General features: G+C 35.5%; 12 protein-coding genes and 1 pseudogene across 17 annotated transcripts in view; 6 read left to right on the top strand and 7 right to left on the bottom strand.

Annotated features, from left to right (window-relative positions):
* Window positions 1-2,755, top strand: part of POLD3 (DNA-directed DNA polymerase) — a 7,871-nt gene extending 5,116 nt beyond the window's left edge. Inside the window, exons 5-8 of one of the 2 annotated variants that reach the window (XM_088514783.1) lie at window positions 1-58; window positions 539-1,048; window positions 1,630-1,732; window positions 2,401-2,755. The exon at window positions 1-58 is cut by the window's left edge and continues 376 nt beyond it. In XM_088514783.1, the coding sequence (XP_088370909.1) occupies window positions 1-58; window positions 539-1,048; window positions 1,630-1,732; window positions 2,401-2,539 (810 nt within the window). In that variant the 3' untranslated portion in view covers window positions 2,540-2,755. Of the gene's footprint in view, window positions 59-535; window positions 1,049-1,629; window positions 1,733-2,400 lie in introns of both variants that reach the window. The other variant, XM_059586981.2, reaches the window with a different exon arrangement.
* Window positions 2,756-6,720: 3,965 nt separating this feature from the next.
* LOC132176022 (Ubiquitin domain-containing protein) lies at window positions 6,721-11,363 on the bottom strand. Its single transcript, XM_059588129.2, has 4 exons — window positions 11,110-11,363; window positions 10,252-10,374; window positions 7,247-7,366; window positions 6,721-6,981 (listed from the first exon to the last, which is right to left on the bottom strand). Exons 1-4 carry the CDS (start codon window positions 11,144-11,146, stop codon window positions 6,917-6,919), a joined length of 345 nt encoding a protein of 114 aa, XP_059444112.1. The 5' UTR covers window positions 11,147-11,363; the 3' UTR covers window positions 6,721-6,916.
* A 7,480-nt stretch (window positions 11,364-18,843) lies between these two features.
* LOC132175900 (NHL domain-containing protein) lies at window positions 18,844-25,829 on the bottom strand. 2 transcript variants are annotated; one of them, XM_059587990.2, is made up of 7 exons: window positions 25,539-25,829; window positions 25,148-25,216; window positions 24,861-25,028; window positions 24,343-24,513; window positions 23,820-24,029; window positions 20,214-20,302; window positions 18,844-19,775 (listed from the first exon to the last, which is right to left on the bottom strand). In XM_059587990.2, exons 1-7 carry the CDS (start codon window positions 25,618-25,620, stop codon window positions 19,122-19,124), a joined length of 1,443 nt encoding a protein of 480 aa, XP_059443973.2. In that variant the 5' UTR covers window positions 25,621-25,829; the 3' UTR covers window positions 18,844-19,121. The 2 variants fall into 2 exon arrangements, with proteins under 2 accessions (XP_059443973.2, XP_059443974.2); XM_059587991.2 differs by having other exon boundaries at window positions 18,844-19,772.
* A 7,801-nt stretch (window positions 25,830-33,630) lies between these two features.
* On the top strand, window positions 33,631-39,765 carry LOC132174645 (SecY protein transport family protein). Its single transcript, XM_059586280.2, has 7 exons — window positions 33,631-33,753; window positions 34,949-35,322; window positions 35,682-35,909; window positions 36,097-36,451; window positions 36,541-36,668; window positions 37,501-37,636; window positions 39,101-39,765. The coding sequence occupies exons 2-7, from the start codon at window positions 34,979-34,981 to the stop codon at window positions 39,338-39,340; spliced, it is 1,431 nt and encodes a 476-aa protein (XP_059442263.1). The 5' UTR covers window positions 33,631-33,753; window positions 34,949-34,978; the 3' UTR covers window positions 39,341-39,765.
* Window positions 39,766-40,205: 440 nt separating this feature from the next.
* Window positions 40,206-40,940, top strand: LOC148586726 (uncharacterized). Its single transcript, XM_088514291.1, has one exon. It carries the CDS (start codon window positions 40,206-40,208, stop codon window positions 40,938-40,940), a length of 735 nt encoding a protein of 244 aa, XP_088370417.1.
* Window positions 40,941-55,525: 14,585 nt separating this feature from the next.
* LOC132174952 (protein GRAVITROPIC IN THE LIGHT 1) lies at window positions 55,526-61,436 on the top strand. Of its 2 annotated transcripts, none has more exons than XM_059586719.2 (3): window positions 55,526-55,711; window positions 56,308-56,447; window positions 59,640-61,436. In XM_059586719.2, exon 3 carries the CDS (start codon window positions 59,640-59,642, stop codon window positions 60,999-61,001), a length of 1,362 nt encoding a protein of 453 aa, XP_059442702.1. In that variant the 5' UTR covers window positions 55,526-55,711; window positions 56,308-56,447; the 3' UTR covers window positions 61,002-61,436. The 2 variants fall into 2 exon arrangements, with proteins under 2 accessions (XP_059442702.1, XP_059442701.1); XM_059586718.2 differs by having other exon boundaries at window positions 55,526-55,799.
* A 22,005-nt stretch (window positions 61,437-83,441) lies between these two features.
* On the bottom strand, window positions 83,442-94,939 carry LOC132175179 (syntaxin-61). 3 transcript variants are annotated; one of them, XM_059587036.2, is made up of 8 exons: window positions 94,855-94,939; window positions 88,152-88,231; window positions 86,181-86,294; window positions 85,798-85,911; window positions 85,410-85,603; window positions 84,164-84,254; window positions 83,925-83,990; window positions 83,442-83,757 (listed from the first exon to the last, which is right to left on the bottom strand). In XM_059587036.2, exons 2-8 carry the CDS (start codon window positions 88,203-88,205, stop codon window positions 83,647-83,649), a joined length of 744 nt encoding a protein of 247 aa, XP_059443019.2. In that variant the 5' UTR covers window positions 88,206-88,231; window positions 94,855-94,939; the 3' UTR covers window positions 83,442-83,646. The 3 variants fall into 3 exon arrangements, with proteins under 3 accessions (XP_059443019.2, XP_059443021.2, XP_088370839.1); XM_059587038.2 differs by lacking the exon at window positions 94,855-94,939 and adding an exon at window positions 90,509-90,724; XM_088514713.1 differs by lacking the exon at window positions 94,855-94,939 and adding an exon at window positions 88,912-88,999.
* Window positions 94,940-100,957: 6,018 nt separating this feature from the next.
* Window positions 100,958-102,380, bottom strand: LOC148586725 (Pentatricopeptide repeat (PPR) superfamily protein). The gene has a single exon (XM_088514712.1). The coding sequence runs from the start codon at window positions 102,343-102,345 to the stop codon at window positions 100,966-100,968; it is 1,380 nt and encodes a 459-aa protein (XP_088370838.1). The 5' UTR covers window positions 102,346-102,380; the 3' UTR covers window positions 100,958-100,965.
* A 1,551-nt stretch (window positions 102,381-103,931) lies between these two features.
* LOC132174454 (putative protein phosphatase 2C 55 pseudogene) lies at window positions 103,932-104,744 on the bottom strand (annotated as a pseudogene).
* Window positions 104,745-106,928: 2,184 nt separating this feature from the next.
* On the bottom strand, window positions 106,929-107,477 carry LOC148586724 (uncharacterized). Its single transcript, XM_088514289.1, has 2 exons — window positions 107,180-107,477; window positions 106,929-107,002 (listed from the first exon to the last, which is right to left on the bottom strand). The coding sequence occupies exons 1-2, from the start codon at window positions 107,475-107,477 to the stop codon at window positions 106,929-106,931; spliced, it is 372 nt and encodes a 123-aa protein (XP_088370415.1).
* Window positions 107,478-111,393: 3,916 nt separating this feature from the next.
* RABA1B (RAB GTPase homolog A1B) lies at window positions 111,394-116,307 on the top strand. The gene is made up of 2 exons (XM_059585215.2): window positions 111,394-111,752; window positions 115,653-116,307. Exons 1-2 carry the CDS (start codon window positions 111,532-111,534, stop codon window positions 116,086-116,088), a joined length of 657 nt encoding a protein of 218 aa, XP_059441198.1. The 5' UTR covers window positions 111,394-111,531; the 3' UTR covers window positions 116,089-116,307.
* A 1,015-nt stretch (window positions 116,308-117,322) lies between these two features.
* On the top strand, window positions 117,323-131,165 carry APC6 (anaphase promoting complex 6). Its single transcript, XM_059588962.2, has 16 exons — window positions 117,323-117,674; window positions 117,753-117,887; window positions 118,414-118,487; window positions 118,688-118,727; window positions 119,050-119,095; window positions 119,364-119,443; window positions 119,592-119,773; window positions 119,861-119,986; window positions 120,242-120,316; window positions 121,851-121,976; window positions 123,950-124,019; window positions 125,877-125,959; window positions 126,776-126,889; window positions 128,298-128,397; window positions 130,476-130,511; window positions 130,874-131,165. Exons 1-16 carry the CDS (start codon window positions 117,429-117,431, stop codon window positions 130,994-130,996), a joined length of 1,656 nt encoding a protein of 551 aa, XP_059444945.1. The 5' UTR covers window positions 117,323-117,428; the 3' UTR covers window positions 130,997-131,165.
* A 2,953-nt stretch (window positions 131,166-134,118) lies between these two features.
* Window positions 134,119-135,394, bottom strand: LOC132175575 (pathogen-related protein). The gene is made up of 4 exons (XM_059587553.2): window positions 135,121-135,394; window positions 134,895-135,027; window positions 134,514-134,812; window positions 134,119-134,428 (listed from the first exon to the last, which is right to left on the bottom strand). Exons 1-4 carry the CDS (start codon window positions 135,271-135,273, stop codon window positions 134,270-134,272), a joined length of 744 nt encoding a protein of 247 aa, XP_059443536.1. The 5' UTR covers window positions 135,274-135,394; the 3' UTR covers window positions 134,119-134,269.
* Between the last annotated feature and the right edge of the window lie 8,028 nt (window positions 135,395-143,422).

The following is a 143,422-nucleotide window of genomic DNA, read 5'->3' as shown; positions in this document are numbered from 1 at the left end:
GCAAAGTCAAAGCCTAGTGTCCCTCCAGAAAATAATAATGTCATTGCAAATTCGACAGGTTGGTCTCCATTCAGTTTATCCTATGTGGTTAAAATTTGAAGTTTAGACTGTTTGACCATAAAAGAGGTGTTAGTCCTTGTTAAACTACTATTTATCCCAAAAGCTTAAGTTATAGGAAGAAGTAAATTTAATTACTTAATCAATACTTTAACACTCCTTCTCACGTGTGGGCTTAAACTCCATTTTGATAGGTGAGACCCAACACGTAAAATATTTAATTTAAATGGGTAGTAAATGATGGAGTCAAGGTTCGAACTCAAAACCTTTGGTTCTGATATCATGTTAAATTACCAGTTATCTCAAAAACTTAAGCTGATAGGAAGAGATAAATTTAATCAACACTTTAACAGTCCTAACATATATTTTTCTGATATGAATTTTAGAATGCAAACTACTGTTCTACAACCAATAATTATTTTCTTAGCTCACCTTTTTTGTTTACCTATTAATGATTCTTCTTCCTTTTATGTTTTAGTAGCTAATGCGGAAGCTCAAATATGTGCTCGTGAAGCTCTAGATGGTGGCAGCAGTGATGATGGTGAAAAAATCAATTTTAAGAGAGCTTCCAATGGTGAAGGAAGTAGAAAAAGGAGGGTTGTTTTTGATTTATCAGATGAAGATGAATATGAAGATGCAGTCAATTTAGCATCACCAGATATTCCAAAGGGTCAATCATCTCTAGATTTGAAACAAAGCTCCAAAATTTTGGTTTCAGAGAAATCCAATTTGAACTCTGAGAAGGAAATAGAAAATAAATCAAAGGTCAAGGAAGAAATGGTTACTGACAAAGAATCTAACCTACCACTGGGAGAGGATTCTTCAGTTATCAGCAAGGGCGCAAATGCTGGGACTTCCTCTCCAGAGAAAGTACAAATCTGTGTTCCAGAAAGCGATTTAAATAAGGAGGATAAAGAGACACTTGCTGCTCCAAATTCCCCAAAAAGGAGAAAAGTGTTGAAGACACGGATTGACGAGCGGGGAAGAGAAGGTACACACATGTTTTGATCCTCAGTTTCCAAGCATACCTGTTTACATTAAATGACTTGGCATGGTAGTAATTGTTTCTCCTTTGGAAATTCACTACCTAATCCTAATCCTAATCAACCTAAAAGCCTCAAGATACCTTTTATATTCTAACTGATATGTTTCGTAAGTAAATTCATATATATATTTTTCCTAGGTAATCCATCTTGGTACACTACTCTCAATTTGGTTGGCACTGGCAAGCTGCTCTTATGATAACTAATTAATATTTAAGATTTAAGATCTATTTTTCAGTTTAAAGCTGCACATTTTAAACCTTTTAATATTTGAAAATAGAAGCCTACGCTATATTAATTGGTTTATTAAAACATCAGTCTAACACTAGTGCTCCTGATAAACTAAAATAAAAGGGGGAAAAAAGATATCGTCTTCTGCAAACCTTTCATAAATGCCCTCTGTAAACCAAACTCTCGACAGCCAATTCTGTTAGTCATACATTTTCATTTATATTTTTTTCTTGCTTTTCTTTCTAATCATAATTTTATCTTGCTTTATTTATAATTATATGTTCATTTCTTGATCCAGTAACTGAGGTAATCTGGGATGGTGAAGAGGCAGAAGCAAAGAAAGCTGACAGTAGTACAACGAAGAAATCTGACAGCTCTACATTCAGCAATACTGTTAACAGGTTAATTATATGCATAATCTTTTCCATTTATGTTTTGCAAGAAATACACGTACACAGAACTTGCAAGTTGTGCTTCTATTGATTAATGCAATGTTTGGTTGGGATAGTCAACCATCACTTTTTTTCTTTTCTTTTTAATTGCTTGGTCCACCTTTCATTCATTTCGTATCACGCATGTAGTTGGATTATAGGGACTAGACATTACAGCCTTAAAGATGAACACCACATCTTACTGACTAAATCCAACTTTTGCCGAGGTTCTTGTGCAATTGGAATGAATGGAGCCAAAATGTTGGGCCATATCTTATGGAGGTTAGCTGTTGCCGATGTTGCAATTTAGGCAGTGTGGGCTTCACAAATGAAATAGGAAAATCAGATTTGGAGCCATTGCATAAAATTTGTGGAGAGATTCAAGGTGTTTAAGTCAGATGCTTGTGAGTAGATCTAGTTCTTTCTACCGCACCCCTTAGGAATTGTGTGCTCAATATGTGAGAACAAGTAATTGAGGCAGTAGTTTGGTTGATTGTAATGCCCTTAAGTTGATTATCTATGACAAACTTATTATTATGCTTGTGAGTGCACTAGATTATTCATGTCGATACTATTCTTTTGCTTAAAGATAGCTTTCAATGTCAATAGGCTCTAAATATTGGGTTTATGAAATCCAGGCCTCCTGCAGCTAAGAAGTTGCCGGCGATAGGAAACACTGTGCCGTCCAATCCAACAGGCAAAGTAGGAAACAAGAAAGCAGGGAACTCAAAAGATCCTAAGCAAGGCAACATTCTTTCATTCTTCAAGAGGGTTTGAGGAGACCTATTAGAAACTTGAGCGAAGATACCACTGTGAATAGAGAGAGCTGTTTAATTGATGGTTCTTCAAATGCTAGTCTTCATGTAATTAGAAGGTTTTCAAGATATTTCAATCTGGGTGGTTTCTTTTGGTTGGAGGGTTTGGGCAGGAAGGTTGTTGCTACAGCAACTTTGTCTTTGCTTAAAGGGGAAATTGATTCTTTGCCTTCACTCACTTTTATGCCTACTGTACCTAGTCTAATTTTCTGGGAAAAAAATGCCATTTGCCCTTTTTTCTTTTTTTCTTTTTCTTTTTTGGATAAGGATGATGGTTTAACAAGTACTCAAACTACCATATTGAGGCGAGCGTGGGATTATGCTTATTGATTCTCATCCACTCTTCTTCAAATTGCTCAGCAGAAAAAAATAAATAAATAATAATGTCATACCTTTTTGGTTAGATATACAGCATTGGTTCAGTAATATTGGTGGTCAATATCCTAGCACACTGAACCCAAGGCATTTAGCATAACTGGATGTTTTGGAGTGCCTGGAAGATATCTTTCTACAAAACTTGGGCTTTTAACATTGTTGTACACCTAGCCATTTGGCCAACCCCTAGGTGGCCAATTTGGGGTGGCTTGGCCATCCCTATTTGGCCAAAGGAGGTGACTTGATTATTTATGTTCTACTTATATATATATATATATTTTGTATGACTATATTTATAAATTTTTTTTAGTACGAATGGTGTGTCATAATTGGTGCTGATATAGCATTTAAGGGTTCATGTCAAAATTAGATAAAAGTTGGGCGTAGGGATTTATTTGTTGTTTTTGCATTCCACATGGAGTTCTCATAATATTTTTTATACCTTATGGAGCTTATTGCAAAGTGGTATAATCAAATTAATTTATTTTGTATTTTTGCCTTCTTTTTTTAATTATTCTTAAAGTGATATGATGAAACTAGTAAGAATGAACATGTGACAATGTTTTATTGATCCTAAGTGGCGATCTGAACACGTAACATACCATATGATGAGGTTATTTGAAGAAGATATATGTACTTTTCCTGATTATTTTTGTCACTTTTGAAAACCCCATAAAATAATTTGATAAAAAAAATGCAAATTACATAACCAAGAAACAAATGATGTATTTAACCCTTTGACAATTTCATCACCATCAGCAATGGCAAATAGTAACACATCACACGATCCACTAGCAAGTATTAAAAAAATTAAAATAATAAAATCAAATAAAAAATAAAAACCAGTGAAAGATAAAGTAGCTCTTCTCTCCCATGAATTTCCAATTGCTTTGAAGAATCTGTGGGTCAGGCATTTAATTGAGTGAGTGTTCCGTCAATACCCAAAGCCATTGCCCAACCAAGAGTGCATTAAAGTTGAGGTTGCCTCCGTACTACTCAAGTTTAAATTGTGTGTAACGCCAAAGTCAGTATCTCCACCTTTGACAAAATCACAACCCACGGTGGAATTTTGCTGCAGGGAGGGAGCTGCTGATTTCAATATCAAAGCAAAACCATGTCAACTTTTCATTACACCACCACATTAATTACTTTTCAACAATTATCTTCAAAGTGATCGTTAATGTTAGATGGAAAAATAAGAAAATAAAGAGCCCGCGAGGGTTAATTTGAATGGTCGACTCGTTTAGTTAATACCACGAGATCGGCTGTTCGAGTCCTCATTCAACCGATGAACGGTTCTTGCGGGCTGCATCATGTATTCAGGATTTACTCAACAGGGATAGGTCATAAAGGAGCCCTGCTTTAAAGAGATTCCAAGTCATACAAAAACTTACAACCAAGAATTCGACTTTCAGCCATGTAGAAGAAGAAGAGGAGAAGAGAGAGCATAAAAGCCAAGTTAAGAATCAAGGATGCTGCCATGTTTTCTATTTGCTTCTCTTTCTCCCTTTTCTAGCACTTGAAGCTCCTCTAATGGGTGTTGGTCTCCATAGAGTACTCCTCTAATTTTGTAATAGAAAACCTTGAAAATACCAAGGAATTCTCCAAAATAATAGTTGTCATCTGAGTTGCACATAAGCATGCCATCCTCAAAGCTGCGTGAAATTTGATGCACTTCAACAAAGACGTAGCGGATTACACAAGATAATGAACAACAAAGAACAGCTTATATTTGTAGCTTTTTGTGGAGTTACAAGCCTTTAATTCTTCGAATCTCACGAACGACAAATAATTTAAATAATACATATTTCTTTTTGAATAAGTCGTTACTAAATATCCCAAAAAAAAAAAAAAAAAAAATTGAAAATGTGTATGATTTGTAAATAGCATTAATTGTATACGTAGCTTTTAAGGCTTGACATCGAACTATATGAATTTCATTTAATAAATTATTATGCGATTGATATATAACTGGAATGACTTGTTAATCAAAATCAACTTTTTGATCAAGAATGATTTGTAAAAAAAATAAAATAAAAAATAAAAATGACTAATTTTCACTGTCACGTCATCCTAATCATATAACATTCTATTAAATAGCATTTTCTTTAAATAATATGTTATTGGAAAAACTTTACTTACCCCTAAACTATCAAGAGTTTTGCAATCATAACTTCGAACTATCAAAATTTGCAATGACAAATTTCCAAATTTCAACCCCTTTTAATTCCACCCGTGCCGTTAGAGTTTTGCGTAAAATCAAACGATTACCAAGTGAAATGTCTCTTATACCTTGTATAATTTATAAAAATGCAAATTTTCCCTTAAGAAATTACGGCATGGCCATGGGTCATCAAATGTGTAGTTTTTTAAAAATAAAAATTTAAAACAAGAGTATTTTAATCATTTTAACATCTTCCATTAGAATTAACAGAAAATCTTAACAGTGATGAAATTAAAAAGGGACTGAAACATAGAATATCGACATTGCAAATTTTGATCATTTGAGGTTACAATTGCCAAAATCCTTAACAATTTAGAGTAAGTGAAGTTTTCCCTATGTTATTTATATTATAAACTGAAAGATCTGTAAAAGTATGCACGTCTAGTGTATGGATTGAGATCCCCTCCAATTACTCAAAATTTGAGATTCGCATGTTACGAAATCGTGACCCTTCATTTTAAATCTAATGGTCTATAAAATCATTTAAACCTCGATAAAACAAAAACCAACTTAAAATCAAAATTAATGCTTCGGTTATACAAAAGCAGTTGGCATTTTATAGACCATTAGATTTAAAATGAAGGGAGTGAGATTTCATAACATTAGATTCTCCAATTTTGAGTAATTGGAGGGGATCTCAATCCCAAGTGTATAGGAGGTAAAAAATAATGATACTAAAGCTAACCTTATCACTACATGTGACAATGAGAAAGTGCAGTGCAACGTGCATGGTCCTTAGTGCTTGCTCTTCCTGGACCACTAACATTGTGATCGCCAATATATTTGGCAAGCATTAAAAGGAAACCTAATGATGGTGACAACAAGTATAGAGGAACCCTGAAATGCATTAATGGTGACTCTTGACAGTATTCACGAGGCTTTGAACATTATGTCAATGGGACAGTCTTTTTTTATATATTTGATCAACTTTATATATGCTCCACAGATTTATATCATAACTAGTTGAACTCTAACACCTCCACCTTCAAAAAGGAGAAACATACCTAGGCTGTGACAAATAAAATCAAAGCTAACATAATAACGTCATGTTGCACTGAAAAAGTGCTGGCACAAAATGGTCCTTATGACTCTTCCTGGATCACAAAAAAAATGACAAAATTGTGGATGGTATGGTTCTTGATCTCCAATCGACCAGATACTTGGCAAGCATAGAAAAGAAACCTGAAACGAAACGATGGTGACAATATATTCACTATACTTTCAACATATGTCAAAAGATACTTTTAACATATGTCAATCAAAAGTATCAAAAGATACTTTCAACATGGTATTGTCTAATGACTGAAATTAGTCCTAATCTGTCAAAAGATTACATGATCCAGACAAGTCTTGCTTCCTCTGAGAAATTTGCTTGGAGGCAATAGTAAGAGTTAACAAGCAGAGAAGAGAAGGGTGCTAAAATGTAATTTAATGTGCAGTATGATTGTTTTTACCCAGAGAAGGGTTCAAGCAGAGGATATGATAAAACAAGCAATACAACTACCTATTGACCCAGTGTATTTTTACATGTCAGAAAAGAGAAGTAAACCAAACAGATGTTGCATTCTCATTCAATTCACAGAAGAAACCTACAGCAAACTAAGAGAAGTCCAAAGTGAATGCAAATGGAAAGGCATAAAAAGTTTACATGGTGAAAGATATGAAACAGGATGACAGAAAAATATACATGATTTACATTGAATCCCTGTGCACAAATGGTGCTATGTATCCTCTCCAGTGTTAACTGTCTCGAATCAAGTTGGTCGGCTCACTCAAAACATATTTTGGTAGTTCATATTTGGCACCTGCAGTAAGTTTTGAAGGCCAGGATGGCAAGACTTCTTACAAAGAGAACATAAATATAAAAGAGAATTTCCATTAAAAAGCTCACTGAATCAGCTTTCAATATGAAATGCCAGGGCACACCATATTAAAAAAAGGCACTGATCCCTCTGCCTTTAGTTCAAGTGGCCATGTATTTCTTTTGTAGAAAAGTTCCCCACATGGCCCAATGGGATTTTTGTAGGGGAAAAGTTATTATCAGAATGAGAAGCAACATGGATTAGGTACCTCTTTCATCGTAGCAAATTGTTAAATCAGCACTCTGAACTATGACGCCTGCACTGTCCACAATCGCTTGTGCAAGGGTTAAATCAGCTTCAGCGGCAGCTCGAAGTGCATCCCAAATCTCTAGTGCCCAGGAAAATGATAATTACATTTCAGATGTATATGTTACGGATGCATGGATAAGAAAGGTATTTTTGGCAACGGTACAAGGTCATCAGAAAATCACAGGAACTTTACAACAAAGCAGATCATTTCTCCTCTTTCACTTATAGGTTTATAGCAAAGCAAAATGGCCATTGTTTGGAGAATTCAATGGTTCATAATCTTCTCCAATAGATATTTGTATTTAATAGCCAAAAGATAAAAAACAATTACTATCACAAAAAAAAAAAAAAAAAAGCGTTTGCTTATCAATAGAAATAACCATGTCTAGCGTTAAGAATAAATTGACTACCTATTGATCTATAACGCCAATTGCCACATGAATATTGGCAATATGTCCCATAAGTTCTCAATGAGGCTCATTGAGAACTTATGAAAATTGTTGCACATTCTTTTTCCATCAACAATATGAATATGGTTGTAACTACTCTCAATTTGACTTCTTCATAAGACAATGTTGATTTCATAATCAATCTAATATGGGTTGTGTTATAGCAAAAAAACAGGAGAGAATACATCAAATCAAAATCAGATCAAACCATATCACTCAATTGCCATATTAATTGATCCACACTGCACATGAGCAAACCATCTCCATGGACTTCTCTTTTTGAATATGATTGTTTGGAGGAACATTTGGCCATCAATCTTTTCTTTTTCTATTTTTTTTCCTCCTTTGTACAGAACTAGTATGGACTCCCTCAATGACCAAACAGACAATTAGTCCTTCTATAAGATGTTGAATCCGTGCTTAAAGTCAATTAGATACTTCTTAGATATTCTTAGTGCAAGAGACATTAGATGTTGACCCCTTATAAAAGTGATATTCCTTACACTTGAAATACATATCCTTAACTCTAGAAGACTAAAAACTTTGAGGACAACCCAATGAACGTGTCTTAAAAAACCTATTAAGAACCATAACAGTTTCGAAATTTAATTTTTGGTAGTCACAATCTCCCCCACTCAATTCCTTAAGGCTATGTCATGCAATGCTTCAACAGCATACGGTGTTACTATGATACTCTTAATACAAATTGTAACGACCCATAAAAGCGCTAGCCAATACACAATCACTCCAAAAAGACCAGTCCAATTACAATTGGAGCTCCCTAGAACTACTTATAAAATCCAGTCTCACCTATTGAGAAACGAATTTGGGACTTGACACCCATAAGTACTTTTATAATCTATCCACTTAATGTGAGCAATCCTCCCACCCAATGTGGTGTGGGACTAACTTTCTTAGGTGTAACATGTTGCATTTGAAAAAAATAAATAAATAAATCAATAGAAAATATTGGCTGATATGTGTTGCCAATAGATATTAGGAGCCATTTGGAAACCCAAAACTCTAGCAAAATGAGGAAACTATTTCTTAGTAAGAGTGCTATAACGTTTGCTGAGATGCTCAACTGAAAAAGACATATACAGCATTGAAGACCATACTTTAATATATATAACTCTCCAAACATGGTTCCACATGCAATTGCAGAGAGTAGGAAGGGAAATCATCAAATAATGGCTACAAAAAGTGGGGAATACGTAAAAATTGGAAGCAAAAAGGAAGAGCCAAGGAAAAACAAGAAATGGATAAATGGATATGAAAAGACCATGTGGGGAAAAAAACATATAAGAATGTCATATAAATGGATATGAAAAGCATAAAAGAGAAAGCAAAAGAAAAACTTAGTCTTTTAATAATCAAACTTTTTTTTTTTTTTTGGTAAAAACAATTCCAAAAATTACAAATCAATCCTCAATAGAAGCTCCCATCAAAACAAGAAAAGGAAAATAAAAAGAGCATAGTTCCAAACTCACAAGAATCTTTGAGAACATGGCACTCCTGACTTTTATAGTTTTTATAAGCTTTGTGGAGATAATATTTGGTTATGTATAACTATCTACAATGACCATTGCTTGACAGATTAATTTGGAGACCATGAATGCAGGGGTTTTATTACATATAAAGCGTACAACACAAAACACAATTTGTAAAGATCAGGTGAAGCTGGCTTTTGCAAGGGTTTATGGGCCTGATTCCGATTGTGATAGAAAGTAATTATGGGAGGAATTGGTTGGCTTGCTTAGTTCTACCCATGGTGCATTAGGGGAGACTTCAACGTCTCCCATTTTCCTAGTAAAGATCAGGTGAAGCTGGTTTTTGTCCCGCTATGATGAGTTCTATGATTTTATTTTTGAGCAGGGTCTCTTTAACCTTTAACCTTCCCCTTGTAGGGGGGACATGTATGTGGTCATGATTCCCTTCTTGGTCAATAATTGGTAGGTTTCTTATCTCTCCAGGATGAGAAGAGTTTCCGTTTTCATATCAAAAAGGTTGCCTAGATTGTGCTCAAACCATTTCCCCATTGTCCTTGATTGTGGTGATATTCAAGGTGGCAAAAGATCTTTTAATTTTGAGAATGTTAGGTTAAAGGCCAAGGCTTTGTGGACAGGGTGAGGCAGTGGTGCTATTCTTATCACATTCAAGGCTCCCCAAGCTTTATTTTGGCTCGTAAATTTAAGGCCTTGAAAGTTGATTTAAGAGTCTGGAATGAGTAGGTGTTTGGAATGTGGAGACCCATAAAAAACACTATTGAATGATTATATCCTGAAGACATGGTAAAGGTTTCTTGGGATTCTAGCCATAACTTTCCCCAATGGGATTTTCCATCCGTAGTGGCAGCATGTTTTGATACCATATGCTGGGTTTGGTAATTTCTTTGTTACATTAATATCTCTTTTGTAAAGTTTACAACACATATTGTAGGGCATGCTAACCTTAGATAATTGCAAAAGCTTTCAAAAAAGATCTTTAGTAACCATACATTTTGAAGCAATACTACCTTTCCTGCCACCATAGTGAGGAGCAGTGTCCCAGAACTCGTCTTGCAGCTGCATGAGCTGAGTCTTTGTAATTGGCTGAGGATGCTTCCAAGGTTTTGGCTTCCGGATCTTTTTCACGGTACCTGTTTCAATTTAAAGTTCCAATTATTACATTAGAATATCAGTCAGCATTATGATTTACGTTTAACATTAGTCAGGATTCAAGCTGTCAATCTGATACCACAGGTCATTCACACACAATGGTTGAAACTAGTAACTAGAGGTATTGATTCTCATCAAATAAATAACTTGGAGCACTTCAACTAACCAGACATTTCTTAAAATATGTGATTGTTACTAGTCCAACTGGACTTTATGTTTAGGGTTTAAACATTTTGGCAGTGCATAATCTCTTTTAACTCATGAAAAATGTCATTGCCACATTCATGCAAGCACCTGTACTTCAAAAACTTCGATACAGATTGTAACGACCCCTCATGTTGTTGTGGCATGCAATTGAGTGAAATAGGTTGTGCCTAAATGTAGATTGTGGAAACATTAATATGAAAACGCAACGAATGTACAGAACCAAGCAATTCGCAAGCTAAAAATCAGCACAGAAGTAAAGGACATCAATTTACAACCATTGTTAAAGAGATGCTCCGATTGCTTGCTAAGAAACTGACTATAATTTTCAAAACTGCAATTCTATGAAATAACTATTTGACTTGGTTTTCAGCTTTATTACGGTTGTAGCTATTAATTGCGAAGAGAATTTATTTGAACTCATTTTCCAAGACGGTTTTCTCGGCAACCAAACAGAAGGGAAAGAGTTGGAAACAAATAAATCAGACAGATAGAGGATAAAGTGACCGCACCGTCGCCTTTGGCCTGTGAGGATCCAGCACAGCCCATTCCGTTTCTGTGACGCACACGAAATCACAGCTTCCAGAGAGCGCGATTGGAAGAAGAGCTCAGAGAAGCGGAAGCTTCATGGAGACGCCAAGTCAAAGGTTTGGGAAGGTTGCGCTGATTTATGAGTTTACAGTGTAAAAGAAATAAAAAGGTAAAAGAAAAGCTTCAGAGAGAGCGTTTTGCGGTGGGTTTTTTAAGTTGGAATAGGAAATAAAAACCGGAGAGACAAAGAGATACTTTCATTATATCATATATATATATATCACCTCATGATTGTTCAATAACACACCTGGTAGTTGGCTGCCCACGATTGGGATCAGGCCAGTTAATCCTCTAAATTGCTAATAATTTAAACTTTAACCGTGAATCCGTACAAAATTCACGTGCCCAAATAAATGTTGTAATGTCAAAGCGTTTATTTATTCGAGATGAGTCTTGTATAAAATCTCGTACTTAATGCCTAAATTATTATCATATTGGACAACTGAATATTGTAGATCTTGATCTAGTTGTAGCCTGGTTTGTTCTTTTTTCATGTGGAGTGGATAGAAGGGGCCAATTATTTATTGGGTTAAATTTATTTTACCTCATAAAGTTTCAGAAGTTTTTTAATTCAAACTTTAATGTTTAAAAATTAGTAATATACCTTCAATGTTTCAAAAAATTTTAATTCAGACCTTCCATTACTAATTTTCGTCTAATTGGACGAAAATCATCTCATGTGTGTCTCACGTGAGATTTTGATGCCCTTTATTCCAATTTTGCCTTCATTAAAACCTATGAAATTATGTAATTACCCTCAATTTCATAGGTTGTAATTAGGGTAATTAAGTAATTTCATAGGTTTTAATAAGAAAAAATTAGAATAGAAGGCATCAAAATCCCACGTGAGACGCATGTGGGATAATTTCTGTCCAATTAGACAGAAAATTAGTAATTGAGGGTCTGAATTGAAAATTTTTGAAACATTCAAGGGGGTACATTGCCAATTTTTAAATATTTGAATTCGAATTGAAAAACTCCTGAAACTTCGGGGGTAAAGTAAATTTTTCCCTTATTTATTTGGTATTTATACTTATCGCTAAATTTATATTATTTTAAAATCGTGGGTTATTATTATTATTATTTGCCTTTTTTTGGGATTTTTCTGAGTATTTTTGTCTTTTGAGGGATTTTAGATGTATTTTTATTATTATTTTTAGGACAAAATGGAACACTGCAACTCGAATGGTACATAGAACGAAGTAAAAAATTGAGAGACATTGCAATGGTAAATTGAAGGGGATTTTATTTTCCCCTTTTTATTTATTAGGCGTAGTAAATTGTTAAAAATGGCTTTAAAAACCAATAACTTTATCCATCTCAAGATTTTTTTTTTTTTTTATAAAAAAAAAAAAATAGAAGTTTTAAATAATAAAAAAAAAAATAGAAGCTATTGCCTCACAAATTGAATAAGATTTTTTTATCATTGTTATCAACTAGTTTAAATCTTTATTGCCAATTAAAAATTGTTAAGAATATTATGTTAGGGTTATTTACTTTCTTAAGTATTATTAGTCTACTAGGTTTACCTTTCCTTAGTCTATTAGGTTACTTGTCTCTCTATAAATAGAGGCATTTGTATTCATTATCAACATAATCGTAATATCAATACAATGTAGTTCATTATGTGCTTCTGTTCTCCCTATTATTCCTCTGCTTCTATATCTCTCCATTATTTTATCATAGTATCAAAGCATTCTAACATGGTATCAGAGCCACTTTTCTATGGCCTTCAATAATTGTCTTTTATGGTGTTTTCTTTTTGACGAATTTCAGTCTCGTTGCCCTACATCACGCGCCGCTCAAAATTTATGTTGTCCATAGTGTCAAAATCGCCGCAGCCCTTGCAAGAGCTCAACGCTTTTACCGCCGCCGACAGTTCAGACGCTGCCAAGTACAGATCCAAAGAGATTTGAAGCGTCCAGGCTTTCGAGCGCTCACACGAGCCACCAGAAGGTTCTGTCTGTCAGTAAACGCGCCTCCACACAAGTCCTAAGGGTTCCTCGGCACGCATGCAAGACTCGCCTAAGAATCTATTCGTTCCTTTATGGGCCTCTACAAAGCTCCAATCACCTCAAAGATACCGCCAATCGACAAATCAAGGCCAGACGAGTCCAGATCTGTCGAGATATCTGCCAAAGCCCCTCTGACGCACCCTCACGCGCCGCCATAAGGTGCTTCCTCTTAGTCCACGTGCCGCCATGTCAGGTGGATCAGCCAGGTTTCCAAACCGCTCCACAGATCTAGCGCTGGTGGTCACATCGCCACCAAGAACACCGCCATATCACACTGGATGCGCCCTTACGCGCCGGTAGAATCTCCTGCGCGTGGGGTCACGCGCCAATTTGTTGCCGCCAGTTGAGGCGCGTGTAACACACACGTCATACGATTTCTCTCTCTTTCAGAAGCTACGTGTCATCCTCTCAGCACTCCACGTCAGCCCTACTGCCACATCAATTATAGCCACGTCAGCACATGTGTCCTGTCAGCCTTTCCACGCCATCCCCTATGCCACTTCATGTATTGTCCACATCAGCCCTAAGCCACGTCATCAGAACGGCTACGTCAATGACTCTGCCACATTAGCACCTTGCCAGAGTTGACTTTGACTTATACACTCTAGATCGTTGACTATTGACTTTGACTGGACTCAAAGTTGACCAGGTGTTTTCCACTAAATTTTTCGTCCTGATTTCAAATTTTTGGTCTATTTTTGTTTTTGGCATCTCTATATGGCAGAAAACAAGATTCTTCTCCAAATTTAGGGGTTTGTTTTATTCGGTTCAAGTCGGTTCATGCAGTTCAATCTAGTTCATTTTTCTTGCGGTAGGCACTCTCGGGTCAGACCAATCTTTCCTCAAGTCCATGGGTTTTTTTCGGGCCAAAGAGGCCCCTTTCAACCAGTCCACTTATGCCTAGTCAAATGCCGCCATCACCGGTCACTGCAGCCTCTCCTAGGCCATTGATCCATTACTAGTGAGAATTTTTTGGGTCAGACCTTTCAACAGTCCAAGGGTTTCAGGCATGATTAACCTCTTCAACCAGCCATTTTCTCCCTACTTAGCTCAGCCGACCAGGCGAGACGGTCCAAGGGTTACGGGCCAAACAAGCCCCTTTTAACCGGCCCTGCTTTCTCTCCGCTCGACCAGATGAGGCCAACTATTTTATTACTAGTATATGGTTTTCAAGTCAAATTACCACCAAGTGAACCAAGCTCCAGCTTAAATGCATAGCTCAATTCAAGTAGAATTCATTGATCTCTAGCAACTTTTATGGCGTTACTCCGGCAACTCTTTTAACACAAGCAGCTTTTTCGGTGAATTCATTTTTCTTTCCCTTTTCTTTTACCCAAACTCAAGTTTATAGGGGGAATGTTAAGAATATTATGTTAAGGTTATTTACTTGTTATTTACTTTCTTAGGTATTATTAGTCTACTAGGTTTACCTTTCCTTAGTCTATTATGTTACTTATCTCTCTATAAATAGAGGTCTTTGTATTTATTATCAACACAATCATAACATCAATACAATGTAGTCCATTGTGTGCTTCCGCTTTCCCTATTATTCTTCCGCTTCTATATCTCTCAATTATTTTATCATAGTGTCAAAGCATTCTAACAAAAATCATAGAGGATCAATAATTTTTAAGAGACATTGATCAAGTATCTAACGTGTATTATAGGTTATATAATGTTTACTTTACCAAAAAAGAAAATGATTTGTCTTTTCAGAATTTTTTTTTTTTTTTGAAATGTCTGTACAAGGAGAGAAAAATAGGACTAATAACTTCTACGGAGTGATTCCGGCCATTGAGTTAGTGCCTCTTAAATTATAAATATTATGTTTTGACCAAATGTTAAAGCCATCCAATTTAGAATTTAGATGTGAAAAGAAGTTGTACTGTAGTCTATAACGGAGTAATTTGTGATTGTGACCCGTCCTTACATTTGAACGTTTTGATTAATAAGGAGTAAAAGACTAGAGCCTAGGGGTGTTCAAGCGATTATACCGATTATAACCCGATAAATGATAATCGCAAACCAATTTGGTAGTCGGTTATTAAAAACCGCTAACCGATCAGAGCGGTTGTTGTTAGTGATTTTAAGGATTGAAAAATGTGATTATAACTAATAACCACATTTATTTATATATAATAATATAAATATATATTAAATATTTATATTAATAAATATAAATATTTATTTGCTTTGCCTTCATTTGGTTTGTACTTTGTAATATGTATCCAAATTTGAGCTTTGTCCTTTTAATTTTTTTCATTTGAATTTGGATTAATGGATTTGAGCTATGTTTTTTAAGCCATGTTTTTGGGCTAGAATTTATTTGGCCGTGTTTATTTTTTTTTTCATCTTTTTTAGAACATTTTCGCCTTAAACCCTTAAAATAATACCAAAAAATAGCAAATTAAATGCTCAAAATACTTAAAAAGCCCAAAAGCACATTAAAGAAAAAACGGTTATAACCGCGCGGCTAACCGTTGGTTATAAAATAACCGATAACAGCCTAGGCGGTTGCGATTGTAGTTATTAAAAATCAATAACCGTCCAAGTCAGTTGCAGTTGCGGTTGCGGTTATAGTTAATAACCGATGGTTATAACCGTTTGAACACCCTTAGTAGAGCTTAAGCTCAGTCAAAACAATATAACAAATACATTCTAGGATGGAAAACATTCGAGTATTATCTATGACATCGTGAGTGGTTGCCTTAGCAAAACCATGTGCCGCTGCATTTCCATATCTACGTACATGGCATACCTTCCAGCTGGGACAGTATTGAAGGGTAGTACGCACATCTTCTACAAGGTGAGCCCATCTGCTTCCCGTCGTTCGACCAATCTGCATGGCTGAGACTACCACTTTAGCGTCTCCTTCCAAAACGACGTTCTGTAAGTTCAATTCCTTATATAACGTTGCCCCATGGAACATGGCTAGAGTTTCAGCAGCCGTGGGATTCATATGCCCCATTTTTGTTATGCTCCGGGCTACTCTAACATGGCCCAGATGATCGCGAGTAATGACAACCAAACCCAATCTTCCGTTGTTTCCATCCACAGACGCGTCGCAGTTCGCTTTGAAGCACCCTTCCCGCGACTTTTCCCACGTTTGGGAGATATCTGAAGGGTTTTTGCAATATCGCAGTTCGCTTTATCAATATCGCAATTCGTTTTGATATTGACAGCTTATCAAAGAGGCCTCACTCAACACAAACCTTTCACCTGCTTTCATGGGTATAGTAAGACAAGTCACCTTGGACAATTTCCATTTAGCGTCCGTTCAGGATTGCATTTTGATAGATTTAAAAGTATTTTTAATACTTAAAAAGTTCGTTTGAAGAAAAAAAATACCCGTTTGGTAGAAAAATTAAAAACGCTTTTAAAGGTTCAAAAAGCTTAAGAGCCTGTTTGAGATTGCATTTGAAAAATAAAACTTTAAAGTCAAAAAGAGCTTTTGGGCAAAAGCTTCATTTTTAAGCTTTTATCAAAAGTGTGTTTTGTCTATTTTTAGGCTTTTTGGACCTTTAAAAGCACATTTAATTTTTTTACTAAACGAGTGTTTTTTTCTTCAAACGGGCTTTTTGAGAGTTAAAAGCAATTTTAGGCCCCTCAAATTCAATCCCAAACATGCTCTAAAAATGGCAAAAAAACATTTTTAGCAAAAACTTAAAAATGAAGTTTTTGTTCAAAAACTCTTTTTGACTTAAATATCTTCTTTTTCAAACGCAATTCTAAACAGGTTCTAAGTTTATTAGCAATTTTTTCATTTGAGAAATGGAATATTAATAAAAGATTAAAAAATTTAAATGAAAAAAGGGTTAAATATATTTTTAGTATCTGTGATTGAACGACGCTTCAAGTCATATTATAGATGGTATCTCACTTAAGGCTAAAAACAGAAATGATACTTCAGTCCAAAATCCGTCCATAAAATTAACGGAAGTCCACGTCAATCCAATAAAAAACAAACACATGGCAATGTGTAATATTAAAAATTAAAAGACTCATTAACAATTTAAAAAATATAAATAACTAATAACTAAAAATATTATTAAAAAAAAAAAAAAAAAAAAAAAAAAAAACAAACTGGAGAGAGTGAATTATAACATAGTAGAAGGGATTTAGTCACAAATGCCTTGAACATCCTATATTGTCACTTGGCAAGCAAAAATTTAGGTTTGCATACACAATCGAGACCAGATATCTCGTAGAGAAGAGGCTCCATTGGTTGTCGCATTTTGTGCAAATAGCACAACTCTTGATTGGAATGGTCCACGTTATTACCTCAATCCTCTATGAAAACTAGTTTTTTTGTCCCCAAGGGGTACCCCCTTCCTTTGTGTGGACATGTCAAAAAAAAAAAAAAAATACCAGTTTTTTCATTGAAAACAAGGGTTAATAACCTTTTTGGTACCTAAGTTTTAATGTTTTTATTTTTTTTTTTCCCTAGGTTTTACAACAGGACAAATCTAATACCTCAATTTTTGGAAAAGACTGAATCACCACCTTTGTTAATTTCCGTCAATCTCCCACTAACGGAAGTCCACGTCATCGCCACATCATCATATAATATCGTGACACGTGTCCACCTTTTTAAAAAAAAAATGGTAAATCCACGTTGGTATAAAATTTTTCCCATTCGTCGTCGAGGTCTAGGAATTTGAGATCGGACACCAGTGTTCCAGGATAGGCGGTGAGGAGCCAAACTTAAATTAAGAATCCATTTAGTTTAGCTCAGACAACAACAAGCATATGATTTCCTTCAAAGTGCTCATACATAAGAAGAAACCCGAAAACAGAACAAACAAATACGAACATATGATTTCTCTCGTTTTTGGTTATCTGTTTATATTAGTGTTCTCAAATTGTTCATCTTCATATGCACTAACATTTGCATTTTGCAACAAGCAAAAAATTCTTTGAAAAGGTTGAAAACCCAATATCTGAATACTCCAATTTGTTCATATACCACAAAAGAATTAGCATAAATCTGGAACCAATTGGACACCATGGAAGACCTGGCTCACAAAGTAAAAAGCCAGGAAAGCACCACCACCACAAAAGCCTTAGTAACTCAATCGATCTGACTCAGTGCTCGCGCCACTCAATCTCACATACCCAGATGATCAGATGATTTTGCTCGACTGGATCCGAAGTCTATATGATGAAGGAAAGTTTCCGATCATTCCCCAAATCATCAACACCACCGCCACCATTAAGACCCAACTTCTTCTTCTTCTTCTTCTATTTTGTCTTTCCCGTCCTTGGAATCTTAGCTCAACCCATCGTTGTTCTCTACGAATGGAACAAGAAATCTTGTGGGTTTTCTTGGGATTTGAGATTGGGTTTTGAAGAGGAAAGAAGGGTTTTCTCTCTGATCTGTTCTCTTTACTGACGTGGATTTACCCTTTTTTTTTTCTTTTTTTTTTTAAAGTTGGACACATGTCACAATATTACGTGATGACATGGACTTCCATTAGTAAGGGATTAACGGAAATTAACGGAGGAGGTGATTCAATTTTTTTCAAAATCTGAGGTATTAGATTTGTCATGTTTTGAAACCTAGGGGAAAAAAAATAAAAACATTAAAACCCAAGTACCAAAAATGTTATTAACCCTAAAAACAATATAACATTTTTGGACAGCATCAACTTGATTTTTACTACTACTAGTTTTTAGATGGTTGAATACACAATATTTTTTGTGTATATATATATAGAGAGAGAGAGATTGCAGACCGAGACAATGGTCTAAGTAATTTTGGTCCTAACAGGTGTTGAAGCACCATGACCAAGAATTTCTGTGAGCTTAACCTGCATCTCTATTTATCTCTAAAACACACATCCTTGGTTACAGCATTGATTCCATTACAGACTACCTCAAAACAAGCATATGGGAACAAAATAGGCGGGGGAGTTTGATCAAAATCGAAAGGAATCATCTGACCCATACTTACTCCTGATATTATTATAATGCTCAAACTTGGGAATCTCATAATGCCCTGCCTTCATCTCAACAGGCTTTGGCTCTGCTCCCACTGCCTCAAAAGCCGCTTCATTTTTATCTCGTTGGCGATGCCTTGTTCTTTCTTTCTGGCTCTTAGACTTGCCATAAGGAGGAGGAACCTCACCCGATCCATAGAAGTCTCCATACTCCGGTCGCTTTGAAGAACGGTGCTTGCTTGACACCGAGGGGTCCTTAAAGCTGGCTGATTTGACCTTCGAGGGCTTCATTTCCGAGTATCTATCACTTTTATTAGGAGCATGGGCTTGCCGAGTTTCGGGAAGAGGAGCAGTAGTTGTCTGTCTCTGAACAAATGCGGGCTCAGCTTCATCTTCGGGCATCCGCAGGGAATCTTTTAATGGAGTGAGGCCGTTCCTGTGGCGACCGGTTCTGAATCGAGAGGGTACAAAATAAAGGAGCATGCCAGCCAATGATTCAAGTGCAAGCTTGGACAGATCGATGATGAGTTGTCCAAAAGAAGGCCATCCTGGTTCCTCTTTTACACTATCCACGATGGGAGTGGGCTTTTCCTTGCCTGAATGATCCTTAAATTCACTGTCTGCAAGTTGCTGCTGCAACAGTAATGCAATGAGGTTTAGACGACAAGTACACATAGATGGGCATCTATTTTTAACAGAAAAATCATGGTTTGAGCTTCCAAGCCCAGCGAAAAACAAGTTTCAAGATTATTAAAACAACAGAAATGACAGTGAAGACCACAAGGTGCCTGTTAATCTACTTGCCCACAAAAGGGAGAATCAGAAATCTATTTTAAATAATAGCTAATAACCTAAAATACAAATGAGCTTAAAAAACTTATGGTAGGAAGTTCTCTTTTAACTGTTAAAGAACTTGGTGAAAGAGTACACATGTTTTAATTAGTCAGAATGCATTTGGATCTGGACAAGATAGAGAAAAGAGAATGAAATTGAAATAGGAAATCATAGTTTGAACAGTTCAAACTATCTCAATTTTATATTTCTTCACTTAATTGGTTGAAAGAGATATACCGTCCTCGAGGAAAAAGTAGGTCCAAGTCCCTGCTGAAGCATACATGTAGCATATCCCACCAAGACAGCACCAACAACCATAAGCACATCTGCCATAACATCCAAAGTAAGTCACTATGCAGCAATGCAACAAGAGCCTCAGCCATGAGAAAGAAGAAATAATTCCAATTTTTAGATGGGACAATAGATTTATTAAATTGAAACAAAATATAATACTGAATACATGGAATCATGGAATGAGGAAGTCAGGGACTTAATCCACCCCAAAACAACTAATAAACAACTCAAGCATGTGCAACCTTGTTGCCTTGCCTTCCTACGTGCAAGCTTTCCAACCATCTGGCAAGCTAGCATATCTTGTGAACATAAGAAATGCAAACCAAGGCATAATAATGAAAAACTAGATGCTGCATTTTTCATTGCTCTCAGTTTGATGGAAAAGACATGCTATGCTTAACATTTTTCAAAAACCAACTAGTGTGTAAGTTATTGACTCCAAACTAGTATATCAGTTATTGTCAAACTGGAGACTAACATTTGTAGAGGTCTAACTTAAAAAATGAGTAGGAACATGCTAATATTATTTTCTTCTTTTGCTGGTCAGGAGCCTATTACAATAACATTCATTATTTGATAGTTTTATGATGTAATTATCACGAAGACATGTATTCTATAGCTTATATCATGGCCATTCACCATCAGATTCCACTCTTTACAGTCCTATAGTTTTCAGCATGCATAGACAATTGTTTGCATGGATAACCATGTATGTTTCTCCTTTAAGCAGGTGCAATGACTGCCATCCATCTCATGTCCAATCGTAAATTTCCATCGATCTATATGAAGGTTTTGTAATTGACATGAACCTTTTCTGAATTTTTTCCCCTAACTTTTAGTTTCCATTCACAGAGAATATATGAAGGTTAACCCCTTTTAGAAATATGAACAGGATATCCATGATTTTTTCTAGTGCAAAGTCATCATTTAAAAAGACTCATAGCAAAGCTCATGAGTTCATCCTCAGAATAACATTGTTCAGCTCAGTATTGTGCAAGTCTTCTGGAAAGGTGTATTATTAGATTACAGTGTTTTAGACGAGTCAAGGCTGCACCACCACAAGAGAGGCTGAGCCATGAGGACAGTGAGTGAGGATGCTGAAAATGCACTTATTGATGGACATGACTGGAAAGGATGACTGGTACTGTTCCAAACCTAGAGGGATTTAGACGCAGATGAAGATGATGACCATAATAACATGTGAAGAAAGGACTAGACAGCTTGTGCACAATCTGCCTAAGGTTATTTATTTGTGTTCCATGACCACAAAGATCTTTATTCTATCTTTGAACATGTACTTGTATCCTTATATCTCTATACCGTATAAAGGCAATCAGAGAGAATTGTGCAATAAGAAAGACAAACAGGCTAATAAAACAGTAAAACCCAAAAATGGCCCACCTAAATTCAGCAGTATAAACTGAGTGTGCAAACAACAATTAATATTACTATATAGCAATCTTCATTATGAAGTCCTCTTAACACAAATTAATATTACATATAGCATTAGATTCTAAGTCTATCCATGTCACAAGATAGGAATGTTCTAACCACATCTGCACAATACCTAAAAGGACTAATCACAATTGCAATTCCCTCATCGGCTCAGCACATGCTTGATGTGTACCCTGTGCAACATTCTCACAATCAATTTTGAAAGATAAAAGGGTGCCATAATCTCTTCCACTCAAATCTCTAACTTGCATTATGTTGCAGTATCCCCAAGTTATACTAGCTAATGGCGGGACACCCAAAAGGATTAGTCATAATTAGAGTTTCCCGTACACACTATATAGTCCAAATTGACCAAGTACATGGTCAATGTGAGACTCAGCACAAACTTGTATTGCACGGTGCCATGTTATGAAGTAGGGCTGGCAATTTTGACACGACCAACAAACCCCACACGAATTTAACAAGTATTGGGTTTGGACTTATCAAGTTCGGGTCCTAATCGGGTCGAGTAGGACACGGTTAAGTTCGTGTTTGGCAGGTCAGCCGGGTGACCCGTCAAACACGTTTAAAAAAATAAATTAATAATAATAATCCTAAAATGATTCATTCCTAACCCTAAGGGCCTAAACATTTCATCTAACATTTCAATTTCAGCTGATGCAGACAGTGAGACAGCCCCGAGCGGCCAAGCCCCCCCACCCCCCCCCCCCCGAAACCCATAGCCACCTCTCTCTCAAAAGACTCAGTCTGCGCCTCATCCACCCTCATTCTGCAAACCACTCTCACCAATGTCACCATCTCTTAGTATCAGAACTTAATCCCAGTATCGGTGATCAGTGTTTTCCATATTAGCATTACTGTTTTCCAGCAACTCTGGGCTAGTCTGGAAACCATCATTCTCTTGGGCATGGTCATCTCCATCCAAATATGAGGACAATAATTGCTGGAAATAACTTTCAATTTCTTGGACATGACCTTCCCACTGATTCTGTGAATTGGGTGACGCCAAAGTGGATGATATACGAGAATTTCTTTCTGGAGAATCGGCAAACATATTATTTCTAGCCAACCTTTGAGAGAAGCCTTATCTCTCATATTTGCAACCATAACTCCTTCACCATCCTCCATGATTCTTTCATCATTTGTCCTCTAAGGAACATCTGCTTTCCTCCACAAATTATGTAAAATTGACACAAATGCTGATAAATATAAAATGACAAACTAATCATATTTGTTCGATTTCTTATGGAGGTAAAACAAACCAAACAGGCAAAAAGAGGTAAGATAAGATAGATATGATTGAGACCCAACTCGTGTTGGGTCGTGTCTACCCGATATGACCCGGTAATTTTAAATAGGTCGTATCGGGTTACCCGACTATTTTCCGTGTTATAATTGTGTCTAACCCGTTTAGCTAAACGGGTTGTGTTCATGTATAGGTTAATCGAGTAACAGGTCCTCGTGGGTCGTAATCGGGTTGTGTCAAGTACCTGTTTTGCCAGCCCCAGAAGTCTATCCATGTTACAATATTGGGATGGTTCTAACTGCATTTGCACAATACCCCAAAAGAATTAATCACAATTGCAATTCCTTGTACCTGATTACCAACATTGGCTCAGTACATGCTTGATGTGGGACGTACTATATACTCGAGCAACATCCTCACAAACAAATATGCACAATCCTTTTTTTCCTGATAAGCATCAAATCTGCACAATCCTAAGTGGGGTCATAATCTATTCCACTCAAATCTTTGAATTGCATTGTGTTGCAATATCCCAAAGTTACATGACGTTATTAGATTTGCTCCAACACCATTTTATTACAAGATCGGAACGAATTAGCTATATAGTATGATACCCCATAGGGATTAGACATAACTGGAATTCCTCCTACAAACTTATATAGCTGAAATTGACCTAGTAAATGGTGATGTGAATCTCAGCACACACCTATGCAGTGCCCCCACAATCACAATCTACAAAGCCAGTAACATCTTGTTGATACCTTTTTCTCTCTCTATTTTTTTTTTTTCTTTTAATGATGCTTGAATTTAGGAACGGAAGTATAAAACAAACAATAAGTAATCCACACCTGTGGCAGAAATTGAACTGTCCTCATAATCACAATCCTCCTGGTTGAGAGAGATTTGCCGAAGAGCAGCATTTCCTCTATCAATAACTAACAAGGAACAGGTAGGCCTAACATATACCACATCAAAATCATTAGAGAACTTTGCATCCTCGCTTGGGCCATCCCTGTACCCTGCCACATTTGATTTCCCCCCAGCAATGGTTGTCACACCTACAAAGAACTTCCAAAGTCAGCAACCTTGAAAATAATAATTTGTGATCAAAGTTTTCTACTTTAAAGGCTTCAAAAATTCCAACACAATCAAAGTTTCTATATTCTTTACAATGCTACATAGATGTATTACTCCTATCTTCTTAACATTTTTTACATTGCTACATAGATGTATCACATCTGTCTTCTACTTTCAGCACTTACAAAGATTCAATATTTGGATTCTGTTCTGTTTTTATCAACAAACAAAAAAAAAAAAGGCATGTTTGTAACCTAGCTTCTAGCTATAACTATTAACATGAATTGCATATACCAGCATCACCGATCTTCCTGATGGCAAGGTTTAAGGTGTCGGCAACATACACATTGCCTTTATCATCCATGGTTATGCCTTTGGGGTGATTAAAACGAGCATCACTAGGTTTTCCGTCCACATGCCCTGTGTAACCTTGAAAAGACCCAGCAACCAATCTTCCCCTACTATCTGCAATAATGGAAGGTTAAAGAAAAAACAAACAAGTATGAATTACAAAATTGAAATATGAAAATCGGGTCATTGCAATCAGCCTATGAGATTCATAACTTAGAATTACTCCTTTCCAAAAAGAAAGTTTAGTATTTCCTTCTTCTCGGCAAATACATTTATACCTTCTTTCCAGTTTCCAGCAGCCAAATGGAGCAGACACAAATAAATGAAACCATTTTTAGCACAACTTTATTGCTATCAGCAATTAGGCTTGCCATTAAGTAATTTAAACTTGAAACAGACAAAATCCAAATAGAGTTAATTACTGAAGTTCTAGCAAGCTGAGAGCACAAGAATAATCATACATTGAGACAATGGAGGAGTAATCCTAACAACTTTGCTATTAACTTCATCGACGGCAAAGAGTTCGCCATCCTCAGAGATGCGGATTCTGTAAGGAACCACTCCAATCTCACTTCCTTCCACAACAGTCTCAACTAAGTACCCATTCTCAAACTGAAGAACATTCCCATCTGCATAACAACATGCCATATGACATAAATGAAGTGAGATTAATGACATATATGCATACACAAATAAAAATAAATAAATAATCCCTACTATTCATCTGAGAAAAGATATTTCAAATAACCTGATTGGGGTGTTTTGGAGGATGACCTGGTCCATTTGAGTATAGATGACAAGTGTTTGATCAATGGTCCTGAGTAATAGCAAATCATTCAAAACAATACCCAAATAAAGCAACAGTAAGAAAAATCAATTCAAAAAGGAGAACTGTAAGGAAACTATCATACCCATTATGTAAATCACATAGTAATTTAGTATCAGCAAACAAGAGAGAGAGAAACAAAGAGGGTTACATTTGGGATTTAGCAATTAGCACCATGAGCACAGGAAAATAAATAAAAGATGCCCAAAAACAGCAAAAAGTGCATGATTAAACAGAAGAAGATAAGCATACCCAAGAAGCTAACAGATCAATCTAACCCAAATCATTAAACAGAAGGGTGAATCATAGTTACCCGCAGGAGCGGCATGCGCTTCAAATTGGACTGTATAACCAACAAATGCTATGAAAATGAGAAAGAGATTGAAATTTCTCATGGCTCTCTCAGCAATCCAGAACTTAAGAGATGGGTGAGAAATCAGGACAAGATATTTACTTGGACATTTTTTTGAGTAGCTAGGGAGTGCTGTACGAGCGAACTAGCAACAGGGTTGGGTTATGTTGTTTTAGCACTTGGGGACTCGAGAGCTTGGTTCTCGTGCAACTGCTCATGCTCTTTACTTTCTTTCTTTCTCTCTGTACTTTTTTTTTCAAAGTTTTCTCTTTTTTTAACTTTTCCATTTACAGCAAAGTGTAGTTTTTCTAGGAGGGAATAAACTAGGCACTTACAAAAAATAAAATAAAAGATAACTAGGCGAGTTTAGATCCTCTACGACGGTCCTACTCCAAACATGTCATAGCCATCCAGATTTTAACCGCATCAGCTTTTTTACAAGGAATTTTACAATTTTTCTGGCATAATATTATTGGAAATAAAATAAATTTAATTTTTGATAAATTTAATTAATGAGAATAATTTCTATAAGATCTTGGCACAAACTAAGACCTTTATGCTCTCCAATAAAAACATGACAAATTAGCGTGGAACATCATAACAAAAAAAAAAAAAAAAAGCATAAACACTTAATTTATTCTCATCAAGAACTCATATGGGTTAAAACAAAAAAAATCTTCTTAAATAAACCTTTCATGTTCTTCTTTCCTAGACTCACCATCAGCCACCAACCCATCACCGACAAGTCCAGACAGCGCCAAAGACGACCCCAATCAGCCTAAAACTTGCTAGAGACCACGCTGGCCACCCCCTCTCTTTATCTCACCGGCAACAGAGACTTTTTTTCTATGTTGCTGGAGCTCCCTCTCCCATTTCAAAGATTTGGGTTGATTGCTTAATTTTCAAGATTTGGGTTCTCCTATTTCTCTACTGTTGGACATGTTGAAAATTAAGCAATCAATCCAAATCTTTGAAATGGGAGAGGGAGCACCGGCTTTCTTCTCTGTTGCCGGTGTGTGCGAGAGAGAGAGAGGGAGAGGAGCATTGGCAAGGTCTAGGCCGGCCAGCATCATCTCCGGCGCGGTCTGGGGTTGGTGGCTAACGATGGGTCTAGAGAAGAAGAAGATGAAAGGTTTATTTTAGAAGATTTTTTTGTTTTAACCAATATAAGGTCTTGGTGGGAATAAATTAAGTGTTTATGTTTATTTTTGTTATGGTGTTCCACATTGATTTGTCATGATCTTATTGGAGGGCACAAAGGTCTTGGTTCGTGCCAAAACCTTATAGAAGTTATTCTCTTAATTATTGTACTGCATCATGTCGTAAAAGTTTTTTTTTAAAAAAAAAAATTGTTTGTGAAATTAACATTTTTCTTATTTTAATTATTTATACAAAATAAACAAAATAATTAATAGCTAATACTATACTCATAAATTAAGTGAGACAACATACATCATCTACAAGGACGCAAGAGAAGTAATTCATAGTTGCATTTGACCCCATTTTCAATGCACATGGCCTAACAAGAGAAATATGTGTATTATACTAAAGATTAATGCTACAAGTTCCCCTTGTGTCTCTCCAAAGATGATGTGGCTCTTAAAATCACCATTGGACTTATAATTGATATTATTGAATTTTAATCAAATTATGATTTTAAAAGTCACCTCATTTTTTGAGGAACACAAGAGGGACTTGTAGAGTTACTCTACTAGAAGGCTCACTATTATAATAAATGTTAGGGTCTTACAATCATATTAAAAAATTAAAATAAAGGGCTATCTATTTGATCTAAAGTATTAGCTGATATCGGTGTTCAAAACAAGAGATGTAACTTTTTAAACATTTTAATTGTTTTGGAATAAAAGTTAGGGTTTGAAATTTCAAGATTTTATAATGCCATTAAAAAGCCATTAGAAAATTGTCCTAATGCTATATGAATTGAAGAAATTTTGTTAGTTTACTATGTTTATACTCTAAATCTTCTTTAGTGATTAATTTTTGAGTTTGGATGCCCTGTAATTATTTTATTTTTCAAGGTGCTCAAAGAGTTTACACTTCGTTACCAAAAATCTTGTGTTTATTGTTTGTGATGAGCTTTCTTTATGCTTATTTTTTATTCATTGCTCCAAAATTTTGTCTTAAATTCTATGCGTATTGTATGTTGTGTGTTTAAGGTTGGATCTCGATCCTTTCAAGAGGTAACCGAGCGAGTGTGGATTGGATTTTAGGTCTATATGATATTTTGTCCCTTCTACTTCACATGACCCACCTGCCACTAAGGCTCCGTTTATTTCGACGAAAAATGGTTTTCAAAAAAATATTTCCTCATTTAACGGTGTTTACTTTGACGTAAAATAGTGGTCAACAGAAAATATTTTCCTTTTGATCGAAAATTCTTCTTTAATTTTCGAAAAATAGTTTACGGTTTTCAAAACCATAAACCATTTTCCGTCTTTGAGCATCTCATTCTTAAATCGACGGACCTTGTCAAAACCCGCTTAGAACCTCGCTGGGGACTTGCCTGAGACCCGCTTGGGACTTGACTGGGACTTGCCTAGGACTCGCTTGGGACCCCACCAAGACCTGCCCTGGATCTGACTAGACTTGAATGGGACCCGCCCGAGACCCGACCGGGACTTACCCAAGACCTCGCCAGAACTTGCTCGGGACCTAACCGGGACCCGCCTAGGATCGGATCGGGCCAGCCTGGGACTTGCCCAAGACCCGCCCGAGACTTGCCTGGGACTTGAACGGGACCTGACGGGGATCGGATCGGACCTGCTCAGGACCCGCTATGGACTTTCCCGGGACCCCGCTAGGAGCCACCCAGGACTTGATCGGGACTTGCCCAGGACCTGCCAGGGACCCACCCGGGACTTGATTGGGACCTACCCGGGACCCTGCCGGGACTTGACCGGGACTTGATGGGGACTCGAGGCAGGTCCCGACGGAAAATATTTTACATAAAATCATTTTTTTTGAAAATGTTTTATGTCGAAAACATTTTACAGCGTTTACCGCGTGCACGGAAAATAAACTTTTTTATATATATTTTTTCCAATAAAGTCCTGGGCCAGTCCCGGTAGGGTCCTAGGCAAGTCCGGGCGAGTCCCGAGCAAATCTGGTCAAGTCCCGGGCGGGTCCCGATCAAGTCCCAATCAAGTCCTGGGTGGGTCCCGGTCAAGTCCCAGGCTGGTCACGGTGAGGTCTCGGACAAGTCATGGGTAGGTCCCAGTCAAGTTCCGGGCAGATCCCGGCGGGGTCTCAAACAAGTCCCGGGCGGGTCCCGAATAAGTGCCGACGAGGACCTTATTGGAAAAAATATATATATAAAATATAAAAAAATAAAAAATTTATTTTCCGCACGCACGATACACGCCATAAAATGTTTTCGACGGAAAACATTTTCAAGGAAAATGGCTTCCCTAAAAATATTTTATGAAGGAAACTATTTTACGTTGAAGTAAATAAAGCCTAAGGGTAAGATTACCTTTGTTCATTCTACAGGTGATATGAGTAAGGAAGTTATTATTGGCCTTGTGTGACTATACCTAAGTTTAGGTATGCCCATTAGCATGAGGCATGCTTCCTAGAAATTTGTCCATACTTGCTATCATTGTGGCAAAATTATTCATATTCGATCAAATTGGAACTCTATGACCCTTTGAGTGATAGTTTATATTATAGAAATAGTTATGAGAGTTCGTTTAGTATGATGAAAATTGTTTTGACTAGTTTGGATAAGTTGAAAAATCATGGTTTCAAAAATCAAATGTTAAGAGACTATTTTAAGAAGGCTTGGGTTCCAAAGGAGAATACCATTCATACTTGGGGGAGATCTCGCTCTCGGGGATCGGGACAATGGTAGTGAACACGTTTAAGAGATTTTGCTCGAGGAGCTCAATCTTCAATCGCGACTCACTTGCAAAGCTCCTCCACCAAACAAAGCAACTTCATGATGGTCGGGTGAGCATGGCTGGACCTATGCAGAGGAGCATGGGAAGTACACGCCGAATGAGTGTGAGAACACCACCTTTTGGAGGAACCTAGGCCGTGGCAACGACAACGACGATGTTGGAAGTGTTTCCTGCTTCAATGGCGCCGTCAACTTTCGTAGCCCCATTGCCATTCCCACCTTTCTGGGCATCCCCATTTGGCAAAAGCGGTGGCTTAAGTATATTCTCAAGTTTTTTTTTTTTTTTTTTTATTATTAAAAAAAATAATAATAATTTACAATATTTGTGTTTTTTTTTTAATTGTGGGTGATATGTATCATAATGCGATTAGTACTAACGTGATATTTGATTGTTTCCGTAAAAAATTTGGATGGAAATTAGGTGGAAGGTTCTATTTGTGTTTTTGTTTTTTTTGTTTTTTGCCTTTTTTTTTTTTTTTTATTATCACTTGAAGCTACCAACCAACTTTTATGATAAATGCTTTAAAAAAAAAAATTCTTACAAAGTGATATGGTATAACATGATTACAAAAAGGATAAATTTAAATTTTGAGAATTTCAATTATATTGTGCCCCATTACTTTATAATATTTTTTTTCTTTTTGTAAAATATTTTATGAACATAGCATTTCTCAAACTTTTATACCTCATAATGCTAATTGGAAATGGGCGTAACCATGCACACCGATTTTGCATTTATTTCTTTAGAATATAATCTCTCTTTTTATCCTTTAACACCCTCATTCTCTCCCTTTTTATTGTACCCTATGTTTTTCTACCGTAAAACCCAAAACAATTACTTGTCTACTTCTAACTTCATAACCCTTGGGCCTTGGCTCCACAATTTTTCATTTGCTTTTCTTTTCTTCTCATTTTTTCCTTTCTTCCCCGTCCCAATAAACCCTCAAAAACAAATCTAACACTTTATTCTTTCTCTATTATTTATTTATTTTTTAAGCGAATAAGGAAAGGGTTACAAGGGATCTCAAAATTCTTATTAGTTGTATTAGTTTGTGGAGATTTAGGGCCTGTTTGAAATTGCGTTTAAAGGATCTAAAAGTAAAAGTGTGTTTAACACTCAAAAAGTTCGTTTAAAAAAAAAAAGTAGTCGTTTGGTAAAAAAAAATTAAAAGCACTTTTAAATATTCAAAATGCTTAAAAATGACCAAAACGCACTTTTGGCTAAAGCTTAAAAATAAAACTTTTGCCAAAAAACACTTTTTAACTTAAAAGTTTCATTTCTCAAATGCAATCTCAAACAGACTATTAATAATGCTTGCTATGAACAATAACATTAAGTTGATTTTAGTAAAGATTATTATTTTATTTATTTTTTCAGTGAATTTAGTACCAATTATGTGATAAAAAATTGACATGTTAGATTCATATTTGATAAGTGGTATTTTTTCGGTGGATAGAAATTAGTTTTTAAAAGTAATATGTGTTATTTACGCATGTGAGAAGCATTTGCTAATAAAAGAAATGTACTTCTCACATGATAAATGTAACACCCCACCCCAATGATACACATGATAAATAACACATGTCATATTTTAGAGATAAGTAATGCTAAATGACATATCTATGTCTTACTTGTGTTCTCACAAAATAGGAGATTAGTTTGTAAAAAATTTCATGCGAACTAGCTTGTAGGAAAATTATATCATTTTCATCTAATTAAGATAAAGTAAGAGTATTATTAACAGTTTCATCAAATTTTACTCACTAAAATAGCGAAAAGTACATTTTTCTTTATGTTAATTACCAACTTTTTAAAGTACCCACATCAATCTCGCTATTTTAACTATCAACTTTTACTATTATATTTAAATATTATTTTTTAATGATTTTTTTTAAAAAAAAAACTTTTTTCAAAAAATAGGGAGGGAGGGAGAAAAGTTATATTATTTTTTATTCATTTCGTGAGTAAATAGTATTCATTACCCAACCAAAATCACTAATTTGACAAGGCCACTGAAGAGTATTTTATTTTATTTTATTTTATGTTTTATTTTATTTTATTTTTTATCAAAATAGTCAAAAAATTATAGTGTGGTGAGACTGTTGAAAATGCTCTAAATTAAAGCTTTTTTTAAATGAGTGATAAAAAAATTTAAATATTAAAAGAAAATAAAATCAGGAAAATTCTGTCTTTTTAAACAAAAAAATAAAATAAAATTCAAAGCTATTAAAATAAAATCACATAAGAGACGAGTTACTAAATTAAATACAATTTATAGAGATGAAAGTACTTATCATTTGTTTTCTATATTATTCTTAAATTTGTTTAGCTTTCTATATTATTCTTAAATTTGTTTTAAGGAATGTTATTTTTCTTTTTCTTAATCTTCCATTCAACTTTATCCATATATATTTTTTTTCAAATTTATTACGAATATTTAAAATATTTTGGCACAAACTAAAAGTCTTTTCTGTTTTCCACTAAAAAATCACATATCAACATGAAACAACAAAAATTAGTGTTATGAAAACAATTATTTTACCCTTTTCTATATAAATATGAGCACATTAAATTAAAAAAAAAAAAAAAAAATCAAAATCTAAGGGATCCATATATATATATATATATTTTTTTTTGATATGTGCGCACAAGAAAGGAAGAGAGATTCGAACTAGTGACCTCCACTTCATTAGGCGTGATCCCAATCGATTAAGCTACCTCTTGGAGGCGGGATCCATAGAAATTAATTAAACCATCTGTGCAAAATCTAACATCCCATTATACTTTCGAGACCCAAAAATTTAAACAGGGATCCATAGAAATCCCTAGAGAAAGAGAACCATTCCATATATAAGAACTAAACTATGGAGAGAGACAAAGAGAGAGTCGACCATTTCCATCATTTTAGAACAAGCCGACGGGCTCCTTCAACTTAGAGATCTGGTCGTCGGTGAGCTGGCTGCTGGTCCACTCTTCTTTCTTTCAAAAATTAGAATATGATATGTCTTGCAATGGATTTGCAGTTGCACCGGTCTCAATAAAAAAATTTCGACTTCTTTAATATTTTTATTTTTTATATTATATCAATTACTTTTTTATTATTTTTTATTACTATTTAAACAAAATAATTACTACAAAACATTTTTTTTTTTTTTTTACATTTTCATTCAAAAAATTCAAAGCTTCTATTTACTTTATATCACATCAATCACTTTCAAACCAAATATTCACTACACAAGTCGAATGCCTAACACACTTATAGCATGTTTGTAATTGCGTTTGAGAAATAGAGCTTTTAAGTCAAAAAGTGTTTTTGAGCAAAAGTTTTATTTTTAAACTTTTGTCAAAAGTGGGTTTTGATCATTTTAAAGCTTTTTAGACTCTTAAAAGCGTTTTTATTTTATTTTTACCAAACAAACAATTTTTTCTTCAAACGAGCTTTTTAAGTATTAAAAGTACTTTTATGCCTCTCAAACGCAATCTCAAATAGGTCCTTAGGTTCTGTTTGGTAAACGTTTTTGTTTCAATACTATTCATTTTACTTTTTTTTTTTTTTTTTTTTTTTTAACATTCTCTGACCTTTTACATCACATAAATTATTTTTTTATTATTATTCAAGTAAAAAATTACTATAAAATAATATTTTTTTTTAATTTTTTCATATCAAATATTTTTATTTTTTCACTTAAAAATAAAAATTCTTATTTTTTTAATATATCAATCAATTTTTACTCTCGTATCGGACCAAAATCATTTTACAAACGGGACGTTAATGTTTCTTGTTTTAAACTTCGTTTTTTTATTATTTCATGTACATATCCTCTTAATGGAAGACAAAAAGACTTGATTTGTGTAAAATTCTTATAAAAATTATTTTAAATAGCTGAACAAAAGATAAATAATAATTGAAGGAATAACACGCCTTCTTTGGTTTATTTATCCTTTATGAATCTACACTCCATATAGACTTACCAAAACAAAAAAAAAAAAATCAAGTAATAGGATTGGTCAAACATGCCGGCTTCTCCTACCCCGGCCACTTCCATTTCACACGTGTCAAATGCTGATTCGCTCGAATGTCGTGGCCAGTGTGACACGTACGCCCTTCTACATATGTCAAAGCGCAACCCCGAAGCCCTCGTTCTCCTCCTAAGCTCCTTTAGATCCGCTTGCTCTCAAGCAAATTCTCGGAGTGGTTAAGAAGGAACCACAGGATTTCGGTCTCTCGAAATCGATTTCAATCTTACAGATCTCTGGTTGGTTTCTCAACCTGAAGCTCTCTCTCTTCTCTCTAATTTCATTCAAGATTTGTAGATCTGTTCCATTTTCGAATATGCGTATGGATGTATGTTGGTGTTCACGTGTGATCTTTGTGTATCAGTATAGCTGTTTTGTATTTCTCCTTAAAACATGTCTGTTTAAGCTATTTTCCTTTTGAATATATTCGGTTTTTTCCCGAAGATTTGAATCATTGGTAGCATCTGTTTTGCTATTTGTTGCGAGATTTGGAGGTTTAGCTTTTCGGTGATGTGCTGCGATGTAAATTGCAATTAAGAAGTTGGTAGATCGTTCTGTTGAATATATTTGATAATTGAAAGTGATATATGGTCATTTTTGGTAAATGAAAGTTGTTTCTCATTTTTAAGAACAAAATTTGTAAATGGAAACGTAAAAAGTGTTTTTTTTTTTTTTTTTTTCTTCTTTCTTTGTGTTGCTATCTGTTTGATCTTTGGTTGCTTTTAGTTGATACATTGCTTAAAATGTTTAAGAAAGCGTGGAATATGATTTTTTCCTGTTTGCTGAAAATGGTTGCAGTTTTAAAAAATTTTTTTTTTTTGCGTTTCGATGCGTTAATCTCTATGGTTGTCACGGTCTGGCTGCAATTTGAATATATTGAGGAAAACAACATGGTTTTCTGCAAAATATTAGAATAAGGCATTGGAATCTGAACAATTCAGGGGTTTTAAAGCCCTGTTGGAGTTGGAAATAGATTTTATTTTATTTCAGTAACTACTTTTGAAGTTCTTAATCTGATAACTCATTGCTTTCTGGTTGAAAGTACTCAATTTATTAAAAAGTGTGTGAAAAAAGTCTCTTTAAGATTTCTTGAAAACTGGGGTCATATTCAGGACATTTTTTGCCCATTCAAAAGGCAATACTGATTGCTCTTAAGGCATCTCATTTATTTTGTGTGTTTTTATGTGTCTGTATTTGTTTCTTTTATTTTATGGCTTCTTCTTTTGCTGGGTAGCACCTGTCGTTTCTATTACTGCGTATGTTCCATACTATCAATGGCAACTATTTGTTTGTATTCTCTTGTGTATCTGTCTACAAATTAATGGCCTGCTGGCAGTTGTGATTTGAATCAGGGAATGTGGTTTATATAGATGACATTCAAGTACTTGTTTTACTTCTACATTGAATTCATATATTCTATGAATGGCTGAACAGGTTGGATTGAAGTAGCCTGGACAAAATAAGATGGGAGGAGGATTTAGAGTACTCCATTTGGTCAGACCATTCCTTTCGTTTCTGCCTGAAGTTCAGAGCGCTGATAGAAAAGTTCCATTCAGGGAGAAGGTCATCTATACTGTGATCTCTCTTTTCATTTTCTTGGTTTGCAGTCAGCTCCCTCTGTATGGAATACACTCCACAACAGGTGCAGATCCATTCTATTGGATGCGAGTGATCCTTGCTTCGAACCGTGGGACTGTTATGGAACTTGGAATTACCCCAATTGTTACTTCTGGGCTGGTGATGCAACTCCTTGCTGGGTCAAAGATCATAGAAGTTGACAACAATGTACGTGAGGATCGTGCCCTCTTGTAAGTACCTTTTGAGATTTAAGTTGTATTTGGGTTGTTGGCCCGGTGTTTATTTATTTCTTTATCTATCTTTTTATTTATTTGTATTTGTGTACTTTTTCTGACAGTCAAAATATTGTAATTTGAGGGATTGGGTTTGCATTGATTTTTCGTTTTTATGTGCATGTTTTCATTCATGCATGATTTGTAAATGTAATTGCTCTCTAGTGCATTGTTCGTTTTGATTATGAAAACTTTTTCCTTTATGGGAATGTTACCTCAAAAGCACAAAGCTGCCCTTTTTCTTTTCTTTAACTTCAACTGGATTCTCCAGCTTGTGCTCTATGTTCCTCATGATACATTTTTCTTTTCCTTCCCAGAAATGGTGCTCAGAAGTTACTTGGCATCCTGATAGCTGTGGGTGAGGCGGTTGCATATGTTCTCTCGGGGATGTATGGTAGTGTTGGCCAACTTGGAGTAGGAAATGCTATTCTTATTATCATTCAGCTCTGCTTTGCTGGTATCATTGTGATATGTTTAGATGAACTTCTTCAGAAAGGATATGGTCTAGGCTCTGGAATTTCACTTTTCATAGCTACCAATATCTGGTGAGTGTTGTAATGTCCTTCTTCTTGATACACAATCAATATAAGCTTTCAATGCTAATCACTAAGTTTCATTGCGTCATGGTTAAATTAACTTGTGAGCTTAGTGTCTTTTCTGGAACTCAGTTTAGCTATTCTTGAAATTATTTCGTGATTTTGAGTACTGAAGAGTTCGGCCATTCTTTTGCAGTGAGAACATTATCTGGAAAGCATTTAGTCCCACCACTATTAACAGTGGACGAGGAGCTGAATTTGAGGGTGCTGTTATTGCTCTATTTCATCTACTGATAACTCGTTCGGACAAGGTCCGTGCTCTCCGTGAGGCTTTTTACCGGCAAAATCTTCCGAACGTGACAAACCTGCTTGCTACTGTCTTGGTCTTCCTAATTGTAATCTACTTCCAAGGTTTCCGTGTGGTTTTGCCTGTGAGGTCAAAGAATGCCCGAGGACAGCAGGGTTCATATCCAATCAAGCTGTTCTATACCTCTAACATGCCCATCATTCTACACTCTGCACTCGTTTCCAACCTTTACTTCATCTCCCAGGTACTGATGTTTTATATTTGTATGTCTCTAGCTAAATTTGACCTTCTGTAGTACCGTGTAAATAACTTGTATTTGTTGTGTTTGTATAGCTGCTTTACAGAAAGTACAGTGGAAATTTTCTGGTGAACCTTTTGGGTAAATGGAAGGAATCTGAATATTCAAGTGGTCAATCTATCCCTGTTGGTGGTCTTGCATATTATATCACTGCACCGTCAAGGTAATCAATAATTTTCCCCGTATATAGATCACCTTATCTTTTATCTATAATACCTTGTCATCATACTTGGAAATGAGTTGATCATCAATGAAACACTCATATGTTACAAAATGGATAGGTAATAAGCTTTATCTCAAATGATAGTTTCACGTCTCATAAGAGTATGCTGGGGTGATGTCATAGGTTCAAGCCCCATTTTGTGTATGTGCAATACAAATGGTAGGAATATGATTAATTAGTATTAGATATTCTATACATTTGATAGTTTATGCATGCACCCAATGGGTTTGGAAGTCGCACCTGTACCCTCCGTCTTTTCTTGTGGGAAAAGAGGTGCCATTTGACTAGTATTCATCGACTAGTATATAAAAATATACAATGGGTATAATGCTAATTTTTAGCTTAAAAAATGATTAAAAAACATATAAAAACGTATAAGCTAAAGTCTAATTTAAAAGCTGTAAATAACAAAAGAACATGTGATCTGGTCTCCATGTTTGATATTCGTAAGGATTTGAAATTGTGAATGTTTTTAACTATTGAAATTTGAAAACATTAAATTTGGTAGTTTATGTTTAATCCCCTTTTTTCTTAAGAAAAGTTGATCTCCAAAAATATTGGTGCTTTGTCAACCTGTATTTTGTAGTTTCTGAATCATGTTTATTTAAACAAATTAGGTTTCTTATTTATGGGTGCATATTCAGTACGTATCCATAATGTGGGTGCAGTGGCTAATTGAAGAATCTGTGCTTTCCTTCCCAGCTATGTCTTTTACTCCTCTCCTTAATGGTCCTGGTAATCCGCATTGATAAGATGCTACACTATTTTGCAGCTTAGCTGATATGGCAGCCAATCCATTCCATGCACTGTTCTACCTAGTCTTTATGTTGTCGGCTTGTGCATTATTCTCAAAAACTTGGATTGAAGTTTCTGGATCGTCTGCTAGAGATGTTGCCAAGCAGCTCAAGGTAAGAATTCTTTGTGCTATAGATATATTTAGTGTTCTGAAATTGAAATTGGTCATAAGATATGGGATACAAAGTGCTATATTTGCTGATTTAGTTCTGTAATGTCAAATGGTTGTGTTTTGACATGTATTTTTTATTCACAATATTTTGACTTCGGGGTCAAGTCAACATTGAACTTGGAGTCGACCTGCCAACCTCTGCATATTTTCCCTTCAAAATGAATATTTTAAAGTATAAAGTCCGTTTGAAAGATAGTTATGACCTTCTGAGAGGAATATAGGGTTGGGAATTTAAACCTGGTTGTATTGTGCAGCGGTTGTTTTAATTTAACTGTATTATCCCTACCTCGCTTTCATCTTTCGGCAATGTAATACCTGCACCAATTCCTTCTCATCTTTTTACCATTTGAGCCAAGGCTTGCAAGTAATAATTGAGCAACAACTTGTTGCTTGGGCATTGGCTCATGTGGTAAAGAGATGGCGTCTGGTTGGGACTTGTCTTATGTTCTTGATTGGTATACTGGTTGTGTAGGTCCTATGTCGAGATTGGTATACTGATTGTGTAGGTCCTATGTTGAAATCTGTCACAAAAAAATTGAGAAAGTGAAATGTTTGCCTTTGAGAGTGGGAAAGGCCTAATGCAATTCTTTCCCACCTTTTACCATTTGAGCCAAGGGCTTAGGGACAATAATCAAAGCGATCACTTGTATCTTCAATGGTCGAAATCTTCCTTATTATTCATCCTTATGTATCAGCTCAAGTATTACTGTGCTACGATCGGGTTGGGATATGTCTTATGTTTTGAGGTGGATAGGTCCTAGATTCAAATCTTTACCGTATAAAATGTGTAAAGAGTAATGTTCGATATTTTGCCTTGCGAAGCAAAAAGGGAAACCCCCTCATTTTCATTGGTAACTCTTTAAGCAATCTAATGAGAATAAAATAAAATTTCGTGGCCACTCTGTTTCAGAGGATGCCATCCCATCCTAAAAAGTTTTGCTAATATCAAATTTGTGGGTCATAGCCCAAATATGCTGGTACAGTTTTTGTCAAATTAAATTTTTGTTGAAACATATGAATGGGAGTTGAATAATTATTTTTTTTGAAGTGTGTATTCTTTGAGTTCCTTTGCATCTTGGCACTAATAAAATATGGAGCAGATTGAGAGATTTGTGCATTGAAATGCTGAATTGATGATAAGCTCACAGTATTAAAATATTGTAGTTGTATTGTTATATGTTGTGAACTCTTCTATTTTGGATATGAACCTGAGCTTTAAATATGACATGATGGATCTTCTGAGTTGTCTCCAACTAGCATCATGTGAAAATCTTTACCAATATGGTGCCATCATGTTGTGTCGAATTTATAAACCCGATACATGATTGAGCTGCATGTGTAGTCATTAGCTGTAAAATAACTTGCACCATGTAGATTTTGAACATGATTTCTGCTGAGTCTGCAGGAACAACAAATGGTGATGCCCGGGCATCGTGAGTCAAACCTGCAGAAGGAGCTGAACCGCTACATACCCACTGCCGCTGCGTTTGGAGGCATGTGCATTGGTGCATTGACAGTGTTGGCAGATTTCATGGGGGCGATTGGTTCGGGAACCGGGATTCTGCTTGCCGTAACAATCATTTATCAGTACTTCGAAACATTTGAGAAGGAAAGAGCCAGTGAGCTTGGCTTCTTTGGTTTCTAGGCTTTATTTATATCTTGTTTCAGAGCTGTGGTTGGTGCCTTGGTGGTGCTAATAGGCTCCCCAGCAGTTTTGGTGCGTGGAGAGATGTAAGTAGGTTCTTTTAACACCAAATATTTCAGTTGAAGATGAAGATGTTAGGGGTAGTTTGTTAGTACAGAAAACGCATCACCTTGAACCTTATATTCGTTGTTTTTTGTTTTTTCCTCTTTCGACGTGTACCCCACTCCCCCACATTAATTTCTCATGTATCATTGGATCTATACGAGATCTTATGGATAACTGCTTTAAGGCTTCGTGCAACATTTTTTTTCGCTTCTGCACTGGAGCAGCGTCTCCTTTGTTAGACTATATTTTTAACCTAAGAGCGACACAGATAAGGTCAGGGGTTTACTATTGCAAATCGTAATGTATTTGTATTTGAATTATTTGAACTTGCAATTGCAATATTTCCTATCTTGCGACAAGCACACACCCATCTTCTTCTAACTCCATTTTTCATCTCCTTTTTTCATAGACGTTTCAGTCGTATGTATGCTTCAAAATATCTGTAATCTTTTTCGACCAATACCCAGTTTGTTTCGGTGTAAAAATGTTTTTTGAAAATTTGTTTTCTTTCTATTTTTGAGTGTTTGGCGGTCAAATTGAAAACATTTTGGGAGAAGTTAGCATACTTATCTCAAACTACCATCACTTAAAAAAAAAAAAAAAAAAAAACCCTTCTCTCAACCCTTTCAAAATGCAGCAAAATTTTTTTCCTGGAGAGCATGCCATAATTTGCTGCCTACAAAAGACAATTTACTGCAAAGAAAGGTTGTGAAAGAACCATTTTGCCCAATCTGTGAGAGGGAACCCGAAACAGTCCTACATGCTCTTTGGGGATGCCCAGCAGCTATGGGGCTGCTGCTACAGAATTTTCCAAAAGAGTGAATTGATTTTATGTCGGTGGCAGAATTATGGTCAGATGTGGGAAAGAGGACCTTGCTTTGTTGTTCAACTTGCCCCTCAAATTTGGATGAGGAGAAACAAATGGGTACATGAATGTGTGTTCACCGGCCCAACCACTATAGTGCAGGAAACAACCAAACATGCCGAGGAACTCAAGCAGATCTACGACCATAAGTCTGCAAAAGCCGTTGTGAGCAATGTCCCAAATCAAGGTTGGTACAAGGCGAATTGGGACGTAGCTGTTGACAAGTCGTGTGGAAAGATAGGAATAGGTGTTGTTATTCGGGAGGAAGCTGCAATGAGCAAATCATGTCTAGGCTCTCTTGAGCCAATGATGAGGGAAGCTCTTGCCTTATTTCATGCAGTAAGCCTATGTCGAGACCTTGGTCTCCAACATCTAATATTAGAGGGGGACGCAAAACAGGTGGTGGACGCTCTCAATTCTACAATGAGCAAATGGAGCCGCTTCGGACACTTAGTGGAGGACACACGTCGCATTCTACAATTGGTCTTAAGGTGGAGGTGTGTTTTTGTTAATCGAGAAGCAAATGAGGTGGCACACCGGCTGGCGAAGATGGCAACTACAAATGTCAATGATAGAATATGGAGGGATTCCATTCCAGATTGTATTAGAGACATTATTTTGATAGAGTAATTAGCTCTATCTTCTTGATCGTTTATTGGATTTTTTTTCTCCACTTTTTGATTTTATCAATGATAATATAGCGAGTTTTTTGTTAAAAAAAATAAATAAATAATGTTCCTCTGAACTTTGATTATAACAATGTTTTCTTAAATTACTAAAAAATTTGCCAATTATAGACAAAAATTACTATAAATTTGTCAAATGCCCTTATAAATTTGGATTTTTTTTCTCTTAAAAAAATGATTTTCTTTTTTTTTTTGAAAATTTAACTTTCACTCCCTTTTTTCATTGTTTTTTAAATTTAATAGTTTTAGTTTTTTTTTTTTTTTTAAAAAAAATATTTTTTTTATTAAGGTATTTTCGTTATTAGGGGCACGTTGACAATTGTTCGTAGTTTGAGGGGACATTGTCATAATTGAAAGTTTAAAGGGGACATTGTCAATTGAGTGATAGTTTGAGAGGGGTGGCCCCGATGAGGTATGTAGACTTTCTCCAAACATATTAATGAGGCTGAAACCAATGTTTTTAATTGATCAAGCAAAATAATTTTCATGAGGCATAAAATGGTTTATGCTTTTCATCTCTGTAAATCATATTTTGCTGCTCTTCCAAGCCTTTAGGCAAGCAATTGTGAGAAGGCTTATTATGGAGGCAAGAAAATCATATTTTATTGCTCTTCCAAGCCTTTAGGCAAGCAATTCTGAGAAGGCTTATTATGGAGCATACTTGCCCGAACACTTGTGGCCCTACAATGGTACTCTCATGGTTGCCTGTCCGAATTGGGAAGAGTTCTTTATTATTTTCTGTTCAGACTCGAAATGATTTTGGCGGGCAATTGACATCCTCAATGCCTTTTACTCTCACATGGTCGCTCCCCAGATTATATGAAAATAGATGATCATTGTTAGTCTATATGTGTATATTTTAATTAAACATAATTTTCACCATGATTTTTTTAGATGCTTTACATTAATATTTTTATATTGTGAATAGAAGTTTATATTTATAGGTTAACATGATTGAAAGAAAATATAAAAAATATTGGTTGATTTTTTGTACGAACTAATCGCTGGAAATATTGAATATGATTTCAGCCGAGAACATTTTACATCAAAACTAACGGGACCTAAGAAGCGTGTGTTTGGGAAAGTTTTTCTTACTGTTGTTTTGTTTGACCAGTAATAAAAATTGATTAATGTGACATAACTGTGAAAATGAGTTTTGAATTTTTTTGTGAGAAATAAAATAGAAAAGAAGAGGCATTTGCCAAACTTTTGGAACTATCATGATTGTTTTCTTTTGGTTTCTTTACCTTTTTATATTCTTAGCAAAACAATATAAGTTTTGATATTTCACCAGACTCCAGAGACTGACTTCTCCGATGTGTACCCGGTGCCCAACCGGCCCTTTTTATATTCTTTTGCTTTTGGTTATGTCTAACAAGCACTTGCATTTTCTTTACTACTACTTCTACAATTCCATCAAACGTTGAAAAAAAAAAATAGTAAAAGTAACACCATTACCTAACAATATCTGCACATGATTTAAAACCAAAGCCATAGCTTTCCGTAAAGTTTTGAGTAGGCCAGGGTGTTGGTTGGCGTTGGTATAAAATTTTTTGTTTCGCCAAAATGTCGGCAAAGTCGGAAATTTTACCGACTTATTTCTCCAAATTTTAGTCCTGGCACCAATAGGCGGTCGGTAAAGTCGGTTCGATAAAGTTGGTATGTGAAAAAATTGAAAATTATCGGCGAAGTCAGTTGGTAAAATCAGTTTAGTTAACAAATTTTATTTCCCTAACCGAACCGAATTTGTAGAAAGAAAGAAAAAAAAATGTTTCGCTTACCGCCCATTGGTTAATCAGTGTCGGTAGAAGTCAGTTGGCTATCGGTTGGTAGGTGGTTGAAAATTAGTAAGAGGTGAATTCGCCGAGGCCTAGTTTTGAGACAGTGAATATATATATATATATATATATATATATATATATATATATATATATATAGAGAGAGAGAGAGAGAGAGAGTTGAGGGCATTCCTCATCCCCAATATTTTTAGAGGAGAAATTAGGCTTATTTGCAATCTTGTCCTAATGTTTTAGTTTTTGAAATGTGCCATTCTTATTTATAACCTAGATTGCAACGTTTTAAAATTTTTTGTTAAAATTATAAGATGTCGCCATCTCTGAAAAATTATTAGTACAAATAGCCATTAATATAGGGCTATATGATGTCACCATCTTATGGAGATGTAATTTGCATTTGATGTAACCAAAGGAATATCAGACGATATGGACAAAATTAAACAGTAGAGATTTGAGGATAAAAGGGAGGAATAAAAGTAATTATTGTCAAAAAAAAAAAAAAAAAAAAAGTCTTCCAAAATTAAGAACACGCCGGCGAGGAAATTACAGGTTTGATATACGAATACGACAAGCAAGAATTGCGTCTATTGACGACCAATTCTCTAGTGTCATCGGATCTCCTTCACACCCCCATGTGCTTTCAATTTCATAGCGCTTCTTTTATTGACTCAACACGTATTCCTCATTTAACAAAAGAGACAAAATTTCCTTAGATTCTTGATTGTCTTATCTTACATTTTCTTGGTTTTTTTAAGCAATAAGCCGACCTTATATATATATATATATTTTTTTGGAAAATTCAGAAAATCTCCTTGAATTTCTACTCCTTCCGACAAAGGGTATCAAAAACTTTCAATATTTATTTTGTCAAAATGCCTAAAATACAATTTAAAAAAAAAAATTGTAAAGATGTTTATAAAAAATAAAATAAACGCCTAAATCCTTACTATTTTTTATTTTTATTTTTATTTTATAATAAGAATAAGAATATTTTGAGAACTTTGATAAGATTTAACTCAAAATTCTAATAGAAGAAAATAATTGAAAGAACTTAAAAAGTTCGATACTTTTAATTAAGAAATTCTTTTTTTTTTTTTTTTTTTTAAATTCGAGAGTACTTTCAAAACGCGTATAAGTTCGGGAGGACTTTCTGAATTTTTATTTATTTATATAATTTTTTATTGGATGTGTTTAAATTTCTTTGGCCCCTTTTGTCTACTGTTCCATTTTTTTTTAGACCACAACCATGCCACGTGCATTGCATGTTCTATGCTTCACAATCACCAAGTGTCATACGAAGAATGTTAGTTTATTCTGTTTTATTATTATATATATATTTTTTGAGTGGCCAGTGGATCATATTTCTTAATCATTCATGCTTTTAAGGCATTGTCTAACAGACAATACGGGGGATTATGGCTAAAACTTTATACCAAAATATCAAATCCAGAACCAAAGTTTCCACCATAAAATATTTAGCCATGATGGATCTTTTATACATTATATATTGGGGGCTTAAAAACAAAATATGAGCAGTAAAAAGGTTTGCTCGGCTTTTATTTAATCAATGAACTCAGTTGAAGATTAATTAATTTAAGCTATTTCATATAAATAGTACAATTAATTAAGCTGTTCTGTACAAAGAAAATGTTTTTTTAGTATCTAGTTTCACCGAGTGTGCAATTATTTTATGCTTATATCGCAATTATTTACTTTATTTTTCAAGACTATAGTTTTTTTTTTTTTTTTTGACAACAAAACTATAGTTTTAAATACCTATTAAAAATAGCCTTATTTTAATCATCACGGCATCTTCTTTATTAGGTTAAAGCCAGATTCCAATTTTAAGTCGAAACTATGATCGAACTTTTTTTTAATAAGATGAAACTCAAATAATTAAAGCTCAAGATCATGATCAATGGGGTTTCAAATCATTTTCATAATCGTTCTCTTTTCACTTCAACCATTATTTTCCTTTAAAATACCATGTATAAAATCTCTCGTAATGTGAAATAGAAACATATATATTACAAGTGTTTGTGCAAGGATTTAAAGTGACCTCAAAACTGCTTTTGAATGAGAAGCTTTGTAAAAAAGAGAAAAGGTTAGAAGGGCTCACTGGTGAGATCTAATGAAGCTACTCTGAAGCCCAAGTTAACAAGAGAACGATGAAAGAGTGTTATGTTTTTAATGTTGGCATATTTGTGTGATCAAAACAAGGGTTGTAAATTTTTAAACAACTAAGTTTTTTGGTGTAAAAGTTAGGGTTTGGAAATTCAGGTTTTTTGAATTGGTGTCAACTAGGCGTTAAATAGTGTCTTGATGCGATGCATATAGAGGACTTCCAAAATCCTACCCGAGAAGACCGGCGAATGGATGTCCTAACACGACTTGTGAAAGGGGACTTCTAAGAGCTTACACAAGAGCACCATCAACTAGTCTGTCAACTAGGCCTCTTGACACTATTGTGTTTCAAACCACAAGCTCTCATTCAAATCTATCGTGTAAAGTCTACTGGTGGGTTAGAATGGAATTCATATTAAGATGATTGACCAATGAGGAGCTGGAGTTGCTGAGGGCACGAGGTAATCGAGGAATTTGTATGGGCACATATGGTCTTAGTCTTTACAAAACGTAAATGTACTATACCTGTGTAACTAAATCGTCTTTAGTGATTGGTTTTCTGGCTTTAGTTGCCCTGTAGTGGTTTTACTTATGATGTGCTCAAAGGGTTTCCACTTCGTCAACAACATCCTTGTGTTGATTGTGTGATAAGCTTTCTTTGTGGTTGAATTTTTTATTAATTGCTGCACAATTTTTGTTCATTTTGCTAGATATTTATGTTATGAGTACACTTGTGAGTGTTGAGAAAATATAAAAGAAAAGAGTAGTTAATATACCTAAGTGGACCTTAGCCCATTAGCTTAGGCTTTTGGGCTAGAGTTGTGTTCAACTATGTAGATTAATGTATTCTTGGTAAAAACTCCATAATTGCTTTATCTCCCAGCAAGTGGTATCAGAGCTATGGTTAGCTTCCTGGGATGGGTGTCTGGAAGCATTGGGTTTGGAGTTATGTCTACATCCACAACTTTCAATGGGAGACACTCTTGAAAATGTAAAAAGACTCACAATGAGGGGGAGTTTGGTTAATGTGAAGAGACTCACAAGTGAGAGAGAGACTATTATGAGTGCATTTGTGAGTGTTGAGTCACACATTGAGAAAATATAAAAGAAAATAGTAGTTAATATACCTAAATGGACCTTAGCCCATTAGCTTAGGCTTTTGGGCTAGATTTGTGTTCAACTATGTAACCGCTTTATCTCCCAACAATTTGGTGTCATGTGTGCTTGGGATTTGATCCAGATCCCTTTGAGTGGTATGAAAAAGAGATACACTCTACCAGGAATAACCTCTTGAGTGTGATCCTTAACCCATATTGCCATGAAATTGAAATTGTTAAATGTTTTTTACACTAGCAACGCACCACGTGAAGGTGAGAACTTTGTGTCTCTCAGCGCATCTATTTATAGCTTTCAAGAGTCCAGTGATTCTCATTCTATAGAGCGGGGATGATGCTAAGGAGGATGATGCTAAGGAGGTGGTTGATATGAAATTTGCTTATGACAATCTCTTTAAGAAATTTTTTGATCTGTCAAATTTGAACATAAAGGTTTTTAGAAGGCTCAAAGAGATTGGCTGTGAAAAAAGGTTGTTTGCTTGCTGAATTGAAAAACTCATACTAGGATGCCGTGTTAATTACTAGGATAAACTCTCTTGAGAAGAAGTGAAACAAAGAAACGTTTTAATGAATTTTAAAAGTGGTAGACTAAACATATGGTTGGTATTCAAAAATTTAGTATGAGTAAATGTGATACATATTTTTCACATATTTATGCCCCTATGAATAAGACCATGTTTGTTAAGCTTGTAAGGCCTGAGTGAGTTAAGGTTATGCAGCTGCTTGGATAAGGGAAAATCTAGTTGTTTGCTTGACTATGTGAATCCCAAATCCTTAACTCTTTCTAGGAAGCAAACTTCAGCCAAGTTTGTTCCTACTTGTTTCCACCGTGGGATCATTGGTCACACTAAACCAAATTGTTTTCATCTTAGATCCAAAGACCTTGGAATCAAGGAATGCACCTTAGAGAGATGAACATGTTTATGAAAATTAGGTTAAATCCTTGACTAAGCAAGTTAAGCTCATAAGTGAGAGGTTGGATGAGTTATCAAAATCTTCTTTGATGGGTAATGATGTGGTCTTTTTGTATCCAAAAATATCAATAATAAAATTCCACTTGCAATAGGACGAATCCTTGTAAGATATGACTATATTGAGAGTGTCGAACTTCAAGGACTGCATGGGTGTTGTTATTAAGTTTGTCAAGATCAAATATAACTTAATTAAAAGAAGTTTGTTTGATTGTTTTTGTTTTCTAAAAATAAATGCATAAAAGTAAAGATAAAGGTAAATGGTAATGAGAGAAAGAATAGTTGGTTGATTTCACCACTAATTGTATATCAATAGTCAATCATAAATTAATAAGAAAAATTCATATTATGCATGATATAGAGCTCGTCTCACTCGAGTAGTCAAGAAATTATCATTATTAAGAAATAAGTATAATCCATCTTCGGTTGGCACAGACCGTCTACCTAACCACTAAAATGCGGTTTTGTCTTCCCTAAGTATGAATTATCTAATTTCTTAATAAGCTACACACAATCAAGGGAATAATATAATCAATCTTCGGTTGACACGAATTGTCTACCTAAATTACATTAAACTAAGGTGTAGTTCAATCCGTCTTCCCTAGGCATGGCCTATCTAACCCTCTTGATAATGTATCAGTTAAAACTGTTGTATAACAATCATTCACATAGTCACAGAAAATATGAAGAATTGAGTTCAATCAATATAAAAGACTTTATAAGACAAGAGAAGAATTTTATAATGATTAAATATAAACATTAAAATCAATTCTCACAGTTCTACAATCATCATGCATATAGAAAGTCTCAAATTAAAATACAATTAAATAATTGTTACTTGGAAAGGGCTACATCAACGCCCTATTGCTGAATTAGTTGCTTATCCTAGTGCTGGGATGGTCTCCTATCGTTATCCTCTTCTCTTCAAATCTCCAAGAAGATAATTTTTGTCTAAAACTAAGCACACCTCTCTACAAGGCTTAGAGGTCTATTTATAGGAGTAAAATAGCCCTAGGAGCCCTAGGATTCCTAGAAAAATTGTAGACAGTCTCCTACTTGGACTAGGAGACTGAAAACCCTTTCCCAGATGGAGTTGGAGCTCCTATCGCGTCCTGGACACCCGAATGCGCTCGAGCGCAAGGAGCAGTGTGCTCGAGCGCACCTGCGCTTGAGCCAAGGTGATATGCGCAAGAGTGCATGTGCGCTCGAGCCTAGTTGTTAGGGCTCTTTAGCGCATGTGCGCTCGAGCCCTTCCTCTTGTGTGCTCGAGCACCTGTGCACTCGAGCTCTTTTTCTGTGGGCTCGATCCCAATGCTGCCAGAATGCTCCCAAAGTGTGTTTTAAGCCCAAAATCAATAATTTTTTCTTGTATTATCCCTAAGAACCTAAAAACACTAAAATAACATAAAATCAAATAAATAACAATGCTAAGGAATTATCATATACGAGTTAAGGGGCTTGAATGTGCAATATTCGGTGCTTATCAAGTAAGAATGATACAAATCAATGGACTTATCACCATCCCATGATCACACCCAATTTTAATAAATTTTGGTTAAAGAAGGAAGACCACTTGTGTTTGGTTGCGCACATTGCACTTGTAAAGAAGTATACCAATCAAAGGACTTATCACCTCGACAATGCCTGCTGACACATGTCGGAGGACAAATCTTTATTTAAACATATTAATAATTGTAGGGGTGGTAATCTTATTTTTTAAGATGGTAGCCGGTCATGAGTCAAGGGCAAGGACATTGTTGAGATTCCAGGTCTACCATTACTACATGATGTGCTCTATGTCGAAGTTCTCAAAGTGATCTTTAGAAGCATCAACCAAATCTTTGATGATGACCTCGTGGTTTAATTCTCCAAGAAGAAATATAATGTCTTCAATAGTAATGAGAAATGGACTGACTGTATTCTTGCATAAAGAAAATGACTTTTAAGCATCCAGTTTCATCGAGCATGCAATTATTTTATGCTTATTTCACAATCTTTCATTTTATTTTTCAAAAATATAGTTTTATAAATGAAATTCTTCTAAATACATCTTAAAAATAGCCTTATTCTAATCATCACTACTTATTCTTTATTAGTTATGCTCAATTCCAATTTTAAGTAAAAATTAAGCACTATCATTTTTTTATAAGATGCAACTTAAATAATTAAAGCTCCAGATCATGACCAATGAGATTTCAATTCATTTTCATGATCATTATCATTATCGTTCTCCTTTAATTTCAACCATCATTTTCCTTTACAATACCATATATAAAATATATGGTAATGTGAAATAGAAATATATTATTCCAAGTGTTATGGAAGGACCTACAGTGATCTCAAGACAGCATTCTAGGGAGTTTCTGACTTCTGTGCAAGAAAGGGGATGTGTTAAATGGTGTAAAACCCCGCTTTAAGACTAGGTTTAAGGAAATGAACTTTTGGGGTTTTAGGTGTTCATTGTGTTAGCTTGTAGATCCGTGTGATTTGGAGTTGGTTTTATAGGAGCTTTGTGTTTTTGAAAGAATGATTGGATTTTTGGTTGAAAGGTTTGAAATTTGGTGATAGGTTTTCATTTTGAGGCCTAGTGGGTGCTTAGAATGGTGTTAGGAAGTATGTTTAGGCCTAGGAATGTGTTAGATGAGTTAAAGGTAAGACCTTTTTGGGGTTTTAGAATTTCAACTCAGAGAATGATTGAACAACCTGAGCAACGATCATCATGGACAATGATTGAACATTGCCAGGAATGATCAAAAGTTCCCCAGCAATGATTGATCGATCATCTAGCAGAATGTCTTAAAGTAAAAATTTAGGTCTTTAGGTGCGTTATAGCCTAGATGTGCGACTAATAAGAACATCTTTTGCAAACATTAGAGTTGGTGATTTCGAGGATGTATACCAAGAGGACTTTTGTGACCAAGATGCCCTCACATGGATACTTTCTATCACTTTTTATCACATATCTATTTTATTCATCAAACATGCATGCTTCATACTCACATGAAATATTTTGTGCTTATTGTGAATTCTATCTCTTGTGTAAATGGAGTGTTTGAAAATGATCTTACATTGTATTAATTTTATAAGTGTATGTATGTAAAACAAAATAATTAAACTGAATCATATGATATGTTCGAAGCATGTGCATATTAGTATATGAGCTTGACCCAAAGGTCTAGAGATAATAGTTCTAGGATGCCTTGGATCCATTGACTAGAGTAATCAGTGTAACCATCCACAGATGACAATCACAATTTACATCGTTGTTAGTGGTATGGATCATGTGGGGTCAAACTCGATTGGGCCATTAGAGGCATGCCATTATACCTCAACAGGGCACTGGAGGCTACACTAGAGGTCCTTATGAGGATACGCAAAACTCACATAATAGGGTTAAACATACGGATAGACCATATGAGAATTGTTATAAATTGTTTACAAAAGATATCATAAATATTATTATAAGAACGCATTAACTTGATTTTATGCCTTGCTACTCCAACAAGAACCTTATTGCATAATATTGCATGTGATTTATTAACCATTTTCATAAACTTGTTGACTTCATTGCATGATGACAAATTTTCTATGTGCTAAGTCACTAACTTACGCTAGGCACACTCGTCGAGAGGCTAAGCATACAAGGGACGTGGAGTTTGGGCTTCGGGCTTAGTTGTAATTGTTCTGTAGAGTCGAGTTAGACCTTCACCACCAGTTGAGACATGATCTAGGCCTAGGAGATGTATGTTGGAGCTACGACTACAAGTGGGGCTTCCTCATCTTGTGAAGCCTTATGTTGGGGCTCAACGAGGAAGTGGACATGGGAGGCTTAAGTGACAAGATCACCCTTCTCGAAAAGAAGCGATCGTTGAAAAAGAAGGCTTGTTCAAGGACATAGCATGACAAATTTCGAAGATGAGGATTAAGTTAACGCTAAGGACCTGCCGGAGGGACATAATTGAGCATTTATTTTTGTTTTGTAACGAGTTCAACAACCTTGCTAAGTGTTGGACGAAGGAAATTTGTTGTTTTAAGTCTATCGTCTTTTTCATTTTCTTGAATTGTTCTAACTACGGAATGACGTTGCTTTTTCCCCTATTCTTTTAAGTGTTAAGCTTTGTTATGCTTCAAGCCTATAAGTTTTGTCCTATCGGGAAGGTCTTTGACCCTTTAGAGCAAGGGCCTTAGGGAGTAACGCCATTCGAGGAGGGGGACCTCGTCGAGTAGGCCTTTTGATCCGTTGCTACGGGGGCCTTAGGGAGTAATGCCTTGATACACACATTTACTTGAGTGCTTCCAATTAGGGCTGAGCGTCGGTCGGTAATGTCGGTTTCGGTAGAAATTTTTTATTTTCGCCTTTCAAACCGACAATGTCTGTAAAGTCGGTTATTTCACCGACTTATTCCGTCAAATTTTATTTTATTTCGCATTTCGAACCAAATGCGGTCGGTAAAGTCGGTGTCGGTCGGAAGTCGGTAAAGTCGGTTCGGTTAAAAAGCCTTTTCCGCCTACCGAACCGAAAAATTCGGAATAAAAAAAATCATGCCGCCTATTGTCCGCCATTTAGTCGGTAACAGTCGGTGTGAGTCGAAATCGGTCGAAAGTCGGTTAATTGGTAATTTGCTCAGCCCTACTTCCGATTGGTCATAACTACCCTAGTTTTACATACCGTTGGTTGGGTCTCTGTACTTCCTTCTTCTTCTTCACTAATTTCTTGGTTTTCGCTATGAGATAACGGTTCATGGTGGTTTTTGTAATACCTCAAAATTTAATTAGGATTAAGTGAACTTTTGTTGGACTAATGAGAATATTAGAGATTCATTAAGGGGGGAATCTTAACTTTTTCTCTCTTCCAAATGTTCGCAGTTTGGAGCTTAATGTTCAACTAAACCCTAGGCTGGAACTTTCTATAGTACAACCAAACGTTCGCTTGTAACCCTAGTTTCGAACGTTCGACATAATACATCTGAATGTTTGCTTAAAATCTAGATCGTTGGTCTGGTAGTACACTATACGTTTGATAGTACCACCCCAATGTTTGACAATTGGTAATACTAACAAATAACACCTCATATTTATCCTCAACTTTTAGACACCTATAAATACCCTTCTCCTTCGCTCCACCACCTATTTTCGCCCATTCCAGTAGGGGTGTCAAAAAATACCGGGAAACTGGGACCGGGACCAGGAAACCAGAAAATCGGGGAACCGGTTATGATTCCAGTTGAAAAAACCGGTAAGCGAGTACCCTGGTTCCGGTTCCGGTTTTTGGCACTTCGTTATAACTGGTTCACCAGATGCATATATATTATTTTTTTTTTTTGGCTTTTGTTTTTACTTTAGGTTTAGGGTTCTCACTTCTCATCTTCACTCTTCAGCTTCACTTCCGCCTCTCTTTCTTTCTCTCTCTCTCTCTCTTGTTTGTCTTCTAGAGTCCACTAGCACTACTCAATCTTCTTCTTCTACTTTCACACCATATAAAAACAAGAAAACCCCACTTTCTCTCCTCATTTATTAATCCCAAAACCAGATTTTGGATGGTAGGCTTTTGAGAAGAGAAAGAATGAGTTGCTACAACCAGCAACAGCCCCCTGTCGGTGTTCCTCTTTGTAAATTCTGCTTTTGTGTCGATATGGATTTGTGGGTTTTGTGTGTTTTTTATTTTTGTTTGTTGGATCTGACTCTGGATTGGATCTTTGTTTCTTTGTGGGTTTTATGCAAACAGGATATCTGCCAGACGGATATCTCAAGGACGCATATCCGGTGGGTGATCTGTGATAAAAATACTAGAACCTGATGAATGTCAACTTTGGTATTTGTTTGCATCTCTGTTCTTTCACAAGAGGCCATCGATTTTTGGATTGTTCATTTTTTTAGATTGGTATATACAGTAGATTTCCTATTGCTTTGAATGGTCCACAAAAATATAACAATTTCTTTGCTTCTTCTACTCTAGAATAGGATGTTTAGAATATGTTTGATTTGTTGCCTTTGGCTTTTGTTTGTGAGAATTTTGGGTTTCCAGAGTTTTCTTCCACTGGTATGGAGAGAGACAAAGAAAATTATGAGATTAAAAAATAATAAACAAATTGGATTTTTATTTTTTAGGCCCAAAAAGGCAATAAAGCCTAGTTTAATATTAGGTTTTTTTATTTATTTATTATTTGAAACAATCACAACAAAGTCCAGTTTATTGGTACAAAAAAGCTAATATATTTTTTTTTTTAAATGGGCCAAAATGGTTAAATTAAGCTCAAACTTTAGGCCCAATACCTAAAATAAGCCCAAAATATAAGTTTTTTTAAAACCAGTTACCCGGTCCGGATAAGCGGGTACAAACCGGAACCGGCCGGTTAACCGCGAACTGGTTACCTGGTTCCAGTTTTTCAAAATCAATAACTGGGGTACCCCGGTTCCGGTTACCGGTTTTGGCCAATAACCGGGACCGGGTTGACACCCTTATATTCCAGTCAAGTTTCTTTTAGAGCGAATGTGAGGGAGTGCCTTGGTGGAATAAGAGTCTTCTTGGTCTTTTGTGCTTCAAAGGAGGTGACTTTTATAGCCTAACCCGTTTCATTAGCTATTTCTTTTTATTGTTTGGTTTGTTTTTGTAGCATAACTTGTAGGTTTATGCCTCTAAATGGTTTTTGTTGGCTTTAACTTTAGCTTAATGAGAGATTAATGGATGGATGATGTTAGAAGTTTCTTTTTCTCCATGAGTACACTAATGTTGTTTAAGACTTTGTTAGGGATCATGTTAAGACCTTAGGACATGTCTAAAGGAGATTTTACTGGTTTTTGGTTTGGAATAGGTTTTCGCCCAGTACCAAACATTTGATGCTTATCTAGACAAACGTTTGATGTCGTGGTCGAAAGTTCGACATCTTTATAGAATAAAGTCTACATACGTCCCTCTGGTTGTTATGAGGGGAAAAATGGTGTAAGCATTCGGTTAGCTGAGTTGGCAGAGGAATAATCAGTTGCTTAGCGATGTCCTTTTGGTGAAAGTGCACTTGAATTTTGGTAGCTAGTTGGGTTGTGGGTCGCTTGGATGTTAAGCTGTTGGGTCCTTAACGACCTATTGGGGGTCATTTGGGCCTTTTGGTGAAACCCTACAATAGGCCTCAAATTTTATTGAATAATTAATGTGCCAATCAATTTAATCAAATTTGAAGTATGTGCCTAGGGCTCGCGAATAAGTTTTTCGGGAGCTTTTCAGTATCTAGGTCCTCCAATATGAGAAGAAAATTGTGAGCTTGTGTTTGTTTTTATAATGTTAAAAACCTTGTAATTGATTTTTTTTTTTTTTTTTAAAAAAAGACCTTATAATTGAATATGTAATTAATAATTGGGTTAAATACCATTCCAGTACTTATGGTTTGCATCAAAATCAAATAGCCACATAGGTTTTCAAAAATATCACAAATGGTATTTGTGGTAAGCCAATAAACCCACTTGGTACCTCTGTCAAGATTCTGTTAAGTTTTTTAACGGAACGCCATGTCACTCTTATACATGGGCGCCACATGGCGTAGTACTTAGATTTTAAAAAAAAATCCAAAAAAAAAAAAAAACGCTGGGGTGGTTCGGGAGTGGTTGGCCACCCCGTTTGGCCTGGGGGTGGTTCGGCCACCCCCAGACTGGCTAATTGGGGGTGGTCGAACTATCCCCTTGGGCCTTGGGGGTGGTGTGGCCACCCACAAATGGCCAGCATGGGGGTTGTTCAACCATTCCCAGGCCAAACGGGGTGGCCGGCCACCACAACGTTTTTTTTTTTTTAAAAAAAAAAATAAAATATGACGTGGCACCTAAAAATCCAGGTACCACGCCACTTGGCACTCACGTGTAAGGGTAATGTGACGTTTTGTTAAAAAAACGGAATCTTAACAGAGGTACCAAATGAGTTTATTAACTTACTATAAGTACCATTTCTAATATTTTTAAAAACTTTGATAACTATTTAATTTTGATGCGGACCCGGTATACTGAAATAATATTTAATAATTAGTTGCCTAAGAAAGAAAGTAAGCATGTTAAGTATTATTTTCATTTTAAAAACTCCCCAATATAAACAAATAAATAAATAAATAAAACCCCGAACTACCCAAATTAGGGGCCGGTGTCATTTTGTGATAGCTACGAGCCGACGAATTGTACCCCTTCAGTGGCCATGGGTCCCGCACTCACGCCGGTCGCCACGTTCCGAACATGGGCATCACTTACACGAATTTAAGTTCTAAGCCTTCACATACAACCTAATTTTTTTTATGACAAATTCACACCGTCCGTTTCCAATGTCCGGTCCACCTTGCGCCCTACGAAAGATCAAGCGAACATACACCTCAGATTTTCATCCAAATTACCCAAACCACCCTTTCCCCACCTCAAGATCCCCACCCACCCTCCTCCAACAACTGTCACGTAATATTAGCAAAACCCAGTGGCATTACGGTAACAATGAAAAGCCACACAGAAAGCAACCCATGCTAAAGAGTTCCTTTAAATTCCCAATACTTCTCCTGCCTGACATTTCCCAAATCCTTGTCCTTTTTCGTCTTTCCACACACTGTCTCCTCTCGCTTGTCTCAAATCTTCTTGCTCTGTTTCTCTTCCCTCTCTAAAAGGTCAAGAGAATTAGAGAAACCCCTTCAATCTCTGCCCCAAAAGCCAAATCTCCCACAACCAAATAGAAAACTCTTAGCATTTAAGGTACGGAAGATAGGCGAAAGGGTTTCTTTTAATTCTACAATAAAGTTCCTTCTCGGGGTAACGTAAGGTTTAGAAGTCAGGAAACTTCGTAAGAAACTTCATTTAATATGATGTTTATTTATTTGTTTTCTTCATTATTTTCATTCCATGATTGAATTATATTCCGTTATTTATTTCCCGTTTTAACCAAAGAAGGCTTGTACTCTGTTAAATCAATCGTATTAATTGTAAATACATACAGATTTTTCCAAGTAGAAAATCCGAGTATATAAGGGGGTTTTCGTAGGGTTTTAGGGTCGATTTTCTTTTGAAGCAAAGGTTAGTCCATTAACGCGTTTTCCTTCATTGTTCTTCATTATTTTTGTGAGAAGTGAGAACGATATATATTTCTTCACGCTTCTTTCGATATTGACCCCAGAAAAAACAAAAAAGATAAGAAATTTTCTTTCTTTGTGCTCTGTTTCTGGTTGTTTCCCTGTTTTCTGAAGTACTTTTGATTCTGTTTTGGGGTTTTGTGATCATTGTTTTTGGTTTAATCGTTTGGGTTGTTTTTTGTTGCTGTTTTTGACGTTTTTGTCGTTTGGGTTTGGTTTCAGGCGGGTCGCCGATCGAGGATCGTTGTGGGGGTGTTGTGGGGGTGTTATCGTATCGCTCTGTTTTCTTCAGATTTACGTTGCTATGAAGAGAAGTTGATACGAATTTTTGTCTTCGCGCGACATCTCGTGATATTTAAAAGGTACGGTAAATCTAGCGAGATCTTGTAGCAATGGTGTGATTGGTCAGTCAAAGTAGGCGTTATTGATATGATCATTTCTGCTTTTATTTTATGTTTATCTGTGGTGAAATTTCTATCCGGTGCTTTGCATGCCATTCTCTATACGGTGGGTGCTTGCTATGATGGGACCATTTCTGAATGAAAGTGATTGATCGACGTCTGCTTCGTCTGATCATTCGGCTTCTTTGATGGAAATGTTTTTTTTTTTCCACCACATCACGAAAAAGGGGTGGCTGCTTTTTTGCCATGTCAGGACTATATCATTAAAATGATGTCGGAAAAGTATAGTATTAAAACGTACAACTAACAAATTCATTGCTATCATTTATAGTCCGGTATATATTTGTTAATATGTTTTGGAATTTTTTTTTTTTTTAAAAAAAAAGTGTTCTCAAGTGATATAAAGGTGAACGATACTTTTTAATTTTGAGAATTGTTTTGTGGTGTGATTTATTTGTTAAAATAATAGGGACAACATTTTTTTCGAAACTGGGTTGGAAGAATTTTCTTTAATATAGTTTATAAAAGTGACATGTGTCATTGAACATGTGAGATGTACATGTTTTTTTAATAGCAAGGATTGCAAGGCTGACAAAATAGGTACCTGATATGACCCGTTTATCTTATGCATGTTTTTTTATAATCAGGTTTATTTAGGTGTCATAAAAAATAATCGCATGCATAAGATAAACAAGTACCTGTTTATTTGTCAGGTACCTATTTTGCCGGCCCTCCACCAGGGACAAAGTTAGAATAAATTTTATTAAAAACTCATGTACATTTCGCATGTTATTAAAAAATGGGACACGTATCACTTTTATAAATTAGATTGAAGATAATTTTTTCAATCCAATTTGGAAGAAAATTTTGTTCAAATAATAAGAAGGAAAAAAAAACAAAAAAAACAAAAGAAAAAAAAAAAAAACTAAGATAGGGTAATAGCTAAATCATGACGTGGGAATGAATAAAATTACTAGAAAATAAACATAATCTGTGCAGTGAATGCTGAAATTTACTATAAATTTATAATTTTGTAATATTTTATATTAATCATAAAGCATTCATTGTGGGTTTCGTACACTAAAAATCTTAAGATTTTATTGATTAAATTACGTGCAAATTATAATGGTGATTGTTATTTGATGGTATTTTTATTTATTTATTTTTTGATGTGATTTGAGTTTGAATTATTTGTTAATATTTTTATTTTTCTTTTCAAAAAAACAAAAAATTTACCGTACAAGCAATGGGAAACAGAGAATTTTTGTTGGTGCTCACACCTCTTTTAGATTTGTTTGTATGGTCAAATGTATGCTAGTGTGATGTGAATTTGGATATATTCGTGGTGAGCTAATTTCAGATGGTGTGACTCACGTGAGACCCACCATGTGAGAGGGGGGGTGGGGTGTGGAAATATAAAAAAAGTAGAGCCCCTGGGTGATAATGATTCAGGAGGAGGGGGGGCTGGAGGTGGACGAGGATAAATATTGTTACTGGCGCGCCACGTGATTTTTACAATCTCATGATTGCCCGAATAAATCACCCAAATCACATATTCACTCTCGTGGGGTCCGATTGTCAATTGTAGAGTGCGCATAAGCGCATTCTTTGGGATCTGATATTTTTGGTCTTTTTTAAGTATGCAAAATCTAGAATCCTATGGGATGTAAAGCAGACAAACGTAACTATTTTTTTTTTTTCTTAATTTATTTTTGTCTATTAGATTTGGGCGGTGTGGGACAATCCTAATTCGATCTATTTAACTAGCGGGTCGAACTTGTCAATTCTAACTTGTTAATTTTGTGTTGAATTTGTGTCGAATTTGCAGGCTGTATAAAAAATTATTAGCCCCGAGTGTCGTTTGTCGACACATGAGTATAAGACTTGACCTGACCCGTTTAATTAAACTTGTTAAACTCATTAACCTTAACTTACTAGTTTTGTATTAAATTACATGTCGTATAAAAAATTGCCAACTCTAAATTAAATATATCATTATAGTCATTATCCAACAAAAGGCCACGTACAAGGACATGGACAGGTTTCTCGTGACCTAGTGTGTCAGTATTGCCGTGGCATAAAAGTTGTTGATCGTTTTTAAAGGGGTAGTTCAATCAGTTAGAAACAATGTTTTATAAAGTGAAAGTTACTAATTCGAATTTTTTCCAATCTTTCTCTTCTGCTTTGTGCGGATATGTCAAAAAAAATTTCTCGAACATTCGAGGATGAAGGAGATAGTAGTGTCAAAGAAATTTATAGGTTAGGTAGGTCAACTTAAGATGAATATTGTAAATTAAATAAAAACATAAATATATGGGAAATGCTGTACAGCATCACCTGTTTTCTGACTTTGTGTTTTTTGTTCGAATATATACGTTGGAATCCATTGGGTTTTGTTTGTTTTACTTTCCTCCAAAGATAATCTGACAAAACGAAGAGACCATTTTGACCGTTATAGAAACACTTTAGGATACCCTACAAGAGCCATTGGAGCAATTTGACAGATGAGCAAAACGAAAAAACGTATTTGAAAAATAAAAAAATTCCTCCATGTCCCTTCGCATTAGCAGCAATTTATATGCTGTGGGGGCTGCAGCTAGGCATTGTGAATCGAATCTTGCATGATTGGATCTAGGGGGGGGAGGGTGATATAGAGGATAGTGATGAAAAATAAAAAGAATAATTTTCCAACTTTGGCATTTCTCCAAATACTCTTTCTTTTTCCTTTTTTATTTTTTTATTTATTTTATGTATTTGTTTTCATTGTAGCTTTTGACTCTGCAGCAATGTGTATGCAAAAAGAAATTCCTGCTGATCACCTTCTTGTTCTACCTCATCATCTCTTCTGTTCTTTTTTTCCTTTTTTCCCGCGTTAAAATCTACTTTTTTTTCACTCTTTGAAAAGAAAGCAAATCGGAAACTCTTAAAGGTGAAAGAACATACAAAAAGAAATTCTATCCGCCATTGATGGCCTCGGTCTAAGTGCTAAAGCATATAGTGCTTTTCTCTTTTGTTCAACAAGCTCATCATCCTCCCAACTCTTTTTGTACTCTGTTTTTCTTTATATATTGGGAACTCTGTATTTTCATTTGCTCAATCCCTCATCGGCATTGTCATCATAATCATCTTCATCTGTGATTTTTATTTCTGCAGATGGATTCCGTTAAACCGTCGGCGGTGCCGACTCCTGCTAAAAGTAGACTGGCGCGCACTTTTGCCAAGGTTCTTCACCTTCGGATGGCAACCGGAGTTGCTCCGGTCGATGGAAACCAGAAGGTGAAGTCCGAAGACAATGTTAGTGAAGATCTGAATGTTGTTGGTAAGGGTGGCATGTCTCTGTCTTTTGACAAGGATGAAGAGCTTGAAAATAAGGTTGCCTTGGAAGCTCTTCTTGCCAAACTGTTTGCTTGTGTTTCATCTGTTAAAGCCTCGTATGCTCAGTTACAGTACGCTCAATCTCCTTATGATGCTGATGGGATTCAAGCTGCTGATCAAATGGTGGTCTCAGAGTTGATGAGTTTGTCTGAATTGAAGCAGTGTTACTTGAAGAAACAGTTCGATCCTTCTCCAGAGACCGCGATGCTCTCGGCGGAAATTCAGGAGCAAAAGAGTGTGGTGAAAACGTATGAAATCATGAGGAAGAAGTTGGAATCTCAGTTAAGGCTCAAGGACTCTGAGCTCATATTTCTCAGAGAGAAATTGGAGGAAGAGAAGAAACAGAACAGGCTAATTGAGAAGAGATTGAACCAAAGTGGGCAATTACATGTCCTCGACAATCTTCACCATTCAGGCTTGTCTCCTAGCCATTTTGTTACAGTTCTTCGGCACGCGGTCAAGTCGATTCGAAGCTTTGTGAGGTTGATGGTGGAGGAAATGAAATATAATAGCTGGGATATTGATGCAGCGGCAAATGCAATTCAACCGAGTGTGGTTTATTGGAAAGATGATCACAAATGTTTCTCGTTTGAGTCCTACGTTTGTAGGCAAATGTTTGACGCTTTCAACTATCCAAACTTCTCTCTTTCTTTCCCAGATAAGAAGAAGATGGATCACCAACTGTTCTTCCGGCAATTCATGGAATTGAAATCTGTGAAACCGAAGGAATTTCTTGCTCAGAAGCCCAAATCAACGTTTGCAAAGTTTTGCCATGTCAAGTACTTGCGACTCCTTAATCCCAAGCTGGAATCCTCGCTTTTTGGTAATCTAACTCAGAGAAACACGGTGAACGCCGGTGAATTTCCGAGCTCTACATTCTTTTCTTCATTCACAGAAATGGCGAAGCGGGTTTGGCTCCTACACTGCCTGGCCTTTTCTTTTGATCCGGAGGCCTCCATCTTTCAAGTTAGCAAGGGTTCTAGATTCTCAGAAGTTTACATGGAAAGTGTCGCCGATGAAGTGTTCCTTTCGCCGGAATCCGACCATCAAGTGGCTTTCACGGTTGTCCCGGGCTTCAGGATTGATAAAACCGTCATACAGTGTCAGGTCTATCTCTCTCCATTCCAAACCAAACGATGAAGGTAGATCCGATCGAATAACGATCCACGGTAATTATCTATTCGAATTGTAAGCAATTGGATATGAGAAAACTCATAAAATATATCTATTTAGATAATTACCGAGAATTTCAATCCCAACCCGACAATGGGCACAGGGACGAATCATTGGAACAACTGGACCACACGAAACTTTGAACTGGAGGAGGGAAATGGCTTGCCAAGATGCTGCGTTTATTTGTCCATTTGTGGCCAGTTTGGAAAAGGAAAGCGCGTGGGGGATCTTTTACTATTTTGGCTGTCCAAAAACATCCCCTGCAATTTTGTTAATATTAGGCTTTGACAGGGATTGTCTAGCTGTTATGCATCATTAGCAAACATTGCATCAGGTAGTAATAATATATGTACATAATAATACATCCCAGTTTTTTAATAATGTTTTATATTTTTCTTCATATATATATATATATATATATATATGTTTGTAGATTTGGACGGTTTTGGGTGTGTTTTGTCACTTCATTTGCCTATTGCTCCAGAGGGGAAGGACGATTGAAGTGCGTGCAGCATAAATTTCTTTGACTTTTATTGCATGGTACACATGTATATACACATTGGGTTTGTAACTTTACAGCAAAAAAGAAAAAAAGAAAAAGGTTTTTTGAAACTTACAGAAACTCTTTGGGGACCCATTGGTACCTGCTTTATTCAATGTGGTCGGCAAAGGGGCGGGGCACGTATGACAAATTTCTGCAGTGTTTTGGGAGGACGAGAGATTCTTTTTAGGATTTGCGTACATGATGTTTCCGTTGGGAGAAATATCTTGTAAATGCAATTTATGTGGAACACAACTTTTTTATACGGTAGACAAGGGATTGAGTAGATGCAATACATTTTAGGAAAAAAAAAAAAAAGAAATACTATGTCGGTCTAGGTGGTTACACCGACTTGTAATAAGTTTTTTTTTTTTTTTTTTTTTTTTTTTGAAAGCTCTAATATGATATGCAAAGATCACAATTAAGTTTATACTACAAATTTTTGTCAAATAATAGGTGTTATAATTTGATTGATGTTGATGTAGCGTTTGGTAGTTTATGTAGAAGAAAAAACAAAGAAGATATAAGTTTAGTACAAAGACCTATTTGTTATTTGTGCATACAACATGAACCTCTTGAAGGACCGATTTTACATTTTAAATCAACCGTTTGGATTGCGAGAAGAAAAAAAAAAGTATCTTGCCTTTTGGGGTGACCGAATAACCTCTATAACCATGGGGTGGTTTGTCTATTCTAGATGGCTAGCCATTCCTGATAACCCGTTTGAGATGAATCATCTCTAGGGTAGACTATATAACAATTTTTTTATTTTTTATTTTTAATAAATTTAGTGTTACAATTTGACCTATTCATTTTAAAATAAACTATTAAGAAAAAAAAAAAGAAAAAAAGAAAAAAGAAAATGCATTCATGCAATACTCCAAATCTCAATCCCTAGGAAAGGATAAGCAAACTTGGGCAGCTGTGGCATTAAAATTTAGAAGGCATATTCCTTATCTCGGAATAGTATTGTGGCCCAATTGTTTTTGGAGTGATGTCGGGCCATTTGGTAGGGGTTAGATTTAAATCTTTATCAATCAATTTAGAGAGTGAAAGATAGATAACTACTAGTTTGATGATAAGAGATAGAGACGGTTGAGGTTCAATAATGCCGTTGTTCTACTCATTTGGACGGTTCTTAGATACTTTGCGGGGTGCGATTTCAAATGCCATAAAAAGATTTGACTTTCCTTACTATACACCAATTGGTTTTCAGATAAGATGGTCAAAGGTCTGATCCAACTAATGGTATCAGAGCCAAGGTCATAGGTTCGAATCGCAGGAACTTCATGTTGAGGGAGAGATTGTTGAGGTTCAACAATGCCGCTGCTCTGCTCACTTGGACGGCTCTTAAATACCTTGCGGGGTGCGATTTCGAATGTCATAAAAAGATTTGGCTTCCCTCACTGGATACCAATTGGTTTTCAGATGAGATGGTCAAATGCCCGATCCAACATAGACCTTGAGTGACTAAATGCTTGTATGTCTTAGATTTTCAATAATTGCAAGTAAGAAAAGCAGAAAAATATTATATATTTGGAATTTCTTTTAAGATAAATCATTTTTTTTTTTACCCCAACCTATCATCCCATCTATATAATCCCTCATTTGAACTTTAAATTTCAGCCACTAAACTCTAGTGCGAATAATTCCATAACACCCTGCAACATGGTGAAACATTTTTATGAGTATATTGAACTCTAGAAGGATTAGAAATGCTTGATCATATGTGTTTGAATGACTTGGGGGCATAACGAGACAATTTAGAGATGTTGCTATGTTGGTCTCTTTTGGTAAAGATTCAGTATAATGCTCTCATCTTTTTCTACAATTGTGCTCAGTGATCGCACAATTTATTTGATAGACATAACACCTATCAGTTATGTCTAATAGGCGTTACGCTTGACATCTAGGTTTTTTTTTTTTTTGAGAAACACTTGACATCTAGGTGATTTGAGGAGAAACGCTCATCTATTTGCTCCTCTCAATCAATGGGGTTGAGGTTATATAGGCCTCATTAGATGGGTTGGGGCATTAGACTACTTGTGAGCAATTCGAGTGACTGTCATTTTTTCTCTCTCATTATGTTTTTGAGTGCTCTTCGACGGAGGGTTTGTGAGTCTTACTCTAGCTATTGTAGTAGTGTATTTCCACTCTCGGAAGAAAAAAGACGGTGAAAACGTGGAATAATAACAAAATAATTCAATCGCAATGCAAGTAAGGTATTGTTTTATTTGGCTATGCTATTCTAATTTTCTAACAATTAATTTGCATTGGCAAGGACTATTTCTAGCAAAAGCCATGTGGGAAGACTTGGATAATCTGAAAAAGTTGACGGACTCGTTTTTTAATACAAAAAATGATTTTTGTCAAGACATGATTTTTTCTTGAAAAGGGCTTTTTGAGGTAATAAATGGACTTTTAAGACTCTTCACCGCAATCACAAACAGGTTTTAATACACTTTAAGCATTTAAAATGCTTGTGTGTATACTCTAGTATGGTGTTAAGCATCGGATATGAGCGCTTGGCTTTGGCTTTAGGGCGCTAGTGGCGCATTGATGGCACACTTGACACTTAGCACGAAGCATCGGAGCGATTTGATCTTGACCATTCATTTTTGGACGGTTAGGATCATTCGATCTAGTGGTTTGATCTAGACAGTAGGATGCTTCTTAAGTAAATCCAGTGATTTGATTTATTGAACTGTAATTAAAGTTAATTGTAAGATCAAATTAACTTTGATACTACGATTAAGATCTAATAGTTATTATTAAATAATAGTTGATGATTATTTAATCTAACAATCATAATTAAGTGTATGTTAGATTAGCAGTTTAATTTCGAAATTATATCTGCAGTTTAGTTTTTTGAAAAAGCATAGATAATTATCTCTGCTTCTATTCTCTACTAAACTACATAAGTTTTTCTGGGCTCCATTGTATCTTGGAGAAATATTTGTTGTTACCCAGTTGCATACCATTTATGATGGGGACAAATAATTTCTTAAGGAAAGTGACATTATAACACACCTTAGGACCAATTTCGTTTTTCTATTTCTCTTATTTTTTTAACATGAACGACATAATTTTTGTTAGTTCAACATTTATATATCTCAAACTATATAGTGATAAGTGATTGAGTAAGAATTCCTTCTTAGTAATTTTGTTTTTTGTTTTTCGTTTTTGCATATATATATATATTTTTTTTTTTCATTTTTTGGCATACAAAAACTAATTTTTGGGCGGGGACATAGTGAAAATTGAATGTTTATTAATTTAAATCAAAAAGTACTAATTGTTGAACCATTTATTTGACAAAAATCATTTTCGGTATTAAAAAACGAGAATTCTTTTTGAAATCCAAAATTCCAACAAATAGACTTTGGATATTTTATTTGTGTATGTTCCTTTAAAATTCATGGTCTTCATCAAGATCAATCACAATATAATTTCTTACTAGTTACTACGCACATATATTTAATCATATAAGAGAACTACTCGAATAATGTTGAAATATTTTATAAATTAGGTTTATTGATATTTTCCTTAATATGTGATTTCTCTTTATGATAGAAGATTTTTATTCTTCGCTATTATATTTTCTTGTAAGGTTTATTCTCTTCCTTAATTAGTGTAGGTCTACTTTAGGGTTTTTTGTTCACTACTCATTGTTTCTCTATAAATAAAGAGTTATGTAATATTATTTGATACAGTGAATATACAAGATGTAGCCCATACGTCTCTATCCGCTTCCGCTCTCTTTTCTTTCTATTTTATTTTAGTATTTTATATTTTATATATATTTCAACATGGTATCAGAGCTAGTTTCTATGGCTTTAAATAAAAGTATTATTACCTTTTTTTAGTGGCTTCTGTCGTTCTCTTCCCAAGAATCCCAGTTTTGCTCTTCCGAAGATCTCCAAATATTGTTGTGATTCACGACTCTATTCATTGGCGAATCTTGGCACAATGCGGTTTGGTCTTTCAGAGGATTTTTAACTGCTAGTTTCCATTCTTCGGCCTTATTGTCAGTTGCGGTTTGGCCCTTTACCAGATTCTTTTAGCAGCTTGTCTTCATTCTCCGGTAGTCACTTTCAGCCTTTCTCGTCTTTTTTGTCGGCGAACTTTGGCACAATGTGGTTTGGCCCTTCATAGGATTTCACGGCTAGTTTTCGTTCTCGACCATCATTGTCAGTTGTGGCTTGGCCCTTAACTAGATTCTTTTAGCAACTTGTCTCCGTTCTCCAGTATTTCTAGCCGTCACTTTCAGCCTTTTTCGACAGCATTACCTTAATCCAACTATCGACTTCGGATGCCTTTGATTTATTCTCTTTTTCAAACTCAAGCTTACACCTTGAGTTTGAATGAGGATGTTAGAATATTTTATAAATTAGGCATATTGATATTTTCCTTAATATGTTATTTCTCTTTATGACAGAAGATTTTAATTCTTCGTCATTATATTTCCTTATAAGGTTTATTCTCTTTCTTAATTAGTTTTGGTCTACTTTAGGGTTTCTTGTTCACTACTCATTCTCTCTCTATAAATAGAGAGTTGTGTAATATTGTTTGATACAGTAAATATACAAGATGTAGCCCATACGCTTCTCTCCGCTTCCACTCTCTTTTCTTTCTCTTTCATATTTCAGTATATTATATTTTATATATATTTCAATAGATAATACCTACAAAATTCAAAGTCTAATAGCACTAAAAAACGAATACTAAAAGAGATTTCACTGTCTAACTTTGTTGCTCAACTATTTTCTGATGAGCACTAGAATACACAGATGTTTTCACTTGTTTAAGCAAATTCTAATTGAAATCTTCAGAGAATACACAAGTTTACTATCATAAATTAATTGCTTATAGTTTTTATGGAAGCATTTGAGCTAGTTTAATAGACATTACTTTGAAAAGAAAAAAAAAAAAAATCTCTCAAGCAAAAAAAATGTATAATTGAATTTTCCTAAAGGTATTATTCTTAAGAGCAAAGAAATTCTACCTATTCACTTGGTTAAACAAATACCAATTATTTTCAGAGACTGTTCAAGTTTATTGCCAATAAGTACTTCTTAAGTGCTTATATCTTTTACGAATGCACGTGGCCTAGTTCAAGAGTATGACTAAAAAAAAAAGTCTCCAAAGTTAAAAAATTGTACCCATAAATTATGTCCCTCCTCACTTGCTTAAGAGATACAATTGAAATCTTTGGAGAATACACAAGTTTACTACCAAAATATACTTCTCTATTCTTAAAAGGTTTTATGAAGCTTGTGACCTAAATCAAGAGACATTACTTTTTAAAAAAGTCTCTACAATAAAAAATTGTCAAATTTTAATTTGCCAAAAATTAGTATTCTTAGATCAATACCAATTGAAAAATACCTCTTCAGTTGTCTAAAAAATACCAATTGAAATCTTCAAAGAACGACACAAGTACTGTGCTCTCCAAAATAACTTCTTAGTTGCTTAAAGCTTTTATTAAAGACAGTTACTATACCTAATTCACTTAAAAAATAAAATATTGAACGTAAGAAATTGTCAATTTTTTGATTTATCAAAAATCAATATTCTTAGATCAATGTAGCAACGCAACCTTTGATGTACGATGCTATGCTTAATATAAAAGTTTTCTAATTCACATCTCACAAGGAGTGCAATGGAAGCTCGTTTGTCCATTATATGATTACAAATATCCTCGATAATTATTTATTTTTAATGATAATATAACCTTTTTAATGTTTTAAGTAGGGGTGAAAAGGCGGTTAGTAGAAAAATCTACTAACCGCCTAGACAGTTAACCGATTAACCGGCAGTTAGCAGTTAATAACCTTAATAACCACTAACCGCTTTTTAAAATAAAACATTTAAAAAAATTAAAAAATGAAAAAAAAAATGGCATCGTACGATAATACCTATATATATATATATATAGATATATATATATTGGCGGTTAGTGGTTAGTACGAATAACCGCCCGCCTTTTCCCACTAGTTCTAAACATGATAATTTTAATTTTATCTTTGATGCTCTCTACTTTCTATATCTTTTTGCAAAAGGTAATGACGTGAATTGTTTGCTACTAAAGAAAAAAAGAAGAAAAAAGAAAAGAAATTCCGCCACTTTTTTCGGAAAATCTGTTGAAATTTATATTGTGATCATGGAGAATTTAAATTAATAGAGTTTATTAAGGTGCTTCAATGATTTATGTGAACAAATAACAAATAACATTTTCCTTGATCACCTACTTTCTTTTTGATATCATGTTTTTTTTTAAGAAACTTTAGAAAACTTCCTTGAACTTCCACGCGTTAAGAAATTACCCTCCCGAAGTTCAAAAATTCTCAATTAAAAGTATCAAACTTATAATTTCTTTCAATTACCCATTTTCATTAGGACTTTCTGTTAAATATGGTAAAAATTCTCAAAATACCACTGTTGAAATGGAGGAATTGAAAGACATTGAAAGTTTGATACCCTATTTAAGAATTTTTAACCTTCTTTTATTTTTTGGGGGGTGGGTGGGTAGTGCCAAAACGAGCGCAAGTTCAGAGGGTTTTGTGAAGTTTCCCTTCTTTTTTATTTAATACATCATGTTTTGAATTCATTCCTATTGGTGGTTTCAAATGTATTGCCATAATTTGTAAGAATGATTTGTTATTACTTTTATGAGTTTTTCTTTTGTTATGGGTATAAATTTTTTGGAGGTCATTTCCATTTGTAACTTTAATTGTTTATGGTACTTTTTCATAAATAGATGTTATGATTCTTTTCACTTCCATATATTCTAGTAGGACGCTTAGCTAAAAAATACTGTTGTATTACATGCTTTTCACTCTTTTTAGACTAATAGTTTCATTCAAATGATGATTTAAATAAATGCTTTGATTTAATATCTTGCGTGTAATATATTCTCATTCGCTTCTTTAAAGTTGCTATTTTCTATGAATTACTTGATTTTTGTTAAGAATCGCAGATTAATTACATAAATAATTTGTGAAACCTTTTGTTTGTAGCCAAAACATATCACTTGAACCAACAATTGGTTAACTTGAATATTATATATTTCAAAAGCCATAATCCGTAAAAATACTCTTTTTAAATAAGAAGATTTGTATATGCTACATGGTCTAATCCTTACATATTGTTTCTTGAATTTAACTTCTGAACAAGAAAATTTTTAAAGTGGTACTAGGAAACCGATGGCCAAGTATTCCCTGCGAAAAGTTATGATTTTGCTGATGGTGTTGATTATCTTTGCAAAATTCAAATCTCAAGCCAATCTTCTTACCTCTAGCTCTCTTTCTCCAACTTCACTCCCCATTCGTTTACTTCAATCCTCTCAACATGACAATGATCACAGATGTCATTGTTATGAAAGCACATATGAAAAATGTAAACATTTAATAAGACCAACTAATATGGTGCCTTGTGTTATCGATTTTTTAATCTTTTGCATTGATTGGATTAATTTTATTTCTCATTTTGAAAAAGTTGATCGGGCTGCGAAACGATGCGGACCACAATGCTTCAAGGGTCGGAAAGTTGCCCAACCCCGTCATGCACAGTGTTTGTTAGATTGTCTTCATGGAATCATTTGAGGTGTCTCCAAGTGGAATTTCGTCATTCATGGATATGAATTTGCACACCCATGAGCAAGATATCTTATGTACTACATGTTTATCAATTTTATCTTGTGCAAAGTTATGTAGATGTTTCTTTTAATAAGCACGTGTGTGCAAATTGTGTTTGCTTTTTTGTAGTTTCTTTAGTTAGACACGTGTGGTGCAAGAATAAGTGACTTAGTTGTTGGGATCTATCGTGTAAAATTCAGAAAGTTCTTTTACGCGGCAAAAAAACAAAACAATTTCCCATGAACTTTTTTCTTCAAGAAAAACAGCCAGATTTAAACACAACATATAAGTTTAGTGTTACTTACATGTCCTTACCTCTAGTGCGAATAATTTATTCGAATCCCTTAACCCGTTGTAAATTTACATGTTAATTTGACAGAAAACATTATACGTGCATTGCACATGCTCTCATATTTGAAATGTTGCACTAGTTAGTCATTTGAAAGGTTAGGAATATCCTATGAGTTCTTGTTGAATTCCATAACACCCTGCAAACTGGTGAAACATTTGTATGAGTCTATATTGAACTCTAGAGGGATTAGAAATGTTTGATCATATGTATTCGAATGACTTGAAGGCTTAACAAGACAATTTGAAGATGTTTCTATGTTTGTTAAAGATTTGGTATAGTGCTCTCATATTTTTCTATAGTTGTGCTCGGTGATCACACAATTTATTTGATAGGCATAACGCCTATCAATTATGTCTAACAGGCATTATGCTTGACATCTAGGTGATTTGTGGAGTAACGCTCATGTGTTTGCTCCTCTCAATCAATGGGGGTGATCGAGGCTATATAGCCCCCATTAGATGGGTTGGGGCATTAGACTACTTGTCAGCAATAAGAGTGACTGTCATGCTTTCTCTCTCATTGTATTTTTGGGTGCTCTTAGATTGTGGGTTTGTGAGTCTTACTCAAGCTATTGTAGTAATGTACTCTAATAGCGGGAGGAAGAAGACGCTGGAAAATCACGTGGAATAATGGCAGAATTATTCAATCACAATGCAAGTAAGGTATTGTTTTACTTGGCTATGCTATTTCTAACAATTATTTTGCGTTGGCAAGGACTATTTCTAGCAAAAGCCATGTGAGAAGACTTGATAATCTGAAGAAGTAGTTTGCAAGGATAGTGGACAACAAAGATCCAAGGGCTAGAAAGGGGAAAGGGGGGACAACAAAGAAGGAAATAGAAAAATAGTGGCCATCTTTTTGCATTTCTATTATGGACAGAAATTTTCTCCAAACCGGTATGGAAGAAATATCTTACAACTCATGTAAAATAGTGTCAAGTGTTTATAAACATTTAAAATGCACATTAAATTTAGTCTAAATTAGTAAACTGACAAACATTTTACTATTATTTAGGGGAAAATACACTTTATCCCCCTGAACTTGTACACTTCTGTTGATTTTACCTCCAATGTTTAAAATTTTTCAATTTACCCCCCCAAACTTTTATTTTTTTGCAATTTTGCCATTCTGTTAAAATTATCTGTTATATTGGACGGAATCTCAAACACGTTCGCTGCACGTGCAAGATTTTAGGAAAGTGGCTCCTTAATTAATTATGGAGGGCACTGACAAACATTTATTTGAAAAGATTAATGCTATTTAGATCCTGTTTGAGATTGCGTTTGAGAAATAGAGATTTTAAGTCAAAAAGAGCTTTTGGACAAAAATTTCATTTTTAAGCTTTTTTTAAAAGTATTTTTGGGCCATTTTTAGGCTTTTTGGACCCCTTAAAAACACTTTTAATTTTTTTATCAGATGAATATTTTTTTCTTCAAACGGACTTTTTGAGTGTTAAAAGCACTTTTAGAACCCTTAAACGCAATCCCAAACAGGTTCTTAGTAGACTGTTATACAAATGATGTTCAATTTGATGATGTGACTGTAAAAATTAGTCATTGTAAACACTAATGGTGGATGTAGCGTATCAACTCAATGAAGATATATGCAAGATAGACGTCATAATTCAAAAAGTATCTTTATATACAAAAACACACGCGCGCACACTCCTTATTCATCTTCTTTAGTTGTATTCTCTTTTAAATGTCCTATTGCATTATCCCGAGCCTCTTTGTAAGTTATATTATACGGTGAAACTGATAATTTTTGTTATTTCAACATTTATTTATCTCAAACTATATAGTGATGCGTGATTGAATTTAGGGTTTAGCAGTTTTTTTTTAAAAAAAATTATATATATATATATAATAAACATGTTTGACGTGATATATAAGTAAACCCCAATTACTTAGTTATCTCTCATCCAAACATGGCCAATCAAAAAGTTCGAACATGGGAATACCCACTTGTCCGTTGAGGCGACCTCAAAAAGTCTAATATAATCATTTGACAAAAAGTGGGTTTGTCGAAGTCAATTTCGACTTTGTACTTAAAAAGGAGAGAGTTTAAATTAAGCAAGTAGCAGCCATTATTACCAAATATATATAGAAGTTAAATAAAAACCATTACATATTTGTAAGACAAGGGGCAATTATACTTAAGGTCTCTTGTTGCCGACTCCAGGGCTCGGAATTCCTCCCTGCTGCAAGATACGATCCATCTTGGCAAGATGAGAATAGATGAGGCTTTCCTTGCTAGCCATTGCATCAACTTCTTGATCACCTGATGAAGAAGGCACCTCCTCTTTCATTGATACAAGCAAAATATTGTTCCTAGCCTCCAGAGATGATGGCAAATGGAAAGCAAAAGCAAAGAGGATTATGAAACAAATAGAGCTTAAACGAGCCATATTTCTCTTGTATAGCAAACTTGTGGGATGTAGCCTTTTTATAATAAACATGCTACGTTCTGTGAGAGATGGGGGAAACGTCCGGGAAAAGTCAGTCGGCCAATTCCGCCAAGTGTATTTTTCAAAGGAGGATGATGAGTGGATACATGTTGTGTTAGGTACGTAAGAACTAAGCCGCCGGCCTTTGTTTCATTGTCATCACTCCATAACTCCAAATACATGGGAGAGAGCTTATAATTGAACAAGTCCTTTGTATTTGCATGTACATTGAGCATTCAAGAACTCGATCAATTTAGGTAAAATTCCATTTTCATGTTCTTGTATAACCTGTTGTTTTCACTTATTGGAGTAGGGCTCTTCCTCGTTCAATGGCTTAGCGCGCAGTGGCAAGGAATTGCCTTGATTTTGACACTAGACAGTGCTTCCTAGTGGTGCCATTTTAATTTGTTGGTTGCATCTGAGACTTCACAATTTGAGAACCCATCTATTCTTGTTGAGTGAGTGTTGAAATGACTGGCATCTTTTAGTACCAGCTGAAATCAACCTTCCCGCACCCAAACAAGATGGATAGAAATTTTTCTTGTAAAATTATTTTGATGGTGCAAAAGTTCTTGTTGATACTAAATAATATTAAACAAAAAATTAATAAGTAGACAAATAGGATACCAGAGAATAAAATTAGACCAAGAAAATGTTATACAGATAGGGGAAAAATACAGAAAACGAAAATGCTCCTAAGGTGTGTTACAACGTCACTTTCCTTAAGAAAATATTTGCTCCCACCAGATTACAGCAAATTTTTCTCCAGGATACAATGGAGCCCAGAAACCTCTGTGTTTTTAACTGCGTTATGCACAAACGAAATTAAAACCCGAAAATACCCTTAGACTTTCTATTCTAAGCAGAGACAAAAAATAAAAGGATAATGCTTATTTTTAAAATTCAAACAAGGGTATTAAAGAGAATTGAATTGTCATAGATAATTATCTATTATCAGATAATTTCGAATTTCAAAATAAAACTGCTATTTTGAATTTCGAAGATAAAACTGCTGTTTTCAATTTCGAAATAAAACTGCTGTAAACTGTTAATTCAATTGGCACTTAAATTTGACCGTTAGATTAAATAATTATTTAATCTCAATCGTTAGATCAACAATCCAGTAGATCTAACCATTGGATCTACTTAAGATGCATCCTACGGTTTAGATCAAACCTCTAGATCGAACGATCTTGACCGTCCAAAAATGAATGGTCATGATCCGATCGCTTCGAGCTCCGATGCTTCGTGCCAAGTGCGCCATCAAGGCGCCACTAGCGCCCTACAACCCACGCCACGCGCGCGCGTGCGTTTGCGTCCGGTACTTCGCACCGTACGGTAACATGTATTAGGGTGTACCCTAGCATAGATCATTTAACAGCTTAAATTTGTTGGAACTTATAAATGCCAACAAAATCTTCACTCTTTCCAATGTGGGATAACTTTCATTCAATGCTCTTTAAAACCTTCCATTTAAAACATTCCCAAGACACAAAATAATATCTATATCTATATTTATTTTGAAAATATTTCAACAGAAAAGATCTCACACTGCAATATGTAGAATCATGTAAGAGAGTTGCCCTTAAAGGTTGGTTTTGTGTCCCTAGCTAGTATTCAACTTGGTGCGGTCAGCTCTCTTGACACACAACTTTTCTAAGACTGGATTATAGCGTCTACCTTCTTTAAGGACATACTTTCAAATATGAAGGTCAAATGAACAATCCTTTGATGATTTTATTTTTCCCAAATTAAATGGAGAAGTCATAGTGTCAATAAAAAAAAAAGGGTTAACTTCACAAAGCCTCCTAAATTTTCACGCATTTTGAAATAACCACCTCCAAAGTTTAAAATTTAATTCTGCCACTCGAACTTCTAATTAGATGCAATATACCATCTCGGGGGTTAAAACAAACAGTAAAAGGGATGAAATGTCCTTTATACCCTTGAAACTTTTATAAAATTCCAAATTTACCCTTAAAAATTCAACTTTTAAAAAACCAAAATTGGAGGGTATTTTGGTATTTTTTACAGCCTCTGCTAGGATTTAATGCCAAATCCTAACGGAGGAGGGCTGACTGCATCAAATTAGAAGTTTGAAGGTTAAAATTCAAAGTTTTTGAACTTTGAGGGGTCATCTCGAAACACATGAAAGTTTAAGCAACTTTGTGAAGTTTCCCCTAAAAAAAAAAATTGTTTTTCTTATTTATTGAGAGAGTATAGAAAACTAACTTTCATATAAAAGTAGTTTTTTTTTTTAAAATAAAAAATAAATAGGGAAAAAGGTTACAGGAGAGGATCTTTCTCATTCTTGATCTGAATGGAAGAGAGAATAGGAGATCAAAGATATTGTAGTTTGACGTCGCAAATGTACTACTCTACAGTAGGATTGGAGAAGATTTTATTTATAGACATAAGAGATCTGATGATTTTCTAAACGTAATTGATTACCGAACGATCATAACGTAAGCCAATGAATTCTCTTTAGTTAAAGCTCGAGTCTTAGGCTCCATTTACTTCGACGTAAAATTGTTTATGTCGGAAAATATTTTCAGGGAAATCATTTTCCTTGAAAATATTTTCTGTCGAAAACATTTTACGGAATTTACCGCGCTCGGATTTTTATATTTTTTTGGGAAAAGTCCACCCCTCTCAAACTACCACCCAATTGACAATGTGCCCCCAAACTTTCAATTGTAACAATGTCTCCCCCAAACTACCAAAAATTTTCAATGTTCCCCCCAATGACAAAATTACCCTTAGTAAAATAAAAACAAAAATACTAAAACTTCTAAAAAAAACCTAAAATTGACAAACACACAAAAATAAATAAATAAAATAAATAAATAAAAAATCCAAACGGTGGCCATTTTTTAAAAAAAAAATTTTTTTTAAAAAAAACAAATCCTTTTATAAGAAAGAAATTAAAAGAAATTTTGATTTTCTTTTATATAAAAATTGAAAATTTTCGTTTTTTTTTTTTTCGTTTAAAAGAATAAAAATGTCCGTTTTTTTAAAACTAAATAAAAAAATTGTTTTTATAAAAATTAAAATTTCTGTTTAAAAAAAAATTAAAATTTTCGTTTAAATTTATTAAAAAAAAACATTATTTTTAAATTAAAAATTTTCGTTTTTAAAAAAAATAATTTTTTTTTTTGAATTTATACGGATATTTTTATCTTATTGAGAAATCTATAGGGGCATTTTTGTCTTATTGCTAGTCTTGGAGGGACATTGACAATGTTTTGGTAGTTTGGGGGGGGGGGACATTGTCAATTGGGTGGTGGTTTGAGGGGGTATGTGGATTTTACCATATTCTTTTTATATATATTTTTTCCAATAAGATCCCTGCCATGACCTGCCCGGGACTTGTTCAGGAACCCGTCGAGACCCCGCCGAGACTCACCTGAGACTTGACCTGGACCCGCCCAGAACTTAACTGAGACTAGCCCGGGACTTATTCGAGACCTCGTTGGGATCTGCCCAAGACCCTGCCGGGACCCGCCCATGACTTGACCGGGACTTATCCGGGACCCCACCAAGACCTGCTTGGGACCCGCCCAGGACTTGACCAGGACCCGCTCGGAACTTGACCGGACCTACCCAGGACTTGCTCGAGACTCGCCCGGGACTTGCCCGGGACCTGCCCGAGACTTGATCAGGACCTGCCATCTTAATTGATTTTTTGAATAATTTTTTGTTTTTATTTTTTAAGCATCGACTGATTTAAAGACAAGATATAGAGGTGAACCCTAGTACTTTGATATTTCTCATCTAAATTCGAATATCAGCCAACAATATGAAGAGAAGAATACCCACTTGCCAGTTGAGGCTATCCCACAAATTCTGTTATAGTCATTTCACACAAGTGTTTTTGTTGATGTCAATTACGACTTTGGAGTTATAAAGGAGAGAGAATTCCAAGCAAGTACAACAATTATTACCAAATATCTACATATTTGTAAGAGAAAGGCCAATTATACTTGGAGACTAAAAGGTCTCTAGTGGCCGACTCCAGGGCTCGGAACTGAGTCGCGCAAGATACGATCCATCTTGGCAAGATGAGAAAAGATGAGGCTTTCCTTGATAGCCATTGCATCAACTTCTTGATCACCTGATGAAGAAGGCACCTCCTCTCTCATTGATACAAGCAAAATATTGTTCCTAGCCTGCAGAGAATATGGCAAATGGAAAGCAGAAGCAAAGAGGATTATGAAACAAATAGAGCTTAAACGAGCCATATATCTTGTATAGCAAACTTGTGGGATGTAGCCTATTTATAATAAACATGCTACGTTCTGTGAGAGAGAGAGAGAGAGAGAGAGAGAGAGAGCAGGGAGGAGGAAGCGTCCGGGTAAAGTTAGTCGGCCAAGTCCGCAAGTGTATTTTTCAAAAGAGGATGAGTGGATGCATGTTGTGTTAGGCGCGTAAGAACTAAGCCACCGGCCTTTGTTTCATTGGCATCACTCCATATCTCCAAATACATGGGAGAGAGCTTATAATTGTACAAGCCCTTTCTATTTGCAGGTGCATTGATCATTCAAGCACTCAATTTAGGTAAAATTCCATTTTCATATTCTTGTATAACTTGTTGTTCTCACATATTGGAGCAAGGCTTATCCGCGTTCAATGGCTTAGCAGTGGCAAGGAATTGCCTTGATTTTGACACTAAACAGTGCTCCTTTAGTGGTGCCATTTTGTTGGTTGCATCGGAGAGCACTTCACAATTTGAGAACCCATCTATTCTTGTTGAGTGAGTGTTGCAATGACAGGCATTCTTTTAGTACCAGCTGGAATCAACCTTCCCGCACCCAAACAAGATGGATAGAATCATAGAACTTTTTCTTCTTGTAAAATTATTTTGATGGTGCAAAATTTCTTGTTGATACTAAATAATATTAAACAGAAAATTGATAGTAAGATAAATAAAATACAAGACAATAGAATTAGAGTAATGAAATATCTCATAATGTAATAAAATCACGTAAGAGCGTTGTCTTTAAATGTTGATTTCGTACCCCCGAGCATTCAACTCGGCGTGATCGGATTTCTTGATATACAACTTCCTAATATTATACTATCACGTCTACCTTATTTAAGGGCATATTTTCATACGCAAAGGTCAAATGAACAATCCCTTGATGATTTTGCCAAATGAAATGGAGAAGTGATAGGATAACCACAATATGACCAACCAACATTAATTATGCCCTTTGAGTATCTCAATAATCTAGAGATAGCGCTTCAAAAAAAAAAAAAAAAATCTAAACATAGCATCCCAATTCTCAATATTAGGATTATGAGTATATTAACTTAATCTTCCAAACACATAAGGAATATTAGAGTGTGTACAATTTGTCAAAAACATCAACCTACTAATGATTTATACATATTTCTCTTGTGAAACACCATCATCATGATTCTTAACCAAGTGTATTTTTGAATCATATGGTGTAGAAATAGGTGAATAATCAAAGTGCTAAAATATTTTAATTAGCATCTTTTCAACATAATGTATTTGAGATAGAGTAATACAATTATTATATCTAAGAACTTTAACCACATCTTCTAATTCTTCTCTAAATAGCTCGTATATACGTATACATCAGAAGAACTTGCAGACGAGCATCTTGGTGGTCCTCACATAACACCTTGTCTGTACGCTCTTCAGACGCCATTACAAATGAGCTTCTCAGGAAGTCCTTCACAACTATGCCTTTATCAAATTGTTCCTAATTTCTTAATAGGCTACACACAATCAAGAGATAAGCATAATTTTACACTAGGGTGTAATACAATCCGTCTTCCCTCGGCATGGCATATCAAATCCTATTAATCATGTGTCAGTTAAAACCGTTGTATAACAATTATTCATATAATCACAGAAAATATGAATGATTGAGTTTAATTAATATAAAAGATTTATAAGACAAGAGAAGAATTTCATAATAATTGAATATAGACATTAAAATCAATTCTCACAGTTATACAACCATCATGCATATAGAAAAAACACAAATTAAAATACAATTAAACCATTGTTACTTGTAAAGGGCTATATCAACGCCCTATTATAGAATTAGTTGCTCATGCTGATGCTAGGATGGCCTCCTGCTATGTTCACCTTCTCTTCAACTCTTCATGGATCCAACAAAATATTTTATATCTAAAACTAAGCACACATTTCTTTGAAGCTTAGAGGCCTATTTATAGGGAGTAAGAAAATCCTAAAAATCCTAGAAGTCTAGAAAAATTGTAGACAGTCTCCCAAGTGGAATTGGAGTTCTGCCGCGTCCTAGAAGCCCGTGTGCGCCCCAAGGAGTTGTGAGCTCAAGCCAAGGTGCTATGCGCTCGAGCCTAGTTGCTGGGGCGCTCGAGCGCAAGTGCGCTCGAACTCTTCTTCTTATGCACTTGAGCTCTTCTGCTATGGGCTTGATCCCAGTGCTACCAGTAGCTTCTCAAATTGCGTTTTAAGTCCAAAATCAATGGTATTTATTGTATCTTTATTAAAAACCTGAAAATACTAAAACAATACAAAATCAAACAAATAACAATGCTAAGGAATTAACATATTTAAGTTAGGGAGCTTGAATGTGAAATATTCAGCGCTTATCAATTGGATACTATTGACGACTGACTAATGCATAGGAGATATGGAGTTTCTTGAGATTAGTCGGATAGTATCGACAATTCATCGAGTGATTCTTGAAGTTTTCAAGTTTGTTGACAGCGCTCACACAGAAGAATGTTTGGCACATTTGGACGAATAATTATGAGTTGAGGTTTTATGATTTGAAGAAGTGATTGGTAGCAACACCGGTGTTGACGCTACCAATAGAGTCGGGAGGTTTTGCGATTTACAATGACACCTTAAAACAAGGTTTGGGGTGTGTCCTTATGCAGAATGAGCAGGTGGTAGCCTATGCCTCACGACAACTGAGTTATGAGTAGAAGTATCCAGTACATGATTTAGAGCAAGTGGCTGTGGTTTTTGCACTCAAATTTGGAGATACTATCTTTATGGAGAAAGATGTGAGATTTACACGGACCACAAAAGTTTAAAGTATTTCTTCACTTAAAAAAAGTTGAACATTAGGCATAGGAGATAGTTGTAGTTGATTAAGGATTATGATTGTGATATACTTTTTTCATTCTGGAAATGCCAACTACTGGCTAACGCCTTGAGTCAGAAATCAACTAAGGAGTTGGGATTAATCACCTAGTTTCTTTTTGATATCATGTTTTTTGTCTACGTGATCATGTTTTGAATTCATTCCTATTGGTGGTTTCAAATGTCTTGCCATAATTTGTAAGAATTATTTGTTTTTACTTTTATGAGTTTTCTTTTGTTATGGATATAACTTTTTGAGAAGTCATTTCCATTTGTATCTTTAATTGTTTATTGTACTTTTCCATAAATTTATGTTATTATTATTTGCACTTCTATTTACTCTAGTATTATGCTTAGGAAAAAAAATACTATAGTTTTACATGCTTTTCACTATTTTTAGACAAACAATTTCTTTCAAATTACAATTGAAATAGATGCTTTGATGTAATATATTTGTGTGTAATGGATGCTCCTTCTTCACTTCTTTAAAGTTGCTTTTTTCTACGTTTTACTTGGACTTTTGTTACAAATCACAAATTAATTACGTAAATAATCTTAAAAAACCTTTTGTCTATAGCCAAAACATATCACTTGAATGAATAGTTGGTAACTTGAATATTATATTGTATATTTAAAAAGTCATAATCCGCAAACAATTCTGTATGATGCATGAATGAGAAGATTTGCATATATATATTAAAGTAAATGTCAACATCCAAACTCTCTCCGCAACCCAATGCATAGCATGTGTAATCACTAAAAGCATTATTAGTAGTTTGCATACCTAGCCCAATTGTAGATTACCAACTTCTTGGCAAGATCCCTAGATAGGTTAAAAACCACCATATATGGTTAAAAACCACCAAAATACCATTTTTTAAATGGTGCCAAGCCACTCAATTGTGATAATGCTACATGGTCTAATCCGAAATTTTAACTAAATGCATAAAAGTAAAGGTAAAGTAAATTGTAATGGAAGAAAGAATAGGGGATTAACTTCACCACTAACCGCATAATAATGGATAATCATAAATTAATAGAAAAAATTTATTCTATGCATGATAAGACTCATGATGCTCGAGTAGTCAAGAAAATACCATTATTAAGAAATAAGTATAATTCATCTTCGGTTGATATGGATTGTTTGTCTAACCTCTAGATGAGGTACGGTCTGTCTTTCCTAGGTATGGACTATTAAATCCCTTGATTAGTTACACGCAATCAAAGGATAAGCATCACTCATCTTTGGTTAGTACAAATTGTCTAACTAAATTACTAAACTAGTGTGTAGAATGATTTATCTTCCTTAGTTGTAATGGGGCTCAAGGAATACTTGAGATTATCTAGAAGTGGCTCTGCTCAAGTTCTAATGGGGGCTCAAGGGAAGGCATGTGTTTTAGGTTAATTTGGGCCAATTTAGTTAAGAATAACCTTTTACATTTTAGCTCATTTTAGGTGATTAGGGTCTTAACACACAGAAGTTAGTTTGGAAAAGGTCCACTTTGACCATTCTTATTCTCCAATGAAAAATAAAAATCAGACTCCAAACAATACCTAAAAGAGGGATTGAATGAGTGTTTAGCAAATAATGTGGAATTTTAAAACTACGTAATCATACAAATATTCACCAAATATAATGAAAGCAATAAATCAATCAAAACAAGTAATTTGGGGATGAAATGAAAACTCTTTGAGCACCTCAAAGAGAAAACCCATTCTGGGTTAGCCAACTTAAAAATCAATTCTTTATAAAAGAATAAATATTACAAGAAGGCAGTGATGATACGTTTTTGTTTTATTAAGAGTTTTCGTCATGACAAAAATGGTCTACTCTTTCTTTCAACTTTCTGTAACGTTTCGTCATAATGACGTCAGCATCCCATCATGATTAAATGCATTTATGAAGCCTTCAACCTTTTTGTAAGATTTCATCATGATGACGTTAGCATTTTGTCATGACAAAAATTGATTCTTTAGCTTCGTGAACCTACTATGATCTTTTATTATCATTACGTCAACAAGACGTCATGACAGAAATACCTATATCTAACAAGTGTCAGTATGTTAACGATGGAACCCTAGCATTTCGTCATGATGTTTTCATAGCCGTCATGATGAAATCCCATATGTAATTTTCGCCATCATCTCATCATGTCAAAATTTCGCATATCTGCACAATTATGAAGGTTTTCTTTCATATTGAGGAGTTGGTATAAATAGAACGTTATGCTAATTTGGTGAGCTAAGCAAGTTAATTAAATCTAACATAATTTAAACTCTAAAGGTGTTCTTGCTCCATAGTTGATCTTGCTTTATTGTTTTGTGCTTCCTTTGGTGTTTTTTGAGAGAAGATGTATTAAGCTAAGACCTTCCCTTCTCTTGATGTGTTACAACTTATGTCAACTACTCCATTCTCTTTTCATCTATTGAAGAGCATATTGAAGGAGTTGGTGAGAAAATGCATTGCATGAAGATTATAGAGCTTGGAGGCAAGCTAGTGGCTTGTTGTCTTGCGGAGTCTAAGATTTACATCGAGTTGTGAGTTTCCTTGTGTTTGTAATCTGAATATTTATCATAGTAATTTCCTGGGTTTGACTACTCTAGAGTGGTTTTTCCCATTGATGTGTTCTTTGGTATTTTCACTTTGTAACCAAATTTCTTGTCTTATGATTGTGACGTGCTTGTCATACATTATATTGTTTTAGCTTACCTAATTGTTGCTACTATTGAGTTTGGGGGTATAACATGATTATCGTGGTTTTACATATAGGGTCCAAGCCACACTCGAAGGAAGATTTGAATTTTGAAAATTCAAAACTTTACGAAAATCCTTCAACTACCGTCGCCATGTGGTGTGAATTGTGTCACCCGAGTAGAATGTGTGCCATACAATGTGACACATTAATTTCAAATCATTGTCCTCGGAAGACGAACCTTGTTGACAGCCCATCATTATACTAATGAATCATTGCCATGGAAGACGAGACGATTTGATAGCTCGTACCAATAAGTCATACTCAGGAAGAGAGCTCACTACTAAATCTCATTCAATGCATACCATCACCTAGACATGTGTACCTAAAGATTCGTAATATTCGTCAGACCATCGACCACACCCCCTTGGTTCCCCCACTTCAACAGGCCCGTCTAGTAACATCGTCTAGTAACATCGCACTCCTATCTGATGATCAATCACACATGGCCCCATCATAAAGTGGTGATGTTCCAATGGCCTGTCAACTGGTGGTGACCCGTGCTCAAAAAAAAAAAAAAAAACAATGTTCCTATGAAGCCCAGTGTCTCATTAGGGATAAATGACAGCCGACAGGCCACTAAGAACGTAAGTGAAATTCCCACCACTCGATTAGAAAAGCTAGTTGAGTAGGGGCGGGGGGTGATAACAAATATTGGAGGTTCCCTTCCTTAGGAGCCCACTAAATCCCAATAAGGCATGTTATCCTGCAGGCCCATAAAGGCCTATCAACCTTCAAGCTGGACAAAATGCCCTATCAGCGTAAGCCCCACAAGTGGATCGTTGAGCAATGAAATCTCTACTGATTAATAGCCCCTCAAGGAGTTCATCGACCAACGAACCCCCAACTCACCGTCACTCTTAAAGAGATTCACGAACCAACTGTCCGAAGACCATTAGTTACCTATCCAATAGATATATGGTATGAGGACCATAGAACAGCCTTATTGGAACTTAATCCTATGAAGAAATGACGGACTCTATAAGGAAATGATTCGTCTCAGCATCTCCAGAAGGAAAGGCATTCATGAGAATATACTACCTTTCACACTGGGCCCTTAACCTCAGCTGATTGCTATATTCGGCCTACTGGCCTTACCCACAACTATCATACAAGTAAAGGTGACGAACCCTAGGATAGGTTATGCTCACTCTCTCATTTTCTTGTTTCCTGCCCTCCAAGAAACCCGGCCTAAACTGATATATATATACCTTTAAAAAAAAAAAAAAACCTACTCTTCTTCCTCTCATTTTTCAAATGTAACGAGTTAGCTTCTCTCTCCTCTTAGGCAGAACACTATCAACAACTCTCTGCAGCTTGGCCTCTCTCTCTTGTCGCCTAAGCTCTCGGATCTCCTGCTAGATGACATCTTCCAAAGCTTCAGATTTATGGAACCTGTGTGCTTCACTGTGAATAAATTGAAAACTCGCTCGGAAAAAAGCAAGAAACCATAAGTATGGACCTTCTAATATCTTGTCAACGAGATATGGAGGAATAAATGATAAGAATAATACAACGCTGTTTTACATAATAAGAATAATACAATGCAGACCTGAGAAATTGCAAAGAACAAAAAGGCAGGTCCTTCATTTGGTTCCAAATCTTTTTTACTCAACAAATCAGAGTACCAATCAAATCCTTTTGCTCCTATCTATATTCTGGATGAGGTCCCCTATCTCCTCTCTTTCTCCCTCTCTTCCCCTAGAGAGATTCCCAAATCTCTTTCAAAGTCTCCCATGTATAAACATTGCTAACATGTTTCATTCTACAGCCTAAGTGAAGAAGACGAGCACAAATAAGATGATAAACAGAACCACCAAAAACAATATCATCATAATCTGGCCCTTCACACCAGCCTTCTTCATGACCATAGCAACCTTTTTCTGCAAGGAAAGATTAAAACATTTTCACCTCTTGCTACATATTAGTAAATTAAAGTAACGAAGTTCATTTGAACTTGTTTTTGCTGGAATTTTAGATCACTGGTAAGAAGCCCCTATTCGACAAAGATCGGAAATAAACCTAGTTCAGACTTATTGCAGAGGCTCACCTGAACAAAATCGAGACGATTTGATGTACTGTCCATTTCCATACCCAATTCATCTATAATTTTCTCCTGGGGCACCCAAAAGATTACATTATAGTCCAACAAATTAGCAAAAAATTACCCAACAATGAACTTTGACCAAAAAAAGTTGATTTGCAGATAATACAAGTGTCACTCGTGCATCAAAATGCTTCTTTAGAATTGTGGTAGAGGTATTATCAAGAACATTAAAAAAGTCTTACATGTGCAAGGAGCTCTTCATGTATAGTAAGCCCAACACTCCCGATTCTCTCCACGCTGGCACTAAGTTCATCCAACTCCTCATCCTGCTGCCTACAATCACCAATTGACAAGCACATATAATAGAGAACAAACAAGAAACAGAAAAGGGCAAAAAAAAAAAAAAAAAAAAACATTTTTCTCACAAAAAATTAAAAAAAAAACCTACAAAGAGGTTTCTGATTAACATGGAGTAAACCTCATCTAATCTACTATGTAATGCTGTCTTGCCTTTTCTAATCCTCAAAGCATAAATTCACCAAAAATCTTGTCTTGACTAAGCAAGTTTTGAAACACTATTTAAAAATATTATTAATACTTAGTTTAAAAGAAATAAATATACAGCTAAAAAGCTCAAAATCATGAAAATAGTAAACAGTAAATATAGCATTGCGAAACCAAATACGTCACCTACAAAACCTTCTTTAAGAACGTCTAAGGTGTAAGCTAGATAAGCAATATGTTGATTCTCTTCTCTAGCAACTGGCTCAATGTGGTAGCATCATCCTTGTCATTAGTAAGGATTATAGTAGTCATCACAACAAAATGTTGCATGCTAATTATTTCAATTAAAATTAGTAATTTGTTACAAAAATTGATTTCATTCCAACAATTATTTTTATTGGTAATTTACACACACCTACTGAAATTTTATTGATAGAGAGTTATTTTAGTTAAAGTGAGAAAGGAGCATAGTAGTCATCACAATTAAATGTCACAAACTAATTATTTCGATTAACATCAGTATTCAACTCAACTATAAAACTTAAAATATTTTTTCTAGTGACACTTTACACAAACCCATGGGTCTTGAAACCAAGTCCTCACCATCTACCTTGTTCTTACTGGCGGAGGAGATGCCATTTTCTTCTTCTTTATTTTTTTATTTTTTTTATTTTTTTATTTTATTCCAGTGACGAGGCCAACATTATCAAAAAAATCCAATTCCAAAAATCAGAAGAGAAAGGTTAGAGATTGCAAAATGCTTCATAATATTTCAAAAATCCTGAGGGAAGTCGGGGATTTCTTTGTCTACCTAGTCAAATTATAATACAAGATAATATTTACGGAATTTACTGAACAGGCCAACATAGATAATAGTTCAAAAAATAAAATCCACACATTCCAAAGGATAGGAGAGTTAGATATTAAGCTAAATATGTTGCATGTGCCTGTGTGGAAGGAAAAAGAAAGAAGCAATAGAGCTACTTTATCAGAAGCAGCTGTCTATCTGACTCTGATGATATGAGGTCATCATTGTCTTGGCCAGTGTAGTGGTTAGATCTATCTGTCTGGTGAGAACCTGGCATCCTCATTAGTTCTCGGCGCATTCCACTCATACTAGTAGTGCCAGTCCCATTCAACTCCTTTCCAGCTTCTACTGCTCTCTTCACGGCACCCACCTGTTATAGTCCAGTCATTTAGCCACCACGCACATACACACCAATGCCAAAAGGTTGCAATGTAATATAGAGTATAATTTAAACTATACTTTCAGTTTTAAAAATTAAAATTAATTTTTTTTTTTTTAAAAAAAAAAAAGGCAGTAAAATACACGATGTTAAAAAAATGCACAAATTTATTAAGTTAAATCAACCTGAGTACGAGCAGTGCTGGTCCATCTTCTTCGTTTTTCAAGTTCCGCTTCATCAATGCCATACCAAGATGGATCTCTAGCTGCTACAGAAATTGTTTTGTCCAATTCATCCACCTTCCTATCAAGAAAGCAGGCTTTCAGTAGTTGCATACTGAGGCTAATTCATCGAACTTAAAGTCCAAAAACTCATCTAGCAAGCTTCATTGTCAGAGACTCAGTATAAGATCTTTGATTGCTATTGAAACAATAAGGTCTCAAAGCAGGATGAGGTCACATCAATAAAAACAAGAAAATGTATTTAACTTTAAATCACATGATTTTCCCATAAAGTATTATAAGAGGTAAAATTAGTTCCAAGTTAAGCATGGTATTTCCAAACTTACCTGCCACTCAATGCTCTCACAACCAGAAAGCAGTTCCTTTGTGAGATGTACTTGCTCTCCAGTATCAGAAGGAATACGCTCCCATTGGTGAAAAGTAGATTGCAACTTATCAATCTGAACGGGAAGATAATCAAATGGTCAGACACTCAACATATATTACGTAACCACTAATGCCACTATCACCAGAGTCCAAACCAAAAACATAAAACAAAAACCAAAAGCTTTTCTTAAATAAGTCATGGATGTCATGTCAGTGAGCAGGCATGCAACTGTGCTTTGCAAGCGTGTGTGTGTGAGAGAGAGAGAGAGAGAGAGAGAGAGATTCATCTTGCAACACATGTTTTTTCTTCTCTAAAAGTGCCCCAGATTCCCAACAATTTCAATTAGCCTGAAACAATTATGGTACAATTATATCAGCCCAATCAAGCCCTGACTGATATTTTAGCTAGGAAACAGCCAAAAGTTGATAAAATTAAATCATTTGCAAGGGAATAGAGAAGATAATTGAGAAAGCTAATCACTCTTTTAAGTAACTAAAGCTAATCAGTCTTTTAATTAACCGCACATCATCCTCAACCACACAACCCAAGGAGCCTAAAATTCAATACAACAGCACCATGATCAGTCTCAATCCCAAAATCTCCAGATACAGCAGCAGCCATAGCCTGGAACCACCCTGTTAGGAAGCCCAGGAATAAAGGTTTGGCATTGTGCCAGTTAAGAGTCCAACTTTACTTCAGAAGCTGATTTGGTCCAGGATAATTGTTTGGGCCTCAGTAGTTATGACATAGTTTGAATTGGCAAAAGGACAAACATATAGTGATCTCCCTAAATGCACGAATTTCTAATAAAAATCCTATTTATTTTTTAAAAAAGTTGAGGGAAAAATAGGAAACTGAAAAGTAAAACATTCCACTTTTAGAAAGCGGACATGTATTTTCTGGCTTCCCAAAAATAAAAACAAGACATTTAAATTGGAACATAAGAAGTAGTAAGTTATTTAGATTAAATAATCAGATTTTCATAAGCACACCATAACTGCACAAACCATTGAATTGTTGAGCTACAATCAATGCATATAAAGGAGTGACTGATTTGTTGAACATTACAGATTTGCTAAATTTTAAATGTTAACCTAAGATGATTTATTATGTTGCTCTTGTATACTCCTCATTTACTAAAGGTGATGCACCTTTTTTTTGAGCTCGTTTGATATATTTTACTACTTATCAAAAATAGGTATACAAGCAATAGGACTATCTTCTATAGCATTGTGACCGTTAAAACAAATTGACAATTCAAGAAGAGTAGATTCCACTCCCCAATTTCTCTTCCACTTGTGTCAGCTACCAAAAGTTTCCTCCATTTCCACGAGCATGTGGACAATGAGCTTTAGCTCAAATGGTATTTCCTCTCTTTGTAGCAAGGTGGAGGGTGAGGTCATGGGTTCAAGTCCCACTGGGTGCATGTGTAACTTACCAATAAAAATAATGATATTTAATAGGTTGGAAGTAACCTCTTGATCCAAGATAGGAAACCTAAGTGGCCTCAAATACCAAATCGGATGCAGGATCTTTTGGAATTCAGCACTGGAATTAGGTTTCTTAGTGTTATCTTGATTAAGATTTGATCTGAAAGGTTTCAAGGTTATTTAGGTATGAAAAAAAAAAAGAAAAAGAAAAAGAAAAAGGATCTTCATGGCCTTATTACCAATAAAATTAGGAATCAAGGTTGAATTTTCAGGCAGCAGGTTGTTGAAGTACGAATTGAAAAGAAGAAGAAAACAGCCCAAGCAGTCAGACACCTAGGTTTTCTAAGCAATAAAACCTAGGAAGTAGAAGGCAATCACACCCTCAAAGCTTTGAGAAGAGCTGCTGCAATTTTATTGAACTTCTATTTGCTCTCAATAGAAGTTCTCTTTACTAAGAGCTGCTACAGTCCATAAGTAATTTCCCAAAAAGAAAAACTTACAGATTCTTGAATCTCTTCTTTCACTACATAAAATGGATCTTGAGCAGAAGGCATCTCGTAACTTGCGACAGTAATTTAACCTACATACATCCAGAAACAGACTTCCATTAGCAAGATTAGATCAACTACATGGATGCATATGAATAATTTGGAATTAACTGCCTTTAAAGGTTCTACACCATTAAGTAAAACAAATAACTAAATGTAAAATAACACAAAATTTTAACGAGGGAAGAATATACCGACTCTAAATCAGAGAAATTTTCAAGGGTTTCTAAAACCAATTAATTTGCACTTATTCTTTCTTGACTAAGATCGTAGAAAGGAGCACTAGCTCTGAGTACCATTGTATAGACGTGAGTTGATGAAGAGAAAGAGGAGCTCTATGAATCAAACAGAAGGGGGATTGAAATCGCCTTTTTGAGAAAATTGAATTAATGAATAAAGCTTGTTTGTCAAACAAACCCAGAGGCTTGTGCTAGTCAAGACTCAGGTTGCTATCTTTACATTTATTAATTTCACTGCCAATTTTTGTTTTTCAATTTTTCTTGATCTCTGTATAAATTTACATGATGTTAGTGTTTTTGGTCGTGATTTGGATCAGTGATGTTTTACCAATTTCTGATTTTCTTTTTCTGATTTTGTCTTCAATTACTACTACAATGATTGATCTTGAAAATTGCAATCTGGTAATTTCAATTCAATTACACAAAATCAACAATCTGGTAATTTCATGAGTTTTAAGATTTAGCCAGCGTACCTGGTAGCCTGATTTGGTATAGGATAATTTCTGCACAAACTTGTCCTCAAATCCACAACTGAAAAGGGGATCGATTGCTTCTAAGGGTGCCAGATAGTGCTAGGCTGATTTGGTGAGATAAGCATTGCTAGTGATAGTATAAGTTCCTTCATTATCACTGAACTCAGTATAATGTTTAGCACTTGCTGGGAATGGTAATATCGTGGCCGTTTATAACTTGGAGCTGGTCCCATTGCACAGCAACAATTCCAATCCAATAGGCTCTCCTAGATCATGGCAATGGCGTCTCCATGGGCATGATCAAAGTAAAGTACATGCTTTTATATGAAATGTATAATTATTTCCAAAAGAAAGATTCATAATATATAAGAAAAAAAAAAGATTTAAAAAAATCAAAATAGAGCTTGTTAGCTTAAATGGTAACCCATCTGCAATTGGACAAACGGCTGTAGGTTCAAAATTACAAATCTTACCTAGGCTGTTTAATTTCTTGAAACTCTACATAATGAATGAATCAATGGACAGCAAAGAATTAGCAACCATCAAATCATAAGAAATGCAGACATACAATTACACTTTATTCTCTTCCACCTAAAAAAATTTGTTTTCCAGAGCATTACAAAATATACCCAACCACAGTTGCAACGATCAAATTCAAGCAAATGGTTTAACAAAATATGCCCAAAACGCATGTAACAATAGAGTAAGTATCCAATAATCAGCCATCAATCTTGACTGGTCTTTGATTAATGGTTTTTTAATTATTTTCATATCGATAACTAAAAATTAAAAAGCACACGCCTGTTGCACTCGTAGTGTGCTTCATCAAATGTGCCTCACTTCAGGATTAAGCAGCACTTCTCCCTGGGTCGTTGTGCTTTTTAACAATCCACTCATACTCATAAATTTCTGCTCACAATGACTTAAAAAGGTATAGTGGTCCACTAGGGAGCAGAAGCTTCCTACCACACAGGCTGTAATCATGCCTGTGGAGACGCCATTGCCACGCCATTGCCACGATCTAGGAGAGCCTATTGGATTGGAATCGTTGCTGTGCAATGAGACCAGCTCCAAGTTATAAACGGCCACCATATTAACATTCCCAGCAAGTGCTAAACATTATACTGAGTTCAGTGATAGTGAAGGAACTAATACCATCACTAGCAATGCTTATCTCACCAAATCAGCCAAGCACTATCTGGCACCATTAGAAGCAATCAATCGTCCTTTCAGTTGTGGATTTTGTGGACAAGTTTGTGCAGAAATTATCCTTTACCAAATCAGGCTACCAGGTACGCTGCATAAATCTTAAAACTCATAAAATTACCAAATTGTTGATTTTGTGCAATTGAATTGAAATTAACAGATTGCATTCTTCAAGATCAATCATTGTAGCAGTAATTCAAGACAGAAATCAGAAAAAGAAAATCGGAAATCATTAAAACACCACCGGTCCACATCACGACCAAAAGCACTAACATCCCGTAAAATTATACAGAGATCAAGAAAAATTGAAAAACAAAAATTGACAGTAAAATTAATAAATGTAAAGATAGCAACCTGAGAGAGAGAGAGGGGGGGGATTGTACGGACTGACCTGAAAAGAGAGAGAGATGAGAACTTTTCGGTTTGGTCTGAGGCGGAGATGGGAGAGTATACAGGGAGACGCTATTCACTCAGAAGGCAAATACAATCCGGTTCACGGCTAATGTAATTTTAAAACGATCGTTAATAATAATTTGACAGGTCATATGAAAGAAAGTTAACGGCATCCTCTTACAGCGACGAAAACGCCATGCGACTTCACCATACGACTTCTACCGATGATCTTGTTGACTTCACCTTACGACTCGTCGCCGTTGTTTTTTTGCTGTGAGATGATGCCGTTAACTTTATTTCATATGACCTGTCAAATTATTAACCTTAGATCATTTTAAAATTATCTTAGCCGTGAACCGGTTTATGGGTGCTTTTCGTATCGTAATTTTATAAATAAAAAGTGCGATTTTAAATTAAATTACAAATGAATCGTTTAGAATTGCATTTTTAAAAAATAGCAATCTGAAAACATAAATTCTATATGGTTTCAAATCACATGTAAGAAAGTGTTTTTATGAAAACGCACAATTTAATATGCTAAATTACGATTTTAAAGGTCAAACGCTTAATTGTGTTTTTAAAAATCAATATTTTTAAATCGCAATTTTTTAAATCACAACCATAAGAAAACACCACCTAATTCGTGTAAATTTATTTTAAAATCGTTATGCATTGTTAAGCTACAGTTCTTTTTTTTTTTTTGAAATACAAGCTACAGTGCTCAGCACATTTGTTAAGCACAATAATAATTAACTACTTCCTTCGCCAAAGTGGATAACCGGAAGGAGACTTTTATTTTATTTTTTATTTTTTTGCTATTTTTGCTACAAGGCCAACCAAAATAACCTTTCGGGGATTTTGGCTAGCCCAATGGGGTAATGATATAGTTTACGCAGGCGTAAATTCTTTTTTATTATTATTATTTAAAAAAAAAAAAAAAAAATTATGCCTGGCGTGCATCACTGTTGATGCACGCCAGCATAAGCTGTATCATTACCCAACCAAATGTATTACGCATGAGAGAAGGAAAGGTAGTTAAGTTTACTGCATAATAGTATAACTCTGAGTTGAGTGAACCGAACTGAGGATGAGTGAAACCTATGAATCATTACATTTCAAGTAAAATTGTGATGAGCCATTTAATAATGAGGATCTGTTTAAAAAATCCAAGGCCTAAAAATTGTCACATCATCAAAAATTAAAAGTTAACTAGCATGAAAACAATAAACTTAGCAAGCCTTAAATCCATTTTCCATCCAAACCCAAATCTCCATAAGCTCGAACAAGAATCCTCGATATTTCATTTGAAATTGATAGTATTTATTTTATGGTCAAGATTTAAATTTGATGCATGTAACGGTGTATATAATGTCATATTATTTAAACTTTTTAAAGACATGTCAATATCGACATCATATACACGGTTAGTTAAAATCAACTTCAAATCCTGACCATTAAATTGAGACTATCTATTTTATTTGAAGTTGAGAGAATCTAGTTGATCAATGTTTACTTATAAATTATTTTTAATGCATCGTTTGTTTTATGGATTGGTGTTGGAAAACATGCTTAGGAACATAAAATGAAATAAATGTGGGGAATTCTTAATGGTGTTGTGTGGTGTGGTGTTTGTTTGTAACACCCCAACATATAACTTCTTTTTGTCTTTTTCTTTTTTCTTAAGGCATTACTACTATGACTTAACTTTAAAAGTACCTGTGAAATTGTAAGAATAATTCAAGAGAAATAATTGAAAACCTCACTAATGTTCATACTTTCTAAAACTATATACATACACAAAAGATACTATTACAACCCAAATGTGCAAGGACTGTTAAAGCTTCGTCTGGGCTTTGAAATTGTTATAACATTCTAATCTCTTAAGGATAGAAATGCAGGTTAAATTTTAACACAATGTTTTTCATAAACTTTCAATTGCGATAATGTTCTCCAAATTACCAAAAATTGTCAATATCCCTCCTAATGATGAAAATATCATTAAAATAAAATAAAAAATAAAAAAAATAAAAATAAAAAGCAAAATATATATATATATATACAAAAATACAAAAAAATATATAAATAAAAGTGGAGTAATTTATTTATTTTTTATTTTTAAGAAGAAAAAAAAAAAACTAATTGTTTAGAGCCTTTAGGGCCATTTTCTGCGCATCTGGCCTATATTCACCGTCGTACGCCCAAGTTTCACTTTCAACGTGGGGGAATTATGGTTTGCAGGTTCCCCCACTTCGAAGTTCTCCCGCTCCAGCTAATGTTCTTGTATGGTGATACCGATCCCCTTGGGGGATTCTTCTCTAAGAGTAATCAGTGCATTTCTACGATTGGATCTAGTTGCGAAGATCATATGCATGGGCCCCATGCGTCCACTTAAGGACCTGGATTCCAAGCCCTTTCCTCCATACCCAAAGCATAGGGCCAAGATGTATCGGTTCCCACAGACGGGGCCAATTGTTGGTTCCAGAATACCCTACTTCCCTATTAACTTCTTTAGCTTTGCTCCTAATGTCTTCCGTCTCTTCTTCCTACAAGTTGTCAAACGTACCCCAAGGCTTAGAGGCCTATCGGGCTCGTCCAACAAGGACTCTAATGCCTAATTTAGTAACTTGCCTTCCTTAAAGAGATTTTTTTTTTGGATTGTGTTTTTAGACTTACTTACCCAGAGATCATTTCTTCTTATACCCCCTTTCTCTGGCCCTTATGCCACATGGACCTAGGGGCCCAGAGTTCGTGCCGGACGTCCCATCCTTTGCATGTTCATCACTTGCCAATACTCGATGAATAAGTCCCCAAGAGATAGCTCAATTGATTAGGGACCACACTTCATGAAACGGAAGTCACTAGTTCAAATCCTCCTCCCCCCTCTTGTGTGAACATGTCAAAAATAAAAAATAAAAATACTCGATGGATAATCCGCCGACAACCCTCTCGGCATGGGAGGTAAGAGGATAATTAAGACTTTACCTGCCACCTCAGGGAAACTTGAAACAAGATTCTCTCTATTTCAATTGAAATGTAGAATATACATTTAGTGTAAAATGAGGAGTAATATTGTCTTAACATTAAAGTTGAAGGACAATTTACAATATTAATCCTCATTTTATACTAAATGGATACTCTCCATTTCAAATGAAATAGAGAGGATCCTATTCCGGAAAACTTTACCCAATAATAAATGTAAATGTGGATGGAGCTCCAATTATGGGAGGTGACAGTGTATTTATGACTCTACCTGCCATCTCGGGGAACAACTAGGTTCTATAAATGCAAGGATGCTCAGGTCTCCTCCTTGGCAAAATGACATGTCCGGTTCTTTTACCATCAACCAGAGAGAGAGATAGATTACTGGGCTAGGCTTCTCGACAACTCGTGTGGCCTCAACACAGGTCAGAGACCCACTGGGCCTGGCTTGGATCTCGTGAACCAAGGAGACTCTAAGCTAGGCCTAGGAGGATTAGATCTAGACCCAACAATATCTAAAGGTTACTATTTGTTTTTGGACTTAACGGGACAGAGATGCCTGCATTTTATAATAATTATGTATTTATGAAAATTGCATATTCTTATAGAGTAATTCTCATATTCTTATAGAGTAATTCTTTCTTCTAATCACAATATAATAGAAGGCAATTTTTATACTTACATGCTATGTGTATAGGAGTAATACATAGTAAAACGTTTGAATAGTGTTAAAAAAAAAAAAAAAAAAAAAAAAAAAAAAAAAAAAACCCAAGGGACTGGCTCAATTGGTAAAGCTTTCAGACTTGGTTGCATCCCCATCAAGTTTAACACTCAAATCCCTTTGAGTACAAACAACTCTTTGGAGCTAGGCCCATGGCAAAGCTGAGTCTTACTCGATTCATGTGGAAGGCGCCTTCATGGGTCTAGGATTTGCCCTTTAGGGGTAAGTACACAAAATAGCCATACTTTGGGAAATTTTTTTAATTCAGTCTATTAAACTAACATGCATGTGTTCTAGATAGATGTAGTTTTAAAAATGCATCTAAGGATAACTTGCTATATTAAAAATGCATATAAAAATTAAAAATATTCTCACATGCATTTTAACACATCAATATAATAAATTGGTCAGAGGAATAATTTAAGAAAAAACGTTGTCCAAAATATGAATCTTCTTTCTCTCTCACTCATGGCCTAGACTTGATTTAAGAGGTGGAATTCTTAGACAGAAAACACTAATTGTTCGCAATTGTTAATATCCCATCTAGAATTATATAGGTAGCTTAAAGGATTCTTTGCAGCAACAGGCCAAATTAAGTAGCAATTATGGATTTAAAAGATGTAAAAGTAATACGCAAGTGTTACCTGGAGCGGCGTAGCCAATAGATCCCTTTATTCCCAATGTGACAGGAGCCTTGCTAAACCAAAATGGCCAACCATGTCATTGTCGAGAAGAACAGGCGAAGGTTGCCATTCAACGAGTTTTGGGACAAGTTGACTAGCACTGATAGGGAGGAAAGACCAACAAGCCGCTGTGAAAGTGACTGAGCGATGAAAGATTTCCCAAGGAAGATGGGATCCCTCCTGTCAGACTGTTTGCAGCAATTTGGAGTGATCCAAGCTTCGTCAAAGAGCCAAGCTCCGTGGGAATTTTTCCAACAAATTTATTCCCTGAGATATTAATGAACTTGAGTTTCAAGCAGTTGGCCAAGTTGGATGGGATTTCCCCTCCCAATTAATTTCGAGCAGTCGAAACAAATTGCTAACTTCCTGTGGAATTTTATTGTCGTAGCTGTTATTTCTTAGATTTATGAACCTGAGAAATGCGAAGTTGCCAATGTAAGGTGATATGGATCCAAGCAATTTCTGGCCTTCTAGGACCAAGGCTGTGACTCTTTGACGGTGGCGGCTGCTTGTGATTCCATGCCAGTTGCAGAAGTGGATGGAAGCGTTCCATGAGCCCGAGATTCCATGGGGGTCGTCAGTTGATTCTTTGAATTTGAGCAAGGCCAATCGATCAGTCTCGTTGCTTGGAGCATTGACGGCAGTTCTATCTTGCAAGCCTAGTAGGTATATAGAAAAGAGAAGATCAAACAAATAAAGATATGCACATATATTGGCCTTATGAAGTGTCATTTTGTTTGTATAAGCTATCTGTGAGACGATGAGATATTCAGTAAGAGGCAAAGGGAGCAGATAAAGTAACTAAAAATAGCTGGGGAATAAATAGTAACTTAGATGGCTTTATAAAATTTTCTAACAACGCCTAATAGGTGACGCTGCAATTTATAATGATCATAAGAAACTCTAATTGCAACTTGACTAATCACTAAGTGAGACATGGTGAGTGTTTGTCCTAGTAAAACAAACCATTGTCATGATTTCGATGGCTTTCTTGGCAGAGTCAAGGTGAACACGATCTCCTCCTTTCTCGTCGTAATACCTTCCAAGCACCGACTTCATCTAAGAAACGTTAACCCCGGGAGCATGTTGAAGGATTTCTGTTACGACTGAAAATGCAGCATTCCTCACGGCAGTCTTCCGAGAAGATGTTGGGAGGTTAACCTCCATTATCAACCTCTGCAACTTCTCTTGAAATTTTGTCCGTAAGAAATTAAAATCTTGGTTAGAAGAATGAAGATTCGGAGATGAACATGAAGAGTTAATATATATGAAACCATGAAAACAAGATCCCACAATGAAAACAAGATTTTAGCAAGAAATTAAAAATATTTATTATAAGAATAAGATCAGACTTTTTTTTTTTTTTTTTTTTTTATTTAATGATGAGACAAGGGTTACAGGGAATAAAACAAACGTGGACTTCCCAACAACAAAACCCAAACGGAAAAAGCAATACAGAGATGGAAAAGGAAATAATCAGTAGACAATGAAATCAAAAAGGATCCGGACCTCTCTAAGGGCCGCAAGAAGCAACACACAAAGGCAAAAAGGCTCGGTTAAAGGCCCCATGCGGTAAAGGCAACTACCACCATTAAGTGGTTGTTATAGGGGAAGTATTGTAGAAAACCGAACGGGATCCGTCGACGAAGAACAAACACTAGTTACAAAAAACTTCACTATCAGATCAGTCCACAAAAGAGTTGGGAGACGGTAACCGAAACAACACAAAAAATGCGCAAAACACACAAAAAAAAATAAAATAAAAAATAAAAAAGAAGAAGCTGCGGAAACACATCAGATAAACAACAGAAATACAGCTAAACACCAAAAAACAGCTGCAGTGGCGGAGGAGGAGGGTGGTGGAGCCATGATCCGGAAAGGCCGTGCGCCGGTGAGGGGCGTGCACGCGTGGAGGACACTCACAGGCAAGTGAGATCCACGCGCAGACGTGTGGTGACCGGACGGCGACATGGAGAAGAACGGCGGGAGGCGGGGAGGCCCAAGAGCACACGGTGGTGGGGTGCGTCTAAGGAAGGGGCTGACAGGGGTTTACAGATCTAGCCTTGAAAAAACCAGATCTGTGAACCTCTACATATCCGAGAAACAGCCGGCGATGGGGAGCGGGAAAGGGACGTAGAACAGCACGGCGGTGGTGGACAACGGGCCAAGGGCGGAGATCAGCCGGTAATGGTGTGATTTGGAGGAAACAAAAACAGCACCTATGGAGGAAGACAAAAACGACGAGATAAAAAGCAAGAAGGAGAACAAAGGGGAAAAGGAGGAGGAAGGGACAAATATCCATCCCTCCTCCCTTGGAAAACCACCGGAGAGATGGTGGAAAAACCTCACAAGTGGAGGTGGCTAGGCCTTACTCTTTTTAGAGAGAAGGAGGAGAGTCTCTCTAGAAACTAGAGAGAGAGGTTTGCTAAATCAAACTAATGAAGATCAGACTTGAACATGTAGAGCTAATATGAAACCAAGAAAACCTTATGGAGTGATCAATTTCATAAGAAGGTGAGAAGAGAACTTTTTTTTTTTTTGATAGGTAAGTAACTGATATTATTAAAAGCGTAGGGCGCCCCAAAGTACACTGGAAGTATACAACTAGGAACACCTAACTAGAAGGGGAAAAGCGTACAAGGAAATCAACATAGCTAAGCGAAACCGGAGAAACATAAGCTACAGTCCAGAGATAAAGAGTATGGAAACAATAGGCTAAAGTGTCCTCAATAGACCTCTCCACATCCTCGAAACACCTATTATTTCTCTCTCTCCATATACACCAAAAAAAGCAAATAGGCACCATCTTCCAGACTGCAGCACTCCCCCCCCTTCCTGCAGACCACCAACAGGCTAGCAACTCGAAAACCCGACTAGGCATCACCCATGATAACCCAAAACGGCCAAAAAAGGCACTCCACAAAGCAGACGCCACCTCACAATGAAGAAGAAGATGATCCACCGTCTCTTCACTCTTCTTGCACATCCAACATCTGTTCACCACAATCACATTACGCTTTCTGAGATTATCTAATGTCAGAATTTTCCCCCAAGCTGCCAACCACACAAAGAACGCTGCCCTAGGGGGAGCCTGAGTCCGCCACACCCTCTTCCAAGGAAACCTCCTCCCTTCCGAACAAGCCAAAGAGAAAAAGAGATACTTGACCTTGAAAGAACCTCTTTTGGAAGAGTTCCACCATAACTTATCTTCCGACCCTCTTCTTACTCTAGTAGAATGTAACACCTGGAAAAAGGAGGCAAAGGCCTCCACCTCCCAATCATGAGCCTCTCTGGAAAAACTCACATTCCACTGAATGGCCCCACCCAACATCTCCACGTTATCCGCAACTGAGGCATCCTTCGCACAAGCAATACTAAAAAGGATCGGGAAGGCTATCTTGAGAGCAGAATCTCCACACCACCAATCATGCCAAAAGCTAATCCTAGTCCCATCCCCCACTTCAAATCTCGTAAAGCCTTTGAAAGTATCCCACCCTTTCCTAATATTCTTCCATAACCCCACCCCACACGTCCCTCCAGGCTCAACAGAACACCACCCTCCCCATAAACTTCCATACTTCGCATCTACCACAACTCTCCACCAAGCATCTCTTTCCGACCCATAACGCCACAACCACTTCCCTAAAAGAGCGCGGTTGAAGATCATTAGATTCCTAATACCCAACCCTCCTTCCTTGATCGGAGTGCAAATCTGCGCCCACTTCACCAAGTGGTATTTAAACTCTTCTCCTATCCCTCCCCATAGAAAATTGCGTTGAAGCTTCTCAATGCGCCTCGCAACACTCGCCGGAATATGGAAAAGAGACAAAAAATAAGTGGGCATATTAGCAAGGGTACTCTTGATAAGGGTGACCCTGCCCCCTTTCGATAAATACAACCTTTTCCAACTGGCTAACCGGTGTTCAATCTTTTCGATAACTTCATCCCAAATATGCTTGGACTTATAAGAGCCTCCCAACGGGAGACCAAGATACTTCACTGGCAAGGTAACCGCCTCACACCCTAGGATACCGGCTAGCATATCCACGTGCTCCACATTCCCCACCGGAATAAGCATCGTTTTAGCCAAATTAACCTTCAACCCTGAAACAGCTTCAAACCACAGAAACAAACACCGCAGGTAACGTAACTGGGCAGGCCTGGCATTGCAGAAAATCAAGGTGTCATCGGCAAATAAAAGGTGAGAGACTGTAGTGTTGCTGATTTTGAAGCCTTCTAACAGCCCCCTCTGAACCGCTGCCGAAATCATCCTACTCAAAATCTCCATCACAAACACAAACAACAAAGGAGAGAGAGGATCCCCTTGTCTCAAACCCTTGGAACTGCTAAAAAAACCTTCGGGAGACCCATTTACCAGAATCGAAAACCGCACCGTGGAAATGCAATGTTGAATCCAAGAACACCAAACCCCTCCAAAACCACATCTCCTTAGCACATACAACAAGAAGCCCCAATTCACATTATCATAAGCTTTTTCCAAGTCCATTTTGCAAATGACCCCTGGCTCCCCAGATCTCAGCCTACTACCAAGGCATTCATTAGCAATCAATATGGGATCTAGAATCTGTCTACCTTTGATAAAGGCATTTTGCGACTTGGAAATGATCTTATCCAACACAACCTTCAATCTGTTTGCTAAAACCTTGGCAATAATTTTATACATACCTCCCACAAGGCTAATCGGGCGGAAATCTTTGATATTGGTGGCACCAGGAATCTTTGGAATAAGCGAAATGAAAGAAGCGTTGAGGCTCTTTACAAACATCCCTCCATCATGGAAAGCACTAAACACCCTCATAATATCCTCCCTCACCACATCCCAACAAACTTGGAAGAAAGCCATAGAAAACCCATCGGGGCCCGACGCCTTATTGCCATTCATCTTAAACACGACCTTTTTAACCTCTTCCTCTTCAAAGACTCTTTCCAACCAGCTAGCCTCTTCCTCCGAAATGGAATCCAAAGAGATACCATCGACCAAAGGCCTCCAATTGTGTTGCTCAGTAAAAAGCTTTTGATAGAAATCGACAATATGCTCACTAATCTCATCCTGATTCGAGCACAGGTTATCCCCAATCATCAACGTCTCTATCGAGTTAAATCTTCTGTTAGAGTTGGCAATGCATGTTAGAGAACTTAACATGCATGCATGCATGCACAAAGAGGCCAATTAAAACAAGAACCCACATCCATTATTTATCAACACATATTCCCACAAATAAGTATAACATAACAAATGAGTATTGCACAAATTCCCACAAAGGTCTTAATAGTCACAGATTGGATACTTGAACCATAGTTACCATATGATGATATGCCATCGTGTTTGAAATGTCGACTTTAAAACTTTTCCACAGTTGACACTTTTGCATCCTTGCCTTAAAGTTAGATTTTTGAATGTTTAATATATATATATATATATATATATATATATATATATATATATATATATTAAAAATAAAAAATAAAAAAATAAAAAGATAAGAAAATAAAAAAGTTAGATTTTCTAACAAATGACTTTCCACCGGTCAATCGATACTTCTCCTTAAAAATGCTGTGGGTTCAATGCTCAGAAAAAGAAAATGTTGGTTGAGGATAACTTCCAAATACCCTCATGAATTGTGACTACGACTTCACTTTTCTAGACTCACTATGTTTGACACTTCGAGATATTAAATTTTCCCCCCCAGTTGAGACTTTTTCTAAAGAAACTGTGCTAAAATTATATCAATGGAAGTGATTTTGAAAGACTAAATTTCCTCTGGTAAGTGACACCTTACCTCAAAAATGCTCTGGGGTAATGCTCAGCATGACTTCCTTATTAGACGGAGAAAAATGCAGGTTGATACTGACTTCCCACTATCCTCAGTCCTCATGAGATGTGAATATGAGTTGCGCGCTTAGATTTGGGCAGAACATCTTGGCCTTCGAAAACCTTAATACTTCAACCGAGCATGCAATGATGATTGCAGGCAGAGTGAAGATATTGAGTGGCACAAAGGCACTCTCAAGTATTAAAATCCACACCTAACTGATCGGCACAATCTAAATTTATGGCATCATCAAAGTGTCAACAACAATGGAGGAATCTAACAGCTTGTCTTTTTTGCACACCATGAAAACCACCATCCTCCATGCATCTGCATCAATAACATTTCCTTTTCCCAGACTATCCAGAACAACCGATAACAACCCCAAATTACCTTCGTGACATAACCTGTCAACAAGTTTATTTATACTTGCCTGACGTGGCGCAAAACCTTTGAAGATCATCTCATCTAAAATAAATGCTGCTTCCTTAAACTGCATCAAATTAGTAAGCCCATCAAAAAGTGTCCGGTATGACACCACATCAGGAGGACACCCACGTCTCGGCAATTCTTCAAACAAATCTCTCGCTTCACTCCATTTCCCTTCCTTACACAACCCACCAATTATTACATTGTAGCTAATAATATCCGGCTTAGACCCCTTCTCCACCATCTCATCCAAAATTCTAAACGCCGCTTCAAAGTCCTTCTCATTGCAAAACCCATTGATAATCGCATTGTAAGTCACTGTATCAGGCTTGTACCCAATCTCTTTCATTTCCTCGAAAACCCCAAAAGCCTCTTCTTTCCTCCCAACCTTAAAAAGTGCACTAATCAAAGTAGAATACACCGCCGAATCCATTTTCAACTTACTTCTCAACATCTCCTCCTTAAGCCTAAAAGCCAAACTCACCTCACCAATCCCACAAAGCCCTCTAACCAATGATGCATACACAAACGCATTAGGCTTAAGACCATAAACTCTCACCATATCCTCTTTCAACTTTAAAGCATCTTTCAACCTATAATTCAAACAAAGCTGATAAATCAAAGTCCCGAATGTCACCACATTTGGAGAAACACCCCTTCTTTTCATTTCATCAAACACGTTCCATGCATCGTCCAAATTCCCACTCCTATAACAAGAACTAATCAATATATTATACGTACACGCATCTGGGGTTCCATATTTATCAATACCCTGAAGAATTTCCCTCATTTTCTCAAATTCTCCACATTTGAAGAGCGCATCCAACAGTGAATTGATCGACTTCACGGTCCGCTTGCAACGGAAACCAGGTATTCGATCAAATGTCTGTAAAGCACAGTCGGGGAGTTTGGCGCGGCCATAGAAGGAGATGACATTGCAGAAGATGATCTCGCCGGGAGCAAAGCGGGTTTCCTGTTTTAGTTGGTGGAGGATTTGCTCCATTTCGTCGAACATCTTGGCGCGGCCGAGCTTGGTGATGATGAGGTCGAAGGAAAGGAGGGAGTAGCGGAAGGGCTTCTTAGGATTAGAGTTAGGGTTCGGGCTTTGGAAGAGTTGGAGAGCGAGGTTGGGGTCCTTTTGAAGGCGGAGGAGGGAAGAGAGCCTGAAGGGAGAGAGTTTTGGAGGTTTCATTTCTTTGGGCTTTGAATTGGAAGGTCAGAGAGAAAGAGACAGTTTTGTGCTGGAGTTGAACCCTTTTGAAATTTTTCTCTCCAATATAAACTTTTACAACTTGACCTATAAAACAGTGACATACCTTGCACATACTTTTAAATTTATTTGATTTTCTTTTCTTAAAGTATAAAAGTAAGTTTCAACTAAATCGAATACGTGTTCCCAATGGGTAGTTTAATTAACTGTGAACTATGCCTTATGAAACGGAGATTACTAGTTCGAATCTCCCTCTCCTTTTTCTTATGTGAACATGTTAAAAAAAAAAAAAAAAACTAAATCAAATAGTTATGTGTTCCTCTATAATTTGATGATAAAATAATTGACATTTTTTATTATTTCAGTGTTAATATGATTACTTGAAATTAATATAATTGTAAACTTGAAATTGAAATGAATAAACATTATTGGATGTGGTATTATATATGGGAAGATGAAAACTGGACTACGAATATAAATAAATAAATGATTAACTCTAATCATCGCCCTATTATTTATTATTCCTTAAAGTTGATGTGGCACGGTCTACTAACTAAAAAATTAATCTTTATTCATCAAATATTATAGCTTTGAGGATTGTATCAAAACTATAAAAAAATGTATTTTCTTTCTCGATTTTTAGTTTTTTTTTTTTTTTTTTTTTCTTCTTCAAAAATGCAAGAGGCAAGTACTTGACAACTTTTTTTTTCATTTCTATTGGCTTAGAATGTGGTTGATGATATGATTAGTTGTAGAACCAATGATTTAAGGTAGTCTAACTCTTTACCTTCTTGTTGTTTGTTCGGGTCCATTACAAGAATTGGTCTTTAGCCTCGTCTTTAAAAGTTTAAAAATTGTCGCTAATGAATTTTAACAATGACTTGTTGTAGTAGTTATTCCATCGAGAAATGTTATCAGTGATGATTTATTTCTATGTCATCGCTGATGATAATTCATGGACTAGTAACTTTGATATTGTTTTTAAAAATAAGTTTTGGCTCGACAGTGGACGTTCTTGGCAACATCCATAATACTCAAGTTTCAGAACAAGTCATCTTTCATAAATAACCCGGCCAATACGCAATTGAAGAGGAGTTCAAAGAATAGTTTCATTACACTTTGAAACTATATATACAGAGGAAAGTGCCACAGAATCTTTATGGTAACATACATCCATGCTTACAAACTGTAATATAAAAATGAAAAATGTTAGGTGTTCTTCTAGTGTTTTTTTTTTTTATCCTCCTAGTTTTAGGTGAATATTATATTTTAAAAATCTAGTGAGAAGTCACTTTCTTTTTTGCTTTTTCAAATTGTTAATTTTGATGGGTCTAGCCATGTGATATTCATCTTTTTATTGTTGTGATTTGCAGAATGGTTTGAAAGAAGATAGCACGTTGAAAATCTGTATATATAGAATTGAAAGCTGTATTTTGTTATTTCATTTGTCCTGCTGAGAAAATTGCATTTGCTAAACAAAATGATCACTAACACATGAATGTAACAATCTTCAAAATTTAGTACACCAGAAAATCTATGCAGAAAAACAAACAATGCAAAAGACATCCTCAATATTCCTCAACTTCTGAGTTTAATCTATTTTTATTTTGTCGTACAATGTACGCAACGACAACCGTAATGTCATCTGGCTTTCCCCCTGTGTAGTTCGAGTACCCATTCCCTGACGACTGAGCTCGAAACGCTTTTGCGAATGGGCTTTCTCTTTCCATGTCCAGCGAGTTATTCCTCGCCAAGTTCGTAATAATCACAGCCAACTCCATTGGGTTCACACCTTCTAAAGTTTCCCGATCTAAAACATCCTCGATCTCTGCCGGAAACACATTGTCTAAAAGCCCATCGGTGCCAACAACTATGATGTCTCCTGGGAAAACCGGTTCTCTTGTCTCTGTAGCAGAACATGGCCGATCATATCCCTTGCTGTTTCCCAACTGATACGGACAATTGAAGTAATGTTGTTGTACGGGCGATTGATATGCAAGCCTATTGGCCCTGAAAATCATAAACCCACTGTCACCCACATTGATAGAATGCAAGATATTGTCGTTGCTCAGCATTACAATGCAGGCTGTGGATGAGCCTCTGGCCTTGGTATTCAAGAAAGCTTCGTTTAAAACACTTTTTAGATCCGCAACTCCATCGGGCTGCTGATGGACTGCCACAGAAGCGTTAACCATGAGTTCTCGCGCGTACTCGCCGGCGTCCACACCATCCGCAGCCCAACCGCCGACGCCATCGGCCACGCCAATGGCCTGCTTCTCCTCTGAAACGAAGTAAGCGTCTTCGCCTAGAGGGCAGAGCGGGTCGTATCCGCAAACCATCTCCAAACTTGGTTCGAGAGAATCCAGCGATTGAGTTTCCATGGAACGTAATTGGAATGAACAATATGATTATACAAATATGGGGGGTTTGAGGAGTGAATGCTTTCTCAAGGATTTATACTGCTCAATTGGGTGTTTCCTAATTGCTTAAGGATTTCCAGACCACCTTTGTGTTTCCCAATTGCAAAAGAATTTCTTCACCGCCACGATTGTACTCAACGGTCCATCAAAATAGAGTTAGAGTCCCTTTGGAAATGCGGTTTTAAAAAATTAATCTGCGTTTTTAAATCAAATCGCAATTTTGAAATGTTTGAAATTGTGATTTTAAAATCGTGAAAAATTCACAATTTCTATAAGCTGAGTAAGGGGTGGTGCGTATTTGAAAAAGTGCAAATTTAAACCAAAATCACGATTTCGCTTAAAATAATATTTGGCGCAATATTTATCTATTTGGCCATGAAGATGCAGTTATATATATACTAATGTTATCTAAATACTAAATTGATCAAATTAAAAAAAAAAAGACTTCTTAACCTGTTTTACTAAATGCTTATGCGATTTTAAAAAAAAAAAACAATTTCAAAAATTATTGAAATCGCACTCTCAAACGGACCCTTAATCAAAATAGAGGTCGGCTCGTTTAAGTTTGTGAGGTGTATAGTCCATCAATTACCTTTTTTTTTTTTTTTTTATCATTTTATTGTTGGTGTGGCTCAATCCAAATGGCCTAAATAATTGAAATTGCAGGCCCATGCAATTCCAAAGAATTGTGGGGATGGACGTCAATCCGACCAAAATATATATATTATATAAATCTAGGATTATCATAAATCATTTACAGTCGCAGTAACAGTTTGAAGTTTCATGCTTTTTCGGCTATTAATTCATATGACGTCTATTGATTATCATTCTCTCGGTCTTACATGCAAAGCAGTTTTGCAGTGCTTAGAAGTAAGGGATCGATATGGAATCTTATTCAAGTTTACAACTGTCGAAAGAATAATTTATAAAAACAAACACACTCTTTATCTTTAATATCTTTATAAAATGCACCGTTTTACTGTATTAACAATCAAAAAGCTGACTCCTTGGAGGGTGTTGTGCAGAAACCCGATTAGTACTGCTGATGAATTTATTTAGAACCTCTTGTAAAGAGATCAAAGACAAGTAGAGATAGTAAAAAACATGTGAATAAAATAAATAAATTGGCGTATGTATATATATATATATATATATATATATAATGCAGATTTACCTAGTTTTTCTTTTCTTTTCTTTATTTCTGAGCGATTTATCTCTTGGTGAGGACTAATGATGGAGCGAAACTTTTCCTAATGTATTAGAAATATTGTACTTTCTGAGAAATGATTTATTCAGTAATGCCAAATAAGAAACCCAATTAAAAAAGTAAAATAAAATAAATAACACATATTTAAGGGTCTTTTTCGAGTCTTTCTTCATCGTGATCGATCAACTTGACGTAGTTATCTATAAAGGAAAGAGAGGGAGATGAGACTAATTAATAACCATATTACTAAATCGTATGCTTTTAGACTTAGAAAGAATAAATCATATATATGCTTTAAGATTGGAAGAGTAACTAGCTAATTAACGTAACTTAATTGAACCCCTTTGCATTGAATCTTTTCTTTTGAACCATTATTTCGAAAAATATGATATATATATATATAATATTTAAGCAATAAAAAGAAGAAGAAGAAAATGACGTTGCGAAGAAATAGCCTGGATCTCTTTTAAAAGTGCATCTAGTTGATCTGTCCATCTCTGAATTCTGAATTTCCCAAAAGTAGGGGAGGGAATCTAATTCAATTTAAGAACAGAAAAGAATAAATAAATAAAGAAGAAGAAGAAGAAGAGAGAATAAGAAACCGCTCTTTGCAGTGTAGCCAGACTGAAAATTCCCTTTGCATGCACCCGTAGCATTCAAGCATGTCTGGCAGACAGGTAATTAATTGTATTAAATATTCATAATTATAATTAGCAGATGATTTAAAAACACTCAAACTTAAGCACACAAAGGTAAAACTAGTACATATAATATTATATTAATTAGGATATTGAGAGCACAAGATCTTTGAGTACATCTGAAGCCACTACTTAAATAAAATACCAACATTTACTTTTTTATTTTTTTCTTTCTTTTTTTCTCCCTTTTTCTTTTTTTTGCTCTTTAAGCAATTACAGACATATCGACAAAACATGGCTTTATGTAACGTATTCAATGTGTCTTTGTGAGGGTGTAGCACCAAGGTTGTCGATCTTCAAGAGCGCCAAAAGGCCTTCAAAAGAAAGAAAAAGCACCCAACATGGCGTTATTTTGAAAGCTGAGTCCAAATATATATATATATATATATATATATATATATATATATATATATATATATATATATAATTGAAAAATAATAATAATAAGAATAAAATTAATTAATTAATTAAAGCACTTACAAAACAGAAACCAAAAATGCGTCTCCTCCATGCCTTGTTTGCATTCTTGAGTTTAGAGAAAATGATGCCTTCAGAGCAAATATTACCGGGAGAATCCATGAACGCCTTACGCTGTATTGGAGGAGACCACAAGCCACTCTGCTCGTAGTCGAAGTCGTATTGCGATGCATCAAAGAACTTCCCCAGCAGCCTCTCAGATACTGATTTTGAAACCATTTGAATGCAGCTCGGATCAGTAGTAGTACTGCTTGTGGTTGTGGAGGAACTTTCCAGGGATGACGCTCGAGTGGAGCCTTCAGAAATGGACATTGATAGAGAGAGAGAGAGAGAGAGAGAGAAGGAAAAAAGTTCAGAAGGTTCTTAATTGGTGTTTGAGCATTCATATATAATCTGTTTGAAATGACTTTGTTATTTGTAGCAGTAAAGCAGTAAAGGTTCGGTCAAGCAAATCAATATATACCCTAATTAATGAATTTCGGGTCCATATATATTATGGGACCTAGCTTATACATTATGTGGATTGAGGAGTATTAATTTTCTATTTGCGTGCCGATTTTAAGTCGTGTTTGTGACATGTTTACGTGTAAAATTATAAAATTATATATGTTAATCTTAATTCGATTCATTTAATCAAACAGTTTATATATCTTAACTCTTAACTTGCTAAAGTTTTTGTTGGGTCAGTATCGGATTTGCAAATTGTATTAAAAATTATCAGCCCTTATATTGCATGTGGGTTCGAATTGTGTCAAAGTATAAATATAAAACTATATAGGTCAATCATAACGTGATTTATTTAATTAAATAAACTCAACCCTTTAATTCTAATCTACTAATTTTATACTGAGTTTGTATTGAATTTACGAAGCGGTCAAAAATTAGGAGGTGTAATACATAATGCAACCATGATAAAACAACAAAGGTGTTTATATTTGTTTGGTTTTAAGGGAAGGGGGTGAGATGCCAATTTAAGGAACCTAGCAAAATTTGAGGTATTTGAATTTTGAATTGATTAAAGTGTAATTTGGAGGACATGAAGTCCATGGGCTGATGGGCCGGTTTCCATGGAACCCTACATCCTCAGTCTGTCAGTCATACAAAAGGGACGTGATTCATTTATCGGAAATCGCACAAATTATGTTGAATATATGTTTGGTTTTAATCTATATTTATAGCAAAAAGACATTTATCATTACAACTTTCTGCAACTTTATACGGTAATCGAAGTTGCACGATATATATAACAGACAGTATCAAAACGGTTTTGGTACGTTAAATCTTCTTCTTCTTTTTTTATTTGGTACCGGGCATAATTTTAGGGTGCATAGGTTATGGGCAAGGAATTTTCGGTAAGTATACTTTAGTTAATTCAAATGGTGAATCTCGAGTTCGATGACTCTAAAAAACAATTTACACTTATTGAATTTTGATATGTTTATCTTACGCATAAGTTACTAGAGTTTTGCGGTAATACCATGCCAAATATCACATCTCATCTCAAAGAGCAGAGGTTTGTAATTTGAATCCTTGTGTGTTTCTCGCTTGGTAGGCTGGTAGCCGGTGTGTCTTGCATGACGGAGAAAAAAGAATTGGTTAAGGGTTGAGTTCAACTATCCAGCCCACTTATATATTTATGTATCTTCTTTAAATTATTATCTAATTGACGTTCTTCAAACTCTAAAAAATAAAAAATTATATCCCACCAATAATACAAATACCCTTAATAAAAATTAAAATTAAAATTAAATTAAAAAATTTTAAAAAATTAACGAAAAAACCAAAGAACTAAGAGTGGCCGAACCACCCTCTTTAGTCATATATGGAGGAAACTGTACCATTCCCATTGGCGGTCAACGGGTCAACCCCTCGTATATATATATATATATATATATATATATATATATATATATATATATATATATCATTCTCATTTGGCGGTCATATTATTCATTTATGGGTACTTGTATTAAATAACTGCTTATCTTGAAAACTTAAATTAATAGAAAGATGTAAATTTAATCACTTAATCAATATTTATCTATTTGAGATTGTGTTTTTAAAAAAATTTACGTTTTTACAAAAATTTACGTTTTTAAATTGTAGGCGACATGGTATTTTTTTGAAAACGCATAATTTTAGAGGTTAAATTGAGATTTAAGGTCAAACTGCGATTTTTTCAAACGCTTAACTGTATTTTTAAAAATTACATTTCAAATCGCACATTTTTAAATCACACGTTTTAAAATCACAAACCCAAACCGATAAGTATAATTCATTTTGGAGGGAAAGGAACTTAGAACTTCCTAAAGTAAGTCTCTAAGCGAAGCTTGAGAGAAGCTAGAGTTCTGTTTGATATTATGTTTAGCACTAGAATCAAAGGTTTAACTCATTGTCTAACTTCCAGACTTCTCTTATGAACAGATTATTGATGTTGATGGGGTCTTTCAGGTGATGTTATGAGCAATGGGTTGTCGTGTTGCTTGTTTTGGTTTTATATGCTGCATCTTGCAACTTCTTGTTAGTTCTATTAAGCTTTGTTTATTGCAATTTTTTTGGAAAATATATATATCTTTCTCAAATTAACACCCAACTTATAATGTCCAAAATACACCTATAAATTTGAAAATGGAGATTGTGCTTTTGTCTATTGTGTGCACACAAAACCTTCACCATTGCCCCCAAAAGAACAGAAACACATACATATTGTTATGTGTATACATCAAATTATTAATGTGAAAATTTATTTGATTCAAATTAAAACAATAAAAGGAATAGGAGAAGATAGAAGCGAATGTGCTTTGAGGGCAAACCTACTAGGGAAGTGCTAGGGAGGCAAACAAATGAACGCAGAAAAATTTTCAAATTGATGTGGCAAACAAGTGAGAGAGAATTGCATTTTTTTTTTTTTTAATTTAAGAATTTTTGCCACGTCAGTTTGAAAATTTTGCTGGGTTCATTTATTTGGCTCCTTAGTACTTCTCAACCTCTTAAGGATTTCAAAAGGTTACAATATGTGGCCAATAATATCGATTCAAGTTAAAATTGGCAAAGACCCACCGCAATGCCGTGGGTCACCATTTTTTTTTAAATTTTTTTATTAAGAGTATTTTTAACATTTGGGGTACATTGTAAATTTTTGGTAGTTTGGAGATACATTGATGCAATATTATTGAAGAATATTGCAAATTGAATGTTAGTTTGAAAGGGTATGTGTATTTTTATTTATAAAAGACCACATATTCAAATTTTCATTAAAAAAAAGAAGAAGTCATTATCAGAAACATATGCTCTCTCATATACGTCATTAGATGCAACAAAAATAAAACGGAAAAACTTCACAAAATCTCTCATGAACTTTCACACGTATTGAGACCATTATTCTAAAGTTCAAAAACTCTCAATTTAGGGTATCGAACTTTGACTTTTTTGCAATGTCTCAATTCGTTAGGATTTTCCGTCAAATCCTATAAAAATTCCCATATTTTTATTATAAAAAAAGTGCAAAAATTCATTCGTTGGTCAAGATTTAACAAAATTTGCAAAAATATATACGCTTGAATCATTGTAATTTTTTTGTTGTGTAAAGAAAGGGTATTATGGAAATTTTGACAAGATTTAACAAAAATTTTAACCGTTGGGGGATATTGCAAAAAATTGAAAGTTTAATACCCTAAATTAAGAGTTTTTAAACTTTGGGGGTGTAAATTCAAAAAGAGTGAAAGTTTCCCAAAATAAAGTTTAACAATAACATAACTAGGTTCTTTTTGGGTTTGCGATATCAAAAAGTGCGATTTTAAAATATGTGATTTGAAAACGTGATTTTGAAAAACACAATTAAATGTTTGACAAAATTACAGTTTGACCTTTAAAATTATACGTTTTCAAAAAACACATCATTACTTGCAATTTATGCGTTTTTAAATGGCAATTTTTAAAAAACGCAATATCAAATAATTTATTTTTTATGATTTGGTTTAAAATCTCACATTTCGTCTATAAAATTGCAATGCTGAACACACCTTAATCTTGATTTGGCCTGTCTCAATATGGACTCTTTCCTATTGATAAACTTACTCCAGTTTTAGTAAAAGCGTGAACATTACCACTTAAATCCAAAGCTCTCACTCAAAGAGGCAAGTCCCTTATGCCAAGAGTGTGGTAAAAAAGCCCATAGTAAGGAGATGAAGGCTTTCACTTTGTACCCTTTTCCTCTCGCATCATTTCTGGCGCTTTTTATAACACTTTCACGCTTCCCACTATGTCCTCCCACCGAAAGCTCCATTTGCCTGCAAATCTCTCTCTCTCTCTCTCTCTCTCTCTCTTTCTTCTATTTCGCTGGGGAAAGCTGTTACGGTAGCTGACAATGGCGGGGTACAGAGCTGACGACGACTACGATTACCTCTTCAAGGTGGTCTTGATCGGGGACTCGGGCGTCGGCAAGTCGAATCTGCTCTCCAGGTTCACCAAGAACGAGTTCAACCTCGAGTCCAAGTCCACCATTGGAGTCGAGTTCGCCACTCGGACCTTGAACGTCGATGGCAAGGTCATCAAGGCTCAGATTTGGGACACTGCTGGCCAAGAGAGGTTTTTGTTTTTTCTTCAATTTTGTCTTTCCTCATCTGGGTTTCTCTTATTTTGGCTTATTGATTGTTGGGTATGTTGGATTTGTCGAGCTTTGGATACCATCTTGTTTGGTTTCTTTGGCTGTATTGGGTGAATTTTATTGTTCTTTGCTTGGCAGGGATGGAAATAGCGTGTGCTTGTTACCAAATTTTAGATATAGATTTAAATCCTTAGTCTCTACCATCAGATTTGTTCGACGAAGGTTATCTTTCTCTTAGACATACCTTAGGAATTTGTGTGCTTGTGAAGCTTTTGGGTATTTTCTTGGGATCGTGTAGATTTGCTTGTTCATTATTTTATTGGATGGAGATAATATGTTGGTTTGAGAGTGAGATCCGATTTAATGTACTGTATAATATTCTTGAAGAGATTCAGGCTTCTGCTACTTTGAATTTTCCAAATCTGAGTTTTGTCTTTTCTCAGATAATGATATTTTAAGGACATTTTAGTTATATGGTGATTTTTAATTTAAGATGTGCTAGTAATCCCGTTTCTCCTTGTCTAGATCTGTAATTAGATGCTGTTACGAACTTTAGTCCATGTATATCATCGGGCTGTATGAGGAGCTTTTGTTCACTCAAATTATTCTCATTTTCAGGTGAATTGAGGTCAGATCTGTTGTTTGAACTACTTTGTTTGAATAATTCTGATTTATCATGTTTGTATCCTTGGATGTATTTGGTTAATAGTTTAATGAGGCAACAGCATCTGCCACCATTAAATACCTGAATTAACAATGTCAAGCTAACGGACAAAAATTGCCTGTCAAAATTTGAGGCCTTTCTGGTGAAAATTGTCTTAAGCTGTTCCATTTTCCTTTGTTGCTTTGGACCCGTCAGATTTGGTTGTTTCTTTTTGGAAGATGGGCTGATGGACTGATTAAGGGATGAGTATTATGCTGGGTATCCATTAATTTCGTGATTCCTAAAGGGAGGCATATTAGCAAAACCAACCTTATGCCACTTGTCAAGGCCAATGGTCAGCCATTGGCCTTGACAAGTGGTAGTTATAGAGTAATGATAATATTAGTTTACTAGTTGAAAAAAGTTCAAAGGATTACCCCTTACTTTTTACAAAATGCAAATATTATTTACTCTGTGGATTAAAATACTATGATTTTTAGTTAGTATAGCAGTAAAAGCATATACAAATGAATATTTTTCAATAGTTGTCAAATGTTGCAAAGAAATTCATTCAATCCATTCTCTTAGTGTTGTTGCAGGAGGATGATTGGGTATTTAGGCACTTCAGGAGCATGCACCTAGAATTGCATTTTTCCTTGTGTGCATGCTTATTACATCAATGAACCTAAAAAATTCTGGCTTTGTTTGATAATGTCCATTGGGGATTTTTTTTTTTGTTTTTGGTTGATGTGACATAAATGTGAAAATAGTTTTAAGTGTTTTGTGTTTGGGGCCGTTTGTTTACGTTTTTGTTTTGAGAATAGAAAACAAAAGGGAGGAGAAGAAAAGTTTAACAAACGGAGACTCTATATTTGCATCACTGCTTATGATGACCTAATTTTCTTTCTAACATTCCATGTCAAATGTTGAACACTTTATGCATTACAAAAAAAGATGCTGTCATCAGTTCTTTTGAAGTCTGGTCATAAAATTTTGTGAACTTCATTAGTATTTTGTTGAACTTTTATATGATCTTTCGAAAATACATTCAAGAAGGCCACACTATGGTTGCAGCAATGGTTGAATGAATCAACGGCTAGCACCTTAAGTATTCTATAATGGTTGAATGAAAATGGTTTGGCACTAAGGCAGTTTTAATTTGATGAAAAGGTTTGAGTAAAGGGCACTATCATGTTGGCAAAAATCAACATGGATGAATAGTGCTTGCAAGGTGAAGAGAGTAAAGGGTCTGCACTCCCCTGCAGACTTTGTTCACATTGATGTCCAATTAGATTTTGGAAAGAAGGGAAATTCTTAGAGTTTACAGAAGTTGTCAAAAAATATGCTTAAGCATGTTGTCAGTGTATAACTAAACGTAGAAACTATATATTAGTGATGGAGGATACGAGTTAAAATGGTCAAAGTTCTGAAAATCACTTCAGAATGATTGAAGTAAGATCAACTTAAAAATTTCCTGCTTAATGGTGGTGATGGAGGCTGTATTGCTGACTGAAAATGTTGGGAATTTGGTATAAGGCTTTCTTGATTAAATTTATGCTATTCTGCAGACTTTATTTTTATAAATTGTTCCTTTTAATGCTTCCTTGTTACCTGATGTACAGTTTTGGAATTGTAGACCTGGTTTTGTTGTTGTGTACGCATTTATACCCTACATAGAGAAACGGAGAAACTGTATGTACACAGTATATGTACACAAGTCTCTTCTAAAAGAAAAGGAATCAATAAAACCTACGAAAGGAATCATAGAAGTAACGCAAGTGCACCAGACCACTTGAACAACAATCTCAAGAGCACTGATTTCAACTCAACAATAGAGAACTGCACACACTAAACATACGATTATTTCTTTTGTTCTAGGCTGTCAACATTAAGCAATGGGGCGCGTAAAAAATGAGAATAGTTCTATACTTCCCAAACCAACCTTTCTATCCAAGGAGCATTAATCAACTTCTTTGTCATCACCAATTAAATTCCAAAAACTGAAAAGATAACCGACTATAGTTTGCTCACCAGTATACAATGAACAATATTCGTTTAATGAGATTGTTTACTGTTAGAATCATTCCTAAGGCTATTGTACACACATACAAAAAAAAAGGTAACTTTCTTGAGACTCCTGCTACACCAAATTCCCTTCCAAGGAAATTGCTCTGCATTGGAACCTCTTAAGAACTCATTAAAAGAACAAACATCACATATGCCCCCACAGTTAAATGTCCACCTCAACCAACATGCCTTTTGCTTATTGGAGTATTAGAATAAAACGTATGAAATATAGAATCACTCCAACTCCCAATATTAGAAAGTTTGTATAAACCTAAGATTCATGAACTAGTTCCCCCATCACCCCTAGGTCTCAAATAAGATTTAACACAAGTATTTTGTCCTCTACAAGTAAATAAAAATTTAGTAATAACTCTTTCAAAGCATGATCCCCACATCACACATCATATGCCAAAAATGGACCGTTTTACCATACCCAAACCATGAAACTAAGGACAACCTGCAAACCTTTTGCAACCGGTTCTAATAATACTTCTCCAAAGACAACATCCATGACTACGTGTCTTTTAACCCTTGGTCCCCACCAACAGAGGAAAAGTACAAAAAGAAAAACCCAGAAAAGTGTGAAAGCCTTTTGGGCCATAAGATCCTACCTCAAGTAAATGCCAAAAAGAATAAAAAAGAGAGCTGCATAACATGATACAATGTTTCTTTTGTAGCTAGATCAGGCAAATATTAATTAAAGATGGCATCCTAACTATTGTGTTTCACTAACAGCATTTTAATAATGTATTTTTGTTAGAGCATTTCCTGCTATGTCTGATTAAGCTGTTGTAAAAGAGAAAACTGAAAGAGTTTCAGGAGATGATGCAGCTTGCTGGTTATGTTTGCTTAAAGTAATCCGTAGATGTGCACTTTTCTTTGATTGTTTCTATTCGTATTTTCTCTAAAGAGCAATCTTCAGTATTATTCTCTGTATGCTTTTGTTGACTCTATCTCAATAGTGATCTCCTTTCTGGGTTCTCTCCATCCAACCATTTAGCGAACAATCATGCCTTGTTGCTGAAACACTTCAAAGATAGTATTTTTATCAGATTTAACTAGCAACAGTTACTGTTGTCAAGTACCCTGATTATTGTTGAGGCCATTTGAATTGTATACCTTTACTCCCATATACTAGATGTTATATTTCATTTACTTCTCGACTTTTTAGGTACCGTGCCATCACCAGTGCATACTATCGTGGAGCGGTAGGTGCACTCCTTGTGTATGACATCACTCGTCATGCAACATTTGAGAATGCTGACAGATGGCTGAAAGAATTAAGAGGGCACACAGATTCAAACATCGTCGTGATGCTTGTTGGGAACAAATCTGATCTTCGCCACCTAGTAGCTGTCCCAACAGAAGAAGGGAAGTCCTATGCTGAAAAGGAGTCCCTTTACTTCATGGAAACTTCAGCATTGGAGGCAATAAATGTGGAAAATGCTTTCGCTGAAGTACTGACTCAAATCTACCATGCCGTAAGCAAGAAGCAAATGGAAGGAGGAGAAAATGGAGATGGTACATCTGTTCCAACCAAAGGAGAGAAAATAAATATCAAAGATGACAAGTCTGGTTTGGCGAAACTTGGTTGCTGCTCAAGTTAGAAATGAGAAAAACACAACTTCACCGGTTGGATTGGTTCTTCTTGTACTGGGATACAAAGTTGTAACAACCAGTAAAAAGAAATTCTCTCGGGATATTGAACTCAATTTGTTAAACCACGATACATGAGATGTAGAAGCAGAATAGGCGCATAATAGCTTGGCTTTCCTGTTCTACCTTTTCTTTTAATCTATGAGAATGATTTTTTTTCTTCTTCTTTTTGAGAGGTTTCATGAGCAGAATTTGCCAATGTTGTTGCTTTGTTTAGTTCTTATTTCTACTATTTTGTGGTACATGACTACATGTGAGCCGGGTAAGTGCCCCAAGAGGGTTCTTTTTTCTTGGCTTCTGCGAAAGGAAACTGGAAGAAAACATTTAAGACCCTCAAAAACTTTCTCATTTTCTGAAGAGGAAGCTCTGCATGTTTGTTAACGTGTTTTGTGAGTATTTTTTGTTTTTGGTTAGAAAAATGTTCACAAAAAATGGAAATTGTATTGTTTTTGTGTTTTGATGAGAATTTTGGGTCTTGAGTTATTTGTTAATGTTTTTGTTTTTAGAGGAGAAAATGAAAAAGATAAAATAATAAAATAACAAACATAACTGAATCATGAGAAGCATTTGCCGCAACTCTTTTGGATTTTCCTTGAATTGCTATTAGAAGATTATAAAAACAAATGGAATAAAGAATTCTCCTAGAAGATTACAAAAACAAAATATTATGATAAAACAAGCCCCGGTAAAAAAAAAAAAAAAACTAATAGTTGATTTTTTCCGTGACGTTATCTTAATTATATCACTATTATATAGTAATATATTAAATAGTATTGCTTTTGTTGAATTTCTTTTTATCATACAATTTAATAACATGGCAGTAAAAATTAATTATTGCTTTATATATAAGATCTGATACAATGACTAATCTTCATTACGATTTTATCAAGTTGTATGACAATTGTATATAACAGTCTATTAGAGTACATTTGACATTGCGATTTCCCAGACTAAAAGTGTGAGTTTAAACCAAATCGCAAAAAAATGTATCGTTTGGAAATGTGTTTTTTTTTTTTAAAATTACAACTTGAAAATGTAGAAAAATTTTCGTTTTCAATTCATAGGCAAGTGCAGAAAGTTGAAATGAGAGAATAAAAAAAAAATGCCTTGAAGACTTTAAAACAAACCCAAACGCCCATTCACAAATCTGAACCTCCCGCTCATTTCACACTCCCCCTCTTTCTACAAAACCCCTAAATCAATCTTCTCTCCCCCTTCTCTCTGCACAGCACAATCCTCCACTACTTACCGAAACCTCTCTCTCACTCACTCACTCACTCGCACTCGAAACATGATAGAGGAGGAGATTGAGAAGCTCCGCGGGGTGGTGAGGGACTGCGTGAGCAAGCATCTCTACTCGTCGGCCATCTTCTTCGCCGACAAAGTCGCCGCCTTCACCAACGATCCGGCCGACATCTACATGCAGGCCCAGGCCCTCTTCCTCGGCCGCCACTTCCGCCGCGCCTTCCACCTCCTCAACGCCTCCCAGATCGTCCTCCGCGACCTCCGCTTCCGCTACCTCGCCGCCAAATGCCTCGTACGATCCTGTTTGCTTTTAACTATCGCATGTGCTGTTTGGTTCCCGTTTTGGCTTAAATGTGTTTGTGGTGGTTAGGAGGAGCTCAAGGATTGGGACCAATGCCTAGTGATGCTCGGAGAAGCGAAAGTGGATGAACACGGTAACGTGTACGACACAAAGGACTGCAATGCCATGTACCTCGATAAGGAAGGGGAAGATCGTGAAATCAATGTAAACGCTTTATTTTTTTTTTTTTTTGGCGGTGTTATGTCTTATCTTTGGCTGCACTGTAGGTTGTTCACTAAGTAGATTTATGTCATTGTGAAATTTCTGTACTTTAGACACTAATGTGCTTGTTCAAGAAGCAACTACACTGTGAAATGCAGCTCTTTGTTTTCTTTGATCTTCAAAACTGTTTTGAAATGCTTATGGTTAGTTTGGGAGTAATGGAGAATATGTAGGGTGCGATTTGAGCCGACTTGGAGACAAAAAAATGGCATTATGTAGAAATCTCAGAGTATTTTGGATTAAAGGCTTTTTTGTTGTTGGTATTATTGAGTTGAAACTAGTGCATAATTTTGGTCAGAAATTGTTAATTGAAAAAGTAAAAAAGAAAACAAAAGAATTATGTGAGATAAGTGTAGATAGATATCTGATATTGTCTAACGGCTCTTTCTCCCACTCCCCTCTAAACTTAGCAGTATTATTTTTCTGTTGATTTTTGAGCATATAAGGTGGTTTTCCATTCTTCTGACAGATATCTTCAGCAATATGCTTTCTAAGAGGTAAGGCATACGAAGCATCGGACAACCGTGCCCAGGCTCGACAGTGGTTAGTTTCTCCTGATATTTTGCTCAACCATGAGATAGTTGTAAGCTTTTTTTCTTATAAAAATAAAATGACAATTTATTGGTTTTTGCTTCTAGTAGCTTTAGAATTGTTATTTTAGTACCCTTACAGGATGAATGATTATGCATGATTTTGGTTGAAAAGAAAGCTCCTTTAATTTACTCCATTTGTGATCTTTTAAGGTACATAGCTGCTGTCAAAGCTGATCCTTTATGTTATGAGGTACATATTAATCTTGTTACTCTTTCCTTTTCTAATTGATCTATGAGATTATTTATCAAGTGAAAATAGCTTCTCCGTTGACTGAGGGTATGGCTGCAGATGGTGTAGACTTCCTTTAAATGTTTGGAAGTTCCAAATTAGCAACTCGATAACCTGTTTTTACCTAATTAGAGATTTTAACAGCTCCATATCTTTTTGTCATTTGTTTTTTTTTTTGAAGATATTAATTTTTAAAGACTTCTTCTAGTCGCTTTTACGTTAGCTGTTTAAATAAATTTGATGGTATTTTTTTGTAAATTTCTCATGGTTGTACCTATCTCAGGCTTTTGAGCGTCTTGTTGAAAATCACATGCTGACGTGTGTGGAAGGTAAGAGGTCTTCAAACAATCTTTTTCTTTGTGTTAAATATGCCAGGCTGTTGAAGATAAACCAGATTTTCCATTTTCTACTTCATCTTTATCTAATTAGTTTTTGATATAACTGGTGAAATTTATTATAGTGTCACTTGTTATGGCATGGCATGTGATTCATCCACCACAGTATCCATTTAGTTGCATCTGCATTCTTTCAAACAGCTATCTAATTTGGTTGAGATGATCCATTTCTTTAACTTTTCTAGTTGCTGTTGAATTTCAGAAACAAGTTTACTCTCATCATTGCATTTCGGCCCAGAGGATGGATGGCTCCTGTCATTCTATTCATGTTTAATAAAGAAGGTAAACAGAGATGCAAGTGTAGTACTTACTTGCCGTAATGTAAAACATTAACTAGTGCACTTTTTGATTTCTTATAATTACATTGATTGAGGACTTTCTTTTGCTGTTTACTTGTGTGTAATCATCAGTTCTATTTTGTGTTACCCAGTATGACAAAGAAAGTGTTGTAGAAGCCAAATTCAGAGAACTTGAAAATGAAAGTTGTATTAGTGACTCTTCTGATTCATCCATCAAACGTACACTAAAAACCAACACAGATCTTTTGGCATGCAAAGCTGAATACTACCATCAATGTGGGGAGTATCAAAAATGTTTTGAACTAACTTCTGCGTAAGTTGGCAACTGGTTTGGATATACAACTACAATGTATTCCTAAGATCTCTTTATTTGACCTGAGCTTTAGCATTTGTGTTACAGACTGCTTGAAAAAGACCCTTTTCATCTGAAAAGTACCTTGGTGCATTTAGCAGCTGCTATGGAGCTTGGGCAATCAAATGAGCTCTATGTTATGGCATGCAATTTAGTTAAGGACTATCCTCAAAAGTAAGAGCGGATTTCATTATTATATTATTTTAGTTGTCTTGGTATGTTTAGATATTATTCTTTTGGTTTGAAATTCCATATGCTTTTGTTATAATGAAGAGCTGAAGAATAGATTTTGCTATATATCCTCCCCCCACCCCACCACCACCACAAAAAAAGTCTAAAATCTTGTGGAAAATGGGTTTCAGGTTTTCCTTGCAATTGGATTTTTTAATGCCTTAAGTTGATTACTTATCAAAACTTTTCACTTTTTAGGGCTTTATCATGGTTTGCTGTTGGTTGCTACTACTATTGTATCAAGAAGTATGATCAATCACGCCGTTATTTCAGGTAAACGCCAAATGTTATTAATAGAGGCACAATTAAAATTGTCCTACTTTTGAGCTGCCTTATATCAGCTAAATTTCCAAAGTATAACCATTCTTAGTTTGTATGCTTAGTTGTGTGGTATTCTTAGTTTATTTCATTATAGTTTGTATATCTTTATGCTCTCCACTTGAGCAAATAGGCTGTGACCATTCTTCAGTTCCGACATTAGTGGTCTTTTAAGAATATTCACGTTTGTTATTTTTCTCCAAATGTATATGGATTTATTTTCTTTGTAATGTGCTTGACTGCTTGGGCATGTCCAATGCATTTGGTGGATATATTTTATAGTTCAGATTCTTTAGATTGCCCCAAGTTGGCGTTTGGTCCTGCCTGAACATGATCTGTTGCCTGGCCTTGTATTAGAGTTATGGCCTTACAGGCAGTCATCTATGCAAATGTGAGACATTTGAAATTATTTTTTTATAAGTAAACACAATTTATTAAAAAGCACAAAAGGTGCAACCCAAGTACATAAGAAATATATAGGAGAAACACCTAGCTAGTAGAAGAAAAAAATCATGAAAAACATAAGAGATAGAAATATTTAAGTCAACGATAGCTGTCTAGTGATAAAGAGTCTTGAAGAAAAAATCCTTAAGACTGGCTGTTCACGGTCTTCGAAGCTATGTCTCAGGTTTACCTGATAGGGATAGGTACACTTAGTGGCCCTACCTTGGAGGGGTTCTCGGGCATCCAAAAAAAAAAAAAAAAAAAGACACCACATAAGGCAAGACGAAACCATATTCCCATATACTATCATTTCGACTTCTACAAAAAAAGATCTACCACTCAATGAGGCATGACCCACGGCAACCCTACATGGCTGAAGATGATATTCTACAGGGCATTAGACATCTCACAATGTAGTAAAAGGTGGTCTACTGACTCCCACTCTTACACTAATAGCATCAATCAACCATGATGACATGCTACTTTTTTCTAAGATTATATATGGTTAAATCTTCCCTAAGGCAGTCAACCAAGCAAAGAAAACCACTCTAAGAAGAGCCATATTTTGCCAAATACTTATCCAAAGGAAATGAGTGTTATCGTGGGGAATAAGGACATTGTAGTATGATTTTAAATTAAACAGCCCTCATTTGAAATTAATAAGTGTTTTGGGGATTCCTAGGCATCTTTGTTTTTTTCTTCCCTTTCAATAATTGCAATATTAGATCTTGATTATTTGGTGTTTCTATTGTATATTTCTTGTGTATTTGGGTTGTGCCCTTTCACGTTTTCCTAATAAATTGTTTAATACTTGTAAAAAGAAAGAAAGAAGGGTCAAGTGCTTTGTTTCCTGATCTACTTGTTGCAAATAGAATGTGTAACATTTTTATTGCTCGTTTGGTTTCCGATAATACAATTCTACGCCAATAATGTATTTCTAAGTCATTATTTAAACCTGTCTTATCTGGCATGTCTGTTAATTTTATAAGTTTATGTGATTGCATAATCAAAACTCATTTCTTATTGGCTTTGTTCTACTCCACAGCAAGGCTGCGACTCTAGATGGCACATTTCCACCTGCTTGGATAGGCTATGGAAATGCACATGCTGCTAAAGAGGAGGGTGATCAAGCAATGTCGGCATATCGCACTGCTGCTCGTTTATTTCCAGGGTATTTTATTGTTCGATTGCTCTTATTCTAAGTGAAACATAATTGAAGTCTTTTTCTTCCACTTGGCTGTATAATGAAGAAAATATATTTGTATTAGAAATTCTAGTTGACCTTGCTTAATTTTGTGTTTAGTATGCTTATAAACTTTTTTTTTTAAGGAAAAAATGCAAAATCAACCCCTGTAGTTTAGCTGGTTTACAATTAGCTCCCTGTGGTATCAAAATGAACTTAGAGGTCTTTGAGGTATGCCAAAAAAATAATTTACTACCTACAATCAAATTCCGTCCATTAACTTAACAAATTCCGTTAGTTTGACATTAACTTAAGTATGCCATATGCCATAATTTTATTGGCTCAGGCATGTCACACTATTGGAATCTGTTAATTCAGGGAATGAAATTTGACTGTAGAGAGTGAATTGTTTTTTTTGGCTTACCTTATAAACCTTTGAGTTCATTTTGGTACTACAGGGAGCTAATTGTAAATCAGCGAAACCACATGGATTGATTTTGCATTTTTCCCTCTTTTTTTTAAACTCAATTGGTTATTTTGTTTAGTTAATTTGACTATAATTATTAAAAACTTTGTTCTGAACATCTCTCTTATTCTTGGTTAATTGAAGAAGTTACCGTGCATGTGCATAGGTAGCATTAACATGCCACTTGCAGAATTTGTCATCCAGTCATTTTTGGGTTGAATGTTATGATATTAAAAGAAGTTTGATGTGTCTTTTATCTGCAAGCTCAGCAACCAAAAGAGTGAATGATTAATTTTACTTTCTTAATGTAAAATTCATTGGCCCACAACTTCTTTATTGATAACTATGATGTGTCTTGAGTTAAATTAAGGTATTAGCCTGATAAATTGTAGTTTACCACAGCAGAACAAACTAGGTTTTGATTTTTGAAGTAGCAATTATGAAATTATGGTAAGTTGTTTCCATTAATTATACTAAGTTATGAACCCCCCTCCCCCCCCTGTTTCTCCTCTCTCTCTCCCTCTCTCTTATATTTGAATGGAAAATGATGAGGAATATCATTAAGAAAAATTGTCAATATCTAACTATCTAATGGATGCAGCCAAAAGCTGGCTGTTGATTTTTTTTTTTTTTTTTTTTTGAACAAATTTAAATATCTCAGTAAAGCAACGGATCTGAAAGTATTTGTCAACCAAAAGCTTGACATAAACTGACAGAAAAGAGAATTGCACTCCAAAGTATCCCAGTAAATGGCCCTTCTTTACTCCTTTACAAGAAGTATTTGAAAACAGAAGTTATTTGCAGTCTCCCTAACCATAAGACTCATAGAATTGTATTACACTGGAATTCAGATTCCTAATTCTAAGTGCCTAGAGAATATCACAAAATTGATAATCATTTAGTGCATAAATACTGACAGAATATCTAGGACTCTTGCTTATATAAACATTTTGTTTTGACCTACTTGATCATTTTGATAAACTACTTTTGGACTGCCTCGTCTGGCTGCACACTCTTAGCAGAATATATTAGGCCGGTATCATTAGTGATTGAATCAGGAATTTAGGTTCTGAGAGTCCAAAGCATTAAAATGAACCATTCAGAAATTTCAATCAGAAAATCTCAGATGGAATTTCTTTAATTTTTTTGCCATTAGTCTGTAATTCTTTAATTATATGAACTTTTCCATATATAAATGTAAACTGTAGCTTCATATTATCCTCTATTAGAAAGACGGCTTACATTTTCATCTTTAGATTTCCAAAATGCTTTCCAATGGAATTGGACTTTAAATCTCCTATAATTTTTGTTCCTATGGACCATTCTCTGTAGCTCAACAATCCTGGCATTTTGATCTCTGGTTAAAGTTGTTTTCTGTCTTAGACAAAACTGTGTAACAGAATGTCATGGTTGCAGATAAGCGTCTAAAAATGAACTTACGTAGTAGTCTGCATCTTTTATTTGTAGGTTAACTCTTGATATTCACTTCTTCCAGGTGCCATTTAGCATCTTTGTACATTGGGATGGAGTATCTGCGAACCCACAGCTACAAGCTTGCTGCGCAGGTTACTTACCTTTATGTAAATATTGGCAAATTGACATTTGTGATTTTGATTCTTGCAAGAAATGTGAAGTCTTCCCATGTTGTAGCACCCGAAGACTATTTTATGAACTTGTCTCGCGGATATCACTGTTAACTTCAATCCAGCTAATTATACTTCTTTTCCAAAATGATTTTGGTAAACTTCTTTACAAAGTTCTAATATAGAGTCGAACGTGTCACACGGTATTGAGTTGCATCCTCATTTCCATATCCATAGTAAGATCTGTAGAGTTATATAAAATCTATCCTAATAAAAGTGTGATGTTAACTATATTGTGCTTAGATTTCAAGCTAAAACTGATTCATATGTTTGTGATTTTTTGTTTCTTGATTTTGATAGAAAAGCAGGCATGGCTAATAAAGGTTATTGGGCGTTGATACAAAACTTGGTGTGAACTATGACTTGAGATTTTTCTTTTTTTTATCAGACTTAAAGTTTTCTATTATACATGTTCCAATTCTTGTATTAAAAACTTGGTGTGAACTATGACTTGAGATTTTTCTTTTTTTTATCACACTTCAAGTTTCTATTATACATGTTCCAATTCTTGTATTAAAAACTTCATATTCTAGAAAAAGAAAGATATCAAAACCCATTTGGAAAGAAGACAAATATTTCACACCATTGACTTGGTCTTTAGTATGCAAAAGGTTAATAAGGCCATTGCCAAAGAAGCTAGATAGTTATGTATAATATATTATTTATTTCTTTTCAAACATATAACTCAACTCAACTAAGCGTTAATAGATAATACTAACTAGGTTTGATTGGTTCTGTTGATCCTTTCACATAGCCCGGTCCTATCAAGGGTCATGTCCTCAGTTACCGATCTAGAATTCAAGTCTTTCTTAAAATTTCTACCCAAATCATTTTTTGGCCTGCATTTTGGCCATTTTGCTCCACCATCACTTTTTTGGACTGCTGCATTTATAGGCCTGTGTTGCACATGCTGAAACCATCATAAACGATTCTCATTCATTGTATCTTCAATTAGTGACATCCCCATCTTATATTATGTTTCCTAGTTTGTCAGAAATCCATCTTAACATCTCTATCTCTGAAAAAATCATTATATGGTAAGTGTCTCTTTATCTAATATAGAAAATTTATAAATATTGAAAAACCCCCTTTGACTGGTTTGCAACCTGAGATAAAACTCCAAGCTGATTTGAATGAAAACATAGACAATTTTAGAAAACTGAAATTTGCAAGAAACGTGCAAACGTTTTAAAAGAATTTTTTCTTGATTGAAGAATTCTAGATTTCTAATATCCAACAAGGATATGAGTCAACAGATCCCATAAACAACTAATTTCTATAATAGAATTTAGACAATCTTGATCATTGGGATTTCCAATTGCCAAAATACCCCAATATCATATTCCTAACAACTGGAATATCCTGAATAAACCTTGTCTGAGTACATTTCTGATTAACATCCACAGCGCCATTCTCCCTTGTATTGGAGAACACTTTCAGTCTCATAATCCTGAAGGATAACGTTCTTTCGGATCTATTGCATGCATAGGATTAGAAGTGTGCAAATTTGATGTGTTTTCCCCTTTACTTGGAAGTGACAAGATTTATATCCTTCTTGATTAAATCAATCTGGAATACTGAAACCTATAATCTGGTTATATAGCAAAGACATCTGTGGATTGTTCAGGAACATAAATTAGCCATATTAGTTCCTTGGAACTAGTATTTTGATCGTCTCACTTTATTGCTTTTCTTGTTTTTTTAAGCAGCTTTGGTGGCTTCTCTATCACATCTCTTCACGTTTATTCTTTTTTTATTGATAGACCTATTTCTCTTCAGTTTCTTGCCCAGGCCAAGGCGATATGCCCCTCAGATCCTCTTGTATATAACGAACTTGGTGTTGTCGCTTATAATATGAAAGAGTAAGGATGTTTTCCCCTCATGAATATGTCCTCTATTTCATTGCATAATATTCTTGCGAAGTGTATATTTTCATTAAAGTTTATATTCCTCATGTTTAATAGACTAGATGGTAAGTTTGAAAATTTTGGAAGGTGGACTGGTAACTAAACTTAGTCACCTGATTGAAACAATTTGTATTTATGAAATTTCAACTCTTCATTAAATTTAGACAAAGATTGCATCAATAAAATGTTAACTTCAGGGTTCTGTTAATTATTTTTTGAGTTTGTCAAAATTTGTAACCTTTAGAAGACATGATGCATAATCTTGCCATTTAAGTTTTAGCTTTGGTGACATTTGTTTACCTGAGAAGTGGATTGTAGAATCTCGTCAAATTCTGCTGAAATTAGTAAATACTGTTTTTAAATGGTTATTTCGCATTTATAAGTAAGGTTCTTTAACTTTGTTAGCGTTTGAACTAACTAGATCTTCTGTTTTACATACATAAGCTGCACTTTTGATGCCAGACAACTTAAAATCTTAAATTAAGAAGAAAATTCTGAACCTAATTATGGTCTTGATCTTGATTTGTAAATTCACCACCAGATATGCAGTGAGTATCAATTATGAGACATGTAAGTTTAATGTTTTTTAGTGGATTTCACTGCTATATATTTTGATTGTATACTTCTTTAGCCCTCTAGTGGCCCAAAACAAATTTTTATGAAGGGCCAATGTTGTGAGAATGGATCATATATGCCCCTCTTGACCTGTACATCTTGTAATTCATACATTTTTGGCTGATTTTGACCACCATAGTTTTGTATTTTAATCAGGTATAATAAAGCTGTGTGGTGGTTCGAGAAGACTTTGGCTCACATTCCATCCCCTTTAAGTGAATTATGGGAGCCGACCGTGGTTAATCTTGCCCATGCATACCGAAAATTAAAGTATGTCATTGAAATGAATTTTTAGGGCTTTTTTACTTCCTGGAGTTTTCTTTTGTAGAGGAGCCTTTTCCTATTGGATTGAAATGTAGAATTGCTTTTGCTTTTTGAGCAACGAGTGGCTTTGTAATTGTATCTAGAACTGTGAGTTAACTACTCCCTCAGTCCCAATATTCATGTTTATTTCCTCTTTTGGGACATCCCAAAATATATGTTCATTTTCTATAAATGGAAGTTCGTGCTTCTTCATTTTCTTGTATTGTACTCACCTTTTTCTGAAAAAAACTAGACAAGATTCTTATTAACGGTTGTGTCACTCTAATATAAAGTAAAGGATATTTTAGGAATATCGTTATATTTTTTCCTTTTCATTAGTAATCATGTCATTTCATATCAAAAACATTTATTTTGTGACCAAAGGAGTATTTTTTTTCTTCACATTGTGCATATTGCTGATGTAACTTTTTTTGATAGGTAAAAAGAAAAAAAAAAATAAAAAAAAAAATAGGATAGCGTTTTGAATAATGTCAGCAAAATATTACCTTGAACTTATGGAAGAAAATATGCTTCAAATATTCATGATCCCTAGTTAAATTATATATTAATATTAGAAAAGGATTATCTCTTTTTAAATTTCCATGTAAAAAAATTTAATATTTTGTGCTGTTTAGTGTTTATGCTAGCTCATATTGTTCATTTTGAATGGGGCACATGAGATGAAGGTGCTCGATGTGTTGTTGGTTTTGCACATAAGAAAGTGATCATTGTGGTGGGAGGTGCTAATGTGGCTTTTGTAAGTTGTTATTTTGCTTGGTGAGTTAGAGGGGTGTCTGTTGTGAGAGTTGCTGATGCAGTGGTTGCAAAGCCGGCAATGTCAATTTGAGGCAGGGTCTTAGATGGTGTTAGTGCTGTTATGGTGTTTCGTTACCAAGGTGGCAGTTGGGTCAGGTGATTAGCAGTAGTGTCAGTGCACAGCAGCTGGATTGTCTTGGGCAAGATTGTCTTTTTAATCTTCTTTTTTTTTTTTTTTTTTTCTTCCCTGGTTGGTAGGTCGATATGGGAGTCTAGGTTTAGGCCGGAAAATGTCTGACTGCTAAAGTGTCAAGCAATCCGACTGGTCTGTAAAATGGTTTTGTGGTGTAAATAATTTGGAGATCACTAGAAGATTTTTACTTGCAGAGGATTTTTAACTAGTTGAGGTGTTTTCCTTGGAAATCATGGTAGTTTCTCTTGTGGCAATAGCTTTTGTGTTTTTGTTACATTGATTTATGTAGGTGAATTTCACATCCTCTATGCTGCATCCTTGTCCTCCTACTGATCTTAGTTCACATCCTCTCTGTGTTGTGATTTATAGAAATAGTGACCAATAAGATTTTGCAAGTACTAATCATAGATACCTACCATGTGGCAGGATGTACCATGAAGCAATTTCACATTATGAGAAAGCACTCACATTAACAACAAGAAGTGCGAGCACTTATTCAGGTCTTGCATACACTTATCACTTGCAGGTATCAAACATTTTCCTATGCTCTCTCTCTCTCTCTCTTTCTATATATATATATATATATATATATATATATATATATATATATATATATATTTTTGGTTTCTTCATTATCATCATAACTCTAGTGAGACCAAATACCCAACTTCTTGCCTTTTTAGAATTTCTTTGAATGCTTACTTCTAGGCTCTAGAAATAAGTGCTTAGTAGATCAATCAGTTGTTATGGAGCCTGCGATTGCGCACAATTTAGGGGAGCAACTGCTTCTTCTTAAACTGCTATGATTATTGTGATGGTGAGCATGCCCACTTGCTTGTGCACATGTTATATGTTTTTGAGGTCCTACATTGAGTTGAAATGATTTTGAGCATGCAGGGAAAACAACTTTGAATGACTTTTTTGAGCTTCGAGTACTCTTATGTCGGATTACATTATATGGTTGATCATAATATTCAAAATATGGTACTTGATAGGAAAGCAAAATCAATATCAATTAGAAGAACCAACACTTACAGGGTGTAACCAACTTAAGGTTCTCACCCTGTCCCCGACGTTGTTCTCCGACAATACACCCTGGGCGAAAGGGGCCACCATTCTCTTTCTTTCTTCAATCGTTACAATCAAGACAAGTCAATATCAATTAATAATTCAAAGACATCCTAGATGGGCCTTTACCGAAGGAAAAATGTTGATCCCTTCACTTACTCTCTTGGTGCAAACTTGTTTCATATTTTGAACTAGGATTTCCATTCTTTTAAGTCTTGCATGGCTGTGTTAAATAATGGTTAAGTGATTAAAATTTATTATTTCTCATCAACTTAGCCTACTTGAAAAAAAAAAAAATGTTAATTTTATTATGGTATCAAAGTAGATTTTCTTGAGTTTAAATCTTGACTTCACACTATAAGGTTAAAATTTTTGTGTTGGGCCCCACTTATTGAGGGAGAGTCTAGGCCCAACACGTAAATGATAGTATTATAATAATGGTTAAGTGATTAAATTCACAATTTTTTAAAATTTTTGAGATAAATAGTAATTTATTATGTTGCTTGTGTTACCCATAAGGTGAAACCCATATTCCTATATTCCGAGCCTTGCTTATGTGGTAAAATTATCCTCGGCCTAGATATGAGCATGTTGAGCTTTTCAATGCATTTTTCGGAAGAATACAAATGAAAAAATGTGATTCAATTATTTCAAAAACTCTCTCTTCTTTGATATAAGTAATATCAACTAGTTGGAGATTTAGAAATTCTTAGTTGTGGCTTTTTTGTTTTTTTTGTTTTTTGTTTTTGTTTTTGGGGTGGGGGGGGGGGTAGTTTTTGAATGTCATCATTGATGAATTCAAATTTGTTGACAATCAATTCTTCTTGTTGTACGTGGGAGAAGTATATAAAACAGTTGTGATGGAAATGGTTTTCTTTGTGTATTGAATACTCTAAACCTTACATTTTAGTTTTCCATGATAGAATTTCTATCAACATAGGCTAGTCCTTGCCAAGGAGCTAATTTGTTATAAAGTCAGTTAAACTGTGATTTTGGGAGTGGGATCTTTCAAAAGAAAATAATGCTGATCGATTGAATCCTGTGATGCATCGTGTTGAACAAGCTGATTTTCAAAAGAAAGGTTTGCAGACGGAATGTTCCCTATTTCTTTAAACTTGCGTATGCTGTAAAGGTTCTTACAACTTAATAATTATGCGGTACCTGCAGAAACTTAAATTTTTTAAATAATTTTTCTTGTAAAAGACAAATAAATTCTCTGGTACTCTTTTAGCCTTATCTTTATCTACTGTTGATTTTTTTTTTTTTCCCTTCCTCAAGATGTCATTTATGTATTTTTCCTTTTGCTAGCTATTGTCTTTTGTGTTCGAAATGGGCTATGAAAATCTTGACAATAATTTACATTCCAGGCATTCATGGGAGAGGTTTATAACTTTGCATTTAATATGAAATGATTAAATTCACATTTTCTTGCGTGGAAATATTTCAAGTATATGTTTGCCTTCTCAACCCTGAAAATTATAATGACAATTCTCATGTTGATGTTTCCGTTTCTCTCCCTTTTTGACATATGTGCAGGACAACTTTACTGCAGCAATCGCATACTATCACAAGGTGCGTAATGAATGATTTAGTTTAGTCCACTTGGGCATCCCTTGAAAATTTTTAGCATTGTTTTGATTTACGTTGTGTTTAAAGAATTGGATGTTTGTCATTGATAGAGAAATTAGAAGTTATTTGATATAATTAGTTGATGGTCCAGTTATTTATGATGGCTACAAGGATGATCATGGTTATCTACCTTAAACTTTTCTGTAAAAATGTTTTAGAATGTTCACTAAAATGGTGAGTTACTTGATATCACAATAACCTTTTCATGAAAGGAAGATTGAATAAGAAATTCTTCTTATTAACTTTTTGTTTGGTTTGCTTCACTGGTTTGAATTTGTTCTCACTGTTCTTGCTACCAAATCCAGGCTTTGTGGCTGAAACCCGATGATCAGTTCTGCACTGAAATGTTAAGTTTAGCTCTTGTAGACGAATGCCGCCGTGGTGTAGACCCCAAAATTGAATTTCAACAAAGTGAGGTTTTTCTTTGATGCCCAATATTATTCTTTCTACTTTTGGTGGAATGAATGTGTAATTAATGCCATAATGCACAATTTTTTTTTTTTTTTTTTTTTTTTTTTTAAATGTGATATATTTGTATCAAAGATATGACGATTTCCTTGTATACTTCGGGTGTATTTAGGGGAGCCTTACGCTTTTAATAAGACTGGTTATTACTTATATATATATATATATATATATATATATATATATATATATGAGAAAAATATAAAAAAGCCCTCCAAACTACCAAACAGTTGCATTTTAGCCTATTCGTTAGTCATTACTGTTAAATAGTATGGAAAATTCAAAACTACGTTGTTTTGGTAAGGTTAAGTTACTAAAATGCCTTTTTGTGAAAAAAAAAAAAAAAGGATAAATGCAAAATTGGTCCTTGTGGTTGACCTAATTTACAAATTACTCCATGTGGTTTAAAAATAATTTATAAGTTCCTAGGGTAGGTCAAAATAACATTTTACTCTCTAAATTCATTTTTCATTAAATAACTTAACGGAAATTATTACATTTATCATATCACACCTAATAAAAATAAAACATGTGTTCTTTTTTATTTATACTTTTTTTTTAAAAAAAGACAAATAAGCTATTTCCCGTCATTTTGAGGTTCCAATACACTTCTCGTCAAATTAAATAAATATAATCCCTCTATATCCCCTTGCTGTCGTCGTCTTTATTTTTTCCAATGATTATTGTTGTTGTATTCATGCTGTTGTCTTTATCTTTTCCACCGATTCTTGTGTCCATTTCTAGGTGAGTTGTTGGGTTTCGTAGTACGACTAAAATCTAGGTGAAAGTAAAAAAGCTCCAAAGCAAGGTGGTTTATCATCGTAACGTTTTTGGCAATTTCAGTCGTACTATGAAACCTAACAGCTCACCTGGAGATGGACGTAAGAATTGGTGGGAAGATAAAGACGACAACATGAAGACGAAGATGAATATGATAGCAAGAATCGCTGGGGAAGATGAAGACGATGGCAAGAATCGTTAGGGAAGATAAAGACGACGGTGGCACAAGAGATATAGAGGGATTAGGTTTATTTAATTTGATGTGGAGTGTGTCTTAGAGCCTCAAAATGACGTGGAAAAGCTTATTTGTCATTTTTTAAAAGCATAAATAAAAAAAGATATATGTCTTATTTTTATTGGGTGTGATGTGACAATATAACAGTTTCGGTTAAGCCATTTAATGGAAAGTGAGTTCAGGAAGTAAAATGTTATTTTAGCCTACCCTAAGGACTTATAAATTATTTTTTAAACCACATGGAGTGATTTATAAATTAGGCCAACCACAAGGATCAATTTTGCATTTATCCCCAAAAAAAATTTAAAACAAACAATCAAAAATGTGCCATTTTGCTTGAAATTAGGGTTTCCTTACCCTTACCAAAACGGCGCTGTTTTGGTAAGGGTAAGAATTAAAACAAAATTCTCCCAACCCCACAAATACGTCCAGACCTCCTTCTCCCTCACGACACCTTCCAATTTTTTTAGGGTTCTCTTACCCAACCCAGATGATGAAGGTCTTCCTATAGCATTCCATCCCCATGCACTTGCCATCTCCATTGCCATGCGGTAAAGAAGAGCTGCCAAGTAGCCAAAAACAAAGGATCCTATTGGGATATTTGCAACCACAACATTGTGATTTATGGAGAAATTTTTTGACGCAAACAACTCGGTGGTTGTGGAAACGGCTATGGAAGTAATTGCCCCGCTACACACTCCTATGACGGCAGTATTGATGTTGAGGGAAAAGTTGGTTTTGTTGACAAGCTTGTCACCTGCTGTTGGAGCCATTAATGCCACAATTGAAGCTGGTCTTGAAATCACGTGCTTGGTTCTGTACAATTCAAACCAAACTCTTCTGGGCGTATGCATGGGTTGGGGGAATTTTCTTTTAGGGAGAGGCTTACATACGGTCCTTTTAAACTACCGCAATCTGCGGTAGTTTAAAAGGACCGCTGACTCATTCGGAGCAGCCTAATTTTGACCAAAAATGCATCACACACAGATATCTGCTACTGCTAGGCAGCTGCAAATTCAAACTAATGGGTCATACTCACACATGGAGTTGATTGAAAATTTGAATTTTGAAAATGAAAAGAGAGTAGGAAGGAAAGAGTAGGACATGGGGTGTTTGTTTGAAGTCATAAATGAAATGAGGACGAAGGCTCTGTCTGGCGCTGCAAACAAAACGAAATTTCCAATGCACCATCATCATTCATAATGGCAAGACATGCCAAAATCAACCAAAACAGTGTGGCCCATCTCCCATTGCGCTCTTCACTGCGCACCTTATTGGCTTATTGCACGACTGGTCAACATTGCAGACTTCTGGGCAGAGGCGAGGACTCCATTTTTGGGTAGAGTCGTTGCACTGCAGTTTTGGGTTTAAATTTCCTTTAGAAGATCTCAGCGGTCTTTTTAAACTACCGCAGATTGCGGTAGTTTAAAAGGACCGTATGTAAGCCTCTCCCTTTGTTTTAATTCTTACCCTTAACAAGACGGCCTGTTTTGGGAAGGGTAAGAAAACCCTAATTTCAAGTAAAATGGTGCCGTTTTGATTGCTTGTTTAAATTTTTATTTATTTATTTATTTTCACAAAAGAGCATTTTAGTAACTTAACTTTACAAAATACGACGTAGTTTTAAAATTTTTCATCCTATTTGACGGTAATGACTAACGGAGTGACCAAAATGTAACTGTTTGATAATTTGAGGGCTACTTTATTACTTTTTGAATATTATGAGGCTAAAATGAAAGCAACTAATAGTTTGGAGAGCTTTTTTATTTTTTTCCACATATATATATATATAGATCAAAGATAAGGCAGCATGTATTCTGACCGAAATCTTGGGTTTTTTTAATCAATTGAGGCCCGTAATATTTCATTGTTGAAGAAAGCTTCTTTGCAGCTAGCCTTTGGCATATGATTTGACTAATTGACTGCATAGTTTGTTTCCATTAATCAATTTAATCTGACAGTAACTCTGGTTCTTACAGAATATTATTTAGCCTCTGTTTGGATCATGGAAAGCATGAACGCAAGTTTTTAACCCCTTTCGTTTTTCCCCTTTGGTAAATAGAAGAATAATGATATTATCACTACATTCATATAGATATGGAGAGTTGCATATAAGGGTACAAAAGATAAGCTTGCCGAGTACAAAACCCTGAAAAGAAGAGAATTGTGGAGATTATGGAGTATTTAGTTGGGTAAAAGGAATAATATCCTCTTAAACTATTTATTTGAAGAGTGGGCAGCCATGAGTAGCGCCTGAACTTTTATTAGCTTCGTGGTCGATGTGCGACTCAGAGATGGGTGGTCCCTTTAGAAGGCCTCCAAATAGCTCCGCCGGATCGTAGTAGACCTCCACCTCTTCTACCCTTAGAGATTCGTCAACCTACCAAGGGATGCATATAGTCAAGATCGCATGATTTTTGTTTGAGACTTGCATGAATTTCAATATATATATATATATATATTACCTTGAGAGTAGCCAATCCATAAAATTGAACAATCTCTCCGGTGGGAGCATGTCCTTTAAAGGGTCCCTCAGAGAAACCCCAGTGCCTGAACTTGAAAACAATTTCAGGAGGTCCAGTGTAAACAGCAAGCACTTCCCATGCAAACCCACGAGGAAAAACCGATCGGAAAGCTTCATGAGACGATTCAAAGCTCTCTTCTTCTGCTTTGTAGTACTGGAACTCCTTTGGCAGAGAGTTCTTCAATAGGGCATTGTAGCTCCCAAGCTTAAGAGTTTCTTCCCCTGTTAATCCCTCTCTTCCTGTCGCACAATTCAAATTAATGAAATATTGGAGGGAGGCTAATTTTGATTTAAAAACTGATGGGTATTGTTTATTAATTACCATTAACGAAGAGCTTGAACTTGTCAGGGTTTATGGTCTTGAAGTCCTTCAAGCGGGTCTTGTGTGAGAGCTCCATCTCCCATGACTTCACAGCATTTTGTACTATTTCTTCCAGTGACCCTTTTGGCCATTCCTGCAAATAAATTGCATGCGAGCAACAATCAATATTAGAGGGAAATCAGAAAGGAGAAGGAATATTGAAGGCCATCCATCCATCCACGTATACCTTAGTCCTGCCTTCTTCAAATAGCTTGTTGACGTCATCATATGCAGGAGGTCCTCCATGCCTCCACTCAGTGCTCTTCTCTCCTTCATCATATAAGAAAGACCTGTACTTATCTCCCACTATTTTAGCTGCTGCAGCTTCTTCGGTGGCCATCTCAATTAAGTAAGTAATTAGATTTCTCTTAATTTGTAACCAGAGAGGATCATGTTGAAGAGGTTTTATAGAAGAAAGGTGGCTTGTTAGTTATCAATCCTTGTCCCTACCTTGAATTAATAATCACTACGTACCAACGTCGTACAAATTGATTTTTAGGAATTTTTTTATAAATTAGTCTCTATAAATGATAATTGTTCTTAATATGTTTTTTTAATAACATGTATTTTTCACTTTTTTTAAAAAAATAAGTTAAAAGACACGTCATTTTTAGAGACTAATTTGTAAGAGTTTCCTACCTTCTCGGGACACTATTGTGCTCTTGACCCTTCAATAATTGAAAGTTCCAAGTCAAACGTTACAAAACTAAAACAGCAAACATAATGTACGGACTTCAATCCTTCAATTATGTTGGCCTTCATTAACAGATAGATGGGAGAGAAAGAAAAACTATTGTGCTCTTGACCCTTCACTAATTGAAAGTTCCAAGTCGAACGTTACAAAATTTGTAATTGGGGGGCGGGGGGAGAAAGAAAATATGTTAGTGCTCACCACACTGATGGGGATGTTGCAAGACTAGACTAAGGTGGGGGACATGGACAAGAAATCTTGAAATCTTATACCATTTATTAATTAGTGAGATGTTGCGTAAGAAACGTAAGATGCGTGGCAGAGGAGAGTTGAAATCCTGCAATATACTAACGAAACAAAAGTCATGAACAGAAACATCAATAATTATTATTATTATTATTATTATTATTTTTTTTTTATTCAAAGAGGGAGTAGGGAAAAATCAATTACAATTTGAAATGAAGGGATCTAGCTTTTTCTCTACCGCATAGATGCTGTTAACCAAAATAACACCGTTTACTTCCAAAATAAAGATCAAACGACCGGACGATCACGGCCTTGTGCCCAGTGAATCGCCCCTGCAGGAGGACCACTACCTTGTTCGCCTATCTCCTGCCTTCTTTCCAGCCGCTTCGTTCGAGGAGGCTGCTCTTACCTCTTCTGGCTATGCCACTCACGTCCATTAACGTTAGCAGTTTGGTTTACTAAAGCCAAAATGGTATATAGACCTAATTTTACCAAAGTCAAAACGGTGTTGTTTAGTTTTCACTACCGAAGCCATATACGAAATGAAGATAATTTCTTTTAGGGTAAAGTTCACATACCCCCTCAAACTACTACTTAATTGGCAATGTCTTCATCAAACTTTCAATTGTGACAATGTCCTTCTTAAACTACCAAAACATTATCAATGTCCAAGGCTAGCAAAAAGATAAAAATACCCCTATATATTTCTCAATAAGACAAAAATGCTCCTATAAATTTTTTTTGTTTTTTTTTAAAACGAAAAATTTTAAATTAAAAAGAACAATTTTTTTTAAAAAAAAAAATTATTTTTTAAACGAAAATTTTTAATTTTTAATTTTTTAAACGAAAATTTTTTAAATGATTTTTTTTTTTAAATGGAAATTTTTATTAATTTTTTTTTAAAAAAAAATTTATTTTAGAAAACGAAAATTTTTATTTTCTTAAACGAAAATTGTTAATTTTTTAAAAACGAAAATTTTTATTTAAAAAAGTTATAAAACACAACAAAAATTTTCAATTTTTGTAACCAAAAAAAAAAGTTTTAAATTTTTTTCTTATAAAAATGATTTTTTTTTTTTAACTAAGGGTAGTTTTGTCATTGGGGGAACATTGACAATTTTTTGTAGTTTTAAGGGACATTGTCACAATTGAAAGTTTGGGGAGGACATTGTCAATTGGGTGGTAGTTTGAGGGAGGCATGTAAACTTTCTCCTTTATTTTATGATAAGGATTTATAGTTGATATATTTAGCATGTATATGATGTCACATTATTTAAACATTTTACAAGATATGCCGACATTAACATCACGCATACGGTTACTTTTGATGCCCAACTACATTAATTCAAGAGGTTTCATAGATGAATGCATTCAATTCGTTAACTGATGGGCATCAATTAATCAATTCAATTCATTAAATTCAATGAATGCATTTGAATTTGGATACAAATTTCCTCCAAACTAGTTTGAAGAAAATTTCCTTCAACCTACTTTAATAGTAATAAGTGTCATTCACTATTTTTTTTGTTTTTAAAAAACTAATGTTTGAGTTCCTAAATTAGTGGAACTAGCACATATCCCGTGCATAGCGCGGAATTCTTCATTATAATTTAATTTCAAAACTTAAGCACATCTCATCTTACTTTTCATTATAAGTTAAAATAGGTGTATGAAAATACATACTAAAGGTTATACACCAGTAAATTAATGAACATGTTTTTTTTTTTTTTTTTTTTTGAAATGTACCAAACATCTACTTAATGAAAAGTATAAAAGAAAAAAAAAAAAAAAATTAGCAAGAAGGACACTTGAATTCTGATGATCAAAATATTAATAGAAAATTAGTACGGAACTTTGATATTGTTGATGTGAAACTTATTATATTGTAATACAAATAAAATCCATAAAATTCTAATCATTTCAGAAAAAAGTACAGAGTAAAATAAACAAAATATTCTCTCTTCTTTTTTAATACAAAATAAAACACACATTTCACTCAATATTTAATGCAATCAAATAAATTTATCTCAACACTTCCAAAAAATGCTAGAAAATTCAAGTAAATCACAAAACAGAAAAAAAAAAAAAAAAAAAAAAAAAAAAAAAAAAAAATCTAATAAAATATTCAAATGAATTAAAACACATAAAATCTTATTGGCGTAATACCTATTATATTTCAATACAATGAAACTTTTTAGAGAAACAAACATAAAAATAATTAATTTACAGTCGTGAAAAATTTATACATAGATACACAAAGATAAATCCAAAAATGATATGATAAGCGTTCTAGAAAAATGAAGAAGCATTTTGGAAGGAAAATTTTTTTTGGTTACCTCTACAAAAATGAAGAAGAAGTATCTATGTATCTATTTATACATAGATACCCTAGCATATAACTCAAGCTATGCGCAGGGTTTTAATTATATTTGATTTTAAAACTTAAACCCATCTTCATTTTTTTTTTTATATTAATTACAGGCTAAAATAGTCATGTTAAAAAATCAATCATCACTCTTTCAATAAAAAGACATGCTAAAAAACTTTAGACTATAATTTTGTCCCTTCCTAGTTTTCTCTCTTGAGACGATTAGCGGTGAGGGTTCTACCTCCTACTGGTGACAGTTGTGGAGGGTGTGGCAGATCGGCGGCGTGAGGAGGGCAAGCATTAGGTAGCTTAGTGAAGGAAAGTAGGGGAAAAGATGGCGGAAAGTATTGAAAACCTGTGTGGCAAACTTACGTTACTGGAAGGAGAAAAGAAGGGAATTACTATAACGGAGGGGGAGGTTGAGGAGGCAAGGGCTCAGGGGTGCTTGATAAGGAGAATATGGACAGAGAAGACGGTGAATAAGGAGGCATTCAAGACCGTGCTATCTAGAGTTTGGAGAACAATTCGAGGAGTAACCTTCAAGGAGCTGAACGACAATGTGTGGCTATTTGAGTTTGAAGATGAGTTCGATATGAGGAGGGTCTTAGATGGTCGGCCATGGTCTTTTGATCGACAGATTCTGATGCTTAATGAATTTGATGGCAGTATACCACCCACACAAATGCAGTTCACGCACTCTCCTTTTTGGGTACAAGTGCATGAAATGCCATTACTTTTTATGACCAAGGGGATCGGTGAGAAAATTGGGACGTCTTTGGGGGCAGTTAGTGAAGGTTGATGTTGCGGGAGACGGTGTGGGCTGGGGACGGTGCCTACGGATTCGAGTGGTCTTAGATCTAACTAAACCTCTTGATAGGGGGAGGGCTCTCAATTTGGCAGGGAAATCCTACTGAGTTATTTTCAAATACGAGAAATTGCCATCGATGTGCTTCGACTGTGGTAGAATCATTCATGGTGAAAAAAGATGCCCAATACTAAGGAGTACTAGATGGAGCTCACCAGGAGACAAAAAGCAATGGGGAGTTTGGCTTCGGGTGGATGACAGACGAAAGAGAACCGACAGTTGTTACGATGCTTCTACCGACGAAGAGGGGTGGCAGCGCAGCCAGGGAGGGGAGAGGGACGAAGGTGACAGCTACCCAGGGAAACAATAGATGAATATGGGAACTACAGGGGCTCACGGTAACCCTAGATCAGGGACCAATAGGAGTTAAGGGATAGGATCTGAAGACTCTGGCTCTTGCCATGTTGGTTTCAAAGGAAGGATGGAGGAAAAGGAAAAGGAGGGCGAGGGAGATTTGGTCGAGCAAATTATGGGTGCAGACGTAGCAGATATAAATGGAAAGATAGGAGGAGGGGTTAAATGGGGAAAGAAGGATCTTAAGGTTGACTCATCATCTGGTGACACGATGAATGAAGGGGGATTTACGCTGGATGAGGGAATAGGGCCTAAGGAAGGGATCAACGTGGAAGTGGGGACCCAAAGCCTACCCATGGAAGTCATCAATAGCCCAAACAAAGAATCAGCCCATCAATGCATGGCAGGCCCAGTGGGTAGCAATCTAAGGGTATGGAAGAGGAGAGCTCGTGCTGGGAAAAATATTGACCAGCTTTCGGCCAAGGAAGGTGGGAGTATAATAAATGGAAAAAGGAAGGGTACTCACCACGATACTAGTGACAGTGCTGGGAGGAAAGGGAAGCGAAGTAAATGGGATACAGTGGAGGAAACCTAAGAAGATAATGACGTGGCCGTGGCTGTGACACAGCCCCCCCCAAGACCAATGAGTCTCCTAAGCTGGAACTGCCGAGGGATTGGGTACCCTCGGGCAGTTCGGGACCTTTGTCAATTGACAAAGGAGAAGAAGCCCACCATTTTGTTTCTTATATAAACAAAATGTCGGAAAAATAAAATGGAATTAATAAGAGTGAAGCTTGGATTTGAAGGGATGTTTGTGGTGGAACCCAAAGCAAGGAGTGGAGGGCTTGGCCTCTTTTGGAAGGAAAAAGACATGTTGGAAATTCAAAACTATTCAAGAATGCACATTAATGTTGTGGTTAAAATTGGGGAGGGGAGAAGCGGATGGAAGCTGACTGGTTTCTATGGCCAACCGGATTGGACCAAACGACATGAGTCATGGTCACTGTTGAGGCATCTCAAACAATTTTCCCCGCTTCCATGGTTATGTATTGGGGATTATAATGAAATTACGAACCAAAGTGAGAAAGTGGGAGCCAATCTTCGGAAGGAGACGCAAATGGGTCAGTTTAGGGACGCACTTGAGGACTGCAATCTTGGTGACTTGGGATACATTGGGTCGAAGTACACGTGGAACAATCATAGAGAAAATGATGGGTTCATTAAAGAACGGCTGGATAGGGCCACAGCCAATACTGGATGGTGCAATCTTTTCAAAAAATTTAAGCTGAGGGTGTTGGCTGCACGCACCTCAGACCATAAGCCACCCCGTTGGTGCCCAAGGGGGTGGCCGAAGCCACCCCAGTACCCACTGGGGGTGGGTTTCGGCCACCCCCTTAGGCACCAATGGGGTGGCTCGGCCACCCCGTTGGAGCCAAGGGAGTGGCCAAAACCACCCTTAACGACCGTTGGGGGTGGCTTCGGCCACCCCCTAAGCTCCTAGGCCCAGTACCCACTAGGGGTGGCCAAGCCACCCCCATGGCCAAAGGGGGTGGCCGAGCCACCCCCAAATGGCCAAGAGCCACCCCCACAATTTTTTTTCTTTTTTTTTCGTTTTTTTTTTTAGAAAATACTTTTTTTAAAAAAATTAAAAAAAAAAAAAAAATTAAGTAGGTGCTACGTGTCAATGTATGATTAGTCAACGTGGAATTCCGTTAAGTCAACTGAAGGAGGACTAATTTGGTCTATTATCAAAACCACAGGGACCTCCTGTGATAAAAATGAAACCTCAAGGGGGAAAATATAAAGTCATGAAACCCCAGGGACTAATTTAGTATTTAACCCTTAAAATAATGAGTTAAAAAATCAGTTTAGTCTTTAAAAAAAAATTGGTCTTTCAATCAAAAGTTAATGCAATCAAATAAATCATCTATCTTATTTCAATACAAATAAAACCTATATAATTCCGAATATTTTAAAAAAAATAAGCAAAATAATATTGCTTTCAAAAGTAAAGAAAAAAAAAAACTTAAAAATATGCTTGAAAATCCGAGTAAATTACACAAAAAAAAAAAAATTCCATAAACATTCAAATGAATTAAAACATAAGACATTTAATTTTAGTTTAATTTATATAAATTAGAATATGTTAAAACATTGTTGGTCTGGAAAAAAAAAGGTTAAGAAGAATAATTACCTCCAATTTGAATTTTTAGGCCAATAGATTATGTTTTTGTTAATGTTGGAGAGTGGAGAAAGAGAAAGATAAAGATGGAGAGAAGAAAGATGAGAGATATTAATGTTGGAGAGTGGAGGGAGAGAGATGTTTTTTTTTTTTTGAAATTGAGAGAGAGAGAGAGAGAAAGATGTTGAATGAGAGTGAAAGACTTGGAGAGAAAAAAAAGAGAGAGACGTGGAAAGAGAGGAAAAAGAGAGAGAGAGAGAGAGAGAGATAAACTGGTTCAAGAGAGAGAGAGATGTGGAATAAGAGTGAATGACTTGGAGAGAAAAGAAAAAAAAAAAAAAGAAAAAAGAGAGAGAGAGACGTTGAGAGAGAGGAAAAAAAGAGAGATAGAGAGAGAACAAAAATATGAACCGTTCAATTTTTAACTGTTTGCTTTTTAAAATAATGAGTTAAAAAATCGGTTTAGTCTTTAAAAAAAATTGGTTCACGCCACATGTCGTGATTTGAATGCACTTCAAAAGAAGGCTTCCGCTATTATATATGATATATGATATGATTTAATTTGTATTATTTGTTTCCTTATTTGCTTTGGACATTGATAATACTTAATTTATTATATAATTTATATATGGAAAACTCTTGAAATATAATTAAATGTCATTAATTAAGCTAATTTAATGACTGGTTTTTTAAGTAAGAACCGGTTCACTCTTAAAAAACCAGTTTATGGAAGAATTTACCATGGAAGAAATCAGCTGTGCTCTATTCCAAATGGCGCCATCAAAAGCCCCTGGACCGAATGGGATGACTGCGGGTTTCTTTCAACAAAACTGGGCCATTATGAAGGAGGACGTCTGTAAAGGTATACTTGCTATCTTAAATTCTGGAATTATGCCAAATAATTTAAATTTGACGCATATTGCTCTTATCCCAAAGTCACTAAATCCGACATGTGTGACTGAATTCCGGCCTATAAGCCTATGTAATGTGTTATATAAATTAGTCTCTAAGGTGTTAGCTAATAGGCTCAAGAAGGTGCTCCCATATATTATTTCCCCGACCCAGAGTGCCTTTATTCCAGGGAGATTGATTACAGATAACATCTTAGCGGCCTATGAAACCCTCCACACCATGCATTCTGGAATGTGGGGCAAAAAGGGTTTTATGGCAGTTAAGTTGGACATGAGTAAGGCCTATGATCGGGTGGAATGGAGATTTTTGGAGGCGGTGATGCGGAGAATGGGTTTTGGGGAGAGGTGGATTCAATTGGTGATGATGTGTGTCTCTTCGGCCCAATTTGCAGTTTTGATAAATGGGGAACCCTGTGGCCATATCACTCCTACGAGGGGAATCAGGCAAGGAGACCCTATTTCTCCTTATCTGTTTCTTCTCTGTGCAGAGGTTTTGAGCTCTATGGTGACTGCGGCAAATAGGATTGGGTTGTTATCTGGGGTGCCCACCTCTAAAAGGGGCCCTAAGATTAGCCACCTATTTTTTGCCGATGACAGTTTGTTATTTTGCAGGACTACTATTGCACAATGGAGTAATTTGACGGCAATTTTGAAAAATTATGAGGAGGCATCGGGGCAGAAAATGAACAGCAACAAAACCTCCATCTTTTTCAGTAGAAATACTCCAATGGGTGAGAAGGAGATGATAGTTGAGTTTGCAGGAATTCCCACCACAACTAGGTATGACAAATATCTGGGTCTACCGGCCTTGGTGGGTCGATCGAGAATGAAAGCTTTTAGAAGCTTAACGGAGAGGGTGCGGAAAAAACTCCAAGATTGGAAAATACGATTTCTCTCCCAAGCTGGCAAAGAAATATTATTGAAGGCTGTTA

The sequence above is a fragment of the Corylus avellana genome, chromosome 3 (genome assembly GCF_965113065.1).
Source record: "Corylus avellana chromosome 3, dhCorAvel1.hap1.2, whole genome shotgun sequence".
Classification (NCBI taxonomy): domain Eukaryota; kingdom Viridiplantae; phylum Streptophyta; class Magnoliopsida; order Fagales; family Betulaceae; genus Corylus; species Corylus avellana.
This window is presented reverse-complemented; position numbering and strand designations above follow the sequence as displayed.

Coding starts and splice junctions, on each gene's coding strand:
- LOC132176022 (XM_059588129.2), bottom strand. CDS start 11,146: ATGGGCTGTGCTGGATCCTCACAGGCCAAAGGCGACG. Junction 10,375..11,109: donor CTCACAGGCCAAAGGCGACG/GTGCGGTCACTT, acceptor AAATTGAAACAG/GTACCGTGAAAAAGATCCGG. Junction 6,982..7,246: donor AATTTGCTACGATGAAAGAG/GTACCTAATCCA, acceptor AACTTACTGCAG/GTGCCAAATATGAACTACCA.
- LOC132175900 (XM_059587990.2), bottom strand. CDS start 25,620: ATGAGAAATTTCAATCTCTTTCTCATTTTCATAGCATTTGTTGGTTAT. Junction 25,217..25,538: donor AGCGCATGCCGCTCCTGCGG/GTAACTATGATT, acceptor GCTATTACTCAG/GACCATTGATCAAACACTTG. Junction 19,776..20,213: donor CTACTTTTTCCTCGAGGACG/GTATATCTCTTT, acceptor TTACTGTTGCAG/CAGCAACTTGCAGACAGTGA.
- LOC132174645 (XM_059586280.2), top strand. CDS start 34,979: ATGGGAGGAGGATTTAGAGTACTCCATTTGGTCAGACCATTCCTTTCG. Junction 35,323..35,681: donor CGTGAGGATCGTGCCCTCTT/GTAAGTACCTTT, acceptor TTTCCTTCCCAG/AAATGGTGCTCAGAAGTTAC. Junction 36,452..36,540: donor ACCTTTACTTCATCTCCCAG/GTACTGATGTTT, acceptor GTGTTTGTATAG/CTGCTTTACAGAAAGTACAG.
- LOC148586726 (XM_088514291.1), top strand. CDS start 40,206: ATGCTCTTTGGGGATGCCCAGCAGCTATGGGGCTGCTGCTACAGAATT.
- LOC132174952 (XM_059586719.2), top strand. CDS start 59,640: ATGGATTCCGTTAAACCGTCGGCGGTGCCGACTCCTGCTAAAAGTAGA.
- LOC132175179 (XM_059587036.2), bottom strand. CDS start 88,205: ATGCCTTCTGCTCAAGATCCATTTTATGTAGTGAAAGAAGAGATTCAA. Junction 83,991..84,163: donor ATGAAGAGCTCCTTGCACAT/GTAAGACTTTTT, acceptor TGGGTGCCCCAG/GAGAAAATTATAGATGAATT. Junction 83,758..83,924: donor ATCGTCTCGATTTTGTTCAG/GTGAGCCTCTGC, acceptor CTTTCCTTGCAG/AAAAAGGTTGCTATGGTCAT.
- LOC148586725 (XM_088514712.1), bottom strand. CDS start 102,345: ATGAAACCTCCAAAACTCTCTCCCTTCAGGCTCTCTTCCCTCCTCCGC.
- LOC148586724 (XM_088514289.1), bottom strand. CDS start 107,477: ATGTCCATTTCTGAAGGCTCCACTCGAGCGTCATCCCTGGAAAGTTCC. Junction 107,003..107,179: donor ATGGAGGAGACGCATTTTTG/GTTTCTGTTTTG, acceptor TTTCTTTTGAAG/GCCTTTTGGCGCTCTTGAAG.
- RABA1B (XM_059585215.2), top strand. CDS start 111,532: ATGGCGGGGTACAGAGCTGACGACGACTACGATTACCTCTTCAAGGTG. Junction 111,753..115,652: donor GACACTGCTGGCCAAGAGAG/GTTTTTGTTTTT, acceptor TCGACTTTTTAG/GTACCGTGCCATCACCAGTG.
- APC6 (XM_059588962.2), top strand. CDS start 117,429: ATGATAGAGGAGGAGATTGAGAAGCTCCGCGGGGTGGTGAGGGACTGC. Junction 119,444..119,591: donor ATTCATGTTTAATAAAGAAG/GTAAACAGAGAT, acceptor TGTGTTACCCAG/TATGACAAAGAAAGTGTTGT. Junction 124,020..125,876: donor GCTACAAGCTTGCTGCGCAG/GTTACTTACCTT, acceptor ATTTCTCTTCAG/TTTCTTGCCCAGGCCAAGGC.
- LOC132175575 (XM_059587553.2), bottom strand. CDS start 135,273: ATGGCCACCGAAGAAGCTGCAGCAGCTAAAATAGTGGGAGATAAGTAC. Junction 135,028..135,120: donor TTGAAGAAGGCAGGACTAAG/GTATACGTGGAT, acceptor ATTTATTTGCAG/GAATGGCCAAAAGGGTCACT. Junction 134,429..134,513: donor ATGGATTGGCTACTCTCAAG/GTAATATATATA, acceptor ATCCCTTGGTAG/GTTGACGAATCTCTAAGGGT.